Consider the following 116,198-nt stretch of genomic DNA (forward strand, 5'->3'; position numbering starts at 1 on the left):
TAACTTCTACTTTGTAGTTCATTTAATGTATTTATGGGCTGGTAGTGCATCACAAGGACATATTCTGTGTGTGATATAAATTTTTTTCAGCTTTCTTGTCCCACAATTCAAAAATACATGGGTACTAAGTCAGTTGATAAGTGCTTAGGGAGTTCATTCAAGTGTTTCTGCAGGTACAGCGCTGGTTTTATAAGTGTTGGAAGTTGGGGTCCATTTTCTCTTTTCACAGCACCTCTAGCCCTGTATACAGAAGGTGTCACTTCTCAGAAAAGTCTCAAAACAGTTATGTGGACTACTGAATAACAAACATTTTAACTAACAAGGAGTTATTTACAAATGCGGGAAATTTAGGGATAACTTTCTTCTACAGTATTTCCTTGACTTGTTCCTTAACTGTCAGGCAAGACCATTTACTCTCAGTACTGCAAATATGGTCTGTGCCAACAATGTTTCAAAAAATGGCTGGCCTAGTGCCAGCACCATTATCCTGTCATTATTCTGACAATAAAGAAATGCAGATGTGCCTCAGTTCGTACTGTCTGAAACACTGAAGCATTAAGAACGATCAAAGTACATCTGATAGGATTTTGGCACAACCTTATCTCGGGGGAATCTGGAGGGGAGGGTGGGGTTGGTTCAGCTCCCTTTTACATCAGCTTATTGTATTCTCAACAATGCTGGCTCATTTGTGTGTTGGTAATGGCGCTAGTGGTGAAAATGGCCTTTCAGGTACTAAATTCATAATTTTATAAAAGTAGTATTTTATAAAATGGGAAGTTTTTCCCCAAAACGTCATCTTTTTGAAAAGATGCTTGTATGCTTGTTAACTGTACTTCTCTCTAAATGTCCAAGCATTATAGTAAATGGGAAACAGTGAGGTGTTCTCATCAACACTGGGGGCTTAGACATCTTGGCACCACTAACCTTTGTTAGCTCTTCAGAGTGTCTGGAAGACTTCAGTGCTAGGACTCTTAGGTTTTTCAGGCCCTGCCTTCTGCCTTCTTTCAAGTTGCTGGAGATTGCTTGTACTACAGTTTAATCTAGATAAGTGTTCTTGACTTAAACTATGAGTCCTATGAGAGGTTCAGCATTGGAGTAAAAGCTGTTCCTTTGCATCATAAAGCTTATATTAATGTGTTGAATGTCTTGCGGTGAAGGCTGTGTGAGTCCGTCTGTCTGTGCTGTTGGGAGAGTGCTGTTCTAAACAGTAAGTTAACTTCACTTGATGTGACTAGTTTGCACATAAAATTCTTTCGGGCAGTGGAGTGTTCAAGAGGTGTCGGCAATAATTTTGAGCCTTAGCTGGCCAACAGTGAAATTCTGGAGGAGTTGAGAGGGAATGAGAATTGATGTAGACCAACAGCACTTTCTTTTAGCAAAAGTAAGGTATGTAAAGTAGGTTTGATGCTGCTGGCAGTAAATAGGGGCTAAACCAGCATGTTCCCAGGGAGGTGGGGCTGAGGCCTTTTTATAATACTTGACACTGGTAAGCGTCCTAGCTTAGGTGAGGGAAGCATTCAGTGCTCCTCAGAAAGCACCTGTCATCTTAGTATCTGTTAGCTTCTTTTATATCTGGGAAACATGGGCCTGTGAGAGACTCAAATGAAATAAGAAACTTGGGAGAAGAAATTGTAGTCAAGTTTTCGTAGCAGTGTGTCTCAGTTAATATGCCTTGCCAGGCCTTTGATTCCTCAAAGTGGCCTTTTACAGACCTCTCCATGTACCCCCTGATTTATATCTATTGCTTTCATCAATAGTCAGACCTTCCCAAAGTATCTACTTGGCTGAAAATACTGAATAAATAATAATGGTATTGAAAGAAGACACTTGATGTACTAGCAAGGGAAGAAAAACTGCCCCCACAAACATTTTACCCTTTTAATAAGGCAGAAAATGGATTTTGTAGATTGGTAATTCAAAAAGGCTTTTTATTATTGTGATTGCTATTCCATTAGTAATTCAACTGAGAGAAGATCTCTTGAGTCTGCTAAGAAGGAAGGCAATACAGATTTTAATACTTGTTTTTGTGTACAGTTTGAGCTTAGAGTGGTGATTTACATAGTGTTTTCTTAGTTTTTAAATGCAGTGGAGAGAACCTCTCTGTTATTTACCTCTTGCTGCAGGGTGGGGCCCGTTGTATTAATTGTCTTACAAACCACTTTCTAGAGCTTTGAATTAACACTGTAAGATCTCAATTTCTTGTCCCCTATAATTTCCTAGTTTCCAGCTACAGGTGTTAATTATTGAGCTCTTCATGGAGGTGGCTGCATGTTTCCTTCTTGTAAGGAAATTGTTTTTAGAGCTCATCCCCAAGTCACTTTGAATTCCTTCTGAAGATTCACTTTTGTCAAGATTGACATTTTGGTGGGAAATTAGGTGAGAGAGACATGCCAAAGAAAATAGTATGGGATGTCTCTCCTGTCTATCCTGATGGATACCAAAGTATGCAAAACCTGGAGAGAGAGAGACCCTTTCTTGCTGGTTGCTGTGACTACTGTCTTCCTATTATAGCTATTTACCTTTATTTTTTCCCTTTTGTGAGAGGAATTCAGCAATATAACTGTGTTTAAAAATTGTTTGAGATTTTGGTTATGTCCAAGATGGCTCTGTGCAAAACAGGCTTGGACGTTGAAGGGTTTGCTAGTTCATGCAAACGCTGCTATGCTGCTGGTTCCAAAACCAGCAGTTCTGTTTTCATAGCCCTGCCGCTGAGCTCACGTGTCCTCCGGGGCCTGGGGTACCCAGAAAGGGGTTCACGCAGGCTGTGTTCCCTCTTTCTTCCTTGCTCCTTAAGCCCATATTTCATTCTCCTACCACAGCAGCTTAAGTAGTCTGTCCATGGACAAAGAAGAGTTGACCTACTGACAGAAAAGCATCTATTTATTGACAAGGGGTGCAGTCTGTCTGCCATAATATTTACCATTAAGAGAGCATACTTATTCCTAAAGGTATTTTTATATTGGTGGTTTTTTATATGGTATTTTTTATAAGCACAAATACAAAGAACAGTAACGGTACAAGGCCAGAGGTGAATTGGACCCTCTTGAGTGTTGTTTGCTTCATTCTCTAATGTTGTTACGGTTTCAGTGAAGAGGCGATTCAATCAAGTATTGTTTCCTCTGCTTTTAAATTCAGGCCATCGTAGTAGTGAGGAAGGAAGAGATAATAAGCACTCAGTTCATAGAAGTTGTATTGACATGTCTGTGGTGAGAGCTGGGGCTGTAGGAGGCAGGATGGCTTTTGTAGCAACTGAGAAGCATTCTGGCTGTCTTTGTCAGTTCATTTACATTGGGAGCTAAATGTTTGGAAATACATTTTACATATGCAGAAAAAAACCTAAATATAAAATAGCAATCTTAAAGTCATGGAGGAAAAGAGGAGTACCTCATATATAGTTTCTCAATGCTTGTGACCTTTTTTTTTTTAATTTTTTACCATTTAACATGATCAAGTCTGGATTTATGTCATAATGAACAGTTTAGGAAGAAAAACGTTAAAGACTGCTTGGGTGATCATTCAGAAAACTGGTAAGTCTTAAGGCACTTGAAGTCAGCAGTGACCCTGTTTTGAAATAGAGACACAAAATGGAGAATGAGACATTCTCCACTACAAACAAAAGGCATATTACTGCACTGAACAGAACAGGCTGATCTTCCCCCTTCCAAAGCTTCTCCTGATGGGAAGTTGTCAGGATTTTAATCTTTTCCACCAAATCACACTTCAGAAATTATGGGGGTCTCTAACTTCAGTGTGAAAGTGGCTAGTATTTTAGGGAAGATATTGCTGCATCATCTTTTATTCATTGTTCTGATTGTCATGGCTAACTTCATACCATTTTTAGCATTATTGAACTTTAAATTCTTTGAAACTCTGGTGTCTTTTGACTAACTAGGGAAATCTTGCTACCCTTCAGTGATAAAGTAAGTTTTTTGAAGTCATGGTAAATGATTCAAATCACTCTTCACTTGTGACACAACCTGGTTTTTAAATGCTGATATAAAGAGTTTAAAAAAAACAACCAACTTTTATGAACAAAATAATTCTAGCTTTCAGAGTTCTGATTTCAAGGCAGAAAGTCCAGTCTTGTCCAGCTGAACTTTAAAAAGCTGTCCTATTTTTTTCTGTTTTCGGTGGGTGGCAGGCCCATATACAGTAGAAAATAAATGAGGTCACCTATATCTCAGCAGCATGCTCCACATGTTCTGTTGTACTTCCTAGTTCATAAATAAAACTGAAATACTACTAGCAAGTATCTAATGACTTTGCCCCCAATCAAGACATTTGTAAGATGGGCTCCCCAGAGTATAAAAGGTCATTTGTATTTAAAAAGTTATTCAAGCCTTCATTATCAAGGAGGAAGAAATTTCTGTTTAAAAGCTTTATCTTCATGGCTAAATTTTTATTTGTCCAGATGTTTTTCTCTATATGTGTATACAGATGTCTAAACATACATTTGATAATTGTGTGTATGTAGTAAACTTTCATGAATTTAAACATCAATTTATTATCCACTTGAGAAACTCCTGCCTTTAAAACTTTTGTTTACCTTGACTATGTAAAAAGTAACCTTAAAAATTTAAAAGATTAGGTTCTAGAAGTTATCACAGGCACCCTACTTTTTTAGTTTCACTTTTTCCTGTCTGTTTAGTTGGAATTCTCTTCCCAGAGCTGCTTTTGCTGTTCCTTCTCCGCCCATGATACTCTTACCTACACCATTGCAATCTCACCGTAGTTTTCTGTATATAAGACTTCAGACTATTAAATTTATTTTTAACTCTGCAAAAAAGAATGCATTCTTAAACTGTAAGTTTACTAAACTTTTTAAACTGTGTGTGTCAGCAATTGAGTAAGATTGGAAACAGGTGATTTAACACTTTTGCAGTGTGATCCATTCCCATCCTCCTGCCCCCCAGGTGCAACCCCTCCCCCCAGAAATTAGAAGCTGTGCTTCCATTTCATTAACTTCTTTTCATTCCTCAGAAAATGCTTTGAAATCAGCTTCACTAAATTTGATTTTAATTGCTTACATGTCAATGTGGATTTCTCTTTCTACTTTCTGTTGAGAGGTAATGGTTGGAATATGAAATGAATCTGGTAAGTAATGAAGTAGCTAAACATCTAAACAAGACTGCTTATGAAATGATGTGCTTAACGTTGTTTTTTGGTGTGATGAATGTTTCCTTTTAATACCCTGTAAGCTGTTATTTTGGCGGAGATTTTGGCCTTTGCTGAAAAATCTTGATGAAGACAAGTATTACAGAAACATGGGCTCACCAGTCATTAGTTCACTTGCAGTTAATGATTTGGCATAATCTGTTTTTCAAACACTTTGTGCTGCTTTGCAGAGTGTTAAACTGTGTCCTCTGGAGTCTGCAATAAGTAGCCAGCAGGATGTGTACCGTTTTTATTTTAATAATAGAGGTGCGATCTGTTTTACAATTATTTTCTAAAGCTAATTCTGTTCAGACAGTTATGTGCCAGAGACTTGAATTATCTGATTTACATGCTCCTGTCTCTTGTTCAGCAATTTAAGTATGGCTTGCTAGGTTAGATCGGAAATCACTCAGAAATCCTTTGAGTACCGTATCGGTTCCCTTTCAGAGAACAGTGGGTGCCGTTGGGACTGCTCTGCTTGATCCTCCTTACAGTTCCTTCTCTTTATGTTGACCCTCATTGTCCTTGACCTTTTTCATTTGTGTCCAGGTAAATCATTTTGTTTGCCCTCTCTTTTGTCTTGCTCTCCCTAGGGGAGGCTCTTAGGATGGTTAGAGAGGAACATCAGTCCGTCTCTAAGGGGAAAGCTAGTAGAAATAGTGGTCATTAAAGAAAAAAAACCAAAGGCCTTAAGCTTCCATTGGAGGAGGGAGGGAGGGAGGTCCTGCTTCATCAGCATCACCGCCAGGTCAGCTCTGCCCACCTCCAGGCCCTGCCAAACTTGTCCATAGTGCAGGTCGTCTGTATGGTGTATACACTGTACGTACCCTTTTTCTGTGGCTCTAATGCAACATGTAGCTCTTTCTGGTTGACATGAGATCTTTCTTGATACCTCTGGACATTTACCAGGCCCTGGAGGCTCCTCAGCACACAGGTGCCCCACAGCAACCAAGCTGCCTCATTGAGCCCCTGCTGTACAACCCCTGGTGCTCCATGTGCCTGGTGGGTGGTCCTGCTGCTCATTCCCAAGTCTGCAGACCTCCTTGATCCCTGTTGATGGAATTGAGGTGTTTCCCTTGTTGTATACACAGATCATTGGGTGATCTCCCTGGATTCCTCCCTCTCTGCTCCATATACTGAGACTGCTGGACTGCAGCACTCCCCCTCACTCTTTCAGTAATGCTTGCAGAGGTCCTCACTGTTTCTTTTCCCTTTGTTTCTTAATCTCCATCCTTCTCTGCCCAACAGTTTCTACTCCTGGCCCTGGCCAACCCATGCATCCACAGTGCTGGAAGCAGGAAGCTTGACCAGAGAACACTTACAGGTGTGCAGCTGTAGCGTGTCCTGTGTGAGCTGCTTCCTCTTTGAATGGTGGTGTGGGAATACATTCTTCTGATGTAGTCAAAATGTTTCCATTTTGATGTTTCTTGGACACCTGTCACTTCTGGATTTTGCTGGAAATGGCACATAAACAGACTTCCTTGTAAAACTGACTATGCACATCTGTGTGACAACAAAGTGAGGTCACAAAATGTTTTATTTTGCTTGTATGTAATCTAAAGGAGCACAACAGCATGCCATATGTCATCAGTTCAGGCGTTTCACTACTACCTGTTTGACCAATTTAACTTAAATCTTCAGAACCTTGAACCTGACAAAGTATTGAGCTTTTGAAGTTGGAAGCTTTTGAAAAAGTTCGAGCGCATATCAGGTCTCCTCTTGCTTCCCAGAAAAGTAGAAGTAAATTTTACGAAGCACGTGTAATGCCAAGACTTGCTAGTACTTTGCAGCAAGACTGACTTAAATTTTAAATATGTACTTTCAGCAGAATACTTAAGAATCATTAAAAATGAAAATAAAAGAATAATTTGCCTTTAATACTGGCTGGACTTGGAAGAGGTTAGAATTTTCCCTTTTTGGCATGTTTGTTGGATTAACGAACCTTAGCTGCTTTAGGTGGACTGCTTCCAGCTTTAGATGAGCTAGCAGCTAAAACCTCTGTCTTGCTCTGCATATAGAAATGCAGATATGTTTCTTTTTTCAATATTAATACCTCTATTTCCTCAGTGTTGGCTTTGGATGAGTGATGCTCTGTCACCATCAACAAGGACTAAGTGCAAAGTAGCTTCTGACTGCTATGACATTCTCAAAACACAGCATGTTCTTAAGAATAGTTTTGTGTAAATAGATGCTGTAATTGTATATTCCAGATACATGATCAAGCTGCATTTTTTGAATAGTGAGCAAAATGATGAGCAGAGGATGCACCTTCATCCAGGCCCAGATGCAGTTCTGACTCTCTCATGGCCTGAGATCTCCATGTAAAAGCAGGCGATGTTTTTGGGAGGAGGGGTGTTACATCCCATTCTGTGTTGGAGAAATTCGCCCTGCTTTCAGCCAGAATGGGTTGCATCACTGTCTAGCTCTAGCTGAATTGCAGATTTGCATCAATAAAAAATTAATGACTTACAGCTCAGTCTAAAATTAAATATTTAAACTTCTCCATTGTGCCCCAACCTTATTGTTGTAAGAAGAACTCCAGTGTTTAAAGTTTGTCATTCATACTGGGACCTCTCAGAAAACGCTTGATTTTTATGTTAAGTAGCTTAATTGCCTCGTAGGTTTCTGAATTAAAAGCCTTACTCAATTAGGTATTTGCTATGTCTGTAATGTGCACCAAGAGCCAAGTCAACTACAGTTTTGCTAAAAATCCTTTGCAGTTTCAGCTGGCCAGTATTTGACGGTCCTACTTCTGAGATCATGAGCCATGCCTGTTAGAATACTTACCTGCAACTGAGTCTGAAAGGCTTTATTTTGGAGGAGAGAATACTGAATTTAGGGGTGGAAGGGAGTTGGGGTTTAAATTTCCTTTCCTGCTTGTGGAAGGAAGAACAGCTAAGAGCAAAGTATTTTTGTACTAAACCATTTCTCTTGATTTAATCTTCTGCCAATAGCAAGAAAGGGAGTTTGTATGTGTTTCTGGGGGCACAAATTAGATCCTTTGTTAGTTTAGGATAAATGACAGGTTTGGTGGGCTTAGTAAATCAACCAACTAGCTGAACATGCTTTTGCAGGTGTGTTTTACTTTTCTTCCTCACTAAAAGATTATGTAGTGACATGTGCAAATATTCTATTTAATATTCCTTGTAACTTTCAAGGTAAGAGAGCTTATGTTTGTAGTATTACTGAACTGTTAGTACTAGTATCTGCTTTTTGTTCTGTAACCAAAAGAGGGAGATGGTTTGAAAAAGAACAAGCAGGTGATATTTATTCACTGAAGTTCTCACTGTGTGGACAACATAAACATAGGATTATTTAAAGGAAGATGTAGCTTAGTAAAATCTGGGAATAATCGGAAATCTAGGTTTTGAGATGTACCACTGATAACCTGTTGAATTCAGTGAGTATTTAATGTACTTTGTTTCTGGCAGAAAGCACTTGGCAGCTTGTAGGAAGAAGCTCAATCTTAACACAAATTACTTTTCTCTAAATAAAAAGTAAGTATACTTTAGGTTTTAAGAATATAGAGAGAAGCATTTGGATGCAAAATGTGTTTGACATATTTTGTAATCAGGTTCATTTAGGAAAGATGTAGGTTCAGTAACTTAAAAAACTGTCGTATCAGGTTACTAAACTAGACTCTTTTCCTGACCTTTGCTTTGGTTTCCATAGTTATGCATATTTATTGTTGCAGTTCCATATGGGGCAGCTGTAAACTGCAGTGTATAAGAACATCTGGTTATGCAAACCCTTGTTGATGAAGGGAAAGGGATGGAAGTAAATTTAATGTACTAAAAGACTGCCGCCTTAAACAAAAACCTTGCATGTGGAGTTCAAGTACAGCATGAGTTTTGTTTCAATTTTTTTTTTCTAACTTAAAACATTTTCTGAAATAACATGTGCTTCTCATTGTATAATTCTCTTAATGTTTCATTCTTTCTTCAACATACATGACTGCCTAAAAATCAAGAAACAAAATGCTCCTCATCTTCTTATCCCCATTTTTAAGACTTCAGTTCTTCTAGAGGGTAGAAAGGGCTTGGAGAATGCCAGGCTGGTGAGCCTCTAGCTTGAAACTGTAAATTAAACCTGTCCCGTGGAAAGCAAAGCCCTTTGGACTATACAAATATGAAAGTATTATTGTGGAATCATGAAGTAATCATGTAGATAGAGAAAAGCAGTCAGGTTTTACCTTGATTTGCTCCTAGGGAACCACGTTCACACTCTAGGCAGTGATTAGTATGTCTTCTGGAAGCACAGTGGTGCTTGCTCCAGCTCTGAACCACTAATAGTTGGATCTTTTTGAGCAAAAATTACTGCAGATTTCACAAAGCGGTAACAAGCTGTGTGTATGTTATGTTCAGATGTCTCTGTCTTTCCAGCTGAATGACTGTAAGGAACCTTTAATTTAAAACAGGTTGCCTATTACTTAAGTGAAAGCTGCATTTGATATATTCATTAGAAGTAAGTAAATGTTTGATATTTATGTAATACTCAGAATATCCTTTACTGTGGTAAGCAAGGGTGTTGTTTTTTTATTTTGGTCTGTTGCAAGACTCTTCTGGAATCTCTTTATCAGCTTAAGGGTGACATAATAAAAGTCCTCTTAACAGATAAAAAGAATAGATAAAAATCATACCCTCTTGTGTTATAAAGCTAACAAGCTGTTGCAAATGATGAAGTGCTGCATCATTGAATATTTAGATGAATACAGGTGAGTGCATCTAAGCTGTGACTATCTCGGATTTAAATGACCTATGCTTGCCCATGTGGAAGAGTAAAGAGGAAAAGGAGGGGGATGGCAGGTGGATCACAAGATTTAAACTTCAGAAAACGGTTTTCTCTCTCCCTTTTTTGTTTGAATTGTAGTGAGGTGGGAGGCCATAATGGCAAAATACATAGTAGTTTTTGAGCAGTCTTAGGGATTATATCTTGATGTATCACCAACACAGCTGTTACATTGCAATACTATGTCATGATTACATTTTACAGGAGGAGGAAAAAAGAATTAGATGAAGTGATCCTTTAAGCTCCCAAGGGTTTAACATACTGTTCTAACATGCATGACAGTTTTTAAAAATAAAAAAGAATAGCTGTTTAATATTTACTTTATGGTCTTAATGAGTTAGGGGAATGTGAAGACCCAAAATAAAATCTTCACAATTTACAGAGCATTAAATGTAGAATGTACTGAAGTTAATCTGGAATTACAGCAGCCTGTATGGCACTTCTGTCTTAAGAAAGATTTCTCAGCCCTTCTGGGATGCTTACAACAAACTGGACAAAAAAAGTCCATGTTATTTTTTCACTATATAGCTCTGTCTTGTTTTCATGATGCAGTGCCATGTATGTAGTTGCATTAAAGGAGACTCTAGCAGGGCTAGAAAAGGACATGGTGGTGAGGATGAGTATTTGTAGGAGCTTTGCTTTAGAGAAGCTAAAATAACACTTGCTGGGTCATCAACTGTTGGGAGAAGCTTTAATGATCTGGCATCATCCAAACTAGGATGCTACTCCTTTTTGAAATTAAGTAGGGGAGCAGAGGAGATTTCTGAGTTCATAGATGAGAAAGAGGAGAATGTTTTGAAGAGAGAATGGAGGTAACACAGAGAAAGAGGGGAAAGTGCAGGGGTGGAAAGGGTGAGGTTTCTTGGTGCTGCCAGAGGTGTTGGAGTTCAGGGAACCTAGGAGTAACGAGAGTTGCAAGTCACAAAATGCACAGAGCTTTTATTCATTATATGCTTTTGTCCTAAAGCTTTGATTCTGAGGTGCTGATAAATCTGCTGGTTTTAAGTGGTTTGAGTTATTCTAATGAACTTCAAACCTATGTTCCTGAAAGCAGGCTCATACTTGGTGCACTCTCAGTTGGACTTGGTGAATTAGCCATGAGTAATACCCTGAGGACTGTGGCTCAAATCTTTGCGTAGAAATTAGCAAATTGTAAATGATGTGGAGTCTTCATGCCTGACATGTGAGAGCTGCAGGAAGATACTGTGGTATAGCTGTGTTGATAACCAGGTCAGTACTGAAGCATGTAGCACTTTAAGGTTATATTGATGGGCAGAATTTAGTTATGGTGCAGGTAAAGTATGTCAAGCATAGAGCTTAATGGGAAGAAAAAGCAAAATCAAAAGACTGCACAATGAATCAAAACTACCTTCTAGAAAAACATGCTATCATCAAAGTGGACCCCACCATATTAAAAAACAACTACACATTCTCTTGTGCAAACTCAAGTTCTAGTGTTTGGAGGCTAACTCAGTTTCCCTGGTGGTTTTCCTCATTCTGAAGGCCAGATAATGGTTCATTGTGGCAATGGTTCTAAGAAATGTCAGGCTGATGTCAGTGATTTGCTTTTAAACAAAATCTCAAAAAAATCTCCTCTAAAATAAACCACACCCAGTGACTAGGATGTTTAGATTTACGTTGTTAGCATATGGAAGAAAGCAAAAGGCAGAACAAATTTAATACTTAATTTACTTTTAAAGCGTTCAGCACCACCAAATCAGTTGTACTATTGTTGAGATCAGATATTCTTATTTGCATTTCTCTAGAGGTAGAGCATAAGCTAGACAGATTTTGTCTGCTCAATTACTTAACCTGAAACTTGTCTCATTTAATTCACCCTTTTAAGGTTTTTTTTCCCTTTTTTTTTGTTTTGTTTTAGTGTTAGCATTCTGTTGGTGCTTAGGATGGTGAGCTGACTGAACTGTTTACTGCTGCTGAAACAGGGGGACATCTCACTTGACTTCCTCCCTCCAGTGCTCTGACTGTTGACCAGCTCCTCTTTTTCAGTGGTTCTGGTGCACTTTGGGCTTTTCACTGAGCCAATGCATCCCACTAATCCAGCAAATTTTTTACCAGTTCTATGCTGTTTGTAGGCTGCTCACCTGTATAGCCTAGCTCTGTCCTTGGACATGCTTACTACCTTTTAAACAATTTTGCTGAAATAATTATGTCTTGTTTTTCCCACATGTCATAGCTACTCTTGAAGACAGGGTATTAAAATCTGTTTTGCTGAGTTTGAAAGTTTGCAGTAGTTAAACTGACTTTGAGGAGCACTGCAGATCACCCAGCACAAGTGGAACTTGCTGTTGAATTGTCCTAATTAGTGCACCATTTTTAGATTTTAAAAAACTGAGCACCAGAAAATAGAAAAAAGTTGTAGTTCAGGAGATAACAGCTAAATGTATTCTCAAACAGATCAAAGCCCCACATTATCTCTTTTCTCAGTTTCTGAAATCAAATGCAAAAGAAGCAGGTTTGTTGAGATGTAGATGCTTTTAATCAGTAAAGCACCATTTGTGCTTGTTTCACGTTCATAACTGAGCTTAGCCAGGCTGAGCCTGGTGTCCTCCTGGTTACTGTCATCTGGAATGCTGTACAGTTTCAAACTTCACATTTATTGTATTTGCAGTGCTCCGGTACTTCCGTTCTTGGCACCTCAATAAGTATTTTGTGACTTTTCCTCTCCATCTCATCTTGTGTGTCTTTTAGACTCCTCTGTGTGTGTAAGGAAATAAGGAAGAGGTTACATCCGATTTGTCTTTGCTTGCTGTTGTGGATTATTGGACAAATATCAAGCCAAAAATTATGCTTATGTTTAGCTAATCAGCTACATAATTAAATGACGTAGAGCATCTCTTTAGTTCTCTCCTTGGGTTTCATCTTATCTTGCTGCTCCATGACATTGTAAAAATGGCATCTTTTTCCTTGACTTCTCACTTGTACTGGGTCTCACTCCTCTCTTCACTCCTTGTTCTTTCTTGGGAAAGAATTAGTGGCTTCATTTTTGGCCACACGTGACTGTTAAGCTGCTTCAGGTGAGACGTGTAGTGTGTTTTAAGCACTGTGGTCTTTTTTCTGTCCTCTTTTAAATGTAAGCATAGTGCTAGTATTAATTGAAGGTAATAACCTACTTTGCAGGAGTTTCTGTCACTACTTAAATTAAGAGAGTGGATGCTTCCTTCATATGTTTAAAAGAAAAACTTAATTAAATCCTAAACTGTTACTAATGCAAAATAATTTGTTTTTATTTCAAAAGTTCAAACAGTAGAAAGTTAGAGGTTCTAGAATTTTTTTGGTCTGGTTCTTGTTGCTATAATGTTCAACATATAAATGGATTTTCACAGAGTTTCATTTACTGTTACACCGAGATGCAACAGACAAATTCTGACTTTCTTCTTTTCTTCAGCCTTGTACTCCTCCTTCTCTTCTTCCAACAGAAATGCCCATGCACAGATAGGAAGAAACATAAGAAACATGCATGCACTGAGAATGTGGAAATTAACTCTATGCAGCTGTTTAGTTCATTAGTGTTTCTAATTCCTTATGGGAATTAAATTACTGGTAGGATGAAGGGGATGGAAGGTTCATCACAGTGGGATTCCTGGATGCAGTGCTAACCAAAGTTCACTTAAAGCTGGTGTGCAACGGGTGACTGCCGAATCCTACATTTTTTTGAGAGACAGAAAAGATCATTACTCTGCTTAGTCATAGTACTACACCAGCATAGTTTTCTGAATAGTTACATAGTATAACAGACTGGTTTAGGCTGTTTTATATAACTTTTCCTGGTAGGTCAATGTGTTATATTAAAACTTTTTTTTTTTTTAAATAGATGCTTAGCAGAGGTTTGGTGTGTTGCTTTCTCCCCTGTCTTAGCACATTCTCTTCAAGGGTTAATTGCTGCTTAGTGTATTGACAACCTGGCTTCTGACATGTCATGGATAAAATGATGGTGGTTACTCTTGGTTTTATATAGCTCCCAGCTAAATCTTTTGCATTTACAGTGACTTGATTTGGGAAAATAACCCTGAGATTTTAGACTTCTGCCCTGCAAAACTATCTCTTATCAGTTCCATAGTCTAACCTGTGCATACTGGATTTTTAAGTTATCAAGCTAGAATGTATCATAAGCAGGAAAGCTGAACGGCCCTGCCTGTAGGCCAGATCTGGCCTGCTTGATGTATTTATCTAGATCCCATGACAGATTGTGCAGAATTTTAGCTTACGGCTTGGAAATAGAAGTAAAATTTCTGATCCTTAGAGGCTAAGAGGACTAACTTTCAAATGTGAAATAATACAGTGCTGCTTTAAGTATCCAGAAATGACAAGTCTCTGATGAGGACTGCTAAGCCTAATTAGAGATTTTCTAAGTCAAATCATTAAATAACTTAAATGCTTGAATATATGCATAATTTAATTGTGCACATAAATTAGAGGCAAAAAGGCTTTGGAGAATAATGAAGATGCATATCCTATATCCTTTTCTCTTATCCTGAGTGATGCTGAATGCAATGCTCTGACTAGTGTGTAGTGGTGCGTTCTATTCCCAGCTATTACTTGAATCTGACTCATGGTGTCTGTAGGAGACTGCAGAGAATAACATGTACCTTGTCCTCAGTAACTCCAGCCTTCAGTCCAAGTGATAATTGTAGTTCAGTCTGCTTTATGTCCTTAGTTTATAATCGTGTATGATAAAACATAAACTCTACTTCCCTCCCATTGATTGTCTTTTATACCATGTCAGATAAGACGCTCATTTTACATTTTGTATTAGTCAAATTACTTGTTTTATGAAGTGAACAAAATGTTCAATAAGAGTGAAAGACGAAATCAATCTTCAGAGGACTTCAAGCTGCAGACTGAAGCGTAGGCAATGCTGTAGTTGCACATTACCATTCCATTATTAAAACCAGAAGGAAACCATGCTTACTGTCAAGAAGTTTTTGCAGTATTTAGAGCTGGGAACAGGATTTAGAAGAGGGCAGATTTCCTTGAATACAGGCATTAGTTTTAGTTGAAGAGGGGACTATCAAAGAAGATCATCTTCAGATGAAAATTTTTGTTGGGACCAGTGTGGAATCTGCTATAGGGCTGCCATCTGTGTGTGAGGTGGAGTCTTTCAGTAATGGGAACAGGAGTCAGAGTTGGAATAATGTAGCAGTTTCATAGTGTTATCATTGTTGTCAAGCAATTGTGTTAATCTTTTTACTTACCTAACAAGTGAATAATTTTGGGGGGAAAACGTGATTGCCTCTTTTCTCATTGGGGGGAGAAACACTGTCTTCTGTTTGTTAGACATTTGGATTGTTTGCCAGGTTGAACTTTGCATCCAAAAGTGTTTGGCTGCTTGATCCACATGCAGAACTAACTTGAAAGAAGAATCCATTTTCTGAAGTAATTAGGTTCAGTTTTTTGTGCAGCCATTTGAAAAACCTGTCATGACCAGGTGGATTTGGGGATTTCTGCACAGAACAGAACTAGGTGGGTGGTTGGAAGGGCAACTTGGTCTAAAGTAAATCTCTTCCAAGATGGGCAGAATTCATGAACCCCAGTGCCTTGACAGTAGTGTCCTGTTTCCCTCTCCTCCCTCCATCTCTGTCCAGCCAGGGCAGTAAGAGCAGATCAATGTCAAAAAGATATTTGTACTGGGCAAGAAACAGTATGTGTGGTGCTATGTCTGGAGCTGTGGATATGCAAGTTTGCTAGCCAGCTGCTCCCAAAAGGCTTGTTAAAAGCTGAGTTCTGCCTGAGCCTCCCTCAGTGAAGGGCAGATGAATGACTGCTTTAGACTTCTTTCCTCATCTCAGATGCTTATGTTCATGAAATATGAATGCAACTGATTACTTCTGAGTTTTTAGACTTCTGTTTAGTATTTTTTGAATTGGCCATTGGATTCAGAAGTTACTGGAGAGGACAGAATGTAGAATAACATACTCCATACTCACTTAGGAAATCAGTGATTTTTATGTTACAGTCTGTGCAGAAGTGTGCATCACTGGCAGCTGGTAGGAGCAGATCTGCAAAGGAGGCTGCTGCAATGTCTCCTAGAGACTGGGCTGGAAATTATGCTCCTCGAAGTGCCCTTTTTCCACTGCTGCCTTCTACTGACAGGGGGAACAGCATGCTTTGTTTATGTGCCTGCAATCATGATTTCTGGCTGGTTTTCTTGTAGCCTTCCTTAAGATGATCATTTCACCTACTATGCCCAAAGGCCCTTAGAATTTTTGAATATGGGTCAGGATGTTATAAATCTTCACAAGAACATTAAGATCTTCATCCTGACTTAAGCTGCTGACTGAGAATTGGGGAACTGGAGGGAGAAGAGAGGCAGAGGGGAGGATTTAAGTCTCCATGAAATCATAGCAGAGTTGGATATGAGCTTTATGTGATCTCCTGTATTTTGATCTGTTGTGTGAAGACAGTCTGAAGAAGGTATTAGTGAAATAAGAATTGAGTCTCAGGCTATGAAATTGGAAAAATATCACAGCTTTAAGCACAGCTGTGTGGGAGGGAGGACCATTAGAACTGATCTAGAATGTACGCATGTTAATATGTTATGTACTATGTGTATGTATATGTTAGATCTGATATATACATATTATATATGTGTGTATATATATGTTTAATGTTCTTTTCACCTGTTTTTTTCAGACCTTTAACTGTTTATATTTTGATGGCATGAGACACCTTCCATTTGCTTTCCTCTTAATGTGGCTTATATAATGTGACATTTCAGGGACCTGGCAAACAGGAAGGCACATCCCGTGTCTCTGGGCATGGAAACTGCTAAAACTAGAACTGCCGACCGCAGCTAGTGTTGAATTTTAATACTTTTTTTTAGTGTTGGGTTTTAATACTTTTCTCCTATCCCTTAAAAGGATAACTGGTCCTTTACCACAAAGTGTGGTTATTGGTTTTAGAGTTAATGCTGCAAGATGTGTGAAAGTAATTTTTTTTTTTTTTGATGACTAGTGTTAGCAGAGACTTTCGAGCACATAAAAAGATTACAGGGGTAACTACAGGATGCCTGGACCTTCATGGTCTCAAGGAAGCTTATAATGGATGTTTTGGTGACTTCGCTGCCTATGAAGACAACTGTCCTCTAGCTTTGTGAATACTTGTGCTAATATACCTCTTTTTTTTGAATGTTTTTTTTCTTTATTAAGCAGGTTGTGGTTTGACTGAAGTGTATACTACACCTGGCTATGTATTTTAAAATGAAGTTTTCTTGGATGGGAGCGCTACTGCTTGCATCTCTTAGCTGAGTTTGGTACTGAGTGTTTTGGCCTTTTTTATGTCATTCATTTGGAGAGAGAATAAGCAAATCCACTTGTGGGTGATCTGATGGGCCAAAATGGAAAATGCTACTGGAAATCTTAGTGTTACTCTTGAATCTGTAGGAGGCTTACATGACTGTATGCTTTTAGCTTTTTCCAAATCCTGATAATAAAGAATGAATGTGTGTATGTGTGTGAATGAATAAAATCTAAGATCGTCTCAAGTAGAAGTGGTGCCAGGTAGTTAACTTTGCAGGGAAGGAGAATAAGGAGCTAGAGGAAAAAATCTTATGGGTCTAGTTTCAGTAATTTAAAATAAATTTAATTTAGAAAATTATGACTGAGGCAAAACTCCTACCAGGACTTACTGTAAATTTTATGAAGCAGGATGTCATGGAGCAGGTATTGCCAAAGCCTGGAGTCTGAATCTCTGCTAGGGGCTTGTACATGGTGCCACAAAACAGCAAGTAACAGCAAAATATCTTTTACCTGCTGTAACTAGAAGCATCACCAAGAGTTCCCATTTTAACTATTCTGCCTGTCAGTGGCAACGTATACTAGAGGAGGCAAACCACACTTTGTTGATCCTAGGATGGCAATGTTAGAACAGCTCTATCTCTAAGGGCACGGCATGTATAGATTTTCTTCTAGATTTACTTCTATATAGAGAGCAGCCTCTCTTGCCTTCCTAACTGAGACTGAAATATCCAGCACTGCTGCAGGCATCAGAGCCTTGACCTTACAGCACAGAAGTGTAACTGTCCGTACCCATTCCTCATCTGAGTTTCTTCAGGTGGAAGTGTCATATAGTATAAATTTGGGGAAAATTTTTCAGTCCAGTGTGCAGTATATGCTCACAGCTTTCTCTCGCGCAATTGTTGTCAGCAGTGATAGGAATTTAAAGCATTCCACAGCAGCAGGAACTGTCCTACTTTGCTCTTAATCTCAGTTAGCAGGGCAGCACTAGTTGATAAAAATGTGTGTAGTTTTGGAGGCCCAAGTAGGTCTTGAAGTGCAGCTGAGGATAACCACAACGGAGGTTGCTGAAGAAACTTCTTTGCTAGCTGTAGGAGTCCGAAGCAGCTCAGAATACGTTCTTCATTACTTTGGTTTTATCCTTGATGTAGGTATTGTGGGAAGCAGCAGGGTAGGGAAAGGGGAGGGACAGAGGGTGAAATAGCCTCATGAAGTAAAAAGTGGTATGTGTCTGTGATGGGGATGGCTTCCTTGGCTGTGCAATTGTACAAGTGTTTGTACTTGCAGTGCTTTTAAAATGTTTGTGGTTGTGACTAAGAAACTGGTTGTAATTTCTTCCTCCTTTCTCATGCTACTAGGAAGATGTGGAAACAGTTTTTGGGGAGCTGAACATTGACTGTGTTTTGCTTACAGGTAGAAATACTACTCTGTTCATTTGAGGCTTTCAGAACATTTGACTTTGTTTTTACTCCAGTTGTAATCAAGGACTGAACAGTCTGGCCTTTGAAAGGGAATGGGCAATGCTGGAAGGCAAGAGAAAGAATTTGGAGGCTTGCCTCACTGGAGAAAGGTCCCTGACAGCATAGCTAAACAAGTTGTGCTTCTGTAATGAGTTCTGTGGTTGTTTAGAGAGACTGTAAATAACATTCACCACAGAGGATGCACAACTGGTGACGAAGTCCTACACACACTGCTTTCAAACACTGGTCCTTTTTACTGCCGGGTCCTCAATGGTGTGAAGTTGTTTGTATATGCTTTTATCCAGCTGAATACAGAACATGTTATTCTGTTGCTCTTAAAGAGCGTAGTATACACTTTGCTTACTACCCATTGGCAACTAATTGCTAGTTAGGATTAGGGAATTCCATATAATCACCTAATCACCAATTGTAATCCCTGCTTAGCATACCTTTAAGTGTGTTAGTTGACCTGTTCCTCGGCAACCTCATGTTTATGGTGACAATTCACTATATATAAGATAACATTTTTAATTTAACAGATCCTGGAGGAATTCCTTTCTCAAGCAGCAGGAAAGTTTGGATATTCATAAACACAGTTTGTTGGTTTATTTTCTTTAAACTGCACAGAAGGTTTAGCCCTGCAACTTTTTGTTTTTTAAACACGTGACATTGATTTCCTTCTACAGTGCATCTGAACAGCCTGGATCAGAGGAAATAGGTCTGAAAGAAACATCAAAGCCTCGAAGAAAGAATCAGGTGTAACTATCATTCCTGATGTGGTTGTTTAAACTGTTCTTAAAGACCTCCAGTGATGGGGACTCCTGGACCATCTGGAGCAATCCTTTCCAATATAGAGCAACATCGACCTTTGGAAAACTCATTCTAATGGCTATTAAGACTGCTGAGCTGTCCAGTATAGATGTGGAAAAGAGATTATTCCTCTTTGCTATAACTTTACATGTGCTTAAAAACAATTGGCACGTTTTATTATGTACCTTCCCTTCCCCCTGTAATCACTTTTCCTTTAGGATGATTGATCCCAACTTTATCTCAGTTGTTTCCTGATTAGAGAACCTCTGTCCATTCTTGTACTTTTCTTTGGATTCTTTATAATTAGACCATATATTTAAGTACAGCATCCAAAACCAGACAAAGCCACATGTAAATCTCTTTTATTTCCTTTTTTAATATCACAGCATGAGACAACTGACTTGTGTTCATATGCTTTCCTGCAGAAGCCCGTGCAGTCAGTTGGGCGAGGAGCACTCTATTTCCTACAGCACTCAAGGTGCTTTGCACAGGACTGCACTGGAGGGGCTAAGCTCAATTGTACCACTGTGGCGGGTGCCATATGATGTTGGCCCTGCAGGAAGAAGTCTGCACAGAAAAGAAAAACCTTACTCCAAAGGTTGAATAAGGCTCAGATCATTGCAAATGGGAGTGTTTAAATATAGCGCATTTGAGAGCAAAGCTCAAACTATCATACTCCCAGCACGTTTTCTCTTTTCATTTTAATTAACAGGTTCTCTCTGTACCACACTTTTTACTGGATGAAACCAGTATTAGTTAATGGACCAAATTCTCTGTGTAGGCAGTTATTTTCTGTGTGCTGTGTGCAAATTTTCCCAGGTTAGAATAACAGCACTTTACAGATGTGTGAATACGTGTATAAGGTTAAAAGCAAAGGATAATCAAGCTCATGCACTCCAAAATCATCTCTTCTTTAGACCTTTTAAAGCCCCATCTGGTCCCCTTAAAAGGAAAACAGAAATTTCCCTGGGTTTCCAGAATGATTTGTTATACTTATTTGGGGGGAAAAACCCTCCCTGAAGTGCTTTTTTCTATCCAGGAAGTGGAGAAATGATGCCTTAGGTCTGTGGGAACTATACTGCTGCCAATCTCCGTATTAGGTCAGTTTATAGCAGAAGAGTATTAGTGGGGTAGTAGGAATATCGCAGTTAGAGATAATTAAGCTAGAAGTTCATTCCCAAGTGTCTGTTGGAGGGGGGTTTGAAACCACGGGGAGTGAAATAGAGTAAACTGTAGCTCATAACTTGTGTAAGACTGACCTGCTTTTCCTTTAGCACAAATAAAAATTTTATACTAGTTTGGCTATACATGGTAAAGTAGTACAAAGTATCTGTGTTGTGACCTGATCCAGAAACACTGGCCGCTTTCGATCGTGGGCACTTAAGCAGTGTGACTTGTGAAAGGCCAAGCTGTTTTAAGGGAAGAAAATAACCATATGCATGATGCAGCCTCTTAAATAACTGAGATCAGCTTGATACAGAAGACTTTATTCTCTTCTACTGGGGGCTCTTCTTTTTCTATAGGAAAGTATTTCCTATAGAGGTTTTGTTTTTTTAATTGAACAGTTTTTGAGGTAGTTGCTTACAAAATTTTCGTTTGGGGTATCTCATCTTAGTACTTCTATTGTGGTTTCTAAGGTGTGGACATTGTTACCATGAATAATGTTATTTCCTGGGATTAGGATATTAGGAGAAGAATGCATCAACAGTCAACCAGGATCCTTAATTCACCACCTTAGAAAGGGGAAGAACCCCAACATACAGGAGCTGGGGTCAGCTCTTAAGAGTATGTCCTGTTATACCTAATGTGCTGTCCTCTAGCAGTCTCTTTCCTTTAAGGCAGGAGTGGATTTTCCAGCTCTGTAAGGGACATATCAAACAGCATTCATGTACATTGTAAATACTCCATCTCAAATAACTGATAACTTAATAGAGAAGGTTAGTGTATTTCTTTTCCTTTTCTTTTGAACCTGTTTCACTGCAGATAGAATTCTTCTGAACAGTAAATTTCTTAAGACTGATACACCATGGAAGTTATCATTTTGATGTTATTTCTTTATCCAATAATATTGTTTATTTTAACATTAGCTGGAGTAAAAGTGAAAGTAGTTATTAACATGTGTGGTCATTTTAATTTCGTTTTTGTTTGGAGACATTGTGATGTGCATAAGCCTATTTTTTTGAAAAATCAGTGGAAGAAGCCTACAATTATTTTAAATTGTACTAAGCATGCAATAAAGGGGAATACTTGTGTGTGTTTGATCAGAAAGGGGTCTGTTCTTTATTTTGGAAAATTGTATCTATTTATTTGCATTTATATGCAAATAAAAAATGTGTATCAGCCTTGCTTCTACTTTGTGTTTTTATTCGTGGAACTCGTGTCATGATTCCCAATAAAACTGAACTCTTGCTTACCCAGGGTTACTGCCTTTTCCCCCATTACAGATGTAACTGAATTACTTCCTTCCTCTTGGAATATTTTGGAAAGGGAAGGGAGATGCTTTAAATGTGTGGTACCTTGTGGAGAACACTAGCAGCCTCATTCACAGTGCGGAGGCCCAGTTTCAATGCAGTGGTATTTTTCAAGTAGGAAGGTTAAAGCTGTTCATGACATCAAACCCCCAACTTCTAAATTCAGTTTAGAGTCCAATGGTGTGAAAGTCTAATGGAGAGTGGAGACTAACAGTAGACTCTCGCGGCCTAGCTTGAATGACCTAGCACAAGAAGCTGGGAGGGAGCAGGTCAGCCAGGACAGCTGACCCAAACTGGCCAAAGGGGTATTCCATACCATATGATGTCATGCCCAGTATATAAACTGGGGGGAGTTGGCTGGGGGGCAGCGATCGCTGCTCGGGGACTGGCTGGGCATTGGGCAGCGGGTGGTGAGGAATTGCAATTGTGCATCACTTACTTTGTATATTCTATTATTATTATTACTTCTGTTTTACTTTTATTTCAATTATTAAACTGTCTTTATCTCAACCCACAAGTTTTCTCATTATTACGCTCCTGATTCTCTCCCCCATCCCACCAGAGTGGGGAGAGTGAGCGAGCAGCTGTGTGGTGTTTAGTTGCTGGCTGGGGTTAAACCATGACAAATGAGTAGCTGTTTCAGCTTCCATACGTAGTGTGCTATCCTGAGGCGCACCACATATGAAGGGAACTCAGTGCTTCACCAGGTTCAATGTGATGATATTTTTTAAGTAGATTGGTTGAAGCTATTGACAACATCATAAATGAAAAGCCGCACTTTTAAGTTCAGTTCCGAATCTAAGGGGTATCTGTTTCAGCTTCCAAAAATATTGTGTACTGTCCTGAGGAGTCCCACATAAGGAACTCGTCAACACTTCACTGGGTTAAACTTCTAGGTTGTCCTAAAATGTAGATCAGATCATCTCAAAACAAATACCAAGCTCTGAATTCAAGAGAAGCCTGTATTCTTTTCATGAGACCACTGTTAAATGCTTAAATGTTCTTGGATTTTTTTTTTTTTTACTGTCTTTGTCTTGGAGACTCTGCAGCCAGCATGCATCTCAACCCTGTTTCCCAGTTGCTTTCTCCAGTGTGCATGGGAATCAGCATGGTTTTAACCAGATGTGAGATTCATGTGAGGAGCTTCTAATCCTGGCCCAGTTTTTTTCAGTGGAGAATACCTTTAACAGTGCCATCTGTGGTAGATGGAGTAGTGCATGTAGGTCTGTGTTTAATCAGTATGTGTTGCAATTTATAACCCCTCACTGATTCCTGTGTCTGTAGCTTTACTGAACAGTAATGGAGGTAGGTTGGAACCTTATGCAACCTTACATATGCAACAGTAGAGCCTATGGAGAAGTGAAGGGATGACCCAGGGAGCTTAAGGACCAGGAAAGGTCCTAGTAATGACTTAGAAGGAGCATCTCTTCAGTGTCGTCATTCGCTTCGGCAACAATTCACAGCCAAGCTAACATGGTGCTGTACTACAGGATCTTGAAAAGTCTAATCGTAATGGGATGCTTTATGGCAGCCAAGGTGACAAGTGTGCAATGATTATTACTGAATGTGGACGTGGCAGAGTTTGGCTATTGTTTTCTGCATGTGCATGATGCCTTGCCTACTTCCTTTTCTCCTCGTTGCTTTGAGGAAAATATACTTTCTTTCATGCTGCTAATACATATCAGTTATAACAAAAATGTCTTCTCCAAGGCTAGCGTGGCTGTGCTATGGCTTTTCAGTTTCTTTAATGCTCAGTTTTTCTGCAACGTTTTAGTTGCTCTGCTAGTAGTCTTGCTTGAGAAAGGCGCATTAACTGATCTGTTTCCCAACAAGTTGTTTCTGTTTCTCATTTGTCTCGTGTGCGTTAAGTTTTGATAAGAGGAGATTCCTTGCCTCTCATTTTTATTGTTGGCTTTGTAGTATGTTTCCCAATATGTTAATTAGGAAGTTTTACTTTGTGATGTTCCTGAAGAGATATTGTTCCTGTAAAAAATGCTGTGAGCAGACTGCACTGTAAAGTAGGACTATGTAATGCTTTCCACTCCCATATATTTCTCTGTTCTTTACAGTTGTTTGTTACCTTTCTGGTAACGTATTCCTATACATATTTCTAGTAAGAATACTCTCCTTAGATTCTTTTTCTATGTATTCATTGTTTCCTACAGCTGATCCTTTTCTGATTTATTTCTGCGACTCTTGTTAACATGTTATTTACTCATTCTTTTGTTTCTGTTGTTAACTGAGGCTATGAAGGTTCTAGAGCCATGCAGAAACTGCAGTTCTTATTACAGGATGGTCTTACTACCGCAACTTGGGGACTTCAGTATCCACAGCTTCTTTCTCTTAAGTTTGGAGTGTCACACGCATCTTGAGCAACTAAGAGTACCAAGAAGAAGAACACTTAATATCTTGGGTGTTATTCTATGGCCGATGACTTGTGGTCTCACAGCACTAACTTCATCGCTGGGAAAAGATGATGCAACTTTGCTGGAGCCGGTAGGGTTGAACTCGTGTGTTGGTCATGAACTTGGCCCCAGGTCTGAAAGCTTAGACGGCAGTAGCTCAGGATAACCTGTTTCCAGTAGAGTGCTCTGAGAGCAGTGATTAGGTCTGTTGTATTGCATTAAGGATATGGAAGAAAAGGCTTTGAGCAAGTTTCATTTCTCTTGAGATGCTAGCAACTACGATTTCTTTACTTGTCATGTTCTGAGGATGTTGTTAAGGAGAAAAAGACAAAAAGACCAGAATTAATTGCTAAATCTTGAGATACTTGCACAAGGAAGCATACTACTAGATATCATAATTACTATTCTTAAAACTAGTGCAGTTCCAGAATCTCTAGTAAGGATATTTGTATTGAATTTATGTATGTTGTGCAGTGGATGCCTAAGTCTGACAGCCTATAGGGAAGGGGCAGAGAAGTGTGGGGGGGTTTTGTGGCTGGTTGGTTTTGTTTGGTTATTTGTTTGTTGTTTGTTTCGTTTTTATTATTTGAAATAATAGTTGTGTTGCCTTCTTTCTTCTTCCCTAGTAATTTTGCCAGGGAATTGTTTTCTGGAAGTTCTGTGGGTATAAATTATGGCAGAAGTTTGATCTTTGGTATTACGCAGTGGCTCTCTCTATTTATTACAGGTTTTTTTAGGAGATTTCTCTTTTTCCAAGTTAGGTCAAGGCCAGTAACGCTTGCACGTTGTAAAGAAAAACCTTAGGTAACTTATTTCAAACCTCTACTTAAAGCGAGTACTTCTTGAACTTCTGTTCCGTCTCTTTGTATATCCCTTTTCTTTTCATGTTTTCAGCTCTTGGTGAGCGCTCAGTTTCAGCCCCAAAGGCTGGGGTAGCTGGGACTGTTCTGCACTGTTTCCCAGCTTTTCTGTGAAATCTCCTTTTTCTGTGGAAATGCATTGATAGATTCTCTCTCATGTGACTTGATTTGCCGAGTGATACATGCTGTGAGTACCACTAAATGCCTTCATATCCGACTGTGCAAGAGCTTTTCAGTATTATTTGCTTATGCATATACAGCTGTTTGAAAAATTAAGCATGTACAGGCATATTGTTATGATCTGGCCCTGGAGCAATGAAGTTGTTGTTTTGTGAGTTCAGTACAGTGATGGTACTATGCCGTCTTGTCTTTTCAGATATTTCATCATGCTTTGTGTAACAAAAGTCTTGTGAATTAACTTCTCAAAGGAGCTGCTTTTAGGTGTTGCAGGTTGGGACTTCCATTTATTCCTTGAAGTAATACGATTTTGGAGCAACGAGCCTGCTGACCTGGCCAACTTAAACCTCAGTCAAGGGTATTTTTCCTTTGCCAGCACTGCACAGTTAAGGATATGTGTCAATGAAGAGAGTCCCTGTGGATAACTGGGTTACTAGGATACAGCGTAGGCTTTGTTTTAATTAGGCAGTTACTCTTGTCTTCAGGCTCTCTGTCATTTCATTGCTTCTGGAGATTTTGTAGTCATAATGCAATTTAAGAAATAAAAATTTTGTTTTAAGGATGTACTTCTTGCTAAAAGTATTTGTATGCATTGGGTGCAAAATACTACTCACTGATATGTCATCTGCACAAAAGAGACGCTAATATAAATTCAGTTGGTCTTTTCAAAAGCTTCCAGGATCTGCATTTTGGAGGACACTGGAGTGTTGAGCATAAACAGAAAGCTTCTCAGTAGTCATTTGGTTGGGTGAAAACTGACACTGGCTCTTTAGAGACTAAAAATCAAGTTGCTGTGCAAAGAGCAATTAAAAAAAAAAAAAAAAAAGGACAGGGGAAAGAAAGCTTTTTCTTTTTCAAAATGTGACCTGGTTATCCTGATGAGCAAATCTGATGAAAGTTTTTCTTAGAATTAACATTTGTAAAGCCAATTCAAGTTTGTGTGTACTTTATCCCTAACATATGGCTTCCCACACGATGATGTCATACAACTAAATGCCAAAAAAGAGTGAATGCTCCCCGCAAAAGCTGCACTTTGAACTATGGTTTGATTTGCAGTTTTCTCTGTGTGTGTGTGCATGGCCAGCCAGCCGGTCACGTTGGAGCACTGAGCTCTGCATGAAGCCATGGCTTTTCTCAGCTGTGGGTGACGGTCTGTAGGAACACATAATGGCCATAGACGGCTTCTGTATCGGAAACATCTACCTTTCTTCCCTTTGAGATGTTCAAAATGGCGTGAATTGTCATGGCTAATTTGCTTCCTCACCGCTGCATTCAGGTGTCTCTGTTCAGAGAAGTTCTAGAGAGAGACTGTCAGCTCAAGGCATCTTGGTCCTATAAGAGCTTTATGCAATTCCATGAGTGAGGATTTCTGTATCGTTTGGTTTTGCAGGTGTTGTGTAGGCATGACTGTTCTGTGCATGGGTTTTGTTCCCAGCCCATTTGTTAGCAAAGTTGTGTTTTTTCAAAGGTAATAATACTGTTTGGGAGGTGGATCTCACCGTGTGCTTGTGTTTATGGAGCGGGTGGTGAGGTTGTTCGCTCTCTCCCCATCTGTACGCTCTCTGGCCCTTAGTGCCTGATCTGGTGGTGTGCTGTTATCTTTTGTGTTACAAAAAGCTTCACTTGGGTTGCAAGGTTTTTCTTCTCTTTTGTGCAAACCAGAATGTGTTACAGTGGTATCAAATAACAAGAAGCTGTGGGGGTTTCTTTTTGTTTTTTTTTTTTTTTTCTTTTAATCTACCATTTACTGTAAGCTACAGCAGGGTCCTGTTCTGCCTCAGCAGTGGATATGTTAGGAAGATTCCTGGATCAGAACATAGATTGCAGGTTTTCTGATGAGGTGTTCCATTGGCCGTGCAGTGGAAGTTGGGATCTCAGAGAGCTCTTTGAAGTGATGGTTACCAGCAAAAGCATGCTGAAGGAAGTTTTGAGGGTTTTTTTTAACGTTGGATAGGGAAGAAAATGTAAATGCTAGTGCCTGGTATTATAGGTTAATTGGTATTGGTTTTCAAATGCAATACTTGATGAGGAGCATCATGATGTATTTTTTAACTCGGGTATGAAATGCAGTTAGACTGCCTTCTACTAAATCTCTTTCTTTACAAAGTCTTCACCAACTCTGCTGGCAAGCAAGCAAGGGTTTATCTTTGCTCCTTCCCTTTGTGCTTTGATGCATCTTTTCTCCTCATGCAGAGATGGAAGCTTGTACTCATTGCAGGAGGGGGAGTTTCTTGTATACATGCACCTGGGCAGCAGCTGAGCCACATCTGTTTGCATGTGGATGAAGAATGACTTCAAGATGTTCCTCTTCTTTCTTGAAACCTGAAGTGTGCAAAAGTGAGCATGTGTGTACATAGGCACTTACTTTGGACGCTTCCTATTAACACTATTATTTTTCTCTTAATACGACTTTTTCTATTTGTTATGAATTTTTATCTTCAGCTGCAGTGTGAAAGAGTGCTGAGACTTAGCATAATTTTTTCATTTCTTTGCTTTCTCTCTCTTTTAGCCTTTCAGGTAGTACAAGCAGCTTAGTTAAAATTCGTAAGTGTGTGTGGTAAATGATGAGAGATATTCTTGACCTTTTACAATAAGAAAATGAACATCTTTGAGAAACAGCTGTTAGGACTCGGGATGATTTGTGTCCCTTGCATAGCCTAGCGTGCACTGCCCTGCAGGAGCATTGGGCACGGGTGCAGTATGTGCTCCGGGGAACAGAACCTCCAAAAGCTGCCCAGAGCCCCACAGAGGAGCTGGGAGCTGGAGCTTGGGAAGGGAAGAATGGTGCAGGCTCCCATCCTCTCCTCTCCCTGACTTTTGTATGCTGGGGTGATTACCATCACTGTTCAATCCATGCTTAATGCCTCCCAGAGAAGAAAGCAGACAGCTTTTCAGCTACACATGCTTCTGTGACTGGTATTTTCCTACAAGCCAGACACCTAAGAAATTTAGTTAGAGGCTTACACAAGAAAACTGTGTAAATTTTTTGCAGTGACCTAATGCATACAAGGTCTTTTTGACGGAAGCTGAACTAAATGCTGTTAAATAAATTAGAAAGCTATTAAGTATTAAGCTGTATGAGGAAGAGTTGTGATTTTTTTCAGATACATTTGCATCTATCATTCTCTCTACCCTTGGGTGGTCTTGTCGTACGCTACGTTCAGTTACTTCAATTTCTTACTTTCTGTTTCTCAAAGAAAAAGTTAAATAAAAAATGTTGTTAAAAGCTTGCCTTAAATGTGATGTGCTACTCTACCCCATAGTCAGGGAGCCATTTCAAGTGGTGAATATTCCTAGTGAGTTCATAGCTTTAATTTTAGTAATTTTAGTAATTTGGGAATAATAGGAATTTTCCCACAATACTTGGAACGTATGTGGCATCAGTTGCCTCTCTCCTAAAATGCGTCTTTTTGAAACAATGGGCAGCAATAAAAGAGCATTTTTTCTCCTTGCCTGAAAAATGAAGGTACTAGAATTTAATTTTGTAGATCATTGTGCTAGTACACAGAAGATCATTTTTTTTAAGTGATGTTTTGAACTGGTTTGCTGCTAGTCTGCTGGCACTTTCTGATGTTTGCAAACTGTATTAGCTGTTACTTAGTTTTTCAAAAATAATAGAGCAATAATTACTAGTTCTATTCTTAAGGTTTAATTTTATCACAAGTAAAGACTTTTCTGTTGTATTCGTTGTTGTCATGCCTGTACCTATCATCCATAATTTAATGTCTTCGTAATATAGGAAATTACCTACATTTTAGTAGATATTGATAGTCGTGATAGTGTACGATTGCCACATTTTAATAGCAGAATGCAGAAAAGTGATGCAACCTTTTTGAAGTCACATGAGAGATCAGTGGCAGAGGTGAGATTACATCTTGGATCCTGCATTTAGAAATATATGAAAGTGTATTTATTCTAAATAAATGAAATATGAAAGCATATGAATATATGCATATATTATAACAAACATATATATGAAAAATTATCCTTTTTTACTTTATTATGAAGTATAGAACAGACATTACTTTTCAACACTGCAGCTACACGAAGGATGAAAACTACATCCCTCTAATTGCTTTCTGGAAAAATGACTAGTCTAGCTCCTGGTTTATGAACACACATAGTTTTCTGGCAAGCCGACACGGTATATTTTTGTCACCAAAGAAGTCTGTAGACTGCAGCAGTCCTTTGCTGTAGTCACGGGAAAGTGCTGGACTGGTGTTACGGCCCTTCGCAAATTCACACAAGTCTGTGCCAGCGTTAAGGGTGCACGGCCGTGCTTCTGTAAATACAGATTTCGCAGCTGAAGAGGTCGTTGTGTTCAGTGACAGGTTCCATTACTTGTGAATTTCGTCCAGGCTCTTACCAGTTTTGGGGGGCAGCAGAAGCAGCAGAGAGTTCGTCACCCCAAGCACATCAGCACATTTCCTATGCTGCCACTCCTCCCGTGTCCGAATGTCGTTGTCTGAGCTGAGGCATTGTACTGGTGCCATCTGTGCCTCCCGTGGCCCCTGCCACAAGTGCTCTCCTTTCCTCCCCTTTGCTGTAGCTTGGGATCACAGCTTTGCTTCCTCTGCTATCTACTCTTTTTCATAATGTTCTCAGCTTGGCGGAGTTTGGCTTGTCTGATTGTCGTCAGTGTCACTGTTGCCTAGCTCAATGGCAGTACAGTTGCTGGACTGCAAAACCATCACCCAACAACAGCAGCTGTGCAAACAAGCAAGTCAACATTGATATTCATCAATAGCTTTGTGCAGTCATGGCATTGAGATACACCAGAACATGTGCAATCTGTCTGCTTTCTTTGTCTTTCTGGTATAGCCAGATCGGCTGCTCTGTGCTGATGAGGGCATGATTGTTGTGCCGTGGTGTGCCTTCACCTCCTTGCCTTTTTCCTTTGCTTTTCCTTGCTCTTTGTGGGCTGTCTGGCTGCTCCCAGGCACATCTGCCGCACGTCCCATCTGCTCTCCACGAGAGGTGCGCGCAGTTCCCACAAGCAGTGTTCAAGTAGTATTCTGTTCTTCTGGAGATGAGAGAAAACAATAATTTGTATTATTAATGGCACATCACTAATGCTCCCTGCTTCTAAAACGCTAAGCAAAGCAATTCTGTGATTCTGTGATTCTATAAATAGCGTGGAACATTGGCTTTCGAACTTGCCGGTGAGTTATTGTTTCAAAATGCTATATGCGCAAGTGAATTTTTCCCACTCCACTTACCTCAAGTAACAATGCTCTTACCTTGTCTTATAGCTTGTAGCTTTTTCAAGACACAGTGTGTTTTCCTTAAAAAAATGAAATATCTTTTTCAGAAGTTGTGTTCTTTCCTTCCTGGCATCCTGCCACCTTCCTGGTGGCAAGATTCTTTACATTAAGAGGCACAGGTGTATGATAAAATTGTTATTTATTATTACTTTATGCTTTTCAAGGAAAAAATATTAGCAGACTGTCAAGAAAAAACTAATTCTAAAGTCATAATGAATTTAAAGCCAAGATTGCCCTTGCCTCTTATGCATGTCTATTGGACAGCTTATGGTAGTGCAAGTAACTCTTCAGAACATCTTTCTGTGACATGTAGTCACCTCCAGCAGGATCTTGCCTATCAAATTGAACAAAGATAAAGGGAGCTCTCTATGGGTGAAGGAAGATGATGATACACAGCATAGGCGTGTATAGGCAGTGAAACTGTTTTGTTTGTGGAATCACCTTTGGGTCAAAGAATTGTAGACATATGTGATCAAAAGTGCAGTTACTAATTAGTATGTATGCACCTTTGCCGATCGTATTAACTGTTCCATGTTTACCACGCTTACTGCGTTGAACTAACACAGCTGTCTTGTGTTACTGCTGCAGGGATTTACAACATGAAGCCGTCATGAACAAGAACAACTTTATCTGTTAGCAATGTTTGCCTGCAATTTGGAATTCACTGTAAGCAAGCTCTAGGTGTCCAAAGTGTGACCGAGGTGGACAGGATTTTATAGGGCTGGCTAAAAGTAATTGTGCATGCGTGTAGGGAGTGATTCACTTTGGCAGTGTTTGTTTCATAGCCTTGTAAGTCTTTTCCTTTAGTAGCTCCCTGCTTACTCAAAATGTCACAAAGAGAAAAATAAAGGCTGGAAGCCTAAGTAAAAGGAAGGAGCGAGGCTAGGGAGACTTTTAGTGAAGAGAAAACATTGAACAGCTTTTGGTCAGAAAACGGGGGCTGGCTCAGGGTCCATGTTTTGGTTCCATGCTTGCTAGAAACTGTCTGTTACCCACGTTAACTGCTTGTGAAACCTGTTACTCAGTGGTGGCTGCACTGTGCCATGTTCAAACAGCTGACCTCCGTGGGACAAGTCAAGGATGGACTTGTGTATTTGTCTTACATAGCTTTTATAAGAGTGTACCTGTTTTTTCTTTTCTTTTTTTTTTGCCCTGAGAGCTTTGTAAGGCAGTATATTTTATCATTACACCACAACTAAGCATCATAAAGCTGGCCACGCCTGCAGTGAGTTTCAGGAGGAGAAAATGGATTGGGACAACTTGAGAGAATAGTATCGGCTATGCTGCAAAACATTGTGCATGGGATTTGTAAAATGAAGTATATAGTCACAGCGCTCATTTGATTAAGTGTGATTAGTGGTACTAATACTTAGTGGTATTAGCTGTGTGCATTAATTTCATGTAATTGTGCTTTTCAGATCAGCAGCTTCAGAATTTATCAAGTCGGTATGTCAGCGCTTGAAAAGTTGTGTCAAGGAATTTAGCAAACAGACCAGGGAAGAGGGGGTGATTACAGCAGTTTATCACCTTTGGAAAGTGTTGTTAAACTGATAACAGTGCATAACAGATAGGTGAGCTATTCCTGCAAGATGTACCACGCGTTACTGAGTTCACGGCATTCTCTAAAGGGTTACAAATGTAGTTACAGTTGAGCAGTGTACTGCATCACCGTCCGGCACTTTATACTGTGTATGCTCGTTTTTATTTTAAACTGATCCCTGGTGGTTTAACTGGATGGGATTCCCGCCCCACCAGCCTTTTTAATGTGCGTTGTCAGTAGGTTCCAGCAGCATTGCGTGGACACTCCCACATGAAAACAGAATGATCAGGTGGGATAGATAATTTAAGGATGAAGCCTTTGTGTGTATCCTTGAAAAATATCCTGCAGCAATTTTCTGTGATTTCCTTTAATATTCAGCTCTGAAAGCTACTAATCCAGTCTTGACATTTCAGAAAAGTACTCAAGCAATAATCAACCTTTCCTCTGCAAAACGCATCCATGGTTGGAAAAGCTTATATACAGATCTTCTCTGCAACCCAAGAACACTTTTGTGAGAGAGGAGGAATTACAGTCAAGTTATACAAATGATACTCATATATGATTTTTGCAAGTATTTTGTTAAAATATTTGGTGAATTCTTAGCTTTTTCTCCTTCTTGTTTGAACCCGGCTATTACTACTTGAATTCTGCAAACTGGAGCAGTGGAAGTTTTATTACAGGTGGCCCATAAACAGAGTACTCCTGCAGCGGGTTGTGAATAAAGATGGCAATTGTGTAATGAAGCAATTTGTCACTGACTGCTAAAAGGCCGGAGTTAAATGAATGGCTGACAATGTAAGCGTAACTACTGGATATGTTACTTAGCAAATTCTTGTAGTTGATATCAGGTCCACGTTTGCCTTACGTAAAGGGAAGCCCTCTTCATTTCTCGTAAGTGTCACTCATTTCTGATGGGAGAGGGAGGATCTGGTCCTTGAAACAGAACAGATCTGCTAGTGAGCCTAATATTAAGAAATAATAAAACTGGAGGAAATGAAGTGATACTGAAGGAAAGCAGAAGACCTAAAGTTACGCAAAATTTTTCCCTGCATTGTTCCTTGTTACGCTTTTTGGTTTGTTTACTTTCTGAGAGCATTAGCTGCCATGCACTGTAGCCTTGCATAGGTAAGAGGGAGCCACTTTCTGTCCTTCCGTGGGGCTCGCTGGAATGCTGTGTAGAGAGACAAGTAGGTGCAGAGTGAGAGGAGCTCGTGTTGTCCTGCTCATTTCCAGGGAATGGAGTTTCACAGGGAATCTTACTATTTGTGCTGACTCACTCATGGAGGTTTTGTCTCAGCCCTTGAATTCTGGGCAGTTGTCTCCAGAAATAGCGTGTGAGGTTTGCTCATTGTGATCTTACGACTTGTGCTAATCTGGTGTTTTCTGGTTTTTGTTTTTCTCTCTCCCTCTTTATTTAGATGAGAGATCCTTGGAGCAGCAAAATTTTTCCTTTTTCTCAACGGACTCAAAGGTGCACCAAAGCATATCAGGCAGCAGGACACAAATGGCCTTACTAAAAAGTACTTTGGAGTCCCAAGAAAGTAATTTCCTTCAAACTGTTTTATCATCAGTTACCACTCCCTTTGATGTGACTTTATTTAACCAAGAAGAAATGGTCAGGATGTCAGAAGGGAGAAGTACGCCACTGGTAGATGTCTCCGTAACAAGCAATGAGGCATTCTTAAGTGACGATGAATTTATTAGCTCATTTCCAAAGGCACAGTGGACTCCTCCACTGAAGTCTTTTGCAGTTTTAACAGATCATCACTCAGTTAATACAGTAGAGCCACCAAGAGAAACGTTAGAAACTGTGTTTCTAACACCTTCATTATCTGTCCTTTTTTCACCATATGATATCTCAAAAACAGCACAGCAAAAGACTCGGTTGAGTGCTGTCCCTGAACGCAGTAACACACTTACAGAATCGAAGCCTTTTGTACCAGATAGTGAAATGCTAACTGCAAGTAGAGACTTGCTGTTGTACCCTCCAAATACAGCTATTTATTTCACTTCCATTCCTTCAGAGGCAGGAGTTGCAGTGCAGGAAAATGTAAATGCAAGTTTAACAGCTCTGCCTTTTGGGGCTGCTTCAGAATGGTCGCCTCTTCATCTCAAGCTGCTGGATAAAAATAGCCGTGTGACCCCGGATGCCACAGCACAAAGTGCAGACCCGTATGGTGACATTTATGCCTATGCGAGTATCAGAGCAGCAGAAACTCTCAGTCTAAGGACCTATCCCACTCCAAGCATTCCCTGGGCTACACTGGCTTCAGCAGCCAGTGCTGAGCCTGCTTTATTTCCTATTAGTCTTCCACTTGCATCTTTCCCGCTTCACTCAGCTACCATTTCCACAGACTCTAATACAGTTCTTGATGCCAGTCTGTTTACGCGTGAATTCTTCAGTACAGCACCAAATTTGCCTGCTGGTTCAGAAATATTAAGTCAATCAGAGCTTGTCAGTGAGCTCACGAGTCCAGTGCCTTTCACGAGATCGTACAGTTCTTGTCTGTATTGTGACTCAGTTTCACTTCTGCCAGAAGCAGGCTTTTCCACAGAACATGATGTGGGCTCAGGCGATTATGTTGAAACTTTGTCCATCAAAGCCTCTGAAGTACAAGGCATAACTCCATTTACAACTATAGTTACTGACAGGTATGAATTAGAGGAGCCTCCACCGGAGATTTTTGATACTTCTTTTCCATCAAGACCAGTTGTTTCATTTTCTTCAAGATTCGCAGAAATGCTCGATTCAAGCGTGTTTTTATTAAGCGCTATGGACACTGTCCTTAACAACAGAACACCTACAACAATTTCTCCTTCTTCCCATCAGCTCCCTGGAGGAGCATCACTGAACATCTCTGTTGCCCAGTTTTCCCTCCCTGTTCTGGAAACAGTTTCATTGACACCAAGCACTCGTGTAGAACTTCCTGATGCTACCACCGTTGTGTTTGACTCTACCTTCATGCCGAGTGAGCCTGTAGTGTCGTTTGCAGTCAGTCATACGACTTTGCTGGAGTTGCCAGAATTAATGCCATCAGAATCTGTGGTTTTGCTTGACAAGACATCTACAAGGGAAGAACCATCTTTAAATATTTCAGATTTTCCATCCAAACTTTTATCAACACCATTTCTTATTGAACCTAGCTACTTGTCTTTATCATCGGCCATACTAAATTCTTACTCTGTCATGCGAAGTGATTTATCAACACTCTTACCTCAGACCTTGTTGACTGGCATATCAGTAGTTTCTGAGGATGTTTCCAGCTGGGAGTTAGCCACTGCTGTCAGCTCTGCCACTGACGCCGAGGTTTCTCACTTCCCTCTCGGCCAAACATCATACTTTTATTCAAATGCATCCTCTCTTCCAGGTGCACATGTTCCTGAAATAACACTGTCACCAGATTTTCACTCTGAATCATCTGTGTTTCTGGAAGCACCCTCAGTATTGCCAGCGGGCTCTGAAGTTGTGTTTACCTCAGCTGTTACAGGACCTACCTCTCAGTTGGAGCCTTCACTCTCCGCCTCTCACTCCGTGGTTCCTACCCTGGTGCTGCCCGCCTCTGACACCCGGTCTGTTACCAGCAGCATCTTGCTCAATGAAACAAATCTGATCTCTTTGTTTACTAACTTTCCGGCAACTCCTGTCTTAAATGTATCTTCATCTCTGCTCTCAACTGCTCCGGCTTCTGATGAGGATATTGGTGCTACAGTTAACCCCACGCTGCTTTTAACGTCTTGCAGCGAGGGCAGTACCCACACAGCCCTTCCTCCCGCAGACCCTGACAATCCGACGTCACGTGCTGATGCCAGCAGCGTGATGCCCTTTCCTACAGCATCTCTGTCTGTGACCATGTCGTTTGCTCCCACGCAATTTGCTCCGACTTCTAGCCCTCCCACTGGCTATGAAGTTCCAGCAGGAAGCAGTGTAACTGCTGATGCATCGGCTGCTCCCACCACTGTCCTCACGACCACTGCCACCAGTGCCACGGGCAGCCGTGGCACAACTGCTGCAGGCAGCCCGGCGACGTTCTCCTCCACCCCTCTGGCGACCACTACTCCATCTGAACCTGTGGTCGTAACCTCTGCCGTGACCACTACCAGGCAACCCTACGTCTGCGACATCACGGTTCCCGATGCTTACTTAGTCACTGCGGGTAAGATATTGCTAACATTTTTATTTTGTTTTTCAGAAGCCAGTGTAATGTGACCCCCTAGCTAAATTGCAGGTGTTGAACTAGCTAAGTGAATCTTTCAAAGAACTATGGTGTAAATTTAGACAAACAGCTGTAAAAGCATTGATTTATCATTTACTCTTGAAAATAATAGAATTCACTTGAACAAAGTCTGTTGTGATAGTGTGTTACACTGCACAGAGAATGAAATTGTCTTCTACAATTGCTGATGTGTATATACAAGTATATACAAGTATACTGAATTAGAGGTTGCTTTATCATTTCGTGGGTTGTAAATGAATGTTACTGTCGTGGTACTGTTCTGCCAAACTATTAAATGTTCTGACTGAGTAAGTTTCTCCTTTCAGTTGTTGCTGCTGTTTGTAAAAAAAACCTGCATGTGAGGTAATGTTGTAACATGAAAGAGGAGAGTTGATTTAAAAAACATTTGGGTTTCGTTACCATTTTTGTAATTTTACTGTACTAGCTTATGTTTTTATTTTCCCTCCTCCCATACTTACTTCAATTGGATTTGGTGTGTTTGTAACCAGAAAAAGTGACGTTAGTGTGTTTCAAAATTAATTGTCTCAGCATCTGTATTTGCTTTTGTGGTGTTTTCCTACCTCTTCCTAGCTTGTTAACAAAACAATACCAGCAAACTAATCCAGGGCAGCTGCAGAAGTGCTGCATGTTCTGTGGTAAGCAACACATTTTGCCCTTAAGATTTACTTGTAATATGTAAAGCAGAATGAGCATAATCTCATCCTTCAGATATGAAGGTGAGCTGGTTATGCTGGTGATGAGGAAGATTCTTTTTAACCTGTAATTTGAGTAGTTTTGTAGGCAAGTTACTGATGGAAAGTAAATGCGGGATGACAACACGACACTTTTCAGTTGTTTCCTTGACCATAGTCACAGTCTCAAGTGTTAATGTAACAGACATGACATCCATAGGGATGTGGGATTTTTAAAGCAGTTTCTTACTCGGTGGATATCCCTTTCAGTAATCAATGTCAAATTTGTTTACCTTTATTTAAAAGAAAAGTAGATGCATATTTTCTGTGGCTTTTTTCTGACCTCATCTGCGTTCCATGCGTTGCCTACAAAACTTTAACTGCGTTATGACAGCAAGCTCGTTGTGCACAGGTCAGACTGAATGTGCTTCGACTTTCAGATCCAATTTGAATGCCTCAATGGCTCTTTAGAAGATTCTTTTACTAGAATGTTAAAGGCATTACATATGGAAAAACAAAACGAGAGAGAAAGTAAACCTGAAGTTCCTCGAACTGTATGTACAGTCACTTTTTAGGATACAGTCATACCTTTACCCGTTTCCTTGTCCATCGTCTTATCCGTTTGATGCAGTTGATCTCATTGCCTGCTTTTTCATGCATTGCACAACTGAAAATGCAGCTTTGCACCAAAGCCCAGGAGATGAAGCTAAAAAGTATTTACTGACTGACATTAATTTCCAGTGCTGGCCCGAAGAGCTGTTCTACAAAATGTCAGTGAATCCATCAGAGAAGTGCTCAGAGTTCAGTTCAGGCGATCAGTAGAGCTAGAGGTAAGTGGTATGAAATGTATACAAGTACTCTTTGATCAATATAATACAATAGTGGCTTTAGTTCACAGGCTACAACAGTGATTTAAAAACAACCCATGTGGTACTGTATCAGAGAGAGGTTTATTCTAACTTAAATGTTAGTCATGGGGGGTTTTTTTAACATGAATATGACATCAGCTTTTTTACTTTTAGAATGTCACCATTTTCTAGGACAGACCTTTCTTGGTTTTGCCAGAGGTGAGCAAGCAGTGCCCAACGCTTACTGCTCACCTCCTTTGGCTGGTGAATTGAAACTGAACTGGAAAGCTTTTACCCTTCAAAATACCTGTGAAAAAGTTTTGTTTCTTCTGCTAGCTGTTTATATACTTAGCACCTTAAACAAAACAAAACCTTCTGCACAGCCTTGTGCTATTTTATGTTGTAAGTGAGGCCATCAACACTTGCAGGGGAAGTGGTGGAATCCCAAATGCAGGATTTGGCAGATGAAAAAGGCAGGGGGGAAAAAAATCAGGTGTGCAATGGTAAGATGTTATTTTTAAGCCTTCAAATAGGTGTGACTCCTGTCCTTCCCTGACTCACAGGGCTAGGAGTTGCAGTTATGCTTATTTTATGCTAGAATGCTGCTATCATATGTGTTTTCTTTGTGATGCCTTGGGTATGGGTTTTGCACTAAAAATAATGACTAGCAAATGTCTTCATCTCTTAATGGTGAAATACTAACAAAACTGTTATTTTAAATGAAGAGCTGTCTATAGTATTGGCATGTTTAATGGTGATGTAATGCAAAATTTTAAACAGAATTTGTCTATATTGCTAAACTTAATTAATCAAACAGACCTGACTTTTGCTAGTCAAGAGTACCCAGGAACCCTGTGTACATTTGCAAGTTATGGTAAAGCAGTGCACTTCTCTAAGCTGCTTTTTTACTGTGTCTCCTATTACAGCTCACAGATGTTGTTCCCTTGCTGTGATGTAGTGCACAGTAAATGAGGAGACAGTCTTGTTAAATTTAACTTGGTAATAATGTATGCTTTAAAAATAAAATCCATGGCAACGATGGATATAACTACTGCTCACTTTAAGTACAAACCAAGTTTAACACTGAAAGAAGAATGAAAACTTCTTCTCCCCCCAGCTTTTTCAGTTGAAACTTTGGTCTCTGCTTCTTTAGTATTTCAAATATTCTGAGTTGTTGAAGTGGAAAAAAAAAAAGGAGGCAGGCTTGAATCCTGCCTAGTGAAGAAAACTTTTGCCAATTTTTTCCTAGCAAAAGTCCTTACAGCAAAGTGAGAATAACCTAAAATTTTAAAGTTCTTTCCAGTTGATGTTAATGTATTGCATCTGCAAAAGAATAAGACCCTATTGTTTGAATAAGAGTAATTTTTGTCAACTTTCTCTAATGTAAACCTTCTGACACTTGGGTAAGATCTGTTATACAATGTTCCCTTGACTTAGCTTTGTTGCACTGGGTTGTGAAATAAAATAGTGTTGGCAGTGACTTGCTGCCAGGACCCCTGGTGCCATTAAATTCATGCCAACAGGAAAAAGCTTTTTGACAGCCTCATTTGTGCTTGGAAATTTTATCATGCAGTATAATGTATACCTCAGCCGCTTTGTTGCTGTATTTAATGTGGGTTTTGGGGCCTGTCCTTAGCCTGGTGGTTTCTGTAATCCAAAGTTAGTAAACCTCTGCCTTCAAAGTGAGATCAGTTCCTGGTCGGGCAGTTAAATACTTCTTTCAAAGATGCCACCTTGTGGACTTGCGCTGGCTTCATCACTACTCACCGCTGCTGGAATTCTGGCTGGTACTATTCAGGTGTGTCAAACCGGTGAGAGAATTGTTGCCTTAGGATCCTAATGTGTGTAGAAGCAGAAGCTTTGTTTCATTTTTAAGACCTGTGAGCCTTTGTAGCCCATCTTCAGGAAGTGAAATGCTATCTGCAGGCTCTTTACAGGATGCTTAGTAAGGTGGTGGAGAGGAAATAGGTTGGTTTGCTTTCTGCCAGATGTTTACACAGCATAATACAGTAGAGTGTAGGCATGGATTAGATTGTAGCAAAGGTGCATCTAATCAAATATTTTAGCGGACAATAATCAATATCAAATGCTTAGGGAAGATAATAAGGGACAGAGTAAGCATACAATGATGTTTTCCCCAAATACTCTTCTAGCCTCGAGTAAATCGAGGCTTGAAAACTTTCCGTGCTAGAAGCGCGCTCTCTTGTGAGGTAGCTTTGAATGAGACAGGTTGTGTCCTGGAAATAGCAGAGTTGGATTAGCCGTCGCACTTATTAGAAGCGATAGCTTAACTTGAGGTGGTGTAAGGGTTCTCTGCTCCTACTGAAGGTTTCTGCTTTTGCTGTGGGAACGGCTCCAAAGTGCACATGGAGTTTTGTGTTCTTCTCCGGCTTTCTGGCCCGAAGTGTTAAGATAAGAAATTTGTACTTGTTTAATACAAGAAATTTGTGCTTGTTTACTTTAATAGGTGGCACTCTAAAATGTGGTGGTTCAGCTAGTTAATTTGTTAGCATCTAACTGTCCTGGCAGTAGAGGTGAAACCGCCAAGAGAGGGTTGGATGGCTGGCTGCCTGCGTTTGTGAACCATTAGAGCTGTGTCAAGAGGAGCTATTCTCATTCTTGAATCAAGAGTCATGAGCTGTGGTCATCTATCCTAGACAACTTTGCAAACTCCTCTGTGAATTAGCATGTAGACAGCATCATGCTGGCATGGCTACATTATTTCTGTCATCTGAATTAGGTTGTAGAGAGCTAACACTAAACAACCCTGCAGTATCTGAAGCTGAAATAGCTATTGTTTTGACCTGTAGTGATTCTAATCTACCTACCTCAGAATTACACTTAGAGGTTTTTTTTAAAATTTCCATTCTTCTGGAGTTGCTGTAGCTCTTCTGCTGCAGTGAAGCACAAAAGAGACACAGTGTTAGCTGTTAAGATGAAAAAGTCTGGAAAATTTCAGGGGGTGTTCGGGGTAGGCTGCTTTCATTGCATCTGTGGTGCACTGCAACAGGTCAGAGATGGAGGCAGCTGAGTTAGTTATCAGAGGCTTGCTTTCTTGTCTGAAATACCTAACTCTAGTGCGTAAGTACATGCTGGCTGTACTAGGCCTCTCTTCCTCAGCACATATTGCTTTAGAAATCACCAGCAAATTGTCACTGAGATTTGTAATTCTAATTCCTCTTTTTCTTGCCTTTTAAGTCATCTCCTTTGCAAGTAATGGGCAACTTTCTTTTGTCATATCTTACCCATTATAACTGCTGTTTCCATTTGACAAACTGAAGCTGCAGAGATCATTTCATCCTGAGATAAAAGGATAAAATTTCAGATAAGAGGAACTGAAGAGAGCTATGCATATTATTCATATCAAACCAATTTGAGTTCTATGGGTCTAAATCCATTTAAAATAAAAGCTGGATGCTGCATATATTTGTGGGCTAAGAAGGAAGAAAGAAATAATGAGCAGCATAGATTTTTTTTTTTTTTTTTTTTTTTCCTCCTTTTGCTACTAAGGTTGTTTCTTCTGGTGAAGATAATCTCTTTGAAATGCATGTTTTTTAGAGGACAGGAAAGAGCTGCTTGCTGTCTCATCTAAACAGCAATTGCCATCACTTTACACTGTTGCAGAAATACCAGTAAGGAACATGTGGGTCACAATTTAAGTAGCACTGTGCTTTTCTATAAGGCTGATCCTGAAGTTGAGGATATCTAACATATCTCTTTACCAGCACAAAGCCTGCAAGGTGCTAGCATCTCTTCATCTAAGAGGTGCACATTTTTCAGAACCTTTGGGTCTCTGGTTTAGATTATTTATTTGTGAGGCCATCATGTTGGACATCTCAAAATATTTTAGTGTGACTGCCTTAGGCAAATAAAGCAAACTGGGGGAGTAAACGAAGGAGGAAAAAAATAATGCTGGGGAAACAGGTGTCTTTGATATTGAGAGAGTTTCTCTGAAGGAGAGAAGACACTGCAATATGTTTAAATAAATAAAAGCCTTCAGTTTGTTTTTACTTAGGTGACAGAGAAATGGTGGATAAGAGTGTCTGCATGGAAACATTCACCTAGGTTTATATTTAACTTACAATCTCATTTCTTTTACACGATGACTAAGGCTCCTCAGGGTTTTTAAGAAGACTCGAAGTCAGGAGACGACTTGGAAGAGGAAAATTGTAATTGTGGTAACTGTGCTGAAATAAGCAGATAGAAGTGTTCTCTGGAAGAAAGCGTTCTTGAATGTGAAAATTATATCCGTAAAACACAGGTTATGTGTATTTTGCTTCTTGCATATCACATGTGAATGGTATAGGATGTATGTGCTATGCAGTATATGACTAAAATGCAGAAGCTATGCAGGCAGTTCAGTAAGTAAACAGCAATTTTGTATGGCAACTCTTATGTACTCCAGGGGAATGCAGGCAAGGCAAGGCAGGCAAGCAGCTACTATGCTGGGATGTGATAAATCAAAAAGTGTTGAGATTGGTGTCTTATACTGAAGAGATTCTGGTAGGTGCACCTAGCACAGGGGAGTTGACTCTGATGCGCTGCAGCAGAGGCTGCAAGGCACAGCACTATCAGTGTTTATGCTTCTGCTCTCTCTTTGAAAAAGAAAGATTGCATTTTCCTACCTCTTGATGATGTGGCTTTGAAATGCATGAGACTATGTAGGTCAAAAGTGTTGCCAAATTTCACATTGAAGTTTTTTTTTTTATTTCTTTTTCTTTTTTTGTAGGTTTATAAAATTTCCCCCAAATTTGCTTTCTTGGTGACGTCAGGTCCTTTTGTTTACACGGCAGTAGCTGTCATAAATGTGCTTGTGAACAGCAGTCTTTTTCATGGTGAGACCCCCATGATCCTCTCACTGCATCCTTCTTTCACTGTGCCAGATAACAGATTCCAAGTTCAGACAGGTGAGTTCTTCCTGACACGAAGAGGAGGAAATGTAGCTTTGTATTGATTCACACTTCTTCACTCGTGATTAAGTACGCAAGGTCAAGTCAAAATCCTGTGTTCTTCTGCTGTGAATCTTAATTCTTGGTTGTTAGTGAAATACTTGCAGATCTGTGGTTGAGAGATGATAAATTGTAAACAGTTAACCCCATAATTTCATGATTTTTTTCAGGAAATTTTTTTTGGCGCGTTGCAAAATAGGTGTGCTCTTTTTCTTGCTTCAAAAAGTGAGAAGAGAAAAAAGTTTCTGTGAAACATTTACTCATAAAATCATAGTGCAGCTACTTTATAATGCTTGAGTCAAGTTTCAAATTATGTTTACCTTAAATACTACTTTTTAGAATTCTCATAATGTAAGAGAACTGGTGAGCAGGAGGATTGATTGCTCATGTGTAATGTGAGCAGGTGGATTGCTCATGTATTCAGCTTTCCATGGCTGCTGGATGGCAGCAGTTTGTGAAGTCCATGACTACTAATAATCTAAAGAAAATATTACCCATGTGATAGATTTTGAGAGTCAGTGGTATCATTTAAAATCTTCTTCAGGCACTATTTGCATAACAAAACCATCTGCCTGATTGGTTGACTGCGTAATGAGGTAGTGACAGGGATTGAGTATATAGGCAGAGAGTTAATGAATGTCAAACACGGTGCTTTTTTTCAGGTATGTTTCATGTGTTGTTTCTGCTCTGTTAGTAACTATATGGTAAGACATCACTACTTTAGTTGTGCAGGTGTAATGTCTTTTTCCACTGCTTAACATGGTTATATAGATAGACAGTAGACATATTTTCTGTTCTTGAACCTTGTATAACATTGCTATTAGGGTCTGTAATTTAATCATAGCATTTCTTTGGGTAAGACTATATCAGGAAATCCACAGATGTGCATGTAGTTAAGGTCTGTGTGACTGCTCACGTTCCTCTGCGCTCACTCTTTCTCTCCTGTGCTCTTTCTTTCTCTTCTGTGAAAGAAGGTGTATGTATCTAGATTTAAAAGATTGTGTGCTAATTAAGTGTTTTGAAAGTGTTAGACTGATACTAATCTGTATTAATGGACCTGATATGAGGTCTTTTAGACAAGCTAAATACTGTATTTCAGTCTACAAGAAAAAAAGATTTGTTGCTTTTTTCCTTAAGATTTTCATTGATCTGTTGGGTACTAAGGATTTCAGTGTGGCTGATTCAGTGTTCCAGTCCTGAAAATTAGCCACATGTATGTTGTAAAGGTCTTCCAGTATGCAAGAGGAAACAGTGGGTATTTTGTCACTAATATCTTTTGGTAATCTAATTACTGCTGCGACAGATATTAATGAGTAGAGAATTTAGTGCACCAACACAAAATGTATTTCTACTGTATTTTTACCCAGTGTTTCACTGAATATGTCCTGAATTCCACGAAAAAGTGATAGCCCTGTGGATTCTCTTCCTCATTTTATTCTCTCTCATGGAAGTACTTGTCTGTAGGAATAACGTGTACCCTTTGCCTTCAGTGCTTCAGTTTGTGCCTCGGAATGTGGATGTTGGGTTCTGCAACTTTAGCCGGCGCATTGAGAAAGGGCTGACAATGGCATTCATGGAAGTGAGCAAACACCAAGAGTTCTACAACTTCACTGTGCAGGTAAGAAGACTAGCATGTTTTGTGTCTGTCCCTTTTTCTCCTCTCCTTTGGTGGTCCTGTGTTTCATTCAGCCAGTTAAATGAGTTAGGTGTTCACTGGCTACCACTTGCCATCTAGATCATGTAGAACTATGAGGCTTTCTCCTGAAGTCAGGATTTTTTTCCCCTACAAAATAATGCAGCACCACATATCCCTCTGGTTTCAAGACTTTTGTAAAAATGATTCAAGATGATGATTTATATCCAAAAGCATTATTGAATATAATAGAGTTTATACTTTTTCATATAAAGGCTGCCCCAACCCTTATCAAAGTCATTCCCATCAGATTTTGCTATTACAGAGTAGGGTGTGGTTAGAATATTTTCCTTGGAAGACAACTTTCAGGTCTCATTGCCACTCAGGGGATCCTATTAGGGAATTATAGGACTTATATGCACTCTGCCATTATGTGAGCAAACAATGCTAGTTGTTTCTGAAGTCTAGAAATACTTACAGCAGTATATGATGTCCATGGCAGCTGCTACTGGAACTTCATATACAAAATGTATTGCATATGTGCTGGGAACTGAATCACATGGCAGAGCTTAAAAGTCCCTGGAAAGTCAGTAATTCAACTTAATGAGACCAACTCCCTCTTCTGTCTGAATTCTTAAATTTAATCTAGCTTTGTTGTAACACCAAAATTAGTAAAAATTTTGTCGTGTTATTTAACTGGCACCATAAATGCTCATCTGTGGTACCCTAAAATAAAATCATAGCAGGAAAAATGGCATAAACTTCATAGTACCTACATATAGTAAAGTGCTCAGAACTGTACAACTGAATGACACAATGTGACTGGATAGACTGAAGACCAAACACACAAAACTATTTCTTGAACTATAGCTTAGCAAACTTTTATTTTAAATACTTCCTTACTGTCTGGAAGAGGTTTGTCTACATGAACGCAGTTGCTGTGTACATTGGTGCCAAAATAAGACTTCTAACCAGTGGCAGGGTCTGGGCATGCATGGTGCAGGAGGTTTTGACCAAGAGAACATCCATTTTCAGAAGGTTTCTTTAACGTGGGTCTCCCTGTCTGTTCCACACAGTTTGGTATTCATCTAAGATTTCTTCATCAGTAGGTTTGTTTTGCTGACTGTCTCTCTGGGTGGGTTTTTTCATCACTTTCTGGACTGTAGCTTTCAGATCATTTTGGATTATGATTGACCTTAAAGGATAACTCTTAGAAGAGGAATTCACATGTAACTTTGCCTCTTCTGAGAGTCAGCAGGCTGAATCAATCTGGAATAGATGTTCCTCTGTTTTGATGTGAGCTGACCCCCCTTCATGTTAGGAAAAAAAAATTCTGTCAATGAAGGAATGGAAATGCCAGTGATTTGATTTTGCTGACCCTGCTTCAATCTTGTCTTTTCAGATACTGAATATAACTCTGAGCAAGCCTGGGCTAGCATTTCGCCAAGGCCCTGTGAGCATTGTTTTTGCCGTCCGAGATAGATACGGTTTTCTAAATGGGTCTGAAGTCAGTGAGCAGCTAAGAAACTTGTCAGTGGTGGAATTCAGCTTCTATCTGGGCTTTCCTGTGCAGCAAATTGCTGAACGTGAGTACTTGCTGTTTGCCAAGAGTGCAAAATACTTTTTTTAGTATTTTTTGCTCTCTACAATTTTAAAGTAATTTTGTGCATAAGTGGTAATGCAGCTTAAAGTATCTAACCTGTATCATGAATTCTGCAGAGCAAATCCATGCCCCTCTCTGCTCACATACTGCATATCAGTGTTACAGCAACTTGTGCTTTTGTCGTCATCCTTTCCTTTTGCGCTGGGCCAGTTATGCTTAACCCTGGCTTCATTAGTCCATTGGTCCTAGTCCGGATTAAAAAAAAAAAAAAAAAAGTCGCTTTGATCAATATTGCTGTGAAGTGCAATCCAAGGTGTGTGTCTGTGGTGATTTCTACAGGGACCTTTGTTGCTTCTCAGCAGGGTTTACTACCTGGGGCTTTGCATGGCACTTAACTGTGGCTCTGACTTCTAGAAAGCCTGGGACACTGGCAACATAAGCTTATATTTGCCCATATAGTCTGTCTGGGTTATCTGTTAGTCAGCAGCAGTGCTTTTTTGAGTACGGTATTATCTTTTAAGGTATTACCTTTTAAGCGTATCTCTCGCTTCTTATGTACAACTTGTATTGCAAGTCATCTTTTCCAGTCCATGGCCATCCTAAACTTAGATTAATGGGAACTGCCTGCATAGCAGAGTTTTCTTGACACTCAGCCTTGACAACTTATGTTTAGTTAGATTTTTCAGATGACCTCAGTCTCATAAATAAGCCAAGTTTCTAAACTCAGCAATTAACCTTGTACACTAATGGGTTGTTCATGACAGAAATGACTCATGAATGTAAGCAAGATCATGAGAGAATAGTACTTGCCTTTTCCCCCTGGTGGGTGTTACTGCTAACTCAGTCCATTAATTCCCCTTTTCTCCTATCTCACTGTGCTTTCCAATGCAGATTTTTAATTTTCTGAGTTATTTTTGTGAGCTGTGTAGGTGCATAACATCTAACACAGTGATTCTTGCTATACAGTTAAACATCTAGTGGAAAATCAGGCCTAATGGCAGCTGCTGTTCATTATACAGCTGGGCAATAGTATGTCAGTGAAGATGCTGTGAAGAGAGTGATTGTCAACAGAAGTTGTTCTCTATAGCACCTTTGAATCTATATAAGATGACTGCACAGGAAACTTTCCCAATGACTAGAAGTACTTTAAACTTACTAATTTTTTGAAACTTTGTTTTTATTTTCCAGCATTTTTGAACCCTCTGCTCCCATAGTCAAATAAAAAATGTATGAGGTTGTTGACTCATTTTCTTTAAATATCTCTACTCTTACTTGGTCTCACACAGACTGTACCTGTGCAGTAGTAGCTGTATTTAATTGAGCTAGGACCAAAAGCCTTGATAATCCCTGTCCATAGATGACTAGCATTTCTTTTGTTCTTGTGAGGCCACAGGACTTCTCAGGTTGTGGGCCGTGGTTTTTATCTCTCACTGAATTCAAATTAAACATTGCTCTTGCCTCGATTGCTTGAAAGACATTTCTCTACTCTGCATAGTCTCTTTTGCACTTTTGCCCTAGAATTTATTACTTTTAGTCTCTTGGGTAATATTTTCGGTGTCATGGGGCTTTTCTTTCCTGTGATATATGCACATCTGGTCCTACAGTTTTTAGTTTTGTCCACATATTCTGGAGTGATACTTGTAGTGAATTTGCAGGTTGCCCCTTGCTGAGAATCCATCTTCTGGATTGTGCAATGGAGCTACAGTGCAATTAAATGATAACAGAATTTCTACCAAGGCAGATATATCCTGAAAGACAAGCTGGTCATAGGGCAAAAACATTCCTAGTAAACATGCATGTACACTGTTCTCCTTATTTTCCTTTCCTGATGGTACTTAGGAAATTTGAATGTAATTTCTTCAGTGCTGATAGCAGGAGCTCTCCCTGTGTTATCTGCATGCTCGTAGTGCCTGGCCAGTGCGGCTGATTCCTGGCCAATGCCAGTGGAGCTCTGTGATAGCTCACATGTTAATGAGAGAGCCATGCAAAGTAGAATGAGTGAGGAGGTCAGGCAGTGCCCTTGGAAAAAGGTCTCACTAGGATTTCTCCTCTTTTCCTGACTGCTCTGAGGACTTGCAATGAAGTCATGTAGTTGTTGACTGTTATGGCCTGGCAAATTTAGCCTCTGTTAGTACAATGGCATGTCCCAGCCTCTGGGTGAGATACTCCTATAACTTCGTTTCCGAAGCTTCAGGAATTGTTTGTTCCTGTTGGCAATCCTACACAAGCATGCCAACAGTGTGGTAATTTAATTCCTGCAGATTCCAGCACAGGCCTCTAGACTTCAAGTGCAGAATAATTATTCCTCCTCCCCTCAAATCCACCAAATCTTCCAAACACTACTGAACCTCGAATCCTCAAATCCTCAATCCTCCCTTAGTGTAGGAAGGTAGAGTATCTTACCGGTTGTAACTAAGACCATCATGATACACACTTTATTCCCAGACTCTCATATTTGGAGCTCTTGAAAAATGCCACTGCTTTGGTGTACGTCGCCAGTAGCAGGGATGATGGCAGTCAAACAAGCTAGGTATACACCCTTCAATGACACCACCTAACTGCTGCCATAGTTTATTGAATGAATGTTGCCAACAGAGCAGAGCACGTGCCTTGGAGATCTTAGCCAGAGTTTGGTGGTGTGGTGTCTCTTAGTTTGTTTGACAGAGAAATTTTGAAGACTACCTTCAAATTTGTCTAGATAGAATTTTCAAAACTTTTAATTTTGAATTAAAATAAAATACATGCAATAAATCAAATTAGAATAAGTATATTAAATTTCAATTTAGTAATTCAAAATTCTTAAGAAAGATGAGATCTTCCCAAAGTTTGCAATGTAGAAAACATGAGGTTTTGGTGGATATGGTGCTCTAAATCAAGGAGCATCTTGTCAGCATTTGACTTGCATGTTGCTAGAGGAACTCATATTTACTGTAGATTGAGCCCACTGCAGGACAGCTCATTTTGATTTGAACTTGTCTAGTTTGGTCTCAATGGTGTTTTGGCACATTTGTAGTCACTGTTTTGGAACACCAGACATGATGCCATTTGATAAGTCAGCAAAGTGGGAACACAGTTTCTCAGCTTGTTAGAGCTATGGGTCCGTCTGTCAGCAAGCACAAAAATGAATGTAGCTCATACGCTTTTATAAACGAGGCAACCAGGCTCAGTTATTTTTAGCTGTTTCTATAGTTTCTTGCACTGTTGCTGTGACTGTATTTTGAGCCAAAGGATTTTAGATCTTCAGTATTCAGAGCCAGAAATCATGTCCAAAGGCTCAGCAGCATTGGGCAGATCCTTCTTGAGACATCTTATTCAGCAGATTGTTGAGGACGACCAACAGCCAGATCCTCAAAGCTACTTTGGCAGGAAGATGCCTAAATGTCTTTGTTTTCCAAGCCCTGAACTCTCTTGCTTTCATGCTGTCCCTCGGTCTACAGAGGAGTCGTAGCAGGGAAGGTGTTGTGAAGATCTTCCTTAGATAGGTAGCTGCTTTGCTCTTTGCAAATTAATATGCAACCCTCTGCTTTTCAATGTAAGTTTTTGGGGGAATTTTGGATATTTATATATTTACATATAAATAATTTACATATGATATTGTTTATATGTAAATTGTTTATATGTAAATATGAAATGTTTCTTGCCATACTGTTCTATGCCATTTGTGCCTTAGTTATCAGGCACGGTAACAGTTAATACTCTTGATGGTGAATTTTTTTTCTCCCCTCTGGGGGCTCTGTATATGATTTTGTAACTTTTATAGTCTGCATCTGAAGAAAAAGAACTGATTTGTAGGTGAGCTGAGCTGGCAGAGGATTGAAGTTGATTCATACTGAGGAAAAGCTACTTGTGTAATATCACTGTATCTCAACACTGTTACATGAAGTGAGACCTTGCCTTCGATATCCCAAATATGACCCTTGTTTGAAGGAATGTATTTGCTCCCTGCTGCTCGTTAACTTCACGTTGCCTTTCACACACAGTCCTTTCACTGGATTTTTCACATAACTAATATGTACTGTTTATACTTTTAACTGTGTGGGTTATCCCTGTGCAGTACGTCATTAACGACAGGAATTTTTTGTCAGCTTTTTCCACTCATTTACAGTCAAGGTCAGTAGCGCGAAAGTTGTTAGTTTGACCGAATGGACTGTTCTGTGCAGGGATAGGGCTGTTGGAGTGGTCAAGCCTGGAAACTTACAGCTTTTTTCTTTCCCTCACAGACTTCTGGGTGACTTCAGCAACATGCTTATTTTCACACGTTCAGTTTACACTTTCCTGCATGCTTATTTTGCGTTGTCCACCTTACAGCTCACGTTTTAGATCGTAAACTGGTTAGATGGTCATGAACTGCATGTCAGCAGAAAGAAAACCAAGTCTAGTCACAGTTTTTAGGTGCTAGTTTATTAAAAACAATAGGAAAGAATATATTTCATATCTCTTTATGGCTGGAAGATTTCTGTGAGGGACAGGCAAAGGCTAGCTGTGGACTAGATGAGGAATATTGGCCTTCACGAACTTACCCCGAAGAAATCTCTTTGGGTTTATTATGGCTTTAAATAGAGAGAGTTGCCTTGGAACTTGCTATTTTTTTAGTGCCATAAGTAGCACTTTGATGGGTGGCATCTATTTCAGATATCTTGGAGATGTTGTGAGGCCAATAACATAATATAAAATCATGTGATACAGTCCAAAGACTGCAAAAATATCTGGCAGTTTTTGTCTGGGTGGATTTTGGATCAGACTTTTAACAGATACAGTGTGTTACTATTGCCTGCACCCCAATATTTGCATAGAATCTTATTTTTCAGTTGATGCTTTCTCGTTCCCTCCATATTGCATTCCCTCCATGCTTTCTATTACTGTTCCTCCATTTATCAGAAATAAGAACAATCAGTATGGTACCAGTTCTGTCCTGCATGGTTCCACACGTCTCTGTATGAGAGAGAGGGTCAGAGAGATCCTTGTTGGAGCATCTGGCGAAGGCCTGTTGCCCGAGTGGTGAGCTTCAGATTGTTGTCAAGAGGTTTCTGGGTGACCAGGTGAACCTTCGCCTTTTCAGTCAGCATTGAATCAATGCTGTTACGTGGTGTGGTGCTTCAGGGCTGCGTGTTAGAATCTTCTAATGATAGCATCTACTTCATTAATGCATCTATAGTCATTAGCAGACCAGCTGCAATCTAACTAATAATTGCATTTTGTCTATCCAACTTGCCTCTCAGAATAACAATCAGTCTATGCTGGTTTTAATCATTAAATCTTGCAAATATGATCTTGCTGCAGTGCTGAGACTCCAGCTGAGCTCAGGATCTGGCCACGTGTGTGTTGGTGAGACGCTTGAGTGACCTATGGAGTAAGAGTTGGAGCCTGGATTTTCTGACTTCTGAGCATGGTCTCGGTTGCAGAAGAGTCCATCATTTCATGCGTTCTTCGTCGGATTTTAGGACCCAATGATCACAGCACTTCTTCCTTTTCAATGTCAAGTTTTTCTGCTCAAGTTGTTTTATTTTTAAATTTCATTAATTCCGTGAAAAGTTTAAGTGAATAGTCATCCAGCAATTTGCATGAATTAAATCATTTTCAAGTACTAATTAGAAAAAGTGTGAAGAGCACATTAAGTATTGAGGCAAAACATGATTTTGGTTTAAAAGAAGAAAAAACTCACAACTGCCAGCAGTTCAAAGTTTTACGGCCATTGGAAGGTTTTTGATTTTCTTACCTTGGTCTTTCCATGCTTTGGAAAAACAACAGATGCAGTTCAGTTTATGCTTTTTTGTTCAGGTTGTATTTCTAAATTGAAGTAAACAATTGCATGACCAGAGTAAGTAGAACTCCAATCTAAAAGCTACGATCAGAAGAATTGTGTAGCAGGACGCCAAAAATAAATGTGTTTGTTTAAATAGACTGTGACGTGCTTTTTGTGTGTCTGAGAGTTTTGGAAATTTAATGCATCCTGGTCAGTGTATAGAGGGACGATGTTTCCTGTTCAGAATAAAGGACCATATTCTGATACCCTTCTGAATAGTAAGTCAAAAAGTGCCTCCCACGTGGTTCTCTTGAAGCTAGCAGTGCTATTACTGAGATAAAGGTGGAATAACAAAACTTTCTTTTTTTTTCCCATAGGACTATTTATAAATCTATGAAAATAAAAGGTACAACTTAACTAGTAATTCTTTTGCTCTTGCCTTAACGAAAAATTCCTAAGTTTTTTAAGGGGCAAAAGAATCAGTTTTTAGGTATACTGTCAGAGGTCAGCTACTCTACAAATTATTGCATAATTAAATTAGAAAAATGGTAATTTTCTATTTCTCTGAAACATGCAATAGTGGCAAACTATTCTACAACTGAAGACAGGACATCTTTGCTCTAAATTGATCTAGCATGGACCAGGTCATTTAATTGTTATGTGCTGCGTTCTTTCTATCCATGAAATGGTTTAAAAATTAACCTTTGTATAATGCTTAGCAAACTGCATCTGGATTAAATATTTTGAGAAAGTTAAGACCCTTCCTTTTTCTTACTGCCATAGTGAAGCTTAAGACTTCTCTTAAGGAAACTGTTGGCCCAGCCCCCGTCTTCACTTCTTTCCCAACATGTCTTTACTGCTCTCCAGTGGAAACCTTGGGAAAAATCCTATCCCTACTGAAGTCAGTGGAAATAGACTTTATTTACTTCACTGGGGCAAGGATTTCACTCTAGAGCAGAGCTTTTCTGGAAGAATTGAGAAATTAAGAAGGCTTGGAGCCACCAAGCCAAACACAAAAGCCGTGAGATTTGTCTACAGCAATGTTTCTACATGCATTTATTTGTGATTTTTGTTAAAAAAAAAAAAAAATTATCAAGGTGGTGTTTTTTAAATGCTTCCCCCTGCACAAGTCTGGAACACAAATCAGATATATTTAGTTTTCTGCTTTACCTTTAGTGTTTCCATGTAGCTTCTGCTTCAGAGAAGGTCTTATTTTCATTCTAAGACACTCATGAGTTGCCTCATTGCCCTTTGAGCAAAACATCTGATCCTGCAGCTAGCTCAGTGAGAGTCACAATTCAGTCAGTGAACTTCTAAATTTCTAGGAGCAATGACCTCGGCACAGCAGCTTGAAATCTTCCACGTAATAAATCTAACTGCTTCAGTTAGCTTCTTCTTGTTCAGAGACGAACTCGGGAGTGTATGTTCGGAGCACTTTCCTTAGCGTTGTGTCTGCATGGCCTCAGGAGTAGTAATATGTCTGTGTAAATAAGATGCTTACTGACAGTATAAATTATGAAGTGGCTTCTTTTCTTGTGTATGTTGTTGAGAATACTGTTCTTATGGATGTTTTTCCTCCATTCTGTTTTTCCCTCAGCCTTTCATTATCCTAAGCTTAATGTGTCTCAGTTGATGAAATCTTCCTGGGTGAGAACAGGTACGTACAGTCTCTGTGAGTAAGAAAGAGTACAATTTTTTTTGTTAGCAGGATAACTAGCCTAGATAAATATCAATAGCTTAGAGGTGCCGCATTTTTATGAGGTAATAACGTGCCTGAGCTGAATAAATTCTAAAACCAAAGGCCTAGTGACCTGGAATATCTGGGAAACGTAATTCCCGGGTCTAGAATGAACTACTGCAAGTCCTTGATAATGTGCACAAAGTAGTTTTTGTCTATAAAGCAGTTCATTCTTAGTGAGACAACTTACCCTGTCAGGCGTAAAGTATCTATTCTGCATGCTGTCAGTATACCACACTGATTTTTAGGTTTTTATTTTACTTTAAGTGAAAATTAAAATTTTATTTTGTGGCACTTTCTAACAAAACGTGCCAGGAATAAAACAGGATGAAAATAGATACATTCCAAGTACATGAAGGAGTTTCGTCACATTTCATTGATCTCTTCTGATTCATTCACAGCAGATCTGGATGTTTTATTCTATAATTCACAGATACGGTTGAGCTGTCACATTCAGAAGCTCAACGGCTGTTGAGGTTCCCTGCACGCTAGAGGTCCTACCTGCTTCTTTTAAGCAGAAAGCCTGAACGGTGACTAGGCTATGCCTAGCAAACTTGCTGTTAAGGTGCAGATGCCCCACTGGATACACTTTTGTCTTCCCACAACTTTTCCACCTGTAGTTCACCAGTAGTATAGACTTATTTTTTTTTCAGGTATCCCTGTCTCCTCTCACCAGTGACCCAGTTTACTTTCTGAGCAGGAAACCAAGTTGCAGCCTAATCTCTGAAGCCCACACAGTTTGTTTTAGAGAAGAAAAATGAAAAATTTCAGATCCTGTTCAGTAACGTGAGAGAAGCTACATGTGGGACATATCCCACATCCAATGTCATCCTTCCATAGAGATTCATGTTGGCTTTTTTGGTCACACTCCCACACTCTCTTGCTCAGCCTTAGGTTTGCTTTGTCCGTTGTTGCTGGAAGTTTCTTTAGATCCTGCAGTAAGAAGAAGTTCTTCCAGCTCTGAAATCATGTCCCCTTGGGTTTTTCTAAGCTTCCAGGCTGTGAGATTTTGAAAGCCAATTGCAGCACCTTTTTTGCTGTAGAGGAATTTTTTGTAATCCTAGTTCTTGCAGGCAGCCTGGGAAGAGCTAGTAGACTTTGGCTGGATCAGTACTTTTAGTCTGTATATTGTATTGTAAGGGTAATGACTCATGACATAGGAAAATGATAGAATTTATGCACATAAAGATGAGGTTTTTAATATTAGATTACCCAGATATATGTGCATATATCCCAGTAGTCATAAAACGTTGGGATATGCAGTGTTCTCTGTAGCTGTCCCTCTCAGTTGTAGAATACAGTTCATGCTATTAAGCATAATTCATTGATACTGAAATTCAATACACAGGCAAGAACGGTCTTCTACTTGCTGTATATAATAGCCTTAGGCCACTGTCTATTTATTTTGCCATTTAATTCTGTGATACTTAGTCTGTGATTGAATTTAGAAGGCAAATGCTGTTGATCTCTGTGAAGAATCATGAAAATGTTTCCTTTTTCTGACATCTGCAGTGAAAATTTTTTAATGGAAAAAGTGGTTTTAGTATTTTTGTTTTAAAAATTAAAACAATTAAAATTATATTTAATTAATTTTATCTAATTGGATGGCTTTTTATTAAGCACCACACTTCAAAAAAAACCCCATGAAAACACTTACTGAAAAAGGGACTTTTAAAAAATATACACCATTGTAGTGGAAAGCCTCAGGAATGAAAACAGAATTATTTCACTGCAGTCAACGGTGAGTTGGTTTACTATCCTTTAGGGTTGTTTAATTAGGTCATTTGAATGACTATTGCTCCATTCACTCCACTTCTCTTTTACTGGATGCCATCTTGTTAGTAAAGTTCCACACTTTTTTCATGTTTCCTATGCGTTGTTCCTCAGGGATTCCTCTCAGCATTAGCTGCCCCAGTGACCCGGAGTACCTGGGGTTGGGAAGTAAAGTGGGCAGGGCTACTAATCAGGTTTTTTTGTGCTGTGATAAAGATTGTTAATCTTATCTAGGGAAGATGCACTTGGAATACATAACTTTGTTCATGTGCTGCTGGTCTCCTATTTTTTCTCCTTGATTCTGAATCCTTGCCTTGCCCATCTCCACCACTGTATCACTTCCGAACACAACATTTTGACTAAAAGTAGCTGCGGCAGACAATTTGGACTGAATTTTCTCTTTTATTTGTTTTTAAACAATCGATTGAATGCTCATAAGTTTATGGTTTTTTAGACTTGAAACTGTTTCTTCAATATCCTGGGTCTGTTTAGATTGGTTGAGATTCCAAAAATGCCCTCTGCCCTAATTTTTTTTTTTTTAAATTTATTTCTTTTAACCTTTTCCCACCCAATGTCTTCCTTTCCAACATGTAACCTCCAGCTGAACTGGGCAGTATTCCGATATGAATACAGCTGCTCTTGAATTGTCTGTGAGATGTCACAGGGTGACTCAAAGCTTGTAATTGAAGTTGCAGAAGAGACACTGAAAACTTTTACTAATTCATTTGTGTTCTTGGGTTACTTTCTCTGCAATGTAGTTCTCTTGGGTGTCGTCGACCAGCGAATTCAGGAGGAAGTGTTTCAGGCTGAGATGGAGCGGAAACTTGCTCACCTGTTAAACGAGGCTTTGGCCAGAGGGCGGATATGGAGACGAGCCAGTTTTGCAGGCAGCAACGTTGTGCAGGTATTTAGAGCTCAAAGTCAGAGGAAGAAATAAAGGGGAATAAATTATTGAGTAAGTTAATATTTTCTAAGTTTTGAGTTGAGAAAGATAACTCAAAAGCATGTATCACGTTTAGCTAGTTGATGGTGCTTGTGTTTTGCACCTAAAATATGGTTCTTTTGGATACCTTGTTGTATTTTAAACTAAACATAACAAATGGAAACCGCTGAGTATTTTAAGTGGCTACAAAAAAATTCCAATGACTTCTTAAAAACTACATTGAAAATTATTTTACCAACATCCTATTTTAAAAACTTGCTATCTTGTCTGACTTACACGAGGTGCCTAGCAAAAGGAGACGGGATGGTCATCTGAGTCAAAAAAAGTACTCTGCTAGAACAGCTACTTTACAGTTCTCTGTGGTGTTTTGGTGGTGGTGTGGAAATATGAAATAGAATCATATGCAGCTTGATGCAGCAGTAGAGAAGTATATTCTATCCCTTAACTGCCTATTTGTCACAGTACTCCTGGTCACAGGAATGGCTTTCGAGTAAGAATGATTAATCATGTCAAATTTTGCACACATGGCAGCTTCTGCTATCTGGATTCCAGTGCTGCTTTACAGTTTTGTCACAGGTGGAATTATTCACATAATGTCCAGGAAGACTTGGATATTTAATTTTAAGTTTTAAATCCTCACATGCGTTCGTTCTAGTCAGTTCAACAAACTGAAAGCCAAAATACTTCTTAGTGGCTCATCTTCTCAAAAATTACTTTTTCCAGCTAATTCATCGACAGTTGGTTTACTTCACAGATGCCCTTCTAGTAGTTCAGACCTATTATCTTTATTTAATTTAATCCTACAGTTTCTGCTACCACTTACATTTTCAGATGTTGGGATTTTCTTACTTTTGTTTTCCTGTCTCAGAAACATCTGTTTCAGTAATAGAGATTTTATTTTGTTTTTCTTTTGTGCAGCTTTGAATTGCTGTAAATAGATGTCTGCTTCAGATCTTCTATTCCCAACACCTCTTGCTGCACTTTGTTCTTTATGCCTCAGGTCGCCCCTTTGCATATAAATTAAACAAATATTCCTTATGTTGCTAGCAAAGATACCACAGCCTATAAAATGTGTATGTGTAGATTATGGTTTTACTATTTTACATAATAAAGCTCAGGTAACTTATTTTTGCATGCACAAAATTATAAGCAGGTCCTTTCTAGCTAAAGAATAGTATTTTGGAAAGTGAAAATAAAGTGTTTTTCTTACGACTTTGTGTTACTTACTGGGACATAAGATGAGGTCTGCGTCTTATGTTCCAAACAACAGTGCTGCTTATTTATGCCACTTAATTAGTGCAAAGAGTCTGCAAACGGCTGTCTTTGGGCAGTGGAGGATTCTCTTAGTTGCAGTGAACACATCCATACCATCCCACATAACACAGGGCTTCTCAGCTGCTCACAGCCAACGCTGTTCGATAGGGTTAGCACTGTAATAAAGGAGATGTGGAAGAAGGAAGGCTGAGGAGATACCTTGCTGCTAGGTGTCTGTGATAGGTGTCCTGCTTTCCTGCACGGGAATGGTAGGTATCATCAGGTTCTATAGCTTCTTGGTAGCTTCCTTTGACAGGATATTCAGCTGTGTGGTAGGTGAGACAGCCTTAGAGGCTATTGTGTGCAGCTGGAGTGATGCATCTGGTAGTGGGCTTCTCAGTGGAGGACAATTTCTTTCAAGGGTGCTCCCCTGTCATTTGAGGATCTGGTCCGTAGTCATTTGCAATAAAACTTTCAGTTTTACTGTTGCTAATTCTATTCCTCCTAGCCAAGTTTATAAGCTGTGTTTGAAGTGTGTTGTATATATGCATCTGTTTGTGTCTTCAGGGAGAGCTATTAATGTTCTTTGTGCTTTATATTCAAATTTTCCCGTATATATTCCTTGCACACAAACCAGTGACTGCTAGGATAATGAAAGTAAGAACAGAAGCTGCCAGTAACACCGAAGTGTTGGATACTTTTATTAGCAGGACATGCATATATCCCTGAAAGACTAGACACGCATTTCACTTGTGCTGAGCCCCTATAGACCAGAGTTTTTCCTGAGGTGAAAGATATTTATAGTGTATTGAAATGTGACATTTCTAAGCTCTGTGGAAAATCAGGACTGTGGGTCAGAAGGTGAAGCAATTAGTGAGTGTTACTGCAGGCATGTTAGTTTCCTTTCACATACTAAGAAAATAGAAGTGATACTTGTGAGGCTTAGATTTCATTTCTAAAGGCATGTGTTAGGATCTAAGAATGCTAAAAATTACTCTTTAAATCTAGACACTTTGAATAAGAGCTTTGGACTACCTAGGGTGCCCAAATAGCATGGTTTCCCCTCCTGTTTGCCTGTCTGTGCTGTTAACAGGTGGCACTCCATGATAAAAGAAGAAAAAAGCCTATAACCATTACATACAAAAAAACCTCTGAAGCCTCACACCTGACTGTTATATATGAGATAGTTCCATTCATTTTTGTGTAACGCTCATATTAATGTTTCACAGAGCAAGTCATTTATATTTTTAATATGTATCTGCTGTTGCTGCAAATTTAAGGCATATGTTTAATGCAGTTTGCATTGCATCTGCAGAGGCTAGGCCCTGTGCTATATTTTGTCAATAGTTTGCCATGATAACTCAATTCTCATTAATTTTTTTGAGGAATTAAATGGCTTAATTGTAGTTTAAAAATACACCAGGAGCTAATACAAAAATAATTAATTTTCCTTCATTTCAGCGTGCGTTGTCTTTTAAACCTAATAGAAAGCAAAACGGTGATTCTACTAAGTGACAAAAAGAACGATGTTGTGATTTAAAGAGCACGTTAGGCAACACTGCAGTTGTAATGTGTGTGAGAAAGTAGTAGCTATGAAGGGGACATAATGACTGAACTGAGCTTTTCATTAAGGCAGATGTTCGTTGTCTGGGTTTTCTACTGACAGCTCATGTGTCTCTCCCGAGTGTGTAATCTTGAATAAAGGCCCAGTCTTGCTGGGAGTTTTTAGGTTTTTTAAATAGAGCCTTTGGGGACTGCTGTACTTCACCTTCTCCTCAGACGAAAAAATTTTGCCCTTCCGACGGCCGCCCCGGGCAGAGACCGGCCCCTCCGTCAGGTTGCCCACAGCCTATGCCTACCTCTGTTTTGGCAAGCCAGTTGCTTGGCTGGCCAAGCCTCTGCAAGCTAGAAGAGAAAATTTCCTTAGCGTTGCCTTCAGCACCCTGGCCCTCTCAGTTCACTTGCCCGGTCTCCCCAGCTCAGCGCGAGGAGGGTCCGCCAAAGCGGGTAAGTGTTTGATGCTGTGACAACAAGTGCTGCCCTGTCCAGCCCCCGCCGGAACACTTCAGGAGGAAGCTGGCTGCCTGTAAGATGCACCGCCATTTCCCGTCCTGAGAGGTTCCTGTGAGCTTTCTCAGACCCAGGACAGGTTACATGCAATGCCTGCTTCACCTGTTTTATGTTGCATTGTCTGCTGAAACTTGATTGAATTGCCTGGACACTAAAAGCCTACTTTTAATAAGGCAGAAAGCAGAATCTTTTTTTTTTTTTTTCTCTTCCCCTAGGGGATGAATGTAGTGAAAACAGGAAAATAAGCTTCATACATACGTTTTGGAGATTGCATGCCTGCATGTTTGCTTGTTTCTAAGTAATGCTCGTGCCTTCAAAACCCTGAACCAGTTCACCCGGGGATTCCTTACTCCTGACGGGGTTGCTGCCTGGGACATCCCACTGGCTGACTGACACTCTGCAAATGCCTTGCGAGCTTGCCCACCACCTGGATTTCCCCGCTTTAAATTATGAACTAGATTTGGTTACCAAGGCAACTCTGCTCACTGACCTATGATATTCTCTTGAAAACACTTTTTAAATTAAATTTAGTGACACCTGAACACAGTTAAGCCTTTACTCTGTGGAGGTTAAATGTGCATCTAGTATCAACAAAGATGGTATCGTTTCTGTACACAGAAGTTGAATTAGTCTTTTCTTATTTTTCTTTCTTTTTCTTTCTTTTTTTTCATTTTCTGCCTCCCATGTATTGAAATTCTTGTATCTCCTCCTCCCTATGTCACCTCTCACTGCCAAAGTATAAGTGCAAAATGCTTAAATGCTTACTTACACATGGGATGCCTGGAAAGTACCATTTCTGCCTCTGCTTGCATTCTTAGCAGTTTCAAGGATAGAGACACCTCTGTAAAATATGAGAGAAAATCAATCTGAAGCTGCACAGAGAGTATAATTTGGAGCAGAATGGCACAAAACTTAGTATACAGAAACTGTGTAAAAATGGGCACAGCGGCTGTGTACCTTAATTTTATAAACAGACTTAAAACCAGTTCAGATCCAGTGTGCCATTTTCTGTGTTGCAGCAAACTCGGAGATCAGTTTAAAATAAAAAAAAGTTTTTTAGTGAACCAGTGTGTCAGAGATGAAAACTGAAGTACAGATACTGTCACAATTCCTGGATTTACATGCAAGTCCAGTTGTGTCTCATAGCCACATCAAGAATACCCTGCTCAGCCATCAGCTTTCCCAGAATAGAAATCCATAACCATCTCCCCTTGGATTTGAAATTTTGGCTGCAGCTTCCCTCAGTGTGGTGTGAGCACTCATAAAATGCTGTATATTCAGAAAGAATTATTTCAGATAAAACTTCTCTTAAAACAGTGGGCTTAGTTGTTCAACAGCAGCCTGCACCTCCACCCTCCACTGGATTTCTTCATGCTCGTTCCTGTGTTCTCTATACTGTGCTAAAATAGCTCCAGCTACTTCTTCCTATGTCCCCTCTGACTGTTCCTCAGCATAGGGAGCCATACATTGTTGGTTTTAATTCTGTTTTAAAATTGATTGTTTCAGTTGTGGCAACTTGCACTGGAATCTGTCCCCTTCCCCTCTGCCCTTTCTACAGGCAGCTGTGGAGAAGTTTCTTTTTTAATCCATTCAGCCAGTTTCTGACTGTTACCCTGTGTGTATAACACACATATAATTATAGTACTTTTTGGGTACTCCACAAAGCCATAAAATGTATGACGATTCAATATAAGAATCTTCTAAATTTCTTTGATTCTGTAGCTTTGTTACACACAGAGAGGTTTCATAAAATGAAGCGAAGAACCCATTGGCTTTCAGTCCCGTGTGGCCTTTCAACTCCCTCGCTCTCCATGCGAGTTAAGCGCTACTTAGGAAGGGTTTATCCGTGCTGAAAGCAGATACCAGTCCATACACCCTGCTGCTCTGTGCACTGAGGCCAGGCTGTCGTGAAGGCAGCCCAGCTGAAGCAGAAATACAAAACTGGGGACATATGTTAACTAATGATATTTCTGGGTTCTGTAAAACCAGATTCAGCCTTACAGCTGCTGAATATGTGTGTTGAAACCTTATTTATTGATACTCTTTTGTTACCTTCAGTCAGGGATTGGTTGTCCCTTAGCTGGTAAAAGAATGAATAGCATTCAGGATGAGAAGCAGCATTGGTTAATGGCTCCTGTTAGCAGGTCTTGCTGTGTTTCAGAAATTTGCACATTTTTCTGCTCTATTTGTAGGTGTTCTGTTTCTGACACCAAACGTGACTGACATTGAACATTATTCTTTGCTTTCTGTTGATTTGGCCTAGAAGATTGTCATGACAATTGTGCTTTCTCTTTTTTCCTTTCTTTTTCTATTATTATTATTATTATTATTATTATCATTATTATTATTATTATTATTATTATATACCTTGCTGTTACCGCTCCTGGGAAATGCTTTTTTAGGACATGTTGAGTTGATGTCCCCAAAGACCATCATCCTTGTTGAGCTAGAACATTGCACTACTTTCCTTCAACATGATTGTTTTATTGGAAACTAGGAAAGAAAAAAGTATAAAGCTTTGCTTTTGTAAGCCTCAGACATGCAAACATTTGTGTGTTTGCTTTACTTTAAGCCTATGGGCAGTATTTGAGATTCTAATTTATTAAATACGTACTTCACAGTAAAGGATAATTCTGAAGGAAGCTAAACATATTGCTCTATTTGTGGCAATTCCTTCCAGAGGAACTATTTGTTTGGCCTAATTCTAGGTTGTGCTCACCATTACATGTAAATGGTTAAACAGAGGAGAGTTATTATATATAAGATTTAATTTTACAGGAATTCAAAATTGTTTTACAGGAATTCAAAAATGCAATGTACATGTTTGGTGGTTAGAGAGTATCCACAGGGCTTCCTCATAGCATGCATTCTTTTGATTATTAGCGTTTTTAGAAGTAGGTAGGAAGAATTGCTTCCCACAGCATCAAATACATTCCTTCCTGAAGAAAGGTGGATGAAGGTGACTGTGCAGGTGCTCTCACTGAGGAAGAGCAAACAGTTCTATTTGAAGCTAACAGAATATTTGCCTGTGTAGCTGCTTAACATTTGGAAAAACTGGAACAGAGGTGTGTGTTATGAATAACAAAGCAAAGTCAAAGTAGGTATTTAGAGAAGGAAAAGTGCAATCACACGAATCTCCTCAGTAGCTCCTACTAACCGATTAATGCTAAAGGTAGTAGAGGCTTCCAGGGTGGCATGGTGTTGGCATCTTTAGAGTGAAAGCAGTTCTCTTACTTCAATACTGGATCTGTATGTTGTCATGAAACAAATAGGAAAAAAAATGGAAACTTCAGGTTTGCCAAAAAAATGTATTATACAAGGGGTCGCTTCCCTGGAAATTTTCCTTTCAGTTACAAAATAGATATTTCTGTAAATTTCCCAGGGTCCTGGAGCACTTCAGTAGTGCTTGTGTAATTAGACACTGATACATTATTCCAGCAATGTTGTCTTCCCCTGGAAGACTTCCACTCAGAATCTTTTGTGTAAGTGTTAGGGGAAAATATCTTGAATTTTAGTTTGGAAGCAAATTATTATTACTGAATATTAGCTCTGTGTATCTATACTTGTCCAATGTTGACTTAAGCTCTTCTCAGATGAGAGAACTAGCCTGTGTGTATGTTGCCTTTGCTGCATACTGTATTTTGGAGCACTGCACACAGCTCGGCTTCCCATCAGACTTCTCTGGATATTGGCAATTTCCAAACTGTACCAGTTCACAGCAGTTACATGGTTAGTATAATATCATATTCTTTGGTGTCACAGGTAGAGGGATTTTCTTTAACAGCAATTGCATTTCTACATCATAATACAAGGTGGAATGTTTTTTATGCAATAGGGATTACACACAGTGACAATTAAGACAGATACTGATGCCATCTTGGCAAAGCTGTTCCAAATGTTTCTTTTTAGATAAGTGTCCTTAAGGTCCAGGCCCTGTGAAGGGAAGGGGGAGTGAGGGTGAAGACTGAAAGACCAAATGTATGGGAGCCCCAAATAAATACAACTTAAAATGTAAAAGCTTTCCAATTTCTTCTCAGATTGTGAACGTGTCACGGTTAGTTGGTGTTGATAACCCTGTGGAGCTGATCTATTTTGTGGAGGACCAAGATGGAGAGAGACTCAGTGCTCTGAAGTGCTCAGACCTGATGAACAGAGTTGATATCCAGCGGGCTGCAATCATCCTCGGATACCGCATTGAAGGCACCGTTGCACAGCGTAAGCCACACTGATGCCAGCAGAGGGAGACAGGAAGGGTGACATTAGCTTTGGAGATTATGGCACTGCACAGTGACCACTGTTGCAGTGTTTTGTTCTTGGGATGCTGCAATTTTGACACTCCTGAGGAAATGAATTTTAGCAGTCTTGCAGTGACCTATGTGGTGTTCTTTTGCTTCTTGAAGACTCTGCTGAGCTTGGAACAACAGGGTCTTGAAGTGCAAGCCTCACTGCATTCACTTTAGTGCTTGTGCTAGAAAAATAGTGTGCTAGCTAGATACCTTCTTGCCGTTTTCATCTCTTTGTGCTAGTCCAGTATTTCTGTACAGCTTATCTTGCCCAGGAGCTTGCACAAAACTCATGATTGTGGGATGGGAGGGCGTGAGAGTGAAATGGGTGTTTCCTTTAGCTGAGTAATGGAAGTGAAGTTTAACCCAAGTCACTATTTTTTGTTTGTCTGAATTATCGTTTCTGTGAGTGAAAGATGTAGGCTAATGTTAGTTGGGGCATTTTGGAGGGTATAAGCGAAAAGAAACAGTTTATTTCCTTCATTGAATATGATTGACCTTGTTTTTATTTGTTTTTCCATCACTAATCTATAAGTAATGTAATCTTTTAATAAAGATTTTAATATAAAAGTAATGTGATCTTTTACTAGATACACATCAGAATAAATATGACAGGTCATATAAAGTCATATAATGACTTTATTCAGGAAGCTTGGTATATAAGTAATTTGCAGTAAGGAGTGAGCCAGAAGACCTACACAAAATTTCATGTTATGATTAGGAAAGAAATTTGAAAATATTTTAAAACAGTAACAGACTTGTATATGATCTACAAAATACCTCATTGATACGAATGTTTAATTACCTTTTCTGTTTTCTGTGCAATATGGAGGCATGAGTTACATTGTACCACCGGGTATTTTGCCCATAGAACTAGCACGCATCTGATTTTTAAAATTCTCTGCAGAAAGAAAACAAAGAAAATAGTAATAATGGGACCATCTGGATGTGTTTCTACATTTTGTCCCTCATTAAAATGGTAGTTTAAAGATAGGTCAGTAGCTCATATACGTCTGCTTAATATCTGTTAATGGACTGTAATATTGGTTAGACAGAAATGCAAAAAAGTTGCAAGAATAAATTCCCTTTACAAAACATGGTATAAGTGTTGAACAAACTTCATGAAGTGTTTATAGCTTATTCTGCATGTTGAAACTTTGGCACATCATTAGAAAGCTCTTTTAAGAGCTATGGAATCATAGAAATTTTTTTTAAGTGTTTCTTTTTATTGGAAGAAACTAGATTAAAAAAAGGTTATTTTTATAACAGAAAATGTAATGTCATAAATGAGCTGTCAGATGTATAAAATATAAGAATTATAATATTTTCCTTTTAATTTCTAGGTTCATCATTAGAATGGCTATTAATAAAAATTATATATAAAAATAAGATTGCATAGAGATACTGTTTTTAACGTGAAAACATAATTTTAAGAAAGTGCATCAGTCTGACTAGAAATGTATTACTGCTGTGGTTTTTAGTCCCACATATAACCACTATGCAAAATAGAGCAAATGAAAGTTTTGTTGATTCTTGCAGTTCACTTTTTACATGCATGACTGGTTTGATTACGCTTTCCAGTAGTTTTTTCTTCTGTTTGGGGCTAAAGGATCTTACACACTGACAATGAAACAGAGAAAGGAAACAAAGTAATAAAAAATGCGGAACTATACACCTTGGGGAGGAGGGTCTTACTGATTTCAAATTGACTGTGATTTATTGGTGGGGAAGGTAACAAAATATATAATGTGTAACTAAAGAGAAGAGGCAGCTGATAATACTGCTTAAAGCAGGATACCGGCAATAAGGTTGGAAAGTCCTTCTCACCTTTGTTAGTGGTAAGTCATTTTTCTGGACCCGTTTCACTCTGTCAGCTCAGTTTTGGGTTACAGAATGATGTGGCAGAAGTGTATTTTCATTAGTAATTTAAGCACAGGTCTTCAGAAGGTAGGCCAGGACAATCGATCATCTGCCTCATGCTTCCTGAGCATGACATACATTAGCTTATAAGTGGTATGACATTTCCTGTGATGTGTGGCTGGTTTCTGATAAATTCTTTAACTACCCTTTACAAGAACATAAAAATACATAACCTTGAAGTGTCCTCATTCAAAAATACATAACCACATAAAATTGCTGTCTGCCTTTTAACTTCACAGCTGTGGAGAAGCTGAAGGAGTCCACCTCAGAGTCACAGAATAGCAACCTATGGATTATTGTTGGTGTGGCAGTCCCAGTTGCTGTGGTGCTCCTGATCGTTATTATTTTATACTGGAAACTTTGTCGAACAGACAAACTGGAGTTTCAGCCAGACACGATGAGCAACATTCAACAGCGACAGAAGGTAAAAGGGGAAGCTGTGCTGAGAGGAGCTTGAGTATTCTGAGCATAAATGAATGTGAGAGTCTAGGGAACACCTAGCATCCTTAAATAGCATGTGGAAACAGTTTCAGAGCCTTCCAGTTTAAAAAACAAAAGAAAAAGGAAAAAAGTCAAATGATATTTGAAGTGAAGAATCCCATAGTGTTTTATTTGTTCTCCTAGGTATATGATGCTGCATTAGATAGATACATCTTTCTGAAATGTGGGCACTGAGGCTGAAAGGAACCTTTCTTTATTGTTTCATTTCAAGGCTTTGGCTAGGACTGAATAAGAGGAAATATACTGAGTGTTTAATAACTGATCTTGTTTTCTGCAGAAAGCTAAATTTTTCTTCGGAGATCTTCTGCTATAAACTAATTTGACAGCTAAACCGCACCATCCGTTATAGCTTATGCTGGAACTAGAATTTGCTATAGCCTTTTCTTGCTGCTCCGCGTTCTGCCAGGGCTCTTGTGTTGCCGTTGTGAGAGCCTATTGCAGGACTAGAACTTTAATTGGTGGATCTGCATGAAACTGCATGGGTGAGCGTGTTGGCTGGAGTGTTGAAGGACTGAGTTAGGATGGTGAGAAATTCAGTAGTCTGTCTCTTTCCTTCCCAAAATGTAAATTAAAAAATATGTGGTCCAGGATTTTCACAAAGGATGTATTCAGTAAAAAGAGTGGAAAAGTGACTAAATGGTTACAAATCCTACTTTTCCTTTTTACAACTGAAGAGAACTAGTCTGTGTGTCAGAGATGCTTATTACTGACTATACCTTCAGAGGCATTATTAAAGGCAAAATAATCTGCCTGTGCTAATCCTCTGGTACTGTAGTCATGTTCTTGTACTGTCACCTCATGTTCAGTCATACAGTTTTCTCCGTAACAAGTCTTGTCTGTACACCATGCTCTCTTTCAAGATAATTAATGATGTGAAAGATGAGAGAAGCAGAAAGCGGTTGCACTTCCAAAGCAGCCAGAACAAATCAATAGTAACTTCCACTTGTCTTGCCACTGCAGATTGAGTGTCAGAATCGAGGTCGGCAACAAGTGGTACCCTTTGATGAACTTCCCCCCCAGTACCTTGTTTCACCTGTGCTGTGGTAACATGTAACACAGAAGTTCCCCACAGTAGTTTCAGCTAATTTGAGAAGGGTCATACAAAAAAGGCGAGAGGGGATCATTACCCTTGGTACACTATTTCATCACATACATTTTCAGTACCTCTCTGCTGTCGCAGGCTTTTTGTAAGAAAGCAGTTGGGTTGGGTTGACTGTAAGGCCAGAAACATCTTTCATAGTTCTACTTTCTTTTAGGAAAATGGCTCAGTTGGTTTTCTCTACTGCTTCCATAGTATTCTTCATTTTAATCATTCATGAGTCAGAAGCCTTGAACTTGTTTGTATGCAAGTCTCATTTCAGTTCACCTAGGGAGCCTGTCACTTTGCCTTTTTTAGGGAAGTCACTGTGAGCAAACTAGAAAGAACCAGTAAGGACTAGTCCAATCCTTGTGGCGGTGGATGTCTCATACATTAATACTAAATGAGGTAAAGAAATAAAAAGTATCTTAAATTTTTATCACTTAGCACATTAACAACTGGCAGAACCTACTTTGAAAACCGATTTCCTCCTTTGCCCAAGATCCAGAAAAAACGTAGTACTCTGGCTTCCTTAGCAGCAGCCTGTCTTTGGGCTTTCTTCATGTCTTCAAACAGTGGGTTGGAATTCCAGGTCAAAATAGGGCATATTTAACAAGCACTGAAGACCCCCACACAGTCACAACAGAGTACAGATGATTAGGTCCTGCCCTTCAAAATTGTTAGTGTTTTTTATACTTTTTATTACAGTAATTGCAAAGAAATGATCAAAGGAGTGAAATCATGTGGTCGGGGATTTAGGTCTGTAAATAAGCTCAATTTAAAAATGTACTCAGGCTCCCCCTTCCTCACCCCAGCCACAATTATTTCCATTCCATTTTTACAGAGCTTGACTTTGGTACCAAACGAAAGTGAAGCACTGCATCTGTAAATGGAAGGATATTTAGGTTAAAGATCTGTGTTTTTCTCTTGGAATCAATATTTCATTGGTAAAAACCATAAAGATGCATTTATAGTGCTAGCTCTTCTCACTTCCATTAATCTTTAAAAAAATTTTCTTTTAATGTAAATATAGAAATGGAACGTATAAATATAAAAGTATTTCATTAACATATGCATGGCATATCCATACTGGAAATATAAGACAATTCTTTTCAACCATGTAATAAGTCTACAAGGTGTTTCGCACTTGAAAATGTGTGTTGGTTGGAAGATAAGAAACTGAGACACCCTTTTCTTGTTCAGATGAAATAGGATATCGTACTGCACTGGTGGATCTCCACAGGTATCATCAGTCTTTTTTTCAGTGTGTTTAATTAGCCATTTTAACATAGCAGATCAGTGGGCAGCATAGTAATCTGTTAGAATTCACAGTAGCATCTGATAGCAAATTATGTCACCTGTGACTTAAAAGCCTGGAACAAGGTTGGGAGTAGGGTGAGAGGAAAGCCTGTTTGCTTCACGCTGCTGAGGAAAGACTTTGTCACTAAAAGGCTGGTTCCTTGAAACATCAAGAGAGAACTTCTGTAACGTATGATAATGCAGATTACATAAATAAGACATAAGTTTTGCAGGAGCTTTTTATTCTCAGTTTAGTCTCTTTTACAAATTCGCAGTCTTCTCTTCAGAGAGGTGCTTTAAAGACACTAAAAATTTTCCTGGATTCTATAGCCTTATATGTATTCTAGTACCATCTTTTCTTTCTTCCTTCCTTTCACTTAATCACTTAACTCTGGTTTTAAACTCCTGCTTTTTCCTGAAATATTTTGATATGCACTCAGACAATATAATTATTTAAGTTTTAATTTTAATCTTCTGTATGTAAAGGTTTACTTTTACAGAGTAGGTATGATTTCCATGTTCCTATGACCACCATTAAAAGTAAGTCATAAGGTGTCTCAGTCTATTTTCTGGTGAAGCAGACCAGAACTATCATCTGTTGATAGTAAGACCCTACATGCCTTTTGGGTGTGCCCCGAGGGTACACCTCAGTGAGGTGAAGATCACCAGGTAGTTGTCTTATGCAACAGTTCAGTCATACTGGCCAGCGTACCATGCCAGCACAGTTAACCTGCTTTGGTCCCTTATCTGCCCTGTGGACACCCCTTTAGAATATTTGGGTCACAGTCCCTTACTTGTGACTGTCAATAATAGCGTATTTCGCACTTCAGCAGGCATAGCTGTGTTGAAAAAATATTCAGATCCTGCGGTGACAACCCATAAAAGTACCCAAGATTGCATCTATATTTATGTGCCATAGCAGCCCGGAAGCTGGGCTTGAGTCCAGGTTTGCTGCTTGTCCCCACCCTCAAGGCCAGGTCACTCTCAAAGATAATACAGATAATAGGAAAGAAAATGTTTCTTTTAAGGTGATGACGTGGGCAGGGTAGAGTGTATTCACTGAAGGCCTGTTCTGCAGATTGGGTGTACCATGCCACTCTACCAGTTTTTGTTCTCTCCATCTGGCCTTCTGGTTTCATCACAGGATCAGTATCTTGCAGACAGGATGGCGTAAGGGTCCTTCTTAAAAAGGCTCATAATGTTATCTTATGCAAAGGATATATAGAGAGCCTGAACTCAAACAATACTAAGGGATGTTTTAGTTCTGGATAGTCTCAGAAGTTGCTACTTAAGTGAATATAAACATAAATACATAGGAAAGAAAACTTTGTGGGAACTGATGCTAGCAAAACAAAATTCGAAGATAACGTAATAATTAAGAAAAGAGGACCTCTGATTAACGAATCCATCCCTCTGCCTCAAAGCAGGATAACAATACCTGAAAAATATTAGGTTACCTTTTTCATTCTGGAGATTAGATGGGGAAAACATGCTTAGATCAAAGTTATTTGGACCCTTTTTAAACTGGGAGCTAAGGGAGCAGGTCAGAGCAGTGAATTTCTATGCAAGATTCATTGGTCTGTGCAAGGATAATTCTTTTCGAGGTGGAACTAAGATACTTAAAGGGTATATTAAGTATTCATGACTTGTTCTGTAAGCCATAGCATCCTACTGGAAATTCACCTTGATGTCATCTGGGTTGTTGCATTGGATAAAGATGTCTTTGCCTTTGGAAGTAAAAAGATGCATAAGTGGCATTTTTAAATTACAGGATTCTCTCTCTTGCCATTGCATATATCCACCACAACATTGTCCCAGTCTGAGCTTTTTTTTCTTGCAAAGAAGCTATACTTTTTTGTGGGCAGTTGAATTTTTGCCATGGGTTATTTTTCCTCCTGATGAGAAAATGGATAAATGTCTTTAATGCCCAAACCATCATTCTGCTCTGTACTGGACTACTGACGTTTTTGTGCAAAAACACTGTCAACCCCTTTTTCTCTTCCCCGGAGAGAAAGAAAAAAAAAACAAACATCCTACATATCATCTGTAATGCAAACAGAGTTGGCAATATTATTTCTTTCTCTATGGACATCCAAAATTTAAGATGGAACCTGGTTCACTAGGGATTTCACTTTCCCTGCTGTGTACAAGCGTTTGGAGAAAAAATGTCAAATCCTTTGCTAGGACTTTTCATAGGTAGTTTCAGCTCTAGACAGTTATTCATGGAAAGGCTCCCTGCCCTAATGACAAGAATCTCACACCTGTGGACAAGCTCATTGATGGTTTATTTAGAGGGTCTTGGATGTTCTCCTATAAATGCTGGGCATACTGAAGTCATTGCCTTTGCAGCGCTAACTTGGACTGAATTGCTTACTCGGCTCCTAGTTTTTCCAAGGCTGCATCCTAAAGCCCTAGGGGGAAAAAGCCTACTTCTCCAGCCAGCAGTTGCTCCTCTCTGGGGCCCTCTGCACGCCACTGTGGTTCTTAAAGGCTGAACACATCTCTCCAGCTCAGTGCCCCTCCTCTGTGTTCACGCGTGGGAGAAGTGGGGTGGCTCAGTCCCCACAAAGCTTAGGACAAAGCATACAGTACCCCATCTTCTCCTTGAGCAGTAGCGCAGATAGTGTCAGAGCTGGAGGGCTGCCAGTTTGCGTCGTGTGCCAGCAAACTTCAGCTAATGTGTAATCACCTGGGGACTGTTACCAGTCCTTGCGTGTCTGCTCTGATCTGTACTGCTTCTGACAGCCAGCCAGACCTCCATGTGTCGCTCACGGTTACAGGTAATGAGTCATGTGTTCTGCAAGGTGTCTGAGGGAGGCTTGTGTGGATTTTTATTTTTCCCCCCAAGCAGGGACATCTCATATCCGAATCTCATGTGTCAGGTGTAACTTTACACCTCTGAATTGCGAGTTTTGCTTATTATTGTGTATTCAGTTGACTACCTCTTGGATGTTCCCAGGATGAAAGAGGCCAGCCCTGCTGGAGGCTAAATACTAGGCTTCTGCTCCTGGTATAAAGAATTCTTGTGATGTTTTGACATCCTGTAATGCTTTTGTTCATCTGTATAATGTGGAGGCAACAGCTCTGCATTGCAGAATAATTCCAGTCAAAAGAGACTCATGTTAAGAAAGGCAGCTGACACCAATCTTATAAAAACTACTTGAAAACTGACATGAGTTTCTGCAAGAGATTCATGTTCTGTGCCTACGGTTTGCATAACAAATGTCATCCATTTCTAATAGTAACCTTAACTAACTCTCCAAAATGTTGTCTTTTTGGAATTGGCGTACAGGTTCTGGTGCTTCGGAGTCAATAACTGGATTCTAACAAGGAACACAGTATTCAACATCATAATTACTTCTTAACAGTACATTTCTCTGATGGCAATTCCTCTGCAAGAGCTCTTTTGTGGAAACTCTTCTTCTGTAATGAGGATTAACTATTCACAAATTGTAGAAATAAAATACCACACTTAGATATAAGAAGTAAAATGTCTCCAGCTGCTTTTTTACAGACATTTGAGTAGCTGTCCTGAGGTCAGACCAAAAGGCCAGCTAGCCCAGGTGCCAAAAGCAAAGCCTATAGAAGAGGAGAAGAACAGGGCAAGTAGATGTGATGCTTTGCCTTGAGTAACTTTTCAGCCTCCAGTTATTTGTGGCTAAGGGACTTTCTCTAGAAGTGGTGATATTTAGCAACCCTCAACAGATTTCTCTTCCATGAACTTGTCCGGTCCTTCTAAACCCATCAGAGCTGCTGACAGGGATTTCCACAGCATGTTATACAAAGAATCACATCATCTATTTTCATTTTGTTTTTATCCTGCCACCTCCTTGTTTTCTGTGATTCCCTCTAGTCCTTGTATTGGAGGGGACAGTGAACAGCTGATTCCTAGGCACTAGCTCCTTGCCAGTCCTGACCTTACAAATCTCTGTCATATTTCCATCTCTATCATCTCTTTTTCCAGATAGAGGAGTCCCAGTTTTCTTATCCATTCTTTTGAACTGGCCTTTGAAGGAACTGCTAGCCTTTGAAAAGGCTAGAACATTTTCTAATTCTTTTCCATCCTTTTTGAAAGTGCGAGACTGCATATGCTATTCAAAACGTAGGTGACCCATGGATTTATAGAGTGACATTTATATAGTGGCTACTTTTGAAAAGCAGTTAACCAAAAAGAAAAAGAATCCATTTTCAAAATACGGGTAAACTTTATACTGCCCTAAACATAATGTTGGGGAAATAAATTCTGTCTTTCCTAACAAAAAATGATAGTTTACTGTGGAATTTAGCTATTTTGGGAACAAGGAAATGGGCCAATACCAAATCATTGTTTCCTAAGGTTTTAATGTTGCTACTCGCTTGTAGCTTCATTTGAGCAAGCAGATTATTTCTGTAGTATATATGAATACACTTTCTTTCTGTGTGCATTAAACCCTTTTTAGATATATAAATGTGTTTAAGTCACTGAGCCCAACAAGATACCAGTACAAAAATAAATGAAAATTGCTGACCAATGCTCTACCTTAAAAGTCTGTTAGCACTTTTCTCATCATTTGCGGAGTGGAAGTGTTTCTGGACACTATTGTGTATGTGCTCTGTCCAGGTGGTGAGAGCTGTGTTATGAATGTATTCTTTTGCTTCACAAGTTGAGAAAAGAGTTTCCCTAATTTATAATTTTTTTGATGTGTTGTGCTACCTGTCTTAGAGGTTGCAGTTGATGTCGGTATTGTGTACGTGGCCTTGGAGGAGTAATTGTTTGACATAACTTATGGATGAAAGACTGGTGGAACCAAGACACAGCAGTGACCTGTCTATCCTATAAAGTTAGTGATCTTTTTCTAACTTACTCCTGACGCTTTCATCCAACCAGTGTGCAAAGGAACCTCACCAAACCATGATTAAGGTAGCATCCACCCTGCGGCATTTCTGTCTGAGAAGGAAGGCTAAAACTCTGTGTGATTCAGACACAAAATTCTGCCTGTTACAGCAGTTATCCCAGCAGCCTGTGGGCATAGATGTACTCAGAGTTACGGGTTTTCAACAACGTGATCCCTCTTGTATTTTGTGAAATTTACTGAGCTGTCACGGTAATATTTGTCTGGCAGGAAGAAATGCACAAAGGAGAAGAGGAGGGATGATGAAAATCTGCGTGAAGAATCTGTCTTAAGAAAATATTTCAGAACAGGTGTCTTGGGAATTTCAGGCTTTATAAAGTTTTGTAAGTTTGGGGGTTTCTTTATTTGTTTTTAATCCTACTCCAGGAACCAAATTCCTGAGGTGGTATTTTTTGTGGGATTCCTGCTTTACTTACTATTTCTTTGGTGGTGAGCGGTAAACCACAGTTTTGACTTTTCAGAGGAGGGAAGGCAGACCAGAGGCTGTACACTAGCCTGTTCTGGTTTTCCATGCCAGCAGTGGCTATACCGTGCGCTACTTTTCCCCGACTTGATGGTAGAAACCCGTGCAACTATAAGCATGTTTCTTCTCCACAAGGACATGTTTGGTCAACTGCTTTACCTATTCCCAGTAACTGTGATAGTTGACAGACGTGCTGTTGTGATGACAAACATGAGGCGTAATTTGTATGAAGAGGTACTTCGTCGGAGATGGGAAAATGGGCAGCATTTTGTACATACCACCCCTTTTTTGGCCCTCAGATCTCAAAGTCCTGTTTCTTTTTGAGATGGGGCTTGTCATAGAGGGTACAGGCTGTAACACAGCTGTAACGGGAAGGTGATGGCATCCCACCCAAGAGGCAATGTAGTGAACTGCCATTGCACATACACTTCTTTTTACGTATATACATGGTTATCAAGTGAAGGTATTTAAATGAAATTAGAGACCTTTTTTGGTTTGGTGCTTAAAAACATTTCCTAAACCAGCAGCAGTGAAGGATCCCTCTACACATTTCTCAGTGATGCTTGGTATTTTTTTTAAAGTAGGCCAGGAAAGAGTTTGTGCTGATGGCACAAGTTGGTTGCATCATATCCCATTTCATAGGAAATTGTGTCAATGGCACAAAAAGACCTTGAGAAATACCAATGGGTCTTCTTTCAGTATTTTGAGGGAGGCTATGGAGATGGAACTCTGCTTCTGTGATCTTCTAATATGCTTTTTTCATCCACAAAGATTTCTTGTGTCTTAACTCAGGTATGCGTTATCATTATTGAATCGCATGTATAATTTGTATGCATACTTTACAGGCGGTCCCTGGCTATGATCCCAAAGTGTTTTATGTTGAAGGAAAGCAATGTAAACAAAAATACAGAAGGTGTACTTATGTAAAGGATGGGAATGACATTAGAAGAATGAGCTGAATAAGAAAATGAGACTGAGAAAGGTGAACATGCCTCAGTACTTCTAAATTCTTATTTATTGGTAGATTGGTAGATGTTTTAAATATCTCATGGAACAGTCACTGCAAACAGTATGGATGAATGATCCTTGTGGGAGGAAGAAATAGGTGGCATCTTGCATGGGATAGTAGAAGCATGGTAAAAAAAATGAATTAAAATTAAGAAGACCCTAGCAAGCACACTAGCAGCTGCAAATAATTGTCCTTACTGGTGCATCATGAGAGTAATGCAGTGAATTCACACTACCTATGCTATAGTGCCCTGGGAGTATGGAGAAGGGTTTGGTGGTGTGAATCTCAGATTGTGGAAGACAGTTTGCAATGTTTAATAGCTTTAAGCCATCCTAAATCAGCTGACTTACATCTTCAACCCACATTAATTTTAAGAACAGTGATTCTCATTGCCTTGCTGCGTTTAAACTAGTAGACTTGAAAACACTTTTTTTTCTGTAAAGTTTCTTTACTCTGTCATTTTTTTAGCATTCCATGTGCTAGCATGTTAATAAGGTCATAAGTCAGCAGGACTTCTTTGAAGAGATTCCTGTCCTGTTCATAGATTATGTACCAACACTGAAGTTTTTTTTTTTAAATCATGCTTAGCTGCTTTGTTTCCTTAGAAATGTATTTTAACAGCCTCTGCTCAATGCGTCTAGCTCTACAAGGAACAAGGCAACACTGTGGTATAAAATCAATAAAAAATTGTCTTAATACAGTATTCTTCATATTATATCCAAATTCAAATGCCGCTTGTAGGAACTACAGGAAGAATACTGAGTAAGTGTAATTTTTCTCTTCTGCTTTTTGCTGAAATTATTCACTGACCTGTATGTGCAGTATTTGCTTTCTTGAGAAAACAGATTGTTGACTTTCCTGGTGTGTGTCTGCATCTAGCAAAACAATCTATTGGCAACCATGTTGTATTTCTGTAACTTGAACAATACTGAAACTATTAGCTGCTTTCATGGAGTAAGTCTTGACCAAGGTGCACAGACTTTGTAGGCTTCTGCAGAAATTATTTGATTTTTCTACGAATTGAACTTCAAATACTTTTTTTTCTGTAACAACAGAATTAAAGCACTGTATTGACTTACCAATCTGAAATCATCTTCCCCTTAGATTTCAGCAGGTTCTATATTTGTATAATAATACAACACCTTACGAATGCGGTAGTTTAGACATGTTCATTTTGGTGGTAAGCTTCAGAGTAGTTTGTCTTTTCCCTTTCACAAATATATAAAGATAAAACAAATTAAAACCTTCTCTAATAACTTACGTTTAAAACAAGAAATCTTTGCTAAAACTGGTTTTGTGCAGTCTTAAGTAAAAGCATTTGAGGCTGATAAAAAGAGGCTCAGTTTCTGCACCTAAACAGGTAGCGGTATCAGCACAAATGTGCTCTTAAAAAGAGATTGTATTCTTTCCTTGGTGGTGGTTAATTTATGAGTAGTAGATGACAGATCCACACATGGTATTTGACTACCTGTCGGAAGATGAGCAGAGGTCATCCAGTCTGTTACATTACATAACTTGATATAAAGAAAAGGAAGAATGCGGCAGGTAGCACACAGAAATTCTTAAGAAAATGTAGGAAACCTCTTCAGTCTGGAACAACACTAGTCATTCGTTCCACTAAGTCTCAGTGATTTGACCATCTAGTCTTGCAGAAAGCAGAACTGTGTTTGTGTCCTTCAGACACTTTTCACTGAAAATGTAGATTTTTGGTTAGTGTCAGTTCTCAGTTAAAGTCATAAAGTTGCCATGGTCTAAGAGGTGAGGTATCAGCAGTGTAGATTTTTTTTTTTTTTTTTAAGAAAACGAAGTGGGTTTCTGTCAGTGTTGTTTCTGCAGTAGTAATTATATTAGTATTTCTATTTCTCAAATAATGGGTATTATTTTTAATAAGTTGTTTTATCAATTTTTTCATTGAGGACCATCTTTTCATATTCAGTCAGGTATCATGTTTTATATATATGTATTTTCACATTATATTTTTCTATCATGTTTTTTCATTCAGATGCGCAAGCATGCATATACACACATGCATACAGTCTCTCATACTGTTCATATATTGGCTGGAGCTGATAGTGCCAACTTAAGCTTTTTTTAGCAGGAGATATCTGGAAATGTTATTGTTTGGCTGTACAGAACTCTGCAAGATTTTAATCATTCAGGCCGAAGTTTTCCATTCAAGTATCAGTTTCATACTGAATCTTTTTTTTAAGGTAAGAGCAGCTTGTTCTTTCAGAGATCAAGGTTAAGAGAAAATAGAGTGCTCTGTCCAAATTTTAAAAATCGTTTTGGAGAAGCTCTAGTGCATATTCTCAGCCTTTGGGAGTGCAGGGTGGGGAAGGAAAGGGAAGAGGATCAGAAGGTTGTTTTGTGTGAGGGGAATGCTTTTGCTGATTCTGTGGGGAATCGCCCGTTTCTGACTAAGTTTTAAACCTTTGGGAAAATGTTTGCATATGATTGACAGAGACTTGTTAGAGGTTTACCAGGTGAATTCTCATAGGATTACACCTGTTCCACGGATATAAGCTCTGTAGAGCTGTACCTTAAAAGCTGAGAGGGTTTTTTCTCTGTTGCTGTACACAGAGGTTGTTACAAGGCCAGGTAAAGGAATAAGGAGCCTCAGGTTCTTGGATAATGTAAACTGGCAGGCAGAGGGAGAGAGGGGCAAGAGGGCAGGATGGAGAAGCTGGTTCTGCCTGGCAAGGAAGAGTAAGACCAGATAAGCAGTTTAACTGGCTGCAACTGTAGGAAAATAGATGGGATGGATATCCTGGTTCTACAAATAACATTCTTATATTCTACGCAACTTTGACTAATAGCAGAAGGCCCGGCCTGTGCCAAGGATCCAGCAGGGTGGGAGAGAGCAAGAGGGATCCTGTGGAAGAAACTAATTTATGATTTTGTAACTCAAGACTCTATTGCAATGCCTATGCATGAGAGGATCCAGTTGTGATTGTTCAGACAATCTTAACTATGCCATTTCTTATAGTGTGAGTGTTTGTTTTTGCAATACTAAAGTCTTTTAATTCAGCTTCTCTGTGGTCTGTCTGCAGATAAACATTTGTGCATAGGTGTGCTATGGTGTACATACATGTACACGTAAATATATCTGTTTCCGTAACTGTGCTTAGATAAAAGGTTATGTTAGACTGCAGCTAGGAATAAGACTATTCAAAGTTAAAAGATTAAAAATTTATATTTTTGCATGTTGCTTTACTCCCCAGAGGGTTTACAAACCCAGCATGCTAGAGTTAACTCTAAGGTACGTTGAAATGCATGCTTCAGACATGCAGCAATCTTAATAAAACCATACTAGTAATTCCAATATTACTAGAATGTTTGTCTCTTTAATTGTCCTTGCCCACCCCACCCATCACACTATTCAAAAAGGAGTAGTAATTTTGCAGGTTAAGTCAAGGGTGCTTAGGAAAGGGTAGAGTACCACCAAATTTTTTTTCGTCCTTCACCCAGCGCATGGTGAAGACTCTCATCATCTTTGGAGCAAAGGGGCTGGAGGCAAAGGAGGGGAATATAATGAAGTAGAGGAAGTGATCATCAGGGATCAGCAGCAGGGCTGTATAGGCATGAGGGTGGAGAATGAAAGGGTTGGAAGAAGGGAAAGCACTGAAGGGGTTCAAAGGAAGAGTATCACACACAGGGGTATCTTCAAAGAGAATAGACATAAGGACAAACAGATCAGAGGTGGAGGTGGGGTAACTAAAAGGTGTCCTCAGGAGTACTGGGGCGGGGGGGAAGCATGGAGGTTGGGGGTGTTTTTTTAAAGCAAGCAAGATCCTGGAGACAATGTTTCAACTCTGAAGGGAGGAAGTTTCAGGAAGGGTTCACTAGGTGGCTGTGACTCAAAAAATGGAGAAACAGTTACACCTTCCCTTGTTCTAGCTCAACAGTGCCTTTTTGAATCAATGGTTACAGTCATTTATGTAAGTTCAATAATTGAATCACCCATAATGCTGAATTGAAGGGACTGTTGTAAAGTCCAAGAAAAATGGAGTATAGTGGAAGACATCCAGATCTGTTCAAATAATAAGCTTACTCATTTTGTGAGAAACGAACTCCGAAACCATTCAGATAGTTGTTGGATTTTACAGGAGAGCTTTTATTGCCATCTACTGGTCTAAATAGGCAGTTTGCTCTACTACAACATCCCTTCTAAGAACCATTTGGAAAATGTTTGCTTACTGAGAAAATATTTTGAAGAGATTGTTTCAGAATATTCCTTAGGCAAGCTTATCTTTGGCATGACATCAGACGAGTCTGTTTGTAGTTAGCTATGTTGGCATGCCAAGCGTTATGAAAGGGGGTTCATTTAAACATCTGGAACCTGACGCACCCATAAACACACTCCAACACATGCTTCACTTTGCAGGAAATCAGCTCTAGGAACACACAGAAGGTTTTGTACGTGTGCTGTGCAGTGGGGATGTGTGCATGCACTTTGAAAACTGGAGTTGTCAACATTTCTTTCTACTTTCAACTTCCAAACTACATAAAATTGAGCAGGACTTGAAGAAAAACTTTTCTTAATTAGTTCTTCAGAATTTCTAATTACTCCAAAGCCCCAAAAAATCAGCAGGAGAGCTTGAAACTTGGAGGCTTGATTAAATTAAGTCTGAATCAAGTCATTGACATTTATAAATACAGTTTTGAAAATGAAAGGCCCAGTTCTATCTTTCTCAAGCGAGGTGCCCATTGAATCCATAATCCCTTAATAAGATCTCTCTAGGATAAGTATCTAATTTCTCTAAATTCCAAAGCCTTTTATATATTTTTCTGTCTATTCAGTATGAAATTTCTAAGAGCTAGATTTTCTGTTCTTTTCTGGAGGCATCCATGCTGGCTGAAAAGTCATTGCCAGGCTGCTGTATAACTCAGATCTGCAGAATATTTATCTTTCATCAGATGAACTAGGTGTTTGTACAAGCACTCACAGGCTTCTGCAGACTTGGGGATCTCAAATGAGGAAGATCAGCGGTGACATTATTGAAATTATTTAAACTCGTTTCACTCATTTTGACTGAAAGAAATTGATAGATGACCTGGCAGTGGTAACCATTTCAGTCCGTACACAGGTGTCTACGGCCTTGCACCCACAAGTACACAAAAAGCTCCTCACACAATGAATAAATCTGAAGAAATAGCTGGAAAAAGATGTAGCAGCAACAGAAGGCTATTTTTTTAACTAGATTTGCTGATTTGGAGTTTTAAACTGTGTATCATATACTGAAGTAAGATGAACAGACTTGTGGGGGTTTTATTTTTCTTTTCCCTGCAGCGCTCGTGTTCATTCCTGAGACTACCATAGCCTGACCATCCTCCTAGTGGCCATTGTTTGCAGATCTTAACCAAAGCCTTTGTACTCATTGTCACTCATGGTTCCTGTTTTTTGTCTTTCTTCTTCTCTCACAGCTACAAGCCCCCAGTGTGAAAGGCTTTGATTTTGCCAAGCAGCATCTGGGCCAGCACAACAAAGATGATGTCCTGATTATCCATGAGCCAGCTCCTTTACCAGGACCTATTAAGGATACTACCCCATCTGAAAATGGAGATGTGCCCAGCCCCAAATCCAAGACTTCTTCAAAGCCTTCAAAGACCGTTCGACACAGAGGGAGGTCAGTTCACAGAGATAAAACAAATTGTAGTAGATGACAGTTTATTAATGGCTGGCGATTACTGTATTTTTAGGACAATTTTGGTGGAAAGAACTGTACCAGAGCTCTGGGACTTGCGTTTTCAGTGGGCTGTCAGAGTTATGCCTCGCTACTCATTAGTACAAGGTTGTGAGAATTTAGGGTTCATTTTTCTCTTAAAGGCAAAATACCCATTTAAGGGGGGTATTTAAGACACTACTAGGTTGGCTTGTTTAGTGGAAACACCAAGTGTATGTTTTTTGATGCATTCTCTTTGTAGTGATCTCTAGCTACTAAGGCAATGGGTGGTCAAAACCAAATGAAAACCATTGACGAATAGCTGTGTGTTTCAATAATATTAATAGTGATCAATACACAATAAGTTGGAATTTCCAGAAATAAGCAGTATCTCCAAAATTCGGGGAAGATGCATGAGTGTTTTTATTTGTGGTTATTTGGTTGCTTTCATGCAAACCAGCTTTGGTCAGGAAAAGGAGTGATAATTTACAGCTGTGCAAGTGGAGAAGTGTCCATCAACCTTCAGTGGTAATTTCCTAACCTTTTCCAATAATCAAATGATGTGAATGTGTCTTGCTGGAAAGGATTGTGTTTGTAGGATAGGCACTGAAAATGCAATAAAGAAGGCTCTGTGCATTAAAAAAAAAAAAAGGGATAAGTGGGACGGTAATAGGTAGGGAAAAAATGGAGCCCTGAGGAGAAGAGTGCTATGATGAGTCACAAACAGCTCCTCACTGCGGAGCTCCTCTATGTTCCACTTTCCAGTAATTGTTCTTCCTCTCCCTCCCTCCCTCTCATATTTTTGCACTCCTTTGTCTCCAGCTCTGCATCCCCTGTGCTTACCTATGTGCTATTGCACAGTGGGAGAAAAAAAAAAACAACCAAGGGCAGAGTTGAATGAGCTTAGAAAGAAACTAACGGTGCTTCTTCCTGAGCTGCAGGTCTCTGTGACACAGCTTGCTCCTCTGCTCAACCTTCTGTGCTTCCTCTAAAGCCCCAGTTGTCCTAAGATCCTTGCTTCATCTTCCCCACATGGGCTTCGTACAGCTGAGTTTTCACTTTCCCAGATGCTAAGCCTGTCTTCCTAACTTCCTAAGGCCTTGCAAGTAGTAGACTACTAGTGGTACAGTGGAAGGTGGGCAAAACTGGAAAATAATGGCAGAAAAATTAGCTAACTCAGTTTGGTGTAGCTTAAATTAAAACAAATTAATATAAATCAGAAGGACAAGTGTTTCTGTGTTTTTTTTAAAAGTGGCCTAAGACGGAGATGATACTTAGGGCGAGGGGAAGGTATCTATATTCACGTGCACATAAGTATAAGAAAGAAATTTAAACTTGAGGCTGTTACTGTATTTCATCTAGAATAATTCAGAAAATGAAGCAGGGAAAATTTTCAGAAGCCAACATTTTAATGCATCCCTTGAAGACAATAATGAATCATTGATCAAATTTGGAACAAAGATATTTCCTTTTTTAATAGCATCTAAATTCAAACACTTCAAAATGTTTTCAAAAAGAGAATTTTCCTCCTCTCCCTCATCCTCCCTTAAGAGCAAATCTACCTTTAGGCTTAACTATGGGGATGTTACCATCATCTCCCTAACATGCTGACATGCCCATGTCAGCTTGAGATTTAAAACATTTATTCCCCGAGGCAGAAGTTGAAATGTGAAATGATAGCATAGTGTGTTATGTTGGTTTTAACTGTTTTCTGTTTTGTGAGGAAATACAGAACTCAGTTCATCACAATGCAATTCAGGACTGTATGTTCCATGCCAGGAAATATAGTGGTGATATAAGTACATGTTCTGTATCTGTAAAAAACAACAAACAAGAAAAACAACTGAGTTCTGAAAGCACAGCATCTCTAGGCTCCAGCTGGGAGTTGGACCTGTTATTTTGGCTTGAGAGGATACAACTGCATATTCCTCAGCACTTACAAAGAATGACTGATGTTGACTCAGCATTATTTTATGTTCCTGTAATTTACTTAATGGTAACTTAGGTAGGCTGAGGAAAGAGTATGAAGGAATAAAAAGCACAGTAAGGTGAAACAGAAAGTCAGTAGCAGATCTGGAAACAGAACTCCGTCCTTATACTCTAAAAAAACAAAGGTGATGGAGACAATAGCTCTGCCCACCCTCTCCACCTTAGAAAAGAGGAAAAGATGCAATGGTGCAGATCTGTAAGCTTATTGAGAACCATTTCTCCTTTTTTCCATGCTTTTTTTTTTTTTTTAATTGGGATGTGACTTACTAGTATCACAGTCCTGTAGAAAAGAATGAAAGACAGAGTTCAATTAACAGTGCCTTATTCAGGGAGGAAAAAAGGGGAGTTGAATTCGGAGCATTGCCTGCTGCAAGGAGTAGGTTTAACTTTCAATGAACTTGTCTGGCTGGGTATAGTTATCTTAGTCTGTGTACTCTAGGCAGGTTGATGTTTAGCCAAGACCCTCAGTAACTAGTTCAGATATCCATCTAGCCCAAGCAAATCTTCCACTTAAGAAGGTTAATGCACAGACACGTGCACACTTTCAGTGATTAGCTGCCTGCAGGAAATAGAATATGAATGTTCACAAGACAAAATGGTCACTAGAGACACTACCACAAAGGCTGATCCCATATGAAAAGACAGGCTTTGGTGTCAGCTGGGCAGTGGTGTATGCCCTATATTTTTGCTATTTTTATACTATCTGAATAATTTTACAGCTGAAGTATTCTCTTGGGGAAAATCACAGTATTTCTTTATATTGTTCTGTAATCGCCCACAAAAATTATGAACACTGAGACTGTAATTTGCAGGTAACAAATGTTTTTAAGAATCTCATGACTGCATGGGATAAATATATAAAAGTAGCATTTTTGAATGGCCCTACATTTAACTAGTCAGGAAAATATTCACATGGACTTGTGTTAGCAAGAGAACACCAAGTCAGCAAGTCTGAATATTAGACAAATTACCTTTATGGGTTTCTAATTTCTAATATAATTCTTTTCTGTCTGAAAAGTAAACTGCTACTTATGAATGCAGAGTTTTTTCTTGAAGTGTATTTTAAAGGAAAGATTAGTTAATAATCTTGTCACATGTGAATCCTGTTGCAGTCAGTTTTCGCACGCAACAACAGTAACATCATGGCGATGAATATCTAACGATGCTAATTTATTATAAATTTACTTATAAACAGAGGAAAATATTAGCAGTCTTCACAAGATATTTTAGCACAGGATTCTTTGCGTGTGAGAACTGTGCCCCTTTGCAAACTTATGTTGCATGTTGGTTTGTTTGTTTTTTAATGTTTGTGGCAGAGTTTCGCCATCAGATGCTGACTCCACAGCAAGTGAACAATCCAGCGGGAGAGAGACAGGAGAAGAAACTGCAAGACCATCAACTGTTGCAAATGAGGGCAAACCACGCAGAGCAGTGAAGAAGGGTTTGTTACTTTTTGTTTTTTCTCGTGTGCACTAGCAGTGCTTTACTCAGGTTGAAGAGTTACTCTAGTGCTGTAACTTTTGTAAACTTATCTTTGGCTGTTAATTTACTGGTTTGTGTTGCAGAAAATTTTCTTCCTCTCCTTTTTGGTTTCGTTTCTTCTGTTGACACTGAAGATCTACACGTTCCTTTCATTCCAGCAAGCTTTTGAAACTAGCGGCTTAGCACTTTCCTCTCCCACACACCCCCGGCAAGCCTATTTCCATTTAGGCCTAATTGTGGCTCTCATGGTAGCAATCTTGCAGACAGTTACATGGGCAGCAGAGGTCACAGCAGGACTTGATACAGCATGGGTATATGTCTGTAACTGTAACTTCGAAAAAGTGAGATTAAAAAAAAGAGATCAGAGAGGTAAAAGTTCTACAAATAAGTTCTAATTCAGACATCAAAATGCCTTCATGATTGTGCTTTAGAAAGATGAAAATCCAGTGCTAATAAGTTAATAACAGTGAAATTTTTTTGTAAAGAACCATCTTCCTTCCAGTTAAAGTGCCACCATTTGTCTTGGAGGCACCCTAAGATATATTTTTTTCCTCACTGAAAAGTTGATTAAACTCTGCAAACCCACGTTCATTTTTTAATTAAAAGATTCTTTTAAATTCTTTTCCTGTTTAAAAGTGTGTGGATAGCTGTGCCTACATAACCACTAAGTGTTTTTTCTGAGAGGTTTTTGAGTTTAGATGGCTTGCTCCTTGCTTGAGGTTTTAGTTACCAGATCTTTGCCTTAAATCACAGTGGTCTTCCTACTGAATATCTGTTAAAGGAGTTTGTGATATCCCCATCTGTTCTTAATACACATGGCCTTGACGGCAGCAGAAACTGAGAAGAAGAAAATATTGACCACATTGTGAGCAGTCTCTTTGGTATATTGAATGTTTTTCCACGTTGTCCATGAAATACCAGCTGAGATGTAAAGATGACTACTGAGGAGTGCAATGCCAGTGAAATTCAGATCATAGCAGACAATCTTCAGTTTTTGCTTATGTTGAAATGAGATTGAGGAATATGTAAGATAATTTATATAAGCTTCTAGATCTTGGGTGGCTAAACAGCAAGTTAAATAATGTATGATTCTTAAACGTTCATAATGTGAACTACTCCTGGAAGAGTAAGGGTGATGGAGCAGGCTTTCCTCTGTAGCAAACATTTAAGAAAACACAGCACAGGATCTGCTAATGTAACTAGGAAGTTATACTTCCTAATAATTCAGCAGGCGGTGTATGCCGTATGTACTTTACGCAATTTACAAAAATAAGATACTGTACTGCTATATATGTTTTCAGTGCCTTAGGTTTGCTCTAAGGACCAGAAATCATGCCCAACTAAATATATAGGGAAAAAATTACGCTATGACAGAGCTCATCTCAGGATGGTTTGTGAGTTGCTCCAACCTATCTGACTTCAATTCTGTTGCCCTGATTTAGTGCTCTCCCATTTCTTCTTACCTGGGAATTCCATTTTTGTCTCTTCATTTTCCATCTGGCTTAAAACTTTATGCAAGGTTTAACATTTCCTTTTGGTGTAGAAGTGTTCGGTGTTACTGCATCTGAATTACCTGGCAAAGGCAGCAAGGATATTGTGTAAAATGTGTCCTTTTTACCTATCGTGCCCTTACTGGATCAAATATACTATTTTTTCAGCATTTGGTGCCTCCAGTTTGGTAATCATAGGGACTATTTTTAGCATTCAAAATTGGAGGCACTGTCTGCAGAGAGCTTTCTGTCCGTTAAATGGCAGATTCAGCTCCCTTTTTGTGCAGCTGAGGCCTGGCAGTTTGATCCAAGTTCATGCATTTCATTCAAAACTAAATGGAATTATCTTACTGCTGTGGTTTTTTCAAGTTGCCATTCCAGCTGAATTATTTGTAATAATTACTGTGTTGTCTCTTCTTTTTCCTTTATGTTGTCAGGAGCAAACAGAGTGGGTAAGTAACCAGAGCTGGTAGCTGAGTACAAATATGAATAGAGGTGCTGGGGTAGCTGCAGTTATATCTTAAGGATGGAAGGATTTGTCTTCTAAGTCTGAAAAAACAAAATTGCTTTTGAGCTGTTGAAGTATAAAAAATTCTCAGTAACACAAATTAGTCATCCAAATTAGGCACGTTTTTCTAATTTCCTCCCAATTCTTTCAAATTATTGAGGAAAACATCACTGTGAAAGAAGCAAAACTGAGGCAGCTGTTGGTCCGAAACTAGCTTTGTATAAACAAGTTAGAGATATTGTTAGAGTTAGTGTCTTTACTGGAAGCCCGAGACAAATGCAAGCTACCTGCAAAGAACCACAAATATTTTGTCATGAACTAGTGTTTTTCAGGTCAGGACTGAGACATAGCAAAGTTGGGGCAGGAGAAAGCTGACACTGTCTTTGATAATGCATACCATATCTAGTGATAAATTAAGGAGTGTGTCCTCTGATAGCAGTTTCCATCTTACAATAGTAGAGAAGGATGGATATAAGGCTGGCTACGATGCTTTCCATTGTTGGGTTTGTACAAGTAACTAATGAGAGTCGTCAGCTGCATCCTGTGGACATAACCTACTGGGATACGAAGAAACCGTGTGAAATTTATCTGAAACTGCATACTGTGGCATGATCCAAATACCAGGAGATCAGTGGAAGATTCACATTGACTTTACTGGATTTTGGATTAGGCTTTAATGCACCTTGGTTGCTGTGTCTCTTGTTTTTATTTCAAGAGGATGCAGGAAGCAATAGCCTTCCTCTATCTCCAACTGTATTGGTTTTCATAGGAAATCATAGCTTCCTGCAGAGCAATTCGTTTTCCTGATATTTCAGTTCAATTAATAGTTTCAGCCCAGGGAACAGTGATGAACATTGATCCTGACATGTGACCTATATGGACTAGTTGTTTAAACGTGTTCTGTCCAGTATTTGGGTATTAATTCCTCTCCATTAGTTTTTAGCTTCAGCTGTCTAGTCTGAGATCAAAATTTCATTCATACAGTGTCATCTGATAGCTTTATAAGGAAGATTTTCTAACCATGGACAATGGTGTAATACAAGAACTTTGAAATGAGAAACTACTCTTACTCACTCTGTCAAAACTTCTAAAGGAGCTCATTCATGTGTTGAGTTAGAAACCATTTCTCCTTTTGTTCTATGTGTACAGCACTCTGCAGTTCCCGGCTTTCTTATCTACTTTACTATACTTCCGTCTTGGTTTGTATTTATAGACACATTCAGTGTATGCACGCAGAGAGGATTTAAAGGTCAAATGCAGCTAATAGGGTTTTTGTGTGTGTGTGTGTGCATCTTTTCTGCAAAAGAGGGTAACATATGATGTTACTGTAGAGCCTTACCAGAATTTGACAGTGGGACTTTTGGACAGTTTTACAAAATGAGTTTAAGAACCATTTCAGCTAAGAGGCCTCTGCCAAGCACTTGTTTATGTGTGCAAAAGGAAGGGTTATGGATGAAATTGCAAAGATTCAGAGTGGATTCTCAGCATAATTGAGTATATTGGACCTTGCTAACCAAGTAATATGAAAATAACCTTAAAATTTTATGTTGGAGGTCAGTGAGCTTTGAGAACTGCTGTTAGACTAGAAAGGTTGGAAAAAATGACTACTGTATGGGGAAAACAGGAAAGATGGATGCAGAAGTTCAGGTTTCCATTGCACTACAGGATCACTCTGAGGGATTCACACTAGCTACTTAATATATCTCGTGCCCCTCTCTGTGAGAGGCAATGCTTGCATGCTTCTAACAAATGCATGAAGATGGGGCTGTGAAGATGACAAATGGTAAAGATCGTATAAATAGCTATAGAAGAGAGATGAATATGTTTCATTTAGGCTCTCTGTCTTGCAAAACATTTGGGACACAGAGATCTTGACTGGAACTGTTTACCTTCTTTTTAAGGACACTTATACAGGAAAGTCACATAAACGATGCATACTATTTATAAATGTGTACATTTGACAATGCATTGATCAAGTTTGAGAAATACGAAAAATAAGAATTTTGCTTAGCTTGTGGTCACGTTGCTTTCCAGCCCAAAAGTAATGTGCTGTGAATATAATAAACTGTGCCCTTCCTTCCCTCACCTGCTCCCTTTTTGTGCTAGAAGAGGAAAGCAAAGGAGCAAGTCATGTACTGTGATCTTCTACAGAAGATAGCATTCACTCCTCTTCTGAACCCTATACTTCATTACCAGCATGTGTCGTAAATGGATCAGAGCAATGGCTGGTTTCTTTTCCTTCCTGTCTGTTGGAGTTGGATCAGATTGATCAACAATTGATTCTGTATCAGAATCAAATCAGATTCTCCTTCTGATTTGAATCTGAGAACCACAGCCCATTATTAGAAGTCTGTGCAAGGATGTGGGACTATGTCCCTCTACTCTGTTGTGTTCCTCCATAAGAAGAGTCACAAATCTTAATCTCTTACCGCTTATATTTCATGGTGAAAAGCAGTTTGAGAATTTGTGGTGTTACTGTGTGGACAAGACAAAAGATTATTTTGCAAGTCTAAGGTAGTTTTTGCAAGCCTAATCCACATAACAGTTCCTATTGTAGGCCTAGCTCCATCAAAAAAATAATTAAATACGTGCTTAACTGCAAACCACTGGGGTGATCCTACAGATTTCAAGTCTTTGAGGGAGATGAACTATTTCTGTTGAACTGATTAACTGTTGGCAAGACCAGGGCTGCAACCTTCATGTGTATTGGTTTCCATAATGTCTTTTGCTGATCGTATTTGAGTTGATTTAACCTCTTCAACAAATTACAACGTGGCAATATTTGTGCATCTTGCTTATCACTATGCGAACTGTTTATCGGGTCACGGAGAAGAGAACAGCACTTTAAAAGCATTAGTAAAATGTCTGTAAAATTCTTCGTGTTTTCTGTGGATTTCTAAGAGGCTTTTTGTTTAGTTCATATATCACTTCTTCTGTCACTTAAGAACTGCATTTTGCAGTGAGACATCTTTTATTGCTCTTTGAACCTCCATTTGAGGAATTTGCATCTCCTTAAGTACTGATAAGAGGAAACATTAGCAGTATGTACTTGAACAGCTTTTTATGGAGTAAAGTAGATTGAGATTTTGGGGGTTTGCAAATGCCAAGAGCTTGATTTACAGAAATAAAGAATGACAGCTCACCTTCTGGAAATATAATGGAAAAATGTTTATAATTTGCAAACCACTGGGTAAACTTGTTGTACACTAAATGTGAATCAGCTGGAAGGCCTACAGGGCAAATTAAACACAGATGGAAAACATGGCATAGTCTTGTAGCATAGCATCTGTAGAGCTTAACATTTGACTGAGATAACCCTAGCAGCACTACTTTACTCTGCATTTGTTCTGGTGATTTAGGACCTCCTCAGACCAGCAGTGGAAACGAGCAGCACTCCTCAGCCTCTATTTTCGAACACGTGGATAGGATGTCGCGTTCCTCAGATGCCAGTAGACGGGTCCCAAGCAAGATCCAGCTGATTGCTATGCAACCGATGGCAGCACCTCCAGTTCAGAACTCAGTGCTTTCTGATCGAGTAGCAGAGACCAACAAAATTAATAAAGAGGTATTTTTAAAGTGCTTTGAATGTTTGTGGAGGACTGTATGCCCAGCCAAGAGGAAAGTGAAAAGTATCCCGTTTCTTGTTATCAGGAGTTCCCTGTTAGTTCCTGAGGAGTTGAATTTTGACAAGTTACAGGAATAATCCTGTTTCTGTCCAGAGAGGTAATCTGACCTGATTTTAAGAGATACCTAAACCAAAACTGAAACACTGAGAAAGGAGCAAATTTGATGGTCAGGATACCTTGTGTTACCGTCCTTTTGCTAGTAAGCAGGACATGACTTACAAGAGTTGTGTTAATTAATGTGTGAGAATTGGAAAGTCTGGCCCACTTTGGTTTTCGTTCTACACCATTCTTTTGACTTTTCAGCAACTCAGGATGTGGGCTATACAAACAAGTTATCTCAAGACATTCTGGGGTGTGAATTTGCAGCACATTCATTGCTTCCAACTTCTGAAGTGTTTATCTGACAGTAAACATACAGAAACTTCTTGCTTTCTGTGAGGCTCACGTTACTGTAAGCAGAATATGAGCATGCCTGGGGCATTAGGAGAGAAGGTAATGCGCTGTAAAACCACATCATATGCTGCCTGACAGTACCATGTACCTGCATCCTGGTTTTGTACTGGGTATAAGATGGCATCTTCTCATAATTCAGAGTGGAGGATTACTGAAACCTTTAACTTAACTGTGTTAAGATACTGTGTTTCTGAGTATCTTACGGAAGAGAGGTAAATACATATATCTAGTATACATAGGCAAGAGGGGCCACAAAGCAGAAATCTGATTATATGGGCAGAAGACATATAATTCTAACTATAAATGTAAAGAGTAAGTCTGGCTTGTGTCCCTTTTATGTTTTTGGGGGCTTTTCACGAGAGAATACACAAAAATCAATTTTTATTTGGTTTTTAATTCGCTGCTGCAGATGTGTTCCAGAACTAGTCCAGCACAGGCAGAGCAGTTGTTGCTACCTGATCTGATGCCCAGCTGTTTTCCATTGATAAGAATTATTTCAGTGAGTGTTGGGCCAGGACTTAAAAGTGTGGTGTTACGAACCTTTCCCCAGATGATGAGATGCACTCCAGGGAATTTGAAAAAAAGGTGGGAGAGAAGCATGAAAATTCAGCCTGCAAGAAGACGTAGAGCTGATAACGTCATGTTCATCTAGGGACCTGGGCCCTTGTATTGCTGCTACGTTTCTGCATAGCTTATGGCAGCCTCTAGTGCTCAGTGGAGGCACTGAGTTATGAGCTCAATTAGCTCTTTAAGTTCTTGCTTCTTATGTGATGAAGGTCGTTAAAGGGAATGGGTGACAGACTTCAACACTATTGATCAAATGTATCTCTGTTTGACAAGCAAAGGTAAATATAGCCTGTACTGGTTAGTCTTATTTTTTCAGAGCAGTGTCACTTCTGGCAGGCAGCAGGAGTTCTTTGTGTTCTTCCTGTCTTTTGTTAACAAACTGCCACCTCTTTCTAATTGCACCTGCTCTGCTGGCAATCGTATTGTGTATAATAGTACATCTACCTGCGGAGGCAATGGGGATACTGCAAAATGTCTAAGAAAGTAAGTGTGTTTACAAATTGTGTGACTTATTTTAATCCCTCAGAGATTTGGGGGAGGGAGGGGCAGGCAGGGAAGAGAGGAGGAGAGGTTTATGGAAAAGTAGCAAAAAGTTCTGTTTGCAAGAGCTACAAATGAAAATGCAGTTGATTTTTTCCCTTCTTCTTTAAGATACAAACAGCCCTGAGGCATAAATCTGAGATTGAGCATCACCGCAATAAGATTCGTCTTCGCGCCAAGCGCAAAGGGCACTATGAATTTCCAGTAGTGGATGATGTGGTGGTGGTTGACTCCAAAGAACAGCACAGAATATATCGCAAGGCACAGATGCAGATTGACAAGATCTTGGACCCTGGAGGCAGTGTTCCTACTGTCTTCATAGAGCCCAGGAAGAGGTAGGATTTCAAAGATGGGAAAGAACAATTTTTCTTTAAATTCAGCGTCCAAACTATGTCAAATCTGTACTTCTGAATTTTTAGAGTTTAAAATAATTTTGATCCCTAGTTGAATTTGAGTTATCTAGGTGCAAATGTTTGGTTGTTGTAAACATTTTTATTTATTTCAGTATATGCCAGTATGTTTTGTTTTCAGATTATTCTTTTACAGGTTCTCAGGGGTGAATTCTCGATAAATAAACCCAAATGTATGAAAACTGTCTTAAAACAATTTCCTCTGCCATTTGTTTGAATAAATCTTATGAGGTGTAAAAGGATCAAAATTGTAATATAAGCACTAAAAAAAGAAACATGGAAAATATAAACTGCAAGAAATAATATTTTTATAAAGGGGGAAAAGATGCAAAATAAGGAAACAACTTGAACAACTTCCAAAGCATGAAGATTCTGAATTTTAAAGGCAAATTCACAAATCAACGAGATAACCTTTTACATAGTCCCTCCAGGTAACGAGGCATCATGCCTTCCTGGCGTTCTGTTTCCAGAGAAAGTCTTTCCTGGGCTCTGTTTAGGGCTTATGAATACTGACGCTTTGTTCCTGAAGCACTGGTACCCTGTGACTGCTTCTGCACTGATAGCAAGTAGCTTTTCCCCAGCTACATGGGTTCCTCAGCTGGTTTGCCTGGTAGGGTTAAACCCAACATGCCTTGTGTAAAGCCTTGTTGGCAGTGTGATCTGTTCTGCTGCTGCAAATGTGTCAGACATTGGTCTGGCAGGTCTGGAGAGGTACTGGCAGCGGCTGTAGCACAGACAGCTTTGAAAGATGAATGTGGAAGGGAAGTGACACTGGAGAGAGTTTGAGGGAGGAAGGGGACAATTTGGAGAGCTGTCAGTGAGAGTGGTGTTAGGAGAAGCTTGAGGAGAGAGATTCAAGGCTAACTAATGGGACTGGCGTGAGAAACTGGGAAAGGGAAGAGCAACAGGGCTGAGGCAAGGATGACTTGGAGGGAATGGGCAGAGGAGTTCAACCTTGAGTGGGAAGAGAAGAAAAGTTGTAAAAAGAAATGTGATTATCTTTGTCTTGTTTGGTTTTTCTCTCTCTCTGCTTTTTGTTTTCTTCCTGTTAAGTTCTCGTGCAAAACGTTCTCCCAAGCAGCGCCGGCGACATCAAATAAATGGTAGTCCTATCGATGCGGAAAAGGACAGGTTAATCACAACTGACAGTGATGGGACATACAAAAGGCCTCCAGGAGTCAATAACTCTGCATATATTGTATGTATGTCTCTTGAATGACAGGAGTGCTCTGATAATTGTGATGACAGTTGTGACATGGGGAGGTTTTTGGCCTTCTAACTATGGTGTGTAATAGCTAATTTCAGTCACATGTAGTTAGCATGTAAATCAAAGTGAAACAAGGATTTCATTGGCAGTCTGTCAGTATTAAGCAGTAAAATTCTGCCAAGTATTCTTTGATAATAAAGAGGCCAAGAACCAAAACCTTGTTTTCATTAATGCCACTGTATTATGCACATGAAAGTGTGCTTGGCATGTTCCACAATATGTTGAACGTAGTTTCACTCTAGTCCAATTTGCTGGATGTTATATATTCATATGTTACAGAAAATTTCATCCTTTGCTCTCAGAGTGGAAGATTCAGTTCCTTTCATGAGAAATTTTCTCATCTTTAAAATGTGGGAATTAATTATTAATGAAAGAGAAACACATCTTTGTACTGCAGTAACTTGAAACAATTGTACTACAATGTCTTGAAAATTAATTTTGTTTCCTATCTAAAAAAGGCAAAGACACTGGAGAATGCTTCTGTTCAATCATATCCATGTCACAAACTGTATTCAGGCAACTTTAACCACTTCTAAGCAGTCTTTACAAAGCCTAATGCTAATATTGGAAACCCCTGGACAGTTTTCTTCTTGGAAGATGGTTTAATAATTTTAGGAATTTCACCATTAGCTGCGTTTGCAGTCAAGTGACTACAATGTCGATTTCTGCAGTTTCCCTCTGCCTTCAAACAAGAGTGTGATGATTTTAATGTCATGCTGCAGCAGAATAAATTATCATCTGAAGCTGTTTTATTAAGACATGTCACACAACAAGCTCAGCCCCTTTGGCATCTGTAGCGAGACAGTACTCAGAATGCTAAGTTCCTGGTGAAGTAGAGGCTTTCGCATCTTGATGACTGATTTTGCAGTCTGCATGCAGTGGTAAGAATGAGCTTTCATAATAAGTCTGCTGCTGCAAAGTTTGTTTAATTTCCTGTTACTGATGAACAATAAGCCCATGCGGTAAGATCCTAGGTAATAATTGCGATGCATGCCTCAGGTATTGCTGCTATGAAGCACTTACATGAATCTTATTCAGGCGATGCACCCAAGTTCAAGTTCCATGCAGCTAACCACTTAGTTGCTTAACAGCTCCCTTTGTGTGTTTTTCTAGGAGGTAATAATTGTTTAATACTACTGCTGATGTGGTCAGTTTTAAGCTAAAGACTAAATTAATTTCTTGCAACTGCAAAAGCTGCAGAGAAGTCAGAGATGTAGACAGAGCTGATTGTCTTTTTCTGGGTGGAGTAAACACTCTCTGCATGACTTCTTTACACACTTGCAAACTGCGAGATTTCTGTTATAGTTGAGTAACTCCTGCACAAAGCTCCTCTGCCTTACCTGAGATCAGAGCATTTCAGATCACACTGAATGAAGTATTTGAACGGCTGGTGTCATGTATGTGCATGCATACATGCATGCAGAAGTGGGGAGGGTAAGGGGCAGGTTTTGTCCAGCACCAGCACTTCTGCCATTTATCTCATTGTGGTTCTGGCAAAGAAAATGTTGCTCAGACTTAAGGCCCACAGGGGCTTGGAAACTGGCTGGTTAGATCTTCTCTCTGGCTGTCCTTCACCTTCTTTCCGTTTCCTCCAGTCTGATCCAGACTTGCCTCCTGAACCTCAGACAACATCTTCAGCTGATCTGGGGAAGTTCCCTGGCTTGCCTTCCCACCCAGTCTCCCAGTACGTCCCACCACAGCCATCCATTGAAGAGGCTCGGCAAACCATGCACTCGCTGCTGGATGATGCTTTTGCGCTGGTAGCTCCCAGCAGCCAAGCAGCCAATTCCACGGCCGTCACACCACCTGGGGTCTCTGCAGGACAGCCGGTAAACAACACTCCTGCTCGAGCAGGGAGGGGAACCACATGCACCCAGTGGGGAACACCTTATGGTCCAACTCAGGCAGTAAGCAACCCATTTAATGTGAGTGATGCAATTTAAAAGGCTTTTCTGGGCAGGTAGGTAGCACCAGTTAAGCCATGGTCACTGTTACTGTGCCCGTGCTGTCAGGACTTATCACAAATGTGGAACAGTTTCTGGAACCAGGAGAATTCAGAAATGACAGTCACAAAATGGTGAACTTGCTTTTTAAGCCGTTCGGATTCTTTTCCCCTTTCCCATCCCAACCACAAGAGAAGATAGGAGTTCTGCTCCTTTAGGATGACTTTTCTGTTCTTCTCAGTTATGGTCTTTCACACATCAGTCTTGTTATGTCCAAGGGTAAAACTTCATTTTTTAAAAAATAAATGTGCTAGTTCATATTTTGACAATGAAAAATGGGCTTAGGTCATATTTTTCAGCAGGGCATCCAAATGCTTTCAGGAGGTGAGGGATACGGAAGCAGTATTTCTGTGTATCATTTTTTGCATTTTATGGAGCACTGAGACACATGGATAATCTTTTAGGTCATCTCGAGTTCCACAACAATTCAGTAGAACTTTCATAATGCCATTGGACCGTTGAGTCTGAGCCCCGTGGTCTCGCCGGTTGAGGTATAAAGAGATTTCCAAATGCAAAGCTTGGTTTGCTGAAAGTTTAAGCTAAGTAGACATTGGAGCAACCCTTGATCTTCTGCAAGTGAGAGAAAGTATTTTTGAAAGGTTAAGTTAAGACTCTGATCAGGCAGGAGAGACTGCTAGCCCACTGTAGCAGTGATTCCCAGATCTTCTTGTGCTGCTGGGTTTGTAAAACTAAGCTCTTATGGTCGCAATCAAGTCACACATACAGGCCTAGTGATCTCTGCCATTCATCACTTAAAAGGCTGACGGTGGACTTCCCAGGGTATGCATTTTGATTTTAATTTGGTTTTTTTCATTCTTCTGACAGAGATACGTGGAATTTGGAATGACTCCACCAACAGCACCAGGTCTCCTACCAAGGTAGCCTTTCACCGAATTATCATTTATTATTTTCCTTGCAATTCCTCCAGAGTTCTTACTGGCACTGGTATATTATTATGCAAAGTACTGTATAAATGAGAAGTAACAGGAGTCCGGATCCAGCCTGCGTAATTTATTTATGTAGCATGAATGACATATGCATGCTGTATGGAATCCAAGCCTCCATTTAAAAGAAATGTGTTTCTGGCCCCTTGGCTATAGAGATGTCCTTCCAAATGCTGAGTAAACCACTGAGTTTCAGCTTTTAGAGAGCCTGAAACAGTTACTCAGATGCATGTAATTCTCCCAATACTGCAGCTTTCATCTTGTTTCTGTAGCTCCAGGGCAACACTCACTTGCAAAAGTTTGCAGATGACTAACAGATTTATTCTATTTTTAACCAAGTTGAGAACAAATTACAGAGCATGGTGACCCTCACAGAGAAAGCCTGCCTTGCAGGCCTATTACTATAAAATCAGGGGGGAAGAACAAATTTTCCATCTTTTCCTGGCCTTGCTATGGGAGAATCATGTAAAGAGAAGACGACAGTTGTCCAGGTGACTGTTAATTCCATGTTTGGTGTCTGTGTTTTAACTACACGTGAAGTTGGACTCTTGAGTCATAGTACCCACTGTGGTCAGACTTGTCTCACCCTCTCCAAGCTGCTGCAGCCAAGGTGGTAAAAAGGTAGCCTCATGCTGCTGTCTCATTACCTTCTTACAGCTCACCATATGAGATGAAATCCCACTGGTATCAGTGTAATTCATTAGATTTCACCTAAAGTCTTCACTGCCTTGGAAACTTGATGGTAAAATGGATGTGAAGAACTTTCGTTTATCCATTGTTCTGCAACCTCATTTTGAAAGGACCAACTAGAAAAGGAGGAGTCTCTAAGCACATTTTCTTACTTGGTCTTGGCTGAAGGTGACAGTTTCAGTGTGCGTGGAGCATACATGAAATGGCACACAGTATGACATGCAGTGTATTTTTTGTAATTTAGGTTACCTTGAAGATTATAAGCTTTGAGACTGCCAACAGAAAGCATAACCAATTGTTTGTTATTGAGGATTTTCTCTTTGTTGGTGTGTTACACATTCAGGGAAGATGTGATAAATTAATCATGAAAGTGCCATAGCCCGTGTTAGTGGGTGCTGTTAGAAAGTGCTGTAACCTGAGCAAGATAGTGTCTTTGCATGGTATTTTTTGTTCAAAAGTTTATCAACCTTTGGCATAGACACTCTGTAAGTTACAAATTAATGGCATTGTTATTAATAGTTCAAGTGCTGGCTCTGCCAGTGCTGGCAGATTAAGTTGACAATCTGCAAGGTCGTTGGCCTTAACAGGAAGAATTCCTTTAAATTTTCATTAAAATAGAAGGTTTCCTACAGCTTGGTCAATAGAAAACAAGGAAAGAGTTGTCATGGTTGTGGAGTGGGGGTTATGCTCAAATTCAGAAGATAATGATAAACAAATTGATAGAGACAGTGCACCAATTAGAGGAAGGAAAAATAACCTAAGGTCAGTATGATTAGTGCCATGTATCAATGTCATAGTCCATTGGCTTAAGTATCCAATGCATGGAATAATAGTTGGGTGACCGTACCGTTCCCTTCTCTGTACAAATGCAGTCAGCATCTTTAATGGGGTGGAACCAACCCGGGTAAAAAAAAACTAAGTGTAAAAGACCTAGGTCACATAACAGCTAGGCAAACATAAAGGCACAATGAACAACTTTTACCAGAAAATGAATATTGCATCATGCAGCAGAGATAGAGATACTTAGCCATAACGGATTAGTGGTGTAAAATTGATTTTTGGGGCGGTATTTCCCCACTTAGTTAAATAACTGGAGATTAATGATTTTTTTGAATGTGCAAAGATAAATTGAAGGCTGGGTCTCAGCCTGGAAATAGGAAGGAGCACTAGAAAGCTTGTATGATGTAGATTCAGAGCTGTATCCCATTTCTATACTCTTCTGTTGATCTTTGACTTAAAAGAGTAGCTCTATCTATCTGTTAGATACCTATATATCTAAAGAAGATTGAGAAGAGAGAGTGATGGGTTATTAAACGTGCACCTTTCAAGTACAAACCCATCAGCAATAAAGGATATACTTTCTGAAAAATTGGCACAAAAATAATACATTTGCAGTAATGTTGAGAAATACTTTCTTTAGACAACATCAAAAAATTGTAGTAATTTATCCGCTACAAGATTCCAGCTCAGCATTGCAGGCATAAAAGGCCAGGTGATCACATGCTTTACTGGTTACAGTGATTAACATAACAGAAGTGACATTGTTAAATATTACCTACCCATTCAGGTATTTTAACTGGCTTGTAAGTCTGGTTGGAAATGGTTTCCTCTGGATCTGCAGAGTGGACAGGTGGGATTGTATGCAAGGGAGCTGGGGAAATTCTGGCGCTTCCACAACGGGGTTGTTGCAGCTTGAACCCCTTACACCTCCTCCATTTAATACTGTATGCCAAGTAGCTAGTACTTCAATTTACAATTACTTTTTTGTGCTTTTTTGGGCTCTTACTTGGCTTTATTAGGCTATTTATTATTATGTCAGCTTTCTTTGCTATCTGGCTGTCATAGAAAGGTGGTTAGTTTTCCAAATAAAGCACAAATCAAAGAAAGTTTGAATTAGATGCAGTCATGGGATTTTCCTGTAAAACAAAAGGGTGTAAAACTGAGGTCTCGAGAATGGGATGGGTCGCAATCCATCACCTAGAAGGGCTTAGATGCCATTGTGGTAAAAGGCATATAAAACTCACTTTGTGTAATTTCATGTGCCTGACTTAGGACGTTTGTCTCACTTTGCTTCCTTTATACTCACCAGTGAGAGGCTCCTGCAGAAAAAGATTTAGTGAACCTAATCTTTTGCTTTGAATGCTTCTTGAGGAGTGTGTCTCTCTTCTTTAATCATACCTGGAGTCTAAGAGAGACTGGCCTAGTAACCTAAGTACCTGAAGTTCGGGCATCCACACCTCCACCATATTGACAGGAATCAATAATCCTTGAAAACTCAGCTGCCATCAGTCTTTTAAAATAAAATCTTTCCATGCCAGGGTTAAGATATGTTAATAGGAAGCATAGGAAAAGCAGCATTTCCATCGCCTTCTCTGCTCCTGAATTATGAATTATAGGGTTTCTTTTACAACTCCCATGAACTCCATGAAGTTAGATTGATGACGGTTTCTGTTGTTAACTCTTTTCAGTAAATATGTAACAACGACTACCAGCACCAGCCTGAATTATAGGAAGCATTAATTTTAGTATACATTACATCTCTTCATACGTGCTTAATGACAGCTTTGAGTTTGTTGAATCTTAAAGAGCAAAGTTTTGAAAATGTCCTGAAAAAAAGATCAGAATGCTTGATGAAGTAATAATTGTTCATGAAATACACATGTAATGCAGTTTGTATGGTTTGATTTAGACCAAAACTCTGTGCCCAGAAACTCTTGAGTAAGAGTCAGATTTGTTGCTAAGGTAAGCAGCTATGTCACTACTGAAGTCTTATTTTTCTTTTTTTTTTTTTTCCATTGAAGATGCTTTATTGCCCAAGGGGAAAACAAGATTTGTGGACTTTTTTCACTGCGTTGGGAGACTGCAACATGTGAAAAACACTTGTGTGAAATTTTGTTAGAGTTTCTAACTCCCGTTCCTATGCAGTGCAGGTCATGAAGGAGGAATATATTCCTCTGATGTCATTATTTTCTTTAACATTTAAGGTTGAAATGTACATTAAAAGGCATCATAAAGAGTTGTTGTATGAGGTACACCTGCATTACTGCTTCTAATTAGGCAATTCACTTATTGTAATCTTGAGTCCTTACTTTTCCACAGGCAGAACTTTGGGCCAGGTTTTCTTCAACCTGCAGAGTTAATGCACCCAGACCAGCAGCCACCTGAGGTTCAGTATTCCTCCAGAGGGATATACTCAGAGGAAATGCCATCAGTGGCACGGCCACGACCAGTTGGAAGCACTGCAGGTACACTTCACTTAAGTTGAATATGCACTAAAATAACTGATCCTTTTCCACATCTACTCTTACACTGAGGTCACCATTGAGACGTCATTCTCCTTCAGCTACTACACTTGAAATGTGGTCCTTGTCTTCACTGCCAAAAAAAAAAGTGATATCGCAAAGTGAGGTTAACTTTACATCCATAGGACCGTGCAGAAAAAGGCAGTGCTTTGCCACCTTTTTAGTATCTTACAAGCATTGGTTATCACACAGCGTATTTTCAAAAAAACCCATTCTCTAAAAATGAAAAACTACTTAATTGTTTTAGAGCATACGGTATATGCTAACTTTCCACTATCTCTTTTGTGCTAAATGAGCTAACTGTCACATCCCAAATCAGCTTGCTAAATAACAATTTTTTAAATACTTTTCTGCATCTTTATTTCTCTTCCTAGAAACGTATGCATAAAAGCAGGATCTTTTAGCTTCTGATGATACTATCTATTGCTGTTCTCCCATATGAAATCATCTTCCCTGATTTGGTTGTGAGATAATTTCTGTAGCACTCATCAATGCTATCATGAATAAGATTCTAACATCACATGGCAATTAAGCAGCAAACACCGATTCTGAGAATAAAGTATTCTATTCTTACGCAAACACCACAGTTAATTTTCTCCCAGAGAAATGTTTTCTTCCTGGGGAGTTGAAAAAGACTGGAAATATGATCATATACTCATGTCAGAGTCCTAGTTTTGATAGCTGCTATCCTCTCCTTGTAAATGTTAAATGAATGAGAATGACAGGGATGTGTAGTGACTGTTACAGTTTAATGATTATTTTATTGTCTGATTCACAGTATTCTCTAAATGCTTATGTATATTCTGCTTTAAAGTTTGGAGGCAATTCATATGATTAGTTCCTGTCCTTCAGCATAATTATATGCAAACATCATACTTCTCAAATACTGGGGGTTTTTTGAGAGGAAAATACGAAAGTGACCTAACTGTCCATCATGTAAATCATACTGTTGTTTTTGTCGTTTCCTCCCTTTTTGTACATACACATACACAGAGAGACACAGTTTTCTCTTATGTATCTGTGGGTTTATTAAATGTGTTTCATTTCTAATGAATAATAAAATATAATAATAAAATAAATTTTGTTTCCCTGCGGGAGGAAATTCAGAAAAAAGGAAAGCTGGCATGTTGTTACATGTCTCTTGCAATTAATGGTGGTGGCTATCCTTGCATGTGTTTGAAAGCAACGGGAGGGGAGGGAATGGAGGGCAGAAAGGAGGAGGTTAGCTTTCAGGCTGAAAGGAGATACAGTGTGTTCTGACCTTCTTGTTAGTCAACGACAGCATCGTTTAATATTTAACCACAAAGCAAAGCTGAAAGAACCATACTCTTATGTAGTCATGTATTTTGTTCTTCTGAGAGACGGAATAGAAAGCAGTCTGGAGAGTTAGGGTCTTGCCAGTGTGATGCAAATAAGGTGTACCACAGGAGCAAATGTCTTCTCTTTGCTGCTAAGTAATTTACATGAAACCGTTGCCAGGGCTTTCAGTAAACAGTTTGGAAAAGGCTGGCATATTTTTTGAATGAAGTGTAGTCCATGTCTGAGATGCATGTATCTCAACCTCTTTTTTCAGTGCAGTGGCAATGAAAAGCATCACACTCAAATGAACTGCGCAAAATGCACATAACTTTTCCTTCTTTATTCTACACTGACAGCCTTCTTTCTGCTGATTTTTTGTTTTAATTGCACAGAAACAGAGCTCCACTTTCTTCTTGTCTCCTGCTTCCAACAAAGTTTTATGTTGTCATTTGTCTGCCCTACAAACTTGACTGTGTTATAAAGATGAAAAAACAATATTTGCTTTTAAGGTTCTCAGATACAGCACCTCACTCAGGTGGGAATTGCTAGCAGGATCGGAGGTCAACAAGTGGAGATCCCCTCAGGCAGAGCAGGGCATGGCCAGCCGGGGGGGCCAGGGTGGCCCCAGTACCGTGGAGAGGATGAATATGCTAGGCGAGATGCAGTGAGTACTGTGTTACACATTTGCATAGTTTCCAAAGTAGTGATATGTTCGGGTTTTTTTTTTCTTGCATTACTGTTTGGAACTTTCCCCCCCTGGAATACTTTCAGTTGCTTCTCTGACATTCTTTGCTTTGCTCTTCGAACCCTTGTTAGCTCTTCTAACTTTTGCTTGCTGTTCTTTCGCCTTTGCTTCTCTCTAACTGCTTTCCTTCACTTTACCCTAACCTTTTTTTTTTTCTCACTTGAGGCCTTTACCCATTAATTGCAGTTCACCCAGTTCCGCTTCTGAGCTCCAGCAGAGGTGGATACTGCTTTCCATTTTCTTCTTTGAAATATGCCTCTGTATTTTGAGATCGTTGTAAGTAGAAAACACTGAATTAAATTGTCCTAGACTACCGTCCTACTTTGTATTGGTATAGTTCTTTTGTCTTCTGTATCAGTGTGCAACAGCAGGAGGCAGGGCAATGGAATAAGGTACATACTTGCACATAACAATAGAGGTGTTTCTAAAGTTATTTTCCTAGCCTCAGTCAGTAGGATGTGGTAAATTAATATGTATTCGTTTACCAGTGTTGCCTAGGCAGCCATCGTGATTTCATGTTCTTGGCAGTGGTGCTTCCAGACGTTGACATTTCTGATGCAACCAGATGTGTGAGGTTGAAGATAGTATATGGCTTTTCCAGGAAAGATACAGTTGCCTGCTACCAGTCCGTGTTTGATGTACTTGCATCCTGAAGCAGACTGACCTGTGACAGCTTTATTGTAGTACTCTTGAGCGCGACAACTTTATGCTCCTTCTTTTGCTCCTTTGCTTAAACTATCATTTTTCTGGTTTCTTCCTTGAGGGAGGAAGGAAGGATCTCCTGCTTTTGCGTACTTAGGGCAGCGTGTGTTCACACTGCTTGAAGTTGCTTTGCAGTACTGCTTGATCTCGCAATGGCTTTACATAAAGAAAATGCAACAGGATGGGCCTCATCTGTAGATTTTGATGAAACTGAGCTGCCACCACTCCAAATGAACTTGAGAGGAGCAGCATAAAACTTTTGAGAACTGGGCACACTAGAGACAAACTCTACTGATACTATTCAAAAACTTTTAACTGTCAAAGCTGAAAGATGTATTTGCCTAATTTAACTTGCTGTCTGTGCTTGGAACTGTGGTATTTGAGTGCAAGAACATCATAATTTAGTTTACATCTAGAAGAGCACTTGCATGAGAGATGTTAGTGTCTCTCCTGTTATGTTTTCAGAGGCATCTCTAGGTTACCATTCATTGCCCCTTCTTATCATTTGTCTTCCTTTTCTGAAAATGACTTTTCTAGATCTGTGGGCCTTTCCCTTCTGTCCCCCAAGTGCGTTCAGCCATTACTTTCTTAATATTTTATTACTTGAATTGCTAACATATTACTGAAAATTGAGTTACGGACCCATTAGCTCAGATGCTGTGCTAACAGTTGGTTTTGACATCAGTTACCTGCACAACTTTCAAAGATTGATGGCCCAGTACAATATGATTTGGTTGCAGTTTGCACCTTCAGTCACCATTTCAGATGGGTACGTGTCACCTCAATCCAGGTTGGCTTTATTTTAATTAATCAGAGTTTAAACACTTCCTCAGCTTTGACAGAACTTTTTGCTGACTGGTGGTTGTTTTTTTCCTTTTTTTGGGGGGGTGGGGGTGGGGGTGGGGGGTGTTTCATTTTTTTGTTTTTTAAAGGAAAAGGAGGAGATCGTGGACTAAAACTGTGAGAGTATGGTGTCATTTAGCTGTAGGAGAGCTCACCTAGTGCCTGCACTTTCCTTCTCCTATGAGGAATTCTTTCTTTTCTTACAAAGGATTATTCCCATTTTAAAAAAAAAACATTATTAGATGAGCCCTAGTCTTGTCGCTTTCTGTAGTTAAATAATTACCTTCAGAGTTTGGATTCCTTCACTAGGACAGAGCTCTAAATTTGTCTTTCCTTCTTTTGGAAAGAAGGATTTACTTAATGATAGTCATGTTCCTTATGGTGCAGTATTCAGCTGATCCTTTGCAAACAGTCTTACTGTTCCCTCATTCTGAGCAAGTTTCTAAAATTAAACTCTGCATTTAGGAAGATTAGATCTAGATCACTCTTCTCATCTGCAAAACTCAAGAGGGATCTGCATTTGTGTTCCTCCAATGGCCCTTTTCCTCACAGTATCCTCACCCATTATTCCTGCAGTCAACACCTGATTTTCCGCTGGAATATGACCTCTCACTTGTATCTCCTGACCCAAAGCCAGTGTGCAGGTTACCATCAATTCGCCTTAATTCTCCACCTAGAAGACCTAGGCAGCCAGGATAATTACAGCATTTCCTTAGCTGACACAAAATACATTACTGAGCAAGCGGTCATTTGAGCAGCAGAACAAATGAAGCCTGGTTTCTTACAGATGTGTATCTTGCATATCTCTACCTCCCTACCGCCACCTGGCATCACCTCCTATCCATCTACAATCCCCTATAGCTCTCCACTGTTCTCCCAAGTCTTCTCCAGGTTTCCACTGTTTCCCCCAAGCCACCCTTATCCTTTTACTCTATTTTTATATTTCGGCTGCCCACCGTAGTGTCACTAAACCATCTCACCATACTTCAAGTTCTCTCTCATGTCCCCTAGCTATCTCCCCACGGTGGATCTATCCACCTGCTGGCTGACAGGTCCAGCTGAGCACAGTCTAACCTGGTCTTTCTGCCACTCAGAAGCAGATTCAGTGATAGCATAAATCCGGTTGTGTCTAATTAGGTACCTATTTTTGTGAATTTTGTAATATATATCTCTTCATACATATACATATGTACGCACGTGTGTGTATATATTTATACATACAATTCAGTTGAAATTGGCCACAGAGTTCAACAATTATTAAGTGGAGATGAACAAATTCACAATGTGATCTCATAAATCTTCATTCTTTAAGAGTGAAGATTCAATAAAGATATTTTTGTCAATTATTTTGTACTGCTGTTAATTATACAGAAGTTTCTATATAAAAATACATAATTTATAGATACTATATAAAACTTTATATTATTACATATATAATATTATATATCGATGTGCATTTCTGTTAGTAAAGAAATTTAAAAGTGAAAAAAAAAAAAACTGCAAAAATTCTACCAACCTTTTTACTCTGCTTATTTTGGTGTTGTAGTTTAGTCTAGGTTAGGTTTCTAAACCAATCTGGTTTTGAAACTTCTCAGACCTGTTTAATTCTGATGTTATATATGAGATCACAGAAATACACACTTTTGCTTTTCTAAGATATTTAAGAGAACTTTGTTAGCCTTAATGTTAAAAAACAGCCACTGTGGTCATCAGATGTTCTTCCTAACTTCCCTTAAGAAACCATTCTTATGGTGCTAATTCAGTGCAGTATGAGATAGGAGCTGAATCATAATGCATTTTAATGTGAAAGTAACCTGAACATAATTTAGGTTGCTGTTAAGACTCATGTGTCGAGGAATGTTTGCTTTTAATATTTTTTTATGTCATCTCTTTTCTATAAACCCACAGAGTAATTGTCAGGTTTGCTAACTCTAGACTGCACATATGAATTAGTTTCAGGTTTCACTGCCAAATGAATAATTCTGAACAATCAAAAGACCCATTCATTCCTTTCTGATACTAAAATCGCCTCCCTTTTATAAGAAGTAAGACAGGATATTACTTGGAAAACCTTCTTTACCTATCATTCTTCTATTAAAGCCTCTTTTCCTCTTAATCTCTCTCCCCAAATTAACTGTGTAAATGATCAGTGCTGTACATGAGCTATGCAAGAGAGTCAGAATCTATTATTAGTTCTGCTTTATACAAAATGGCTTACATTTTATTCATTTATATTATGAGAGATGTTAAGGAACATACTCTCGTGCATTTTTGTGTTCCCTGCACCCTGCTGCCACAGTCACTCTAGGTCCCCCATATCCTTCCCAGGCTCTGCTTTGCAATCCCTTCATTCCCCTCCCCTTCACCCCTAAATCCTCTTCTAGCTGACCTTGCAGTCCTTTCTTCCCTCACCAGATTGCTCTCTCTGCTACTACTTAAGACTCATCCACAGAGAAAGAGTGCTTACTAAATTGTGGTACCTGTGATCTGAACTTGCTGCAGCTAGCTGCTCCTCATCCCCAGCACAGACCCTTTGAAAGGGGATTATGCTGCTTTGCTCCCAGTTGTGTGTTCAGCACAAGTCCTTTGTGTCCAGGGTTTTCTTCTGGCTGTCTCTCAGCCTTCAGCAATACAAGGCAAAAGGAAACGCTTGCTTTAGGGATGTAAGCTGGAACTTAGATTTTCGAATTGTACCTCGTTTGTGTCCATACTGGGAGTCAGTGCACTCGCCTAGTGTGCTATAAATTCATGCTTTGTTTTAGTGTAAGCAGATTTTTTTCCAGATAGACAAGCCCATAAACTCAGGCTTCTGTTTTGTTTCTATCTTACTTTGTTAGAAAATACATGTTACTGAACAAATGCAGAATTAACCCCTTTCTACGCTGAAACTATGATTGTCCTGAAACTGGGATAGTGTTTCTCAGATATGTAAAACAGCTGTTAGTATAGAAAAATCTAATCTTTCCAATTTGAATAAGTTTCTCCTGCTGCTTCTTCTGTTGACTGTGTTTTCCTGGGCACTGGTCAGTCACAGGGTCCTCGCAAGTGTACAGTCTGAACAGGCAAGCCAGGCAGAGGAGGGGAAGGTTAAAGTAGTAGTATCTCTACTTATAGATAGTAGAGAAAAATGACAGCCGGGAAGAGAGTGATTTGCCTGTTGTCTTTTAGGAAGCTGATGGAAAGGCAAGGAAAGAGAAGCCAATTCTGTTGAATTCCAGTTCTGTTTTTCTTCCCACCTCCTTCCACTTCAGTTTCTAAATGTACCATAGATTAGAAAGGGGGTCAGACTTTTTAATGGATGCTCAAAGAGATTTGGAAAATCCCTGAACTTGAGGCAGTCCAGCAATTTTGTGTACACTTTTTGTTTTGTGCTCCATAAAAGGAATCACTCATTCATACAATAGAAGAACAGTGGCAGCAGATAGAAGCATCTCCATGCTGCTTTCCCTCTGTTCTTTGCCTTTTTGCTTTCTTGTCTTTTTTGGGATAATCATGTTTGTTCAGAAAGTGCAATAATGCTTTCTACCTTTTTCCAGACGCATATGCATGGACACCAAGAATATTCCTCCTCACCAGTATTCCAGATGCCGAGGACTTCAGCCAGGCAGCCTTCGGCCCCCCCTGCTCAGCTTCCACACAACAGCCTTCAGGGCCAGGGCCTTTGCTACACCACCAGTTCCACTGAGGACCTCCAGCCAGGTCACTCTTCAGCCTCTCTTATCAAAGCAATTAGAGAAGAACTTCTACGACTTTCTCAGAAACAGACAACAGTGCAGAACTTTCATAGTTGATTTAGCGTTCCCTTGCAAATCTGCCAAGTATCTGCTTCCTATGGAAGCAAAGACTTAGAGGAAATCAGCAATGTTGTTCTCTCAAAAGAATGAACTTTCACAGCTCTGTTGACAACACTCTGGAAAAAATGAAAAAGGCAGCAAAATGAGGATAGTAAGGAGAGACGGGGGACAAACAGGGAAAATCATCAGTGTCATCACAAGTAATATTAATTAATCTGCTAATATTACGGTGCTCCTCTTCTCTCCTTGCCCTCATTCAGCCTAACAAATAAATAAAACCTTAGGTCAAGAAGTCAACACTCCAGCAACAAAAACATCACAGGAACAAGCTCCGAGTATGATAGACTCCTTTTTCTAAGGAAGTAGGCGAAGGTTTGAATAAACCGAGATGACATTTTGCAAGAGATTACAAGTATTCTGATCTCTCCAGTGCTTATGGGCAACTGTTTGTGTTGCTGTTCTGCAAGATTACAAACTGTATCAGCTGAAGGGTGTTGAAGGTGTGATCCCACATAAGAATCACTTTGGTTGTCAGGATCAATGGGACTACTTAGAATAAAAGTCTTTATGAGCTACTTGTAACAAACTGGAACAATAATTGTCATAGCTCTGTGCTTCCGAATGGAGCTACCCTCTGCACTCTTCCTTGTTTTCCTTCTGGTGCTGAAGCTTCAAGTGTTCCTTCATCTTCAATGTTTGCAAAGTGAAACATTGGCCTTGTATAACTAAGAAAATATCTGTAGACTCATTCAGGCTGGAAAAACAAAGCAAAGCATCCAAACAGAAAGGGCTTGGTATTTATTCTGTTTAAAAATTATTGAAAACCAGGAGAGGAATACTCAGCCACTTAGTTGAATTTGGGGAAACGTGTATGTATGTCTTCAAAAAATATATTTACATACTATATGCTCTTGCAAGACCAGCGATAAAATATTACCACTCTGTAGTTTGCTTTGTGGACAGAAACCAATCCAGCCTGACTGGTACAGGGTCACCAGCATTACGTTATAAATTGATGTCCTAAATCATTGCTTATGTTTGGATCTAAATAATTTTAGTGAAAGTCAGTGACAGTTTAGAGCATTAACATAGGCTTAGATTTGCAGTTTTGAGACAGTTTCTATATTTATACTTGTTTCCACTGTCCCTTTGAACAAAGGGTAAGCATTATCCCCATGGTAAGAATGGTACGTGCCATGGAACTGTTTGTTGCTGTTTTTTCCAGAGTTTTAATTTAATATTAGCTACGAATTTACTAATATTTGGCCATTGCATAACTGTAACTGACATAATACATAAGGAAATTTTACTTAAGTCATGATTTGTTGGAGTGTTTTTATTTTCAAATCAGACTGAACTAAAGCTAACAAACTGGCACAGAGATAGAGGGTAAGCTCAGTGTTTGTGAGGAGGCTTGGGAGCCCTGCCCTAGAAAAATGAAAAGCAAAACTATTTGATGCTACAGTGTGGGTATTTTAAACACTAGTAGATGGTAGTCATAAAAGGTCTAAGGAACAGTAGTCCGCCAAAAAGATCATTGGGCAGTTGGTCAGGGTAGGGCTGCATTTGCCTCACTTACTGGGGTAGAAATGGCATTGGTAAAATATAGGTATATAACACTGGTATGGTATGGTGGTCTTTGACTACCAGATCTGTTCCTGGTTCCAGTGCACAGTCCACTAACTGTGACAGGACTAACTCAGACTGAAATGAAAACAAGTGGGAGGACACCATGGAAGAACCCTGTGTACATTGTTCATGAAGTCTGTACATAATATTCATTGCCAAAGCCAAAACTAGGAAGCAACTGGCTGCTCACTGATGTGGAAAAAAAAGTGGTATGTTTCTCCTCTTTATTAGGAAGCTCAGTTGTTTTTCTGTTTATCCATGATCATCAAAAGGCTGTATGAAATTGTTTTGAGGGACTTACTGTAGCAAAGCAGGCTACATTAATTTCCAGTTCCCTGGCCAATATTTAAAGCCCTCATGGGCACTGGTTGAGGTTTGAATGGAGTCAGAACACCAGCATGATTGTGAACAGCAGTACCAACAGGTTATTATGTTTTGAATTTTTCAAGCTTTTTGTGTGATAATCGCTTCTAGGATAAAAACGAAAAAGCATTTATTTTCTGCCAAGTTTGTAAACATGAATGTTGCCAATACTTCTGCAAAATGTCAGATTTTGCAGAATGAAGAGTGTATCAGGCAATGTTCATTTGGTCTTTCTGACTGACTGCTGAAGACTGACTGTTCCTAAGTGTTCCCATTAAAACCATCTCTTTCATAGTCCACATCCTTCTCCAGGTTAATTCTGCAGTGAGGTCAGAAGCCTGTGCTTATAATATTAGCATGTTACTGTGAGTTCACTTCAAGAAAATGTGGGCTTCTAGAAAGTAAGTTCGTTGTCTGGCTGCTGGTTCCAGCTATTTAAGAAAGAATATGAAATAAGAGCTTTGAACGTTAGAGGTACTTAAGCCATTTTTCATTCATTTTTGCTAGTGATGGTGATGCGATTATGATATTCCATCTTTCTGTGTTTGGAAGAATATCCTTTTTCTTTTCAGTCCCAAATCTTATGAAGAACGTGTACAGGACAAATACGTACTGGTAAATAAAAGAGGCTTTCTGATGCAAAAATCACTCTTAAAACCTTACAAGTTCACAGGGAAGGACAGTAAAATATAAGAAGTCGGAAAGCTGTTTTTGGAAGTTATGTTTTCAAACTGGCTGGAGACCTGATCCACTGTTCACAAAAAATGGTATGGCATAGTCTGTATCTTCATACAGTAAGAAAAGTAACACATAAGGCACCAGTTCCAAGGATGGTCTTAACAAGGGAGACCCCCACAGCTGCAGGAAAAGCTGGGTTTTTCATGTGCTACAAAAGGACTCTATGGAATGCATGTGCCAAAATGTGTGTTTCCGCTTGGGAATTCAGGGAAAAAAAATCTGTAAGCTTCTGCATCTCCATGTGCTTGAGCTCTTTTGCCAATTTTTTTTTATTGCCCTATTAAAAGGGGGGGAAAAAAAACCCAAACCTTTTTTTCTGAAACTTAAAGTATCCTGAATTTAAGTATCTGTTAATGAACCTACCAGTTTCTGAAAACAGTGATCAGATGAGAAGTTCGTACAGGCACAGAAAGCTGTTACCAACAGTTACATCCATTTCCATGACTAAACCATCTGGTTCATGGAATCCTCAGGCTCTTTTCTTTCTTCACAATTTTCCTTGGCATTTGTGTTTAGTCTGTGTTTAGTTTGGCATATAGAAGAACTTGGCGAGATGAGAGCTACGTAATTTAGCTTGGTTGCTTTGCTTTTCCTTTCCGTGGCCAAAATATTGACCTCTAGCCTGCTTCTTGATTATCTTTGGAGCTAAGTGAAATTTTACAATTATTTTTTCTACACTCTATTTGAAAGGCGGGGCACACTTCAGTACCATAAAATACTCTCTGCCAGGATGTAACACGTGGTCCTGTCAGTGACTGTGGGCATGTGACTCTAGAAGGAAAACCTTGCTTTTAGGAGAAGTGAATTGCATAGATCCTGGACTCATAATGTTAAATATGTGTACTTTGGAGCGGTAAGTGGAATTTCACTGACCCTTTGCAACGTACTGTACTTGCAATGGTTTGGAACAGGCCTCATATATAGTGGTTGGAGAGCAGCAGCATCACACAAGGTCTATATATCACCTCTGCACCCAAAGGCATGGTTGGCAAGATCTCGGCTACCCCAATATCATGCACCTTTATGCACACACGTAAATACGTAAATAGGTTGATCACCTAAAAGTGCATGTTTCCTACCAAGTGCTGAAGTCAGTGCCTTTAAATTAGACCACTGACAGCAGGGTTACAGCGTTATCTTAAAGGCTGCTTACAGGGATCGTAACCTCCCAAGAACCAAAAGAGCTGACACTTTTGTGTATTTACTCACAGCTTGAAAACACATTAGATGGATTACACAAGGAAGCTAGTATGTATTCGAGCCCAAGTGAAGTCACCAGCTGTGTGATGTGGATAGCAGTAGGCAGTTCAACTCATTTTTTTAACTCTTACTCTCGCTACATTCTCCCCTTTTCCAGCTTTAATAATTTTTCAGCTCAAGGAAGAAATGGGCATTTCCCATTCCATGCCTTATTTAGCAGTTCTTTGTTAACAGGTGCCAGTCCTTGAAAAAAACGTATCTTGGCCAAGAGCTTTGAAGTCATAGGATGAAGAACATTTGTGACTTTGAGGTGGGAACATGTTGTGGGCCATCTTTTTGCAGCAGCAAATAAATAAATGGATTTAAAAAAAACCCAACACCTCTTTGGTGTTTTCTGAATATGGACATAAAGCTGAAAATGGATTAAAAGAAAAAGGATGACATCTGATTTCAGAAGGCAAAGGACAGCAACCAGGTCTCCAGGACCACCTGTGACAGTGCACTAAGAGAGATAAAATCTTGGGGACTCCCCCTGCCCCCACTCAAGCTGATTCCATAACACAACCCCTCTCCTGTGCAGACCTTCACCACTTGCAGTGCTGGTCTGTACCAGTGAGGAACATCTCTCATCAGTGTGACTCCAAAAAGCAGTTCACCATGGCTGTAGAGTTTCTCAAGGGCTGTTCAGATGTGCCTAGAGGAAAAGTAGCAGCTTTGAAGTGCTTAAATGTGGAAATAAAAATCCAGTACCCTTTTGTGATGGGCATCTTTTTCCTCTTCCTGTTACGTTTTATTTTAAAATGGGGAGGAACCCTGGGGATGTATTTTACTGTCACCAGTCTGCTGTCATTCATGTATTCCAATATCTCTAGGTCCTAAATACTGAAGAAGCAGAAATTAGGAATGACAGGTTTTGGCAATGCTGATGAAGATTCACCGTAGTTATGCAGTATTTTGGTGTAAGTGCACTTGAGTGCTTGAAAAGGTCTAGTATCTCTCTTGTAGTGAGTGTCCCTTGAAATGCAGGTTATGTCAGAAGGAGGACTGTAAAAATTTTCTTCTGTATCTCTGACACTAATTCAATGAGGGCAGAACAAGCTCAGCTTGTGGCAGCTCATACCAACAGGATTGGTAGTTTAGATCCAAGTGTTGGTCTGCATGTCATCCCTGGTCGCATCTGCATGACTTCCACTGAAAACCATTTAGTCACATGTATGCTTTGGAAGGAGAATTTATCCTACAAATTCTTTAGTACAGTTTGGGATGCACTTGGCAAGATGTGTCTAGCTTTGACATACAAGTCCCGGGGTGAGTTTACTCGTCCTGACAGTAAGAAACTTGAGAAGCATCAAAGATCCTCTGGAGTTGCACTGCGTTTTTAAAGAGACTCTTTTGGAGTAGAGCTGCAGTCCTGTGAATCCCACTGAAGACTGATAGATGAAAAAAAAGTTAACGTTAGTATTAGAAAAATACAAGGTTTTTTGCACTTCATAGTTTGTAGAGCTGGAATGTTTTGTCTTGATTTTGTGTTACTTTTTCTTGATACTTTTTACATTTAAAGTATGTGTTTTCCTTTGTAATGGCCACTCCTGTTTAGTTCTGAGTAATTCTTACTCCATAAGTAGTTGTTTATGTTTAGGCTGTTACATCTTGCCTTAATTGGAATAAAATGTTGGCACATTTGAACAAATGCTCCGAAGATTGTTTTGAAATGAATGCTAAACGTCTGTGGATCCCTGACATGGTGGTTTTCAGGTTCATGTACAGTAATCCTCTCATTGCCACATGTAGAGCAGGCGAAGTGAAATGAGAATTAAGAGAGAAGAAAAAAGACTGAAAGATGAAAGTTATTGTTTTGCATTCAAATGCTCTGAAGATTGTTTTGAAATGAATGCTAAATGTCTGGATCCCTGACATGGTGGTTTTCAGGTTCATGTACAGTAATCCTCTCATTGCCACATGTAGAGCAGGCGAAGTGAAATGAGAATTAAGAGAGAAGAAAAAAGACTGAAAGATGAAAGTTATTGTTTTGCATTTCCAATTATATTCTAATGTACACACTTCTTAAGAGCTCTGTCATGTTCCTATGAAAACTTCTCTAAGATTTTGTCCCAAGGCTTCTCAGAAGTTGGTTTTCTCATCCAGGCTGTTTGAACGTTTAGTGCTGTGTGTGATTTAAAAGCAGTAGCTGGATATTGTTTCTGTTTTAGGAGAAACTTCTTTATATTCAAGGAAAATTAAGGCAGCGTTATATTTGGCAATGTGCTGCGCTCTTTTGGTCCTGAAATGCAGATCTGAAAGAAACTTGACTAAAGAAATAGGAATTCAAAAAATACTGCAATAATAAAAAATCAGGAAGCTTTTATCCTTGGACTTAAGGAAACAGGAGAAAGAATTGTGGATTAGCCGCTATCAGTAGTACTTCAGCATAGTTGCCAAATACAGAATTGTTCAAATTCAATGCAGTATGGGTGATCTGTGCATCCACAAACTCATGAACCAATCACTGGACTTGTTAGTCCATGCAATCCTGGATAAAATGGTTTTGGGTAAGTCACCTTGCATTTTGCATGGAACACCTCTTGTCAAGCATTTCCATGGATGAGTTTGATCCTTATGATAATTTCTGTCTTTGGGCTTGATGATGGCAGCTTTAAACAAGAACACTTCAAAAATTCACGATTAAAGGTGGGGAATCTCCCATTTAGAGGATTTATAGATGTGCAGTCAAGTATTTGCGTTATTGCTACATCCTCCTATACTTCACTGCCATGTGGAAGAAAATTTGCTAGGACGCTGGAAACCGCATTCTTACTTTTGCAGAGTAGAGCCGCAAAGAAGTTAAGAGGAGTTGTTTGTCACTTCCAGCAGACATCATCACTGACGCAATATTGCCTACAATAATCTCACTTCTGCCTGGGAGCAGAGAGCACTGTTTCCTGCAGCTTTGCACTTAAGAAGCACTCAACACTAGTGCCAGTGAGCATTATTTAGTCCTCTTTATTTAAGGATGAACTAACATCTCTTACCTAACATTATCACACATCTGTACTAGACATTAGTATAGCTCAGCTAAAGCATGGTGATTTCCTCATATATTTGAGCCCAGAGGGTTGCCACATTAGAATTGAATGTTGTTGGACTGATCTGGTTTAAATACACGGTAAGTTGAAATGCCACGAAAGGGCAACAGCCTAGCAGAGATTGCTTTGCAGATGTCTCCCTTCTCTTCCCCCATTTAGACAACGCAGACAGAGCTGTAGAGGACCTGAAGAAGTACTGTAACTTTTGCTCCAGAAAGTCACACTGAAAAACGAATTTGGCTGCATGTTCAATCGTGTGATCTGGAAACTACAAGCTAGGAAAGGTGGTTCTGGTTTTCCCAGTGACTCACCAACCATAGGTCTGTATGTTGGTACCGCTTGTTTTGTCTTCATGATTAGATAAATCAAAGAGATTGGAAAAGGCACTGATAGAAAAGGTATTAATAAAAAGAACTTGGTGAAGAGAAGTCATCAGAGAAGAGGCAGAGCTTACAGAAATATCATCAGTTGGGGGTCAATTTGATTTCCAGTTCCCCACTGGAAAAGGAAGAGAAGGAAAGGACAAGTAAGGTCTTTTGGGTTGTTGCAACCAACATTGGGCACAGCTGTGGGCAGGGAATGAAGGGAAGAAACCTACTCTTTTGAGTAAATAGCGAATAATAAACATAAAGCTGAAATGGGTGAATAGTTTGGAAGATACGTCCACCAAAGAGCACAGAGACAGCAGAAAGTTTAACTAGGACTCAGGGATTAGAGAAATGTCTTCTATATGTTTGTTTTAAAAAATAAAGCCACTCATATTAAATAGTTGAAGGGTGACACACTGTGTAAGTTGGTGCACAAACTCTCAGTAGTGAATGTGTGAAGTTTATGGAAAATAAGATCAATGGGAGAGGGGGAAGGGTGGGGGAAAACCAGAGTGATTGTAATCACAAGGGAACTGTTGGAAAGAAAAAGTCATGGAACGGTATTATTGCATGAAACTATCTACAGTCCTCAAAGGATTGATTTCGAAATGCTAGGGGGAAGAGCTGCTGCAAGAGAGCCGAGGTCTGTGTCAGAAGGGTGCTGTGCTTCACCTGTGAGCTGGGCGGCGGGGAGGGGAGGGGAAGGGAGGATTGCTGTGTGCAGTGTGCTTTTACCTTCTTCCCCAAATACCTGCTGCTGGGAGACAGAACTGGACTAGATGGTCCCACCTTGCTGTTGCAACAGCATGCGAAAGGTCTGTACAGCCTGTGGCATCTTTGTCTAAGTTAGGTTATAAATTGCCCCAGGCTCTTTTGGTTCCCTCAAGTGGCAAACCACATTGGGGCGGGGGGGCGGGAAAAAAGACGGAGAAATGGAGGGATTTGGGACTGACACGACGTGAGTGGTGTTTAGTTCACGCTGTCCCCAAAATGTGCGTCTGGCGGGTTTACAGATAGAAGATGTGACTTTGCCACTCATAGCAGCAGAGGGAGAAAATGTAAACTTTTACAATTAGTTTAGTTCTTTAGCGCTTAGAGCAAAGGACCCCATGACAAGCAGAGTGCGGGGTTTGGAACAGAGCTTCGTTTGCTGGTCACTGAGACTGGACACTTTTCCCCTGTGAATGCAGAGAGGCTTTCTTTTTGGAGGGAGAAGTCAATTCTGGGGGAGTTTTATGTCAGCAAGACATAGGGGCTCATAAACCATTCTTTCTGATAGGCGAGCAAAATGGTTACCTGAATGTGTGTCTAGATTTCGTACCGTCAAATTGGGCGGGAAAAGTCTGCATGTCTCTTAGAGCTGTAATTTTTTCCAAGCTGTTTGCAGTCATAGAATCATAGAATCACAGAATC

At 39.5% G+C, this 116,198-nt stretch overlaps 1 protein-coding gene across 1 annotated transcript; it reads left to right on the top strand.

Annotated features, from left to right (window-relative positions):
* The first annotated feature begins 33,686 nt into the window (after nucleotides 1-33,686).
* On the top strand, nucleotides 33,687-107,716 carry KIAA1549 (KIAA1549 ortholog). The gene is made up of 19 exons (XM_009587445.1): nucleotides 33,687-36,336; nucleotides 37,830-37,918; nucleotides 42,666-42,843; nucleotides 44,376-44,503; nucleotides 45,921-46,104; nucleotides 53,462-53,521; nucleotides 56,134-56,279; nucleotides 63,680-63,857; nucleotides 66,085-66,269; nucleotides 80,512-80,714; nucleotides 84,056-84,180; nucleotides 89,579-89,784; nucleotides 91,517-91,740; nucleotides 92,869-93,013; nucleotides 94,678-94,911; nucleotides 95,911-95,963; nucleotides 99,819-99,964; nucleotides 101,830-101,984; nucleotides 107,147-107,716. The coding sequence occupies exons 1-19, from the start codon at nucleotides 33,687-33,689 to the stop codon at nucleotides 107,399-107,401; spliced, it is 5,544 nt and encodes a 1,847-aa protein (XP_009585740.1). The 3' UTR covers nucleotides 107,402-107,716.
* Nucleotides 107,717-116,198: the final 8,482 nt, after the last annotated feature.

Source organism: Fulmarus glacialis, unplaced genomic scaffold, assembly GCF_000690835.1.
Source record: "Fulmarus glacialis isolate BGI_N327 unplaced genomic scaffold, ASM69083v1 scaffold10531, whole genome shotgun sequence".
Lineage (NCBI taxonomy): Eukaryota > Metazoa > Chordata > Aves > Procellariiformes > Procellariidae > Fulmarus > Fulmarus glacialis.

What these genes read in the sequence shown, in the direction of transcription:
- KIAA1549 (XM_009587445.1), top strand. Translation starts at nt 33,687, where the DNA reads ATGGCCTTACTAAAAAGTACTTTGGAGTCCCAAGAAAGTAATTTCCTT. An exon ending in TGTGCAGCAAATTGCTGAAC is followed by an intron (nt 46,105 to 53,461) that starts GTGAGTACTTGC and finishes TTTTTCCCTCAG; the next exon opens with CCTTTCATTATCCTAAGCTT. An exon ending in ATCTTCCTGGGTGAGAACAG is followed by an intron (nt 53,522 to 56,133) that starts GTACGTACAGTC and finishes TCTGCAATGTAG; the next exon opens with TTCTCTTGGGTGTCGTCGAC.